Genomic DNA, 139,427 nt, shown 5'->3' with positions numbered 1-139,427 from the left:
AGTAAATATGAGTATTCATTTTGTTGATTAAGAAACAGTAGGATCCAATTTTGGAGTGATAGACGACGACTATATAAGGGAGAGGGACGAGTGAGATTGAGAAAGAAGAGGCGCGTCGATGAATTAGGGTTTTTCCATTTGCTTGTGAAAAATCTTTTTTGCCCTCCATTTCTTTTTAGATAAGTACACTTGTGTGCATCTTCGAAAAATATACACTCCCTCCTCCGATAATAGTCACATTTGGTATGGATAAAAAATAGTAGGTTTAAAAGTTAGTATATATTAATTTTATATTAATTTTATAATAAAATGTGAGTGAAGTGAGTTAGTGGAATGTGAGACATACTTACTATTTATGGTAAAAGTGAAATGTGACTCTTATTATGCGATACACTCAAATGGTAAAATGTGACTCTTATTGTGGTACGAAGGGAATATTCACTCACTTTATATGCCAATCAGGTCAAATGTCAATCAATTGTTAATCCTTGAGTATTATGTCATGTAGATTTCAGTTTTTTGAGTGCAGAAAAAATTACTCCCTTTGTCAACGATTACAAATCCACATTGGATATGACACGGTTTTAAGAAAAATACTCCCTCCGTCCCACTTTAAATGAACCATTTTTCTTTTTGGAATGTCTCACTCTAAATACTAACACATTTCTTAAAATAGAAACATCACTCTCTCTATATTTTTTCTCTTTCTTACTTTATTCTCTTCACTCAACTCACAAAACAACACTAATAAATGCTCCACTTAGAGCATTCACGGTGGTAAAAGCCCTCCCACATCCTTCCCACATTACTCCCGAAAATTCCCCATGTCACATCATTAAGCCCCAAAAACACATTTAGCCCTCCCACAGCCCTACATCATTCAGTCCTCCCAACAACCCTCATATTTTAATTCATTCTTCTATTTTAATTTGTTGATGTTTTCATAGAATAGAACAACAAAAGTAGAAGTTAATTGGAGGAAAGAAAATTATAGAAGTTCATTGAGTTGACATTGATTAAAGTTTTGGAATCTTTGTTGTATTACAATTTCGGAAAATAAATAGTACAACGATAAAGAGACTTCCACATTGTAGAGTACTCCCTCCGTCCCAAAGAAGTTAGCACACTTTCCTTTTTAGTTTGTCCCACAAAAGATGTCATATTTCCTTTTTTGGAAAAAATTCTCTCTCACATGAATATAAAAATTATATTTTCTCTCTCCATTTAACACACAAAACAAAACCTCCTAAAATCTCGTGCCATTTTCAAAATATGCCAATTTCTCTGGGACGGAGGGAGTATTTTATAAAAAAAATATATATAAAAAAATTGCAAAATCGTCCGCGCCGAGCTTGCGCCTTCCCACTGCCCTCCCACGCTCGGCGTCCGCCGTCACCTCAGCGCCCCTCCCTTCCCTTTCGACGGCTCGTCGTCTGCAATGGGTGTCGTGCGACAGAGGGAGTAGTAGAAAGTGTGTGGAAAAAAATTAGTGGGAGTTGAGTCCTGCTTTTATGTACTCCCACTGTCCCGCAATATGAATCATATTTAGTTATGACACAAGTTTTAAGAAATGTAAAGAAAAGTGGGTTAAATAAATTAGTGGAATATGAATCTCACTTATTAGGTCATATTCTAATGCTATAGCACCCTAATCCAAAATTATAACAAAATCTCCACCCTTAGATTTTAAAATGAGTGTATGAGATTAAATCTTACGAATCTCAATAAATAGTAGACAAAATATCAACAAAAGGGTAATATCGTCGTTATGTTATCATATGATAATTTTCGTGAATGTTTTTTTATATCAACATAGTGTATATTACAAATATCAACGATATGACATAAGAATATCAACACTAATACAAGAAAATATCAACACATATTTATTGAGATTTTTACATTGTTTTATTGAGATTTTTTGATGTATTTGTTGATAAAAATCTGGTTATCAACATTTACGAAAACTAAAATAAAAAATATCAAATTTCATCATCCGAACATCGTTGGAACATATGCAATTGAGATCGTTGGAATCCTTATAAAATTATCTTTAATTTGATATATTTTTTGCGAAAAAATAATTTAAATTGAGAAAGTTACGTAAATTTAAGTTTTAAGATAATTTTAATGAGAGAGAATTGACATTAATACCCTCTAATTTTATTTATTAATTTTCTTAATTAAAAATATAATCCATGTGGCATTATTTCAACCACTAGATCTTCTAATCTAATGGCTAAGATTTAGTCTTAGTTTGGGATTGCTAATTAGTTAGCAATTGATCACTTCCTCACTTATATATATTAATTTTATAATAAAATGTAAGTGTAATAAGTTGGTAGGATGTGGAGTATATTTACCATTTATGGTAAAAGTGAAATATAACTCTTATTAAGGGATGGACGAAAATGACAAAACATGACTCTTATTCAAGGACGAATGAAGTATATTACTTTTATAATAAAATGTGAGTGAAATAAAGTTAGTAAAATATGAGATTCAATGCTAAAAATAGTAAAAAGCAAATGGAACACTTATTGATGGACAGATAAAAATGGAAAAATTAGAATGATTTTTAATGGATGGAGGGAGTATGAAATATTGCAATGCTGAAACTCTTTGAATGCAGAACATAACATAATTGCAAATTAACCGTGCAATACAACTATTTACCAATAAAATTTGGGTTGAAATTTTGAAATTCAAATTTTAAAAATAGAACGGAAGTTCATAAGAATCCGTCTATAAATACTCCCTCTGTCCCAAAGACTCATCTCTGTAATATTTTCTCTCTTACATTACACTCTCTCCATTTTAACTATTTATTACTCATTTTTTAAAAACGGATTCGAAAACAATACTATCCCACTACCTTGGGACGGATGAAATATCAAATTCCAGAAATTAGCTTGTGTTGTAGGTGAACGATTTCTCTCTATTATCTAAAAATTTAGGTGAAGAAGAGCAGAAGATGGGAAGAAAAAGTTCGGCAAACATTATCAGCAATAAGATGAACTGGTCGACGATAACCGTATAGAGTTTGAGAATGAGAGGACGACTAACAGAGCATACGACTGGGAAAATGTACATATTTATTAGTACAATTTATTTATTGTATTGATATATTATATTCCGTCCATTCCATAATTGATGGCATACTTGAGAAATGGTACGAGATTTTAGGAGGTGTTGTTTTGTGGGTTATGTGAGAGAGTTTTTTTCCAAGAAAAGGAAATGTTACATTTTTTGTGGGACAAACTAAAAAGGAAACTGTGAATCTATTATGGGACGAAGGGAGTACGTTTCATAAGAACTAATTTTTGTCCGCAGGAGCAGAGAGCAATTGGTTCCGGAGGGACAGATTTGTATGATTGGCCACCCACTATTGTCGTATAGTTGCCACACTTCTCAGGCACAAGTGTGAGGTCTTGGAAGGTGGACTTCTGGCAGGCAGATGATTAGGCCTTCCCTCTTAGCGGATCACTGCATACCCTTATTTAACATTCCTTACAATACTGACGGACCGAGATGTACGTGGCCCTTAGGGATTTCAACCATTTTGCATGATAATTACTACCACTGTGACATTATTCACATACTCATTAAACTAATAATACAAGTATCTTACTAAATGCGTCATAAGAACTTTCCTAAATTTTAATACGTATGTATCATGAAATTAAAACTACCACAATTGACATTTTATATGCCTAATTATTGATCAACCAGCTCCAATTATTAATAATTAAATTGTAAATGTGTTGTCTGTCCATTAACTTTTCGACATGCGTCAAAGACAGAAAATTCATAATTCTCTCATAAATAAAATTCTATTATTGATATGGAGTACCTCACGATTGAATCCCTCCATTCAGTTTTTAATTTTGCAGCATTTTGACATAAAGTATATCAATACCATAGCTGCCACCCAATTTATGTTCCTTTCATCAAACACATTTAGTTCTTTCGCTTGATATCCAACCAAATTTTTAACTACATTGACCTCTTTCTCATTCAAATTTTTTAAATATAGACTCTCCCAAAAGTGATAATGAAAAAAAAGTGCAGAGGATAAAGTGTGCAAGTGAATTTCATGTTCGAAATCATTAGAATTTATCCCGCATTTTTGCTTACAATACCCACCTCTATTCTCTTATGGTGAGGACAATTACAGAGAATAAATCGAGTTTTCCAAATGTATTAAGATTTTCCTTTATCTTTTATCTACTCAACTCATAGAATAAATACACGTATATGACTCTTCAAAAACTAAAGATTCACTCACTATATATGCCATTCGGATCAATTCGCTCGGATTGTCTGATTATTAAGGTCACAAATTTTAACACTAATCCTAAATGTTTGAATTTCAAGCTAGTCTATCGAGTCAAGCTCGAAAAAAATATGTATTTTTAACTAATAATACTATGATTTATTTATATAATAAATGAATACACACAAATGAGTGGCATTTCAAGTCAAACTATATCTAACTCATAGAGGAATGAGATATACTCTCCCGTCCAACAAAATTGATACTCTTTCTATAGAATTGAGGGCTATTTGATTTTTTTCAGAATATAAATTAAAGTCTAGAGCCATAGACTTACCAACTACTTACACCAACTCGTGAGATTAAGGTTAAATTGACTTTAGAATAGACTTTTCAATGCATCATTCTTTCTATTACTTTACTTTCTTTCCGCTTTAACTATTTATTACTCCATTTATCCCACTATAAGAGTCTCTTTCTTTTTTGGGATGTTCCGGTTACTTTTATTTTAAGCAAAAAAGTCTTCTCTCTTAGTACTTTATTTTCCACCCACTTTGTTCTTTTCACTCTTCTATTTTTCCCTCTCTCATTACTTTCCTCTCTATTTTAATTCTTTAAATATCAATATCTTAAATTTTGTGCCAAAATAAGTGACTCATTTATGGCGGGATGGAGGAAACATCATTTTCACGAAATATGTGCAGAAAAAAAGTGTATCATCTTTAGCTGGGAATGGGATGGAGCCACAGATATAGTAAGTACCTCACATTTCAAAATTACCACGGAACATTGGTGCTGCTAACATTTAAACAAATTCCCAATAACTACTTTTGTTGAAATACTTCCCCCGTCCCAATAAATATGAAACATTTGGTTTCCGGCACGGGATTTTATGCATTGTTATTTTGTGAGTAAATGAAGAGAGAGTAAAGTAAGAGAGATAAAAAAGTAGAGAAAGTGATGCTTTTATTTAAGGAAACGTTTCATTTATAGTGGGACAATCTAAAAAGGAAAACGTTGCATTTTTAGTGGGATAGAGGGAGCACTTATGAGTGTAAACATACAATAAATCAGCACCGAGTTCACATACTTTTTGATCAGTCAGTCTAGATTTTGGCATCGAAAATGCAATCTATGTATGGCAGAATCTGCTACAAAAGACAAAAACAATTAACATAATAACAAGATTCAAACTTTGAAATTGAGTAGCAAACAAACATTCTGATATCATCTCAATCAGATGACACTATATATCATCACACGTGAACAGTGTGTATCAGAATTAGGGGTGAAAATAATCAGAATTGGGATTGAAAAATTAGAATACTGTGAGGAAAGTAATAAGAAAAAAGAGATTAAAAATAAACTAATTCTAAAAAATTCACCTCGATACCATATTCTAAAAAGACATCATATTTAATCACCAATTTCAAAAGCGAATTTAATTCATTTTTCTGAAATCTCTTCTTCATCATCTTTCACTGGTTTGAACCTCAACTTCTAAGCTTTTCCGCTTTACCGCCGGAGCCATGGCGATTGATACCGTGCCGCCGCTCATCTCCGCACAAATCAATTACCTCCTCAGTCACTGCCCTTTCTCCGTCAAGGTACGCACCTTGTTGTTCTGAAAAACATAAATTTAAACCACTTTTCTCCATGTGTAGCTTTACCGTTTTTATCAGACGAATTTGATCACATTTCAATAAGTAAAGTCTTAATTCAGCTAGAAGATGAAATGACGTTGCAGGTTGAGCAAATGTGGTCGGGATGCAAAAACCCTAACTTTCTTGATCGCTTCACTCTAGCTATCCCCTACTGCCTTGACCACATAAAATGTGAGTGAGACTTATATTCCTTTATATTCTGCGTTTTCTGTGGCCTAATTTTGTTCACATTTGGAATTCTGAAATTTGATTGTTGAAATCAGGGGATGTTACATTCAATGCTATGTATCCGTTGGCCGCACCTGATGTGATATTTGGTCCTGAAGATGAAGGTTTCCAGCCGTATGCCGGTGGCGCTAGAAAATCTAGTAAAAATAGTTTGGCCAATTGGAACAGTAGGGATCCATCTCAGCTGCATTCTCTTATTGTTGAGCTAAGGTGATTGTTTTTTTTTTTTTGTTTACATCTGACTGAAATTCAAGGAGGATGATTAATTTCTTGGGTTATACTTATGAGGTGTTCGTCTCCTTTCTTTCTGAATTAATGTTGCAGGGATGCATATATGGAATACCAAAGGAGACGGATTGGTGAAGTTGATGATGAGAGAGTGAAATTCGAAATCAGTACGATGCTTTCGAGAGAGGTTAGTGTTAGTATATTTCGTTTTAGAGAGAAACGAATTACCATATGCAAGATTGCTGTCTGTTGTTTTCATATTTGCAAGCAGTGTCTGGTCTTTCTGATCTTCTGGTGCATTTAGTTTCTCTTTGTCTTCTAATTATGTAGCTCAAAGTTGTGTTATATTCTTGTGTCCTTCGATTTTCAGTTAGGAATTTGCATTAGATGATTCTGTAGTTACAGTCCCAATATCTCAGGACACATGCAATCATATATCCTTGTTATTAAGGACTATAATGAATTAATGATGCTTTAATGTTTTTTCCATGAGTACACACATCATGTTGCTTCACTGTATGTATGTCTTAACCTAGGATAGAGTCTTAATCATGTCTGTATCCTCAGAGTTTAGGCTTTTCCAATGCCTTGTCAACTTTATTAAGCTGCAGCTTGTTGTTCTGTAAATGCTAGATGCACAGTTGCGTTACTAAATTTCTTATTTTAGATCAATAAAGTACCATTTTATAAATTTCTTGCACCTTTTTTGAGTTAGAACTCACACAACCCCACTCACGCACACTGGGTGACGCCAACCCTAGACCTACTGGTTGGACTTTGGAGGGGACACTTCTTATCAACTTTCTACACAACATTGTCTGCACAGAAATCTTGTGTTGCAATTACAACAAAGCATTTGGCTTTTTTTGATTCCGAAATGTGGTATAATGTCTCTAATTCTTTCTTCCCAAATGTGTACTTACTTTAAACTAGGGCTGGAACTTTGCTGTCGGAGGACATTAGGTATTTAGGTGTCAGATTGGAAGTTACTAATCATGTCAGGTGAACAATTTTGTGAATAACTAATTTAAACCAACATTGCATAATTTTCTTTTAAATTTTCTGTGAAATTTTGTGTCTATAAGGATTAGTTCTTATGGCTCATGTTATATTTCTATACATGTACTGAAATTTTCATTTGTGTGTATCGGATAATTAGGATCTTAAGGAGCTCTCCATGAGTTGCTGATCTTTGTCTTAGAAACTGCTTCCTAATTGGTTTTTCATTCGAACATATCTCTCTTTTTTGTTTCTTGCAGCAGTTTCATGTCTCAATAAGTTCTGATAATCTGCATTCTTTTACAGGGAATTGAGATGTTTATGAGTTTAGGGACCGACAAGGTAACTGAAGATGATAAGTGTGTTTGGGTCCTACCATAACCTTTTCCCTTTCTTGTATAATTTGAGAATCTTAATTGATATATATCCTCTAACTTGGCTGGTGGCATTTTTGCCATTTGATGTAGTGTAGCCAGAGGAGGTTAAGTTTGCAGTGCCTTTACTGGATATGGACTTAAATAGATTGGTTGCAGGATCCACCTGGAGACATCCACAGAAAGTATACTTACAGGTTGGTACTGCAAAGTTGGTTGTCCTTAAGCCTCTTCCAAGTAGACGAAATGATGTGGTGCTTTGTAGTAATATCAGTTTCTTAATAACCTAAATGACATTGACATGATTAAGAAAAAAACGGACGAGATCGATGTCAGCATCCTCATTTTTGTCTTACTTAACGATGTTAAAGAAATTGGGGCAGAAAGAAAGGAAAATCCAGATAAGCACTCCACTATTGTTGGTGGAAAGAGTAGGGTTGGTAATAGTTAAACATGGTTTGTCCCAAGGTACGCAGTGGCTATGAATCAGCAATCAATGAAACAGTTAGAGCCTTTGAGCTATACTTCTAACTGACCCAGACCCACCCGCTATATCTTCTTTAATTATTTGACTGCTTATTACAATGATCTTTACTAACATAGCTTCAGGATACACAGTAGACGATGCAATTTACAATATTCACTTCATTGTTTTCCTTATACCAACTATATTCAATCATCTTCCATTTATTGACCAAGATTTATTCTATATGTTAATAGGTTATATTTCCTGTCGGTAAAAAGTATTCTTCTGTACCATCACCTCCACGTCTAAAGTTGATTTCTTCTCCGGAATTGAAAGCCTTGTTTTCTACTGAAGATTTGAAACTTCCTACTTGGATGGACGGGATGTAAGTTTTTGTTTCATTTGAATATATGTTCTTTTTAGTTAGATTCTTAGATTGGGTTTTGTATAAATGTCGTGTATGAAACACCGACATTTCCTTATTATACGTATGTGACCTTTGGGTGTCCTTTTTATCTATATGATCTATGTATACCGTTTCAGGTGCACAGCTGAATATCTTCCAAATTTGGAACAAATGCTGAACTCACAGGTTTGCTACAACTTTTCTATTTCTAATGTTTGATAACATAATTTAGTGCAAGCTAATATTAATAAATACTTCCCTTCTCACACTGACAGATTAAAGATGCAGTCTCATCCATTGAAATAAGAAGGAAGTTTATCCAGTCATTGGCACCTCATCTTGGAAGGCCAATAGAAGCTGATCCGGTTTGATTCTTTTACCTTGACCAATTTAACTTATATTGTTGGATTTTGTTTATAAGCGACTGATTTATGTTAATATAAAACTGATCAGCTCTGCTTTCATAATTCATACCAGGTCTTTTGCAGGAAAGCAACGTTCTTATGTTCATCTGGAGTGTTCACATTTCAGGTAGGATATTCTAGCTGACTCTATACTTTCTGTGTTGTGTTGCTTCTTTGACAATCCTAGTCCAATTCTCTGAGACTATGTTTCTACTAGTAATTACTACCAATCAAATTCTTCCATGTGCATTTTCAGTTATTATTTATATGTACTGAAGTCACGGTTCACATTTCTTTGGGGTAAATTGAACATATTTGGAGGATTGTTGGCTTTTATATCCCCCTTGCCTGATCTTTCACCAAGATACATGGATTGAAAACTTCACATCCTCAAAGGAATACCAGGAAGTGACTAGTCCTGTTTGATCAAAGTTGATGCAAAAACAATGTGTCTTTCTTCTCTAAATGACTTTACTATCTACGGAATGTCAGATCAAGACTTCTCATTTTCCTCATATTTTCTGTGTGTGATTTTTTCTCCCATTTTATGAGCCTTTTATTCATGCAATTTTTTCCTAACTTTTATATGAATCTATCATGATGCTTGTACTGATACTAAATTAATTGACATGATGAGTCTAGAGGAACAGGGCAATAATTGCGACGATTTCTAGCTTCTGCGACTCTCATTACAATGTGGTCATTTTCTAACTGAATTTTTCTAAAGGTTTGTACATTTTTGTTACAACTTTTCCTGCTGTTCGGCTTCTCCACTCCACCCACGGTTCAAACCTAGTTAACTTCAATGAACATGAAAAGGATTGGTCTCACTGCACTGAACACTTTTGTACATTTAATATGATTGTGGATGTTATACCACTACTTATGTTGGTCTTGATAAGTGATAAACCATTATGATTTGCTTGTTTGCTTGAAAACAGCCACACTAATTTACTCTACAGTGATGGACTTTTAATTCTTTGAACCTTTTCTTGTCAGGTTCATTTCACTCTCTCTCTTCAGTTCCCGAAGCAGCAGCCAGCTTTAGTACTTCAGAGTTCCCAGGCAAGAATCTTTCCAAACACAGCAAATCCTATTTTAGAGTATTTCCTTAGTTTAGCCCGACTGATTCTCCCGAGTTATGAAATCGACCTTAACCTTCTATGCATTTGTCATTTGGTAAAATCCAGTATTTGCCTATGCCATATCTCGCCCGTACTATAAATTGATGAAGTTAGCTTATGCATCTGCAGCATTTCAATTCACACGGGGCACCTGTCAAGTCACCTACTCTATCAGAATATCCATGGAGTCCTAGATGGAATCCATCCGAAAAGGCTGATCGGATCTTGTAAGTAGTGTTTTTGAGGAGGCGAAGAAAAGAATAACTCGAGTGTTCTTGATAACATTCCTGTGTATTTATTGTGGCAGTGACTTTCTGGCGGATGAGGCCTTGAATTTCAAGAAGTATTGCAATCAGTTGAATCAACAGTGAGGGGTGATACTCCATTCGCCTCTAGTTTTGAGCCTGCCTACCCGTTGAGGAGCCTTTTGCCACACACGCTCTTCCCTCGTCTCTGTTGCTTCATCAGCTGGTGATCCGATTGTAATATTCGTAATTATGTATCCTTGCTATAAGTATGCTTCCTATGTGCTCAAGACAAACACGGCCGTTTTGAAAGAAAAAGAGAACTATTTATCCCTTAGTAAGCAGTTGTCTTGAAGCTTTTTGCGTTTTGAGAAATTGACTTAGCCATATTTGGTTTAAGTAAATCTATCAATATACTCCCTCCGTCCTACTTAAAATGAAACATTTTGAAATCGGCACGAGATTTTATGTAGTGTTGTTTTGTGAGTTAATGAAGAGAGAGGAAAGTAAGAGAAATGAAAAAATAGAGAGAAAGTTGTTTTTATTTTAGGAAACGTTTTATTTTTAATGAGACAGTTAAAAAAGGAAAACGTTTCATTTTAAATGGGATAGAGCGAGTATAAGAAGCTAGTTTGAGAAATCTAGGCAATTGCCATATTTAAAAAAAAAAACACAGCAAATTAAAATTACTGTGGCAGACTGGCAGCTACAAATCTGCTTCTTTTCAATATTTTTGGTGAATGAAACATTACATGACTTTACTGTCAACTAAAAAAGAATAACCCACGTCTAAATAAACAGTCATCAAAAGATATTTTTATAGAAACGTACTCCTTCCGTCTCCTATATTTTGTCACCATTTGACCCAGCACGAGTTTTAAGAAATGTAATAGAAAGTGGATTGAAAAAGTTGATGACATGTGGATCTATTTTTATATATTAGTTTTATAATAAAATGTGAGTGATAATGAGTTAGTGGATTACGAGGTCAACTACAAAAAATGATAAAAATGAAGTTATAAATTTTTAAGAACGGATGAAAAACGAAGGGAGTAGATGACAAATTTTGAGGGAGGAGAGTATCAACTATCACGTTTTCGCCACATTCTGTATAGATATTTTTTATAATTGTACGTAGAATAGTTATGGGCCCACAGAAAATTAGATAGAGAAATGGGTGTGTTTGATGATCCATCCATCCCCCAATTTGATGTGTGATGAGTATTTGTGGAGTGCATTGGGAGTTCATTGTACCCAAATCACACAATCCAAAATCACTTGGCCATGTTTCTCACGCATTTACATTTACCTCCCAATATCCCATTTCCAAGGATAATTTTGTTATCAGAGCTTCTGCTGCTTCAGCTCCCCCATTTGGTGGTGATTATTCAGGTAAAATACTTTCATATTCAGACCCTATTCTATGGAATTCATGTTCTATATTGTTGAATGGGAGTATGTGATTTGTATAAAAATGTTGACGACTGAATTCAAGGATGATGAGAAAGAAGAAACCTAGTGATTGTTGAGTTTTGGAGTCTTGCTTGGAATTAATTACATGGTCACAAACCCTAGGAATTCTTCTAACACCTCATTTTTCACAGAGAAACCAACACAAAAAGCAAGAAGAATTGCTGGAATTGATCAGGATGAGATAGAGGATCCAACTAGTTTGGCTGATTCCGATAGTTGTTTCTGCACATTTAATGGGGTGCAAATACACCACAAGATCTGTGATTCAGAAGATACTTTGCAGGAAGGATTGGCTCCACATTCCTCTAACTATACGAAAAGGCTTACTTATCCTATGATTTTGTTGCACGGCTTTGGGGCCTCCGTCTATTCCTGGAGCCAAGTCATGAAACCTTTGGCAAAGCTAACTGCTTCTAAAGTTCTTGCATTTGATAGACCGGCCTTTGGATTGACCTCAAGAGTGGCTCCCTCATCTGCACCCTTGAATCCATACTCAATCATGTTCTCTGTGTTAGCAACAAAGTACTTCATCGACTTCTTGGCTGCAGATAAGGCCATCCTCGTGGGGTAGGTTATGTTTTCCAGTGCTTTGGTGAATACATACAAATTCTAGACATATTATGTGAAGTTACTATACTGTTATGAAAGATTGCATATGAGTTTTCTTCTTGGTAAGAAATGTTTTTGAATATTATTGTTTACACCAACACTTGAAGATTGGCAGGCACTCTGCTGGTGCACTTGTAGCTCTAAACACTTATTTTGAGGCGCCCGAGCGTGTGGCTGCTCTAATCCTTGTCGCTCCAGCAATACTTGCACCTTTTGCTATGAAGAGTGCTGTCAAAGAAAATCAAAAGGGAACTGATGATCAGAATCAGGGAATAAGCTCAGAGTCGAATATGAAGCGCAATTTTCTTTTCAGGCTTGGCAGAGTGTTATCAGGGCTCACTAAGTATATAATAGAGGCAATAATGCATGTCATAAAAGGGATGGGAGGCATGATAAACTCTCTCTATCAGAAAGCTCTTTCGGCAATCTTGCGCTCTGCATTTGGTGTAACTTTGGTAACCAACTTTTTGACTATATATATAATATAATGTAGGAATTGTATAGTCATTTTTTGCCCAAAATAATGTTTCAGATTAGGATGATAATTGATAAATTTGGCACACAAGCTGTTCGCTCTGCGTGGTATGATTCAAAACAAGTGTCTGATGATGTCTTACAAGGCTATACAAAAGTGAGTAGTTACGTCGTGCTGATTATCAACGAGACAAATGATTCCTAGTTTATTTTCGTTGTTGATCAAAGCCTGTGTCTTCTCATATTGGCAGCCGTTAAGGGTGAAAGGCTGGGACAGGGCGCTTGTGGAATACACAGTGGCGATGCTGACAGATTCCATGTCCAACTCAAACAACAAGAGGCTCAGCGAAATCTCGTGCCCAGGTTAAGATATAAATATAATTACTCTACTCTCTAAGCCTTATGATCTGCATACTCTCTCAGAAAGAAAAGGGTAAGGTGAACTTACAGATATTGTATGAGATATAAATTTTTTTCACAACCTTGGATGGGAATTCTACTTTTGGGTTAAATTTGCATGTAAACTGATTGAGTATAATTCTTGTTTAATAACTCAGCAATCGGTTAATTGCATTCAGTTTTTATAAATAGTTGATGGTGACTTCATATAATTTTTAACAGTTTTGATTGTAACGGGCGATGAGGATAAGCTTGTCCCATCGTGGAACTCCGAAAGGCTCTCACGAGCTATACCAGGATCTACCTTCGAATTAATCAAGAACTGTGGCCACTTGCCCCAAGAAGAAAAGGCGGAAGAATTTCTGTCTATCGTAGATAAATTCGTGCAACGAGTCTTTGGCGAGGCTCGTCTGCAAGCAGCGACCTAGAGGTTGGAATTCATTCAACTATATATCTATGGTCTTTAATTATAGTAGGAGTGCTTGATTCTTACTTGTTACTGCTAGTATTGAATGAAGTTCATATAATCTTGTCATTGTCGATTTATTATAATAAATCTTTGATTATTTATTAAAACTCGAGTTTCATTCATTACATGGGAAGTAGGAGCATATCAGTAATAATGAACAGATTACACAGAGAGAAGAGATATGTAATGGAATTAAGTTGAGCGGAATTTGAGCATGCTCAAGCTTGATTAGATTCATTCACTAAGTTGATCCTTGACCTTCATTAACTCAAGCTTAATCGAGAAATTTCGGAATATGGGTCTCAATTCGCTGACTTTTCAGTATTTAGGATAAAATTCGCGAACCTTTCATAATATGAGATCGGGGTATGCGAATTATTGGGAATAGGGTCTGAACTCTCTTCTGTTTCTCTCAAACACATACTTGTAGGCATGTGATTGTGAAATAGTAGAGATTTGTGATTAAAAAATCAGTTGTAATATCAAATATTACGAATTTTTATGGGGCAGTGGTGTTTATTGAGGCAATTAAATCCTATAACATGAGTTGAAGCAGTGTGTGGAGCTACTAGTTGACATCGTTTAAGAATTTATAGCCGCCGTCAAATTATTTATCAGGTAGCAACTACTGCTACATTTTTATGTTGAAAGAAAAAGTGCAAATTTAGGTTTTCTAAATTTTAAATTCATTAGGTTTGCAAATATGAGTTTTTTTTTAATACATTCGAAAAGAACGATTGCAAAAAGAAATTTTATGTAGGTTAGTTTGTCCATTCATAAATTTTTGTGAGTGAATCAATAAAAGAAGAAGTTAAAAAAACTCTTGTTCTAAAAAATTCGCGTGCGTAGATCTCATATTCTGAAAGGTCAACGAATTTAATCTTAAATTTTGAAAGGTTTGAGAATTGAGACCCATATTCATCGAAACATTTTCAGAAAATATTTCGATTTTGAGATATAAAATTACTAAATATTTTCTTTTAAAAATGTATTATTTTATTTGTTATAAAATGATATGTGCATTTATGTCTTACAACAAATATTTAGTATACCCATTAAAAGAGCTTTGTTTAAATGTTAGTATAAAATTTTAGAGAAGTTTTTACTATAGCTGAGATTTCGATTAAATTTTTTTAATGGGTTGAATTTTGAAAGACTTTACAAAATGTTTTAACTATAAACACCAACAATAATAATGTCAAATTTGCAGTTATTTTTCTGCTTGTTTTTTCAAAATTATGCTAGGACAAGATTTCGAGACGATGGTGCACTTTATAAAAGACCGGAGAACGACTATTGCCAAAGTTTCCCTAAATCTTGTCCAATGCTCCACTAAAATTATTTAGTAATATGCCAAAATCTTTGTATTTACCTATCTGAAAAGGTTATCAATTGAACAATTTTATTATAAAATGATCGAAAATTAGCTACAAACTTGACATGGTTATTCTTCTTCTTGTTGAATTTACTTAACAATCTCTTTATTTTAGTTGTTATCAATTGAACAATTTTTTGTTGTCTCTTCTCACTGCTTATTGTCCTTTTTTGTCTTTATTGTTGTTTGTGGGGCTTTTTGGTTTTGTTTTGAATTTTTTGTTTTTTCGGTTGATTGGGCGGGTGTGTTGGTTTTATGGCCATTGTCATGTTTTGTTGGTGGTCTGTTGAGTAGCTCTTAGTGTTGTTGTTTGACGCTTCTTTTGTTTGTGAGTTTTGTATGCTGGGCATGCTTGCTCGCCATTTTTAGCTTGAGCCTTTTTGATATATATAAAAAAATTAATTAAATAATTTTATTATAAAATGATCGAAAATTAGCTACAAACTTGACATTGTTATTCTTTTTCTTGTTGAATTTACCTAGCAATCTCTCTAATTCAGGTAATAATGGAAACATTTTTCGAGATTTATGCTATATAGAAAATTAAATCAAAGTTCAAATTATAATTAAACTTGTTTTCAAAATTCTGACTATAAAATAAAGTAAACTAAATTGAGATTACAAATTGATTTTTTCTCGAAGTTCAATTTATGGATTATAATTAACCATTCCAAAATTATGCATGGGATTTAAAGAAGTACTAACATAAAATCGAAGTAGCAGCGATTAAAATTTCTATCTTTGAGGTATAGTTTTTGTCATTTATTGAAGGCTAAAATAGTATCCATGCTGCTAAAGATCCGTTGAATATTCATAAAATAAAAAATAGTCCTACTATTCATTATTTTTAGTTACTTTTGTGTACTAAATTTATTCTTGTTGAATAAATATATAATGTCATAATATTATTTCCACTCGATGTAATGTACGAATATGTACAACAAATAAAATATAGAATGCCGAGTCAACTTGCCAAGAATGCTGGGTTTCTGGACAATTGGACCAAACCAGTAAACTTAGTTATCCATTTCTTTTATTTTTTTATATGTCGACCGGGGCCACTAATTTATTATCTATCCCTCCGTCTCTCATTAACTAAGTCTAGAACCAATTAACTTTATCATACGTCCTTAACTAATTTACTTTTTCTTATTTTTTACTCCCTCTGTCTCCATAATTTGTTACCATTTGACCCGACACGGGTTTTAAGAAATATAATAAAAAGTGAATTAAAAAAAGTTAATGATGTGTGAGTCCTACTTTTATATATTAATTTTATAATAAAGTGTGAGTGGAAATGAGTTAGTGAAATATGAGGTCCACTATAAAAATGGAAAAAATGAAAGATGACAAATTTTTAGGGACATACGAAAATGGAAATAAGTGACAAATTTTCAGGGACGGGGGGAGTACTATTTTTTATAATGGACCTCACATTTTACTAATTCATTCAACTCATATTTTATTATAAAATTAATAATATATAAAAGAATGACTCATATTTCATTAATTTTTTTCACCCACTTTTCACTACAATTCTTAAAACCCATGCAAAGTCAAATTGTGCCAATTAGTGGGGACGCTCCCTCCGTCCCACATAACTTTATTCAGTATTCCATTTTGGGTCGTTCCACATAATTTTACCCATTTCACTTTTATCATTTTTGGTAGTGGATCTCATATTCAACTAATTCATTCATACTCACATTTTATTATAAAACTACATACTTTAAAAGTAGGACCCACATCCCACCAACTTTTTCAACTCACTTTCCATTAGATTTCTTAAAACTCGTGTCGGGTCAAAGTGTCCCAAATTATGTGGGACGGAGGGAGTATTCCGATCAAAGTTATAATCCAATTTTCAGTTGTCACATGAACAACTTTTTTCTTTTCCAAATATACTGATTCAAAGTTGAATACAACAATTTCATGTTAGTACACATCATGCTTTGATATATGTTGTTGTTGGATTATGTAATAAAATTTCACCTCTCAAAATCTGGATATAACATTTTTGATTTTGAAAAACTACGTATTAAACTAAATGTATGGACAATCAAAATTGGAATAATATGTTGAGATAACCGGACGAAATGCTGCTGCCGAACGTGACATTGTGAATGTAAGAAGTTATTTATTAAGCTCAAATTAATGGAACATTTAATTCTAGTATTTTAAGTCAATTTTTTATCTGGAAATTTTGGCAAGATAGTGAAAAAGGACTAGTAGTAGTGCAAATTATTTATATAGTGTATGTTACTATAAGAGAATCAAGAATTTATAATATGTTGATACCTTTCATCTACTTATTTTGTCTCATGTTATTTACATAGATGTTTCCAACAATTTTGTCTCTATTTGACCATATCCAACTCTTCTTATATGATCTTAATGAAGCTCATCCTCGTCACTTGTGTTTGTTTTTGTTTGTTGATAAGGATCTTCGTTGTTTAGGGTGTTGTTTACATATCTAATTTTGCTCCCTTGACTCCATCCATCAATGCAACCTTACTTGTTGATGTTCATGTTGTTTGTTGCAGTTTCAAGAATTTCAGGCATCATACTCATAACTAGCTTTGTTTTGTTTATCTCAAATACAATTCTCTCTCCCCTGAGGTTTCTCTTGTTGCAGATTGCTACGACCCTTTGGATCCGAATGGAAACATCACGGTCACCTTCGACATATTCAACTATACCCAAGACGGCTATGTGGTTAGTCTGAAACCCGAAAGTTTTAATCTTTATTGTTTATGAACTAAATGGAGGTGTTGTTTATTTTTTTTTTCTCTTTTTATGGATTTTTTTTCCTTTAAATTTGCATGTTTATTGTTTCCTTCTTGGTATAGATGCATAGATAAGTTTATAAGTGCATAATGTTGATCACAAAACTACATGTGAAGTTCAACATAATCATGACTCTGATTTTGATTCTGATTCTGTTGTTATTTGGTGGTGTTGAGGCAAGGGTGACCATCCAAAACTACTATCAGTATCGCCACGTGGAGAAACCGGGTTGGAAACTCGGGTGGGCGTGGGCGAAGGACGAGGTTATTTGGGCCATTTCCGGGGCCGTTGCCACCAAACAAGGAGCCTGCAAGCCTTCCACAGATGTGAAGCCACATTGCTGCTCTCCACATCCACTGATAGCAGCAACAACTACCGAGGGTGGTCTCCTAGCCGCGTGGGCCATCAACCCTCACACGTCTTACTCGGCCTTCGACATCACAGTAGGCAATTTAGACCAAAACAGGACAGCCTACCGCCCGCCCCTTAATTTAACCCTAACGGCCCCCACATGGGGATATACTTGTGGCACACTTCAAGATGCTCTCCCCTCAATCTCCTTCGTCGCTGGGGTATTGAGGGAAGAGCAGGTTTTCAGTTAAGTGGTCAGAACCGAAGTTAGTTTAAAATATCACGAATCTCGGTTTTTTTGCTAGATTTTTAACAACCACTAGTGGCCTTTTAGGAACATGGAGATCAGAATGCACCTACTCAAGCTACATATCTAGCAAGGTACCAATTTGCTGCGTGTCCCTCTCGACGTTCTACAACCCGGATATCACATCGTGCCCCTCGTGCAGCTGCGGGTGTCGGGTAGCTGACCGGTCTTCGTACTCATGCATTAGGTGAAGGAAGCAAAACACAATTTTTTTTTTTGTGATTTGTGTTTCCATTACCTGATAATTGAAAAAATGTGAATTTTTGTTGATGAAGTGAAGGTGCAATCTCCTCAAATGTACAAGATGCTGAAATAGTTAGATGCACAGATCACATGTGCCCTCTCAGAGTCCATTGGCACATCAAGACCAACTATGTCACACACTGGAGAGTGAAACTAACTGTCTCTAACTACCATTATGGGAGGAACTACTCCAATTGGAACGTCGTCGTTCAACACCCCGGCTTCCGGGCGCCTTTCACTGCCCTGGAGTTTAACAACACCATGCTTTCAACCGTCCCAGGTACTCCTTTATACTCCACTCTAAGTGGAATATTTCTTATTCGGCACAAGAATATATGTAGTGTTGTTTTGTGAGTTCAGTTGAGAGAATAAAGTAAGAGATATGAAAAAAGTAGACAGAGTGATATTTCTATTTTAAGAAATATGTCATTTAGAGTGGGATATACTAAAAAGGAAAATGTGTCACCTAGAGTGGGAGCATCACGATAATAGCTTAGTAATTTATAGATTGTTATCCCTTTATTTACAGAGGGAGCATCAGGATAATAGCTTAGTAATTTATAGATTGTTATCCCTTTATTTTATTTAATAAAAAGTGGGTGGTAACTTAGAGTGATAAAAATGATTTGAGTTTTGCAGAGGATGCAGCTCTGTTTTGGGGAAAGGTCTTGCACAACACAGAACTACTGCAAGGCAATGAGTATGAAGTGGGATCAGTGACTACAGACATACTCTTGCAGAAAAATGCAGATGCATTCACACTAAGGAATGGTTGGGGGTTTCCAAGAAGGATATATTTCAATGGGGAGAACTGTCGGATGCCGCTTCCCGACATGTTCCCAATGTTGCCCAATGGGGGCTCGGGTCATCGTCCCGGGGGGCTGTTTTTGCTCAAAACATTGCTGTACTTGTCTTGCACTTGCATCATGTGGTGCAGATATATTTTGGTTTAGTACTTCAGCATATGTTGATGAGTTGATCATGCCATTATTTTGAGTAGAGCTAACTATGTAGTAGTATTATTACATATAGACTCTGGTTTGTGTTAAAATGACAACACCTCTTAAAGTGACACTTTGACACCACGTATCCAACAATATTATAAACGCTACACAGCAATAGTATAAACTGTCTAGCGTATTGGATATTGCTGGCCGAGAAAAAATTATTGTATAGTGTATTGAATATTGCTGGCCGAGAAAATTTATCTTTGAGCATTTTTTATGATTGTCATATGGCAGCTGATTATTCGTCCACGTGTACAAATAATTGGCTATGAATGGTGGTATGATGTTACTTTAAGAGGTGTTGTCATTTTAACACACCCTTATAGGCTCTGGTTCAATGTCTTCGTAAAAGATATTGTAGATTTTTTTTTTCTTATCATCAGATATTTCTATTTGAAGGTTTACATGCTCGTTTTCCCGCTAATGTGTACTTTTGGCGTCGAATTTCACAATAAGAATATCAATAAAAAAAGCGATACTGGTCGAAAATATTACTAACTTTGGAAAAAATTTAGATTTTTTCGCAAATTTTAAAAGTGATCTGGAAAAACATGAACTTTATGTTTTATACGAATTTTCCACTACAAGTCTTTCCTGCCATGGCAAATCAATATACAATCAATCCCTCAAACTTCTTTTAGGTTTGAATGTACCATTTGAGAAGGTAAATTTACCTTCAATTTAAACAAGTACTCCGAATAATTAATTTTAAAAAAAGTTAAATGAAAAATATAGTACTCCCTCCGTTAAAAAAAAATAGAGCACATTTACTATTTTTGACCTTCCACAAAAAATAGAGCACAATCATTTATGGAAAGTTTTCAACAAATAATAACCTTACACATCATTCCACTAACACTACTTCTCACTTACTTTACCAATTCTACATTAACACCGGTGCCATTCACCAATTGCTCTATTTTTTTGGACGGAGGAAGTACTATTTTAATTTAACTTTTTCCTTAAATGCTCCATTGAATTCCTTAGTGTCCACTATAGGCCGCCGCATGGCGCGGTGGTTATAGAGAGGGGGGGGAGCCGCGGCGGTGGAGGAACAGCCGCATACGCGGCGGGGTCGCGGCGGAGCCACGGCGGCCTATTGCACACCGTGAGACCGCCGCGGCTCCAATTTTCGGGTTTTTCCTATTCCTCAGTTTTTACTTCACACATCCACGTCACAATTCCAAAACCATATTTTCATATCTCTAGATTTATTTCACAATGCAAAACCACGACAGTGATTCCCCCGGCATCGGAGAATCGCACTACCCATGCAGCAGGTATCACAGCAGTGCATGCAAAAGCCGGATATGGGAGTTATTGGTGTGGCTGTGATGACTAGGCGGACAAGTTTTTTTTTGGCTGTGGCGTGGCTGTTCCACCTATTGTGGATACTCTAAAATCCTGTGCTATTATCAAAGTATGCCATCTATTATGAGACGGAGGGAGTATATACTATCACCTCTGTCCCGGCTAAGATGATACATTTTTTGGGCAGTACGAGATTTTAGGATTCTCTTAAAAGTTGTTTGAAAACCCCAACTTCTGATAGAATAGTACCGGTTAAGGTGTTGCGAGATAGGTTGAGTGCAATGGCAATGGAGGAGTTGCGTGATGCTCAGCTCGCTTTACCTAGGGAGAAATCTCTTCAAGGTGAGGTACCTGACAGTCTGAGGGCTTTGCGCGGTTTAGAATATTTGGATCTTTCCCGGAATAACCTTTCGGGGATGATTCCAAGATTTCTTGTCGAGTTTCGCTTGTTGTATCTCAACATTTCTTTCAATGAGCTGCAAGGTGAAGTCCCAAGTCTTGGAGTTTTCCAAAATGAAAGTGCAATCTCACTTAAAGGAAACCAAGGCTTGTGTGGAGGTATTGCAGCCCTAAACCTTCCTTCTTGTCCATCATCACCAAAATCAAAGAAGAAAGGTTTAGGTAAAATCTTGATCCCAACTGTTGCTGGAGCCCTATGCCTAGCGCTTGCAGCGTGCATATGCGTGATCATGTACAACCGACGAACATTTCAAATTGCTGGAAGCCCCATATTCCAAGTGCCAGGCTTTTTGAGGCTATCTTACGCAGATCTCTTGAGTGCCACAGATGGATTCTCAGAGACAAACCTACTTGGTGCAGGGAGATTTGGATCAGTATATAAAGGAACTATCAATGATGATGATGAGTGGACGAATGTTGTAGCAGTGAAGGTTCTAAATCTTAACTTAAAAGGAGCTTCTAAGAGTTTGGCAACAGAATGCAATGCATTGAGAAACATTAGACACAAAAATGTGCTCAAGATTGTGAGTGTGTGACAGCACTGATTTTCTAGTGAATGACATCAAAGCGGTGGTGTAGGAATTTATGGCCAACGGAAGCCTCGACAATAGGCTGCATTGCGATCCCGAGAATGAATACCGAGCTCTCAGTGCCATTCAAAGACTGAATATTGCAATTGATACTGCATCTGCAGTTGAGTACTTGCATTTTGGTACTGACTCCATAGTTATTCATGGAGATTTGAAGCCGAGTAACATTCTCTTGGATAAAGACATGGTCGCCAAAGTTGGTGATTTTAGTTTAGCCAAAATTGTTTCACAGAGCTTGCCATTCACGGAAGGAAGCAGTTCATCAGCAATAAAGGGTACCATAGGCTACATTGCTCCAGGTTTATTTCAATGTTTTAAACCGTTTCAATTGACAAGTTTTTTAATATATGCATATATTTAAGTCTGTCGTTTATGTATGTATTCTGTTTAGAGTATGGCATGAGCTACGTTGCATCAACACATGGGGATGTATACAGTTACGGAGTTCTAGTGCTTGAGATGTTCACAAACAGAAGGCCAACAAGTGATGCATTCGAAGGGTGTCTAAATCTCCAAGACTTCGTTAGCACAGCCTTGACAGGCCGTGTAACAGAAGTAGTGGATCCATTTCTGCACCAAGAACTTAATGTGGATGAAACATATTGGGATTGTATTGTTTCAATTCTAAGGATTGGAGTGAGATGCTCGAAGCAGCTTCCAAGAGATCGCATGTCGATGGCAGAGGTTGTTAATAACTTGAAAAAGATTAAAAAAGTGTTTCCAGTTTATAGAAATGGCAGAAATGTTGCTTCTTACCAACGTTGAAATTGATGTTAGTTTATATCTATTGGCAATATTTTCAGTTGTGATTGATGAGCAGCTGCTCCTTGTTTGTTGTAAAGGCAGTTCTGTTAACTCTCAATTTTATTCTTATGCTATGTCTCTCTTTTTTTTCTTTTTTCTTTTTAATTGTGATGTTAGGTCTATTTCTATAATCTTTAATATTTGCTATATACCCTATAAAAATGAAATGTTTTTCAATTTTCTAATTTAAAATATTTCTTAAAATAAAAACAACATCATTTTTATTTTTGCTTTTTTCATTTAATTTAGAAAACAGTAGTAATATATAAAATCTCGTGCCAATATAATAATTAGAGGAGTATTAAATATAACACATGAGTGAAAATTACGGGTCTAACATAAACAACATAGATAAGCTTGAAATAAGAGAATTTAGAAAAATACCGTGTGAATGTATTCAATATAGATCTGAATAAAATTAAAGAAGGGAAATGGGAAAACATGACACCCAGTCCCTCAATTAGGTCTGCTTATTCGGCCGGTTCCGGTCTAACCGGACCGGTTGACCGGTTAACCGGTTTTAAATTTTCATAAATTCAAGAACCGAAACCGGCCGGTTAAGAACCGGTCGATTCCGGTTCCGAACCGGAACCGATGTGTAATTTTAATCTGAATTTATTTATAATTTTAAATAGTTCAATACTAAAAAAATAATAATCCAACATTTAGAATTATAACAAATAATACCTAAAAATTAAAATAAATACACAAAATACAAACCAACAATACAATAATATTCATATATGGATAAGAGTGATGCAAGTGTAGTAGGTCGGGTCGGACTAGTTTATGTTAGCAATTTTTTACTAATACAAAAGTAGGAGTTCTAAACTTTAGCATTTTTAAAAAAAAAAATGAGTTTTAAAATTGAATTTCATTTTCCCTTTTTTGGCTAAACATAGTATTCATTGGAATTTCCAATACTAATTGATATTGTTGTGACTATTTGGTTTATATCGGAACACTTAATAAATTATTCACAAATATGTTAAAATCGTATGTTAAATGAATTGTTACATAAATTTGTAATAAATATATCATATGAAATGATATTGTATTTGTATAAGTTCTTTTGAAAACTAAAAACAAACTTATGATGTTCTACTTATTGTAGTTAGTTCATAAAAAATGGATTAGGGAAATAATTGTAGATTTAAAGTATCACAGATTAAACATTTAAATCTAAAAAACACTCAATATTTCAAACTATTTTACTTTAATTCAAAATTAATTCAATAAATTAGATCTTTTAGTATATTAAATTATAAAAAAATAAAATTGAATTATAATCCGGTTCCCGGTTAGGAACCGGTCGGGTTCCAGTTCCGAACCGGAACCGGTGTTATTTAAAAAGTTGGAACCGGTACCGGAACCGGAACCGGATTTTCCGGTTCTGGTTCCTCAATTAACCGATCGGTTCCGATTCCGATTCCGATTAACCGAGAACCGGAGAACCGTTTAAGCACCCCTACCCACAATGATTGAACCTAGAGTAATTACAATCAAAATTTGGTTTTCGAACTTATGCTATATCTTGGAAGAAATTAGTAAGTATATATAGCACGCAAGCTTGTCTTTATAAAAGGCTTCTCCCATTTTCTATTGGCTAATATTCTCAAAAGAGGTCGATTAATTGACGTGTTACTTGTGGGATTGTTAATTCATTTATTAAAAATAAAAATATTCTCGTTATGTTGTGCACGGTCATATTATATGCTGTTGACGCCAAAATATTTTAAGGCGTCTTTGTGACCTTTACTTTACAAAGATGTCTACGAACAACAGACTATTGAGTACTCCATTAAGTATGACAGTATGTACTATATTCTCCTCGATCCCTTAAAAATAAATCAAATTTATCATGTAGGATAATATTTAAAAATAAATTAATTCTATTTAAAGAAATATTTTTCTCTTATTGTGCGCTCATTCTTCACTAATAATACTCTAATAACTTTTTTTTATGTGGTGTAAATAACTTTTTCTTTCTATTATTCTATTATTTTTAATTATGTATTAAAATTCATATTGTTTTAAATGTTATTTATTTTTGAGGATAGAAAGATATTAAGGTATTTTATTTTATTTAAAAGAGAACGATCTATCTTATGAATAAAATATGGTGCTATGTACAGATGTGAAGTTGAAATAGACCAACATAATAAGATGGATATGACCAAATCGAAAGTGAGACTAATCCAACAGCTACTATTTGATTGGTTAAGTAATAAAATTAGATCGATTCAAATTCGCGCTCTAAAACCATTCAATTGGTTGATTATTTATCATCGGAATATTTTTTTTTGGTGGATGTGATATATAGTTAAGTTGATAGGATAGAGTATGGTTGAAATTTTCAATTCTTTAGTTATATTTATCTTTGGATTACTGAATTTTTAATACAATAAACTTAAAGGATTATGACTAAAATACTAAAAAAAGAAAAACACTTTTTTTTATAATTATTATAAACACATAAAAATAATTAAGTATACACTGTACAACTTTGGGGTGATAATATATTCATTTAACTGAGAGACTAGGGAGGGGCCGATATCTCCATCATGTGTCAAACCATAATAACTAAACATGATTATATTTTTATTAGTCATGACTTATCAATTAACTCAAACACCTCCCTGTCGATTATTTAATCATCGTCTAATTTTTTCAGTTTTATCCGAGTTAGACCAAATCAAGATAATAGATTTCATAGTTAACACGATATTTTAGAAATTATTAATTTATATAATTAATTGGAGAGAGGAGTGAATGTAAATATTAAATAAAGAGAGAAATACAATTAAATATTTAATTGGAAAAAGAAAAAAATGATTGTTTATTAATTAGGGAGAATAAGTCACCAAAAATGAAAAAGTGTCATTTCATTGGAAAAAAAAAAGTGCTATCACCTTAGCAGGATAGAAGGAGTATATACTACTCCCTCCGTTCCATAGTAATGGAGACAAAAATTTTCGGCATGCAAATTAAGAAAAATTGTGTTAGATGAGTTAAGTAAAAAGAGAATAAAGTGGAAAATGAAAAAGATAGAGAAATGAAGATAGAAAAAAGTAAGAGAGAGTAAAGTAGGTGTGGAAAAATGTGTTGACTTTTACTAAAAAGGAAAATAACTCTATTACTATGGAACGGACGGAAATGAAAAAACGTCCCTATTACTGAGTACTTTTCTTAAAGCGACATTATTCTACTATTTGTAATACCAATATGCCAAAACCTTCCATCTGAAGTCCCTTCCTCATTCTATTTACAACTTGAAGAGTGATGGCAAAACCTATCTTCTGTACTCCATTCATAACTCTATTTGCCCTCTTCATTCTTTTGACCATCACTCCTTCACATTCCAACAACCATACCGATCTCGAAGCACTTCTAGCATTCAAGAAATTCATAAACAACGATCCACTCCTGGCTTTGAGCTCATGGAACGAAACAACACATTTCTGCAGGTGGAATGGCATCTCCTGCAGCAAAAGGCATCCAAACAGAGTCGTCTCTGTTTCGCTGCGGTCTCAAGGCCTCATGGGATGGCTCTCACCTCACGTAGGTAACCTTTCATTCCTCAAAACCATGGACTTGCAAAACAACAGCTTCCGCGGCACAATCCCTCAGGAGATCGGTCGCCTCAGAAGGCTTCGAGTGATCGAGTTTAGTAAAAATTCTTTCGTAGGTGGAATTCCAACAAACCTATCACAATGCATACATCTTTATCACCTGAATTTGATCGACAATAAGCTCAGTGGAGGCATAGTCCCCGAGATAGCTTCTCTTGTCAACCTCCAATCTTTAGGCTTGTCGGAGAACATGCTATCAGGGAATATCCCACCTGTCCTAGGAAACCTCACAAATCTATTACAACTTGGGTTGGGAAATTGCGGTTTGCTAGGAGAGATTCCGGAATCTCTAGTTAAACTTAGAAGATTGTGGAGGCTAAATATGTATGAGAATAATCTAACTGGTTCTGTTCCAATCGGTCTCTATAATATTTCGAGTTTGGCATTTGTGATGTTGAATAATAATCAACTCCATGGAAACATACCTTCCTTTACACTTCCCAATTTGAGGGCCCTTGGTCTTGCCTTCAACCGTTTCACTGGAGAGCTTCCGGCTTCAATGTCAAATTCTTCCATGCTTGAATTCATAAGTGTGTCATCAAACAATTTCACAGTAAATATACATGATTTTACTATGCTTCCAGCTCTCCAATATCTTTTGGCTTCATCTAGCAATTTGAAGGGAGATATTCATACTATTATATCATCCCTAACAAACTGCACTCACCTTAGAGTTTTGGAGTTGTCCTTAAACCATTTCACTGGTCCATTGCCAGAGTCCATTGGCAATCTTTCCAGCCAATTGTCTTTCCTAAATATTCGTCATAACCAGTTAAGTGGTAGAATTCCGTCTAGTATAGGAGATCTCGTCCGTCTAACTGTTTTTTCAGCTAGTTCCAATAGCCTCGAAGGTCCAATTCCTTGGTCGATCGGAAAACTTCACAGCTTGCAAGAAATCTACCTTGGACAAAACAGGCTGACAAATGAGATGCCGGTATCATTTGGCAACTTGACTTTGTTGAACTATCTCAACTTGCAGCTAAACAATCTTTCTGGGAGTATACCTCGAAGTCTTGGCAACTGTACCAACTTGTTATTCTTAGATCTCTCAGATAACAACCTCAGTGGTTCAATACCTTCTGAAATTATGAGTATTTCATCCCTTAACATCTCACTTAACCTATCTTACAACGCCTTGACGAGTACTATTCCATCAGAAGTTGGGTCTATGATCAATCTTGGGACATTGGACTTGTCCCACAATAGATTATCCGGAACCATTCCATCAGAAGTTGGGGCTATGTCCAATCTTTGGGCATTGGACTTGTCTCACAATAGATTATCCGGAACCATTCCATCAGAAGTTGGGACTATTTTCTATCTTGGGGTATTGGACTTGTCCTACAATAGATTATCCGGAACCATTCCATCTTCATTGGGTAGATGCTTCATCTTGAATCAGCTTCTCCTTGCGAGGAACTCTCTTCAGGGAAAGATACCTGACGGTATAAGGACTTTGAAAAGTTTACGATATCTGGATCTTTCGCAAAATAACTTTTCAGGGATGATCCCAAGATATCTGGCCGAGTTTCATACTATGCTATATCTCAACCTTTCTTTCAATATGTTGAAAGGTGAAGTCCCTATTTTGGGAGTTTTCCTAAATGAAAATGCAATCTCACTTCAAGGAAACAATGGCTTGTGTGGAGGTATTGCAACCCTAAATCTTCCTTCTTGTTCATCATCACAAAAAATTAACAAGAAAAGTTTAGGAAAGATCTTGATCCCAACTGTTGTTGGAGCCATATGCCTCGGCCTTGTAGCATGTTTCTGTGTGATCATTACATACAGGCGACATACATTGCAAAATGTTGGAACCTCCAATTTCCAAGTGCCAGACTTTTTGAGGCTATCTTATGCAGACCTACTGAGTGCCACAAGTGGGTTCTCAGAAGCTAATCTAATCGGTGCAGGGATATTTGGATCTGTATATAAAGGAACTATCAATGATGATGACGATGAGCAGACGGATGTAGCAGTAAAGGTTCTTAATCTTAACTTAAGAGGAGCTTCTAAGAGTTTTGCATCAGAATGCAATGCATTAAGAAACATAAGACACAAAAACCTGCTCAAGATTGTGAGTGTGTGTGACAGCACTGATTATCACGGGAATGATTTTAAGGCATTGGTGTATGAATTCGTGGCCAATGGAAGCCTCGAGAACTGGCTGCATTATGAGAATGAAGGCAGGGGAGCTCTAAGTGCTATTCAGAGACTCAATATTGCCATAGATATTGCATCGGCAGTTGAGTACATGCATTGTGGAACTGATTCCATAGTTATTCATGGAGATTTGAAGCCGAGTAACGTTCTCTTGGATAAAGACATGGTCGCCAAAGTTGGTGATTTTGGTTTAGCCAAAATTGTTTCACAAAGCTTGTCATCCACGGAAGGAAGCAGTTCATCTGCAATAAAGGGTACAATAGGCTACATTGCTCCAGGTTTTACTTCAAACTTTAAATTTTTTAATTGACATGTGTTTTTTATATGCATAAAGCTAAGTCCGTCGTCTATTTATGTATTTTTATTCAGAGTATGGCGTGAGCCTCGTTGCGACAACTGAAGGGGATGTATACAGTTACGGAGTTCTTGTGCTTGAGATGTTCACAAACAAAAGACCAACAAGTGATGCATTTGAAGGGTGCCTAAATCTCCAAGACTTCGTTAGCACAGCCTTAACCGACCATGTAACAGAAGTAGTGGATCCATTTTTGCACCAAGAACTTAATGTGGATGAAAAGTATTGGGATTGCGTTGTTTCAGTTCTGAGGATTGGAGTGAGATGCTCGAAGCAGCTTCCAAGAGATCGCATGTCGATGGCAGAGGTTGTTAATAACTTGAAAAAGATTAAAAAAGTGTTTCCAGCTTATAGAAATGGTTAAAATGTTGCTTCTTACCAACGTTGAAATTGATGTTATTTTAGATCTATTGGCAATATTTTCAGTTGTGAGTTGTGATTGATGAGCAGCTGCTCCTTGTTTATTTTAAAGGCAGTTCTGTTAACTCTCAATTTTATTCTTATGTTATGTCTCATTTATATATCCTTCAAGATTTGATTAGTATACAAGTGTGAATTCATTGAGGTAAATGAGATAAGTAGCACATTAAATACAGATCAAAAAAACAAAACGGAAATTCAACGTGGTATTCACTGTTATACAAATCATGAAAAATAACCAAATAACCAATTCAACAAAACTGAGGCAGGGAATTTCAAAGCAAAGAAAAAGAAGTTTCCAAAACAGATACCACCACAATCGGTGGCGCCGCCGCAGATCCACCGAGAGGCCGCACGGTTGTTGTTCGGTAGAAGAAGAATGCGTAAATCCACGCAGCAGAGAAGAAAATGAAACTCAATAGTGATGGTAACTTCAAACATATGCAACAAATATCCTTCAAATATAAAGTAGCAAACATTTTGGAAAAGGGGAAATTACGATTTGATTCCTTAACGTAATCTAATTTACAAGTAGGTCCAACAAAATTCTGAAAATGTAATTATGTTCCCAGGGTTTTTAAAGAATTTAGATTTGGCCCTGCACTATGTGAAAAACAATATAAGCCTTGGAAGATGTATTCTGAAACTTTGTAAGTCACAAACAACTCATGTTATTACTGCTAGGGGTGGGGATTCGGTCGAATAGGTTAGAACCAAACCGATGAGTCGGTTAACCGACTCCATTTTTTTTCCAAATTCAAGAACCGGAACCGAACCTTAAGTCGGTTCAGTTATTTGAGGAACCGATCAGTCTTGACCGACTGGTTATTAGGTTCCACCGAAGGAACCGAAATTCAATGACAGACAATAAAAAATTTTGTTTACATGCGCAGGGATTTGATCCATAATGTTCCATCTTCAAATTCAAGACTTCAAATTGTTAAACATTAAATACAAAATTCATAAATCATAATCATATATTCATATTGGTAGAATACTGATGGTTTTAATAATAGTTAAACCATAATATCATCACAAACATTCACTACAAAATTTAAATACTAAAATATTAATATTGACCAACGATTCTACTTCTATAGGTAGGATTTTTACCTTTTCATTTCTTTTTTAACTTTTCAAAAACTAAAATAACAAAACTAAAATCAATATATAAAAAATTGGAAATTAAATTTAAAAAAATATCGGTTATTCGGTTCTAACCTCTCGGTTCTCGGTTCTAACCGAGAACGAGATTAGCTTAAACCTACTAACCAAAAGCGAACCCTAACCGAGAACCGAGAACCGTTTTTCCAGGCCTAATTACTGCAAAAGGAGAGCTAGCTCCATCAAAGGAGGGATACTGTTGAAAATTACACGCTTTGAGAATCTATAATAGCTTTTATGTTCCATCAGTTGTCATATAAATTGAAGCCTATTAATCACTTGACAAAGGAGCTGAATTGACCTATATAAATTGATGCCTATTAATCACTTGACAAAGGAGCTCAATTGTACTATAATGATGCATCTGACTGAAAATGTTGCCAATAGATAGAAGGGAACATCTATTCGTACATCTGAAGCCGCCTGAAAGATAGTATAAATGAAAATGTTGCCATTAGATAGAAAGAAGCCGCTCGTTGCACGGACGATAACTTCAAGTAGTTAATGATTCATGCATATCTTTTGTACGTACTCTCTCCTCTTATAAATGATGCTCGTCTCACTTTCTCTTTTGGTTTGTCCCACTAAATATGTTACATTTTCATTTTTTGAAAAATTTATCTCTCATATTAATATAAAATTATATTTTTTTCCTCCATACAGGACCACCAAAAATCTTGTATCATCTCACAAATGTGACATCTTTTATGGGACAGAGAGATTGTTTTATTTCCATAAATCTTTGAACTTAACATGTGGATATCTTGCATTACACGCAAGATATCTCTTGGAGTCTTAGATTAGATTAGATTATTTTATTATTTTATCCTTGGATTTTCTTGTCCGTTCTTTTCGAGATGAACTATGAAGGTCGAACCGTCTAGAGTTGCGAATTCCATAAATGATAGAATTCTATAGACGAAAGTCATAGAGAAATATGACGAATAATCTTATCTCATTCATGTTCTGAAACCCTAGCACCTCAACTAGGGTTGATTACGATCAATTAATCTCTTCAATCACCGGTGCTCTGATTCGATAGATCAAAGGTTTATCAGTATGTATTTTTATAGTTCCAGTTATTTTTATCTACATTGTGATGGTCTGTTGGAGGAATAGATACCACGGGAAAACCTAATTTATGATATAATTGGTCCACTTGTCTATAACGTTTTGCACGTTCTCAGCCTTGTTGGAGTCTGGAGATGTGGTCGAAACGATAATGAAGAAGATAATAGAATGACTAATGGGGTGGAGTTGGAAGGTATTGTTTCTTACTAAAATAGGAAAATCCACTTTGTCCCTTAAAGTATTCATATTTGGAAGTACTATAGTGAAATTACACTAATTTTTACAAATCCAGTAAACTTTGGAGTTAGTGGTGGACATATATAGTGAAGATAATGGGATAGTGGCAGACTGGATATACTGTTAAAATTGGTATATTGAGTAGAACAACTATATTATACTCTATAGAGTCATAAAGTTGATAAAGTCAAGTAAATTAAATATTTGATCATATCACTCAAAAAATAAACATTTCCTTAAGTATAGTCTTATCATTATTATGTTGAAGAGACCAGAAAGAATAAATTAAAGATGAAATGAAGAAGTCCAAAGATCCAAAAATACTTGAAGAAAATTAAGCTAATTTCCATCAAGTTCCTTCAAGTATGAACACAACTTTTGGCTGTGGAAAATTGAGCAGATGATTATAATGGCGACGATAATGGGATAGTGGTAAACTGGTAGTACTGCTAAAATTGGTGTTATTAAGACTACAACAAGTATATTATACCCCTTTCGTCCTACTCAAAATGTCCACTTTTCCTTTTTAGTTTGTTTCACTCAAGATGTCCACTTTTTATATTTAGAAATAAATCTCTCTCACTCTATCATCTCTCCTCGTTAAAATATTCAATTACTTTTTTCTCTCTATTTACTCCACCTAACAACTCTTCCTAAAATCATGTGTCACTCAAGAATGTGAACATCTTAAGTGGGACGGAGGGAGTACTCTTCAATCATAAAGTGTATAAAGACAAGTACATTTATATATCGAGATCGGTTTGACCTACTAAAACTTTAAATGTGTTCCTTTTCTTAAATGTATGAGATCAATTTTAGACTTTAAAACACACTTGTTCAAATATAGACCAAAAGCCCAAAACAACGGTTTAGGACCAGAAGCTAACAAATATAATACTCTCTTCATCCATAAAAAAAGATAAAGTTGTAAATGACACATGTTTTAATATGCAATTGATAAAGTAAGAGAGAAGTAGAGAAAAAAAGTGGTGAAAGTTTATTAGTAGATTGTGGGGTCAACATTATTAATAGTATTAGTAGTTTTGAAAATTTCAATTTTTACAATTGGTTTAATTTTGGCTAACTTTCTAAAATGGCAAGACTAATCTATTTTTTTGTTAACGAGGAGGGAGTATGTAAAACCAAAAAGTTTTTTTTTGGACAAATGTGAATGATCCATTTTGAACTGTAATTTTATGTCTCAATTTTTGGTTTTAAAAATGCAGTAGATGTTCCTTATATTAAACCAAGCTAGCAACACTATTCTACCAATTGAAACACCAAGAAAAACATGGCAAAACCTTTCATCTCTACTCTCTTCCTTATTCTCTTCATCCTCTTGACCACCTTTCCTTCTTCACATTCAAACAACCATTCTGATCTCGAAGCTCTTCTGGCCTTCAAGAATTCCATACACGACGATCCATTGCATGCTCTGAGCTCGTGGAACGAAACAACGCATTTCTGCAGGTGGAATGGCGTCACATGTAGCAAAAGGCACCCCCACAGAGTTGTCTCGGTTATCATGTCGTCTCAAGGCCTTGTGGGATCGCTCTCGCCTCACATAGGTAACCTCTCTTTCCTCAGAACCGTCAACTTGAAAAACAACATCTTCAGTGGCCCAATCCCTGAGGAGATTGGCCGCCTCAGAAGGCTTGGCAAGATCGAGTTTAGTAATAATTCTTTTGGAGGTGTGATTCCAACAAACCTATCACAATGCACAAATCTTTATTACCTAAATTTGATTGGCAATCAGCTCACCGGAGTCATAGTCCCCGAGATTGCTTCTCTTGTCAACCTCCAAGCAGTAGGCTTGTCGAGGAACATGCTCTCGGGGACTATTCCGTCATTCCTAGGAAACCTAACGGATCTATTACAACTGGCATTACAAGATTGCCGGTTCCAAGGAGAGATTCCGAAGTCCCTCGCTCAGCTTAGAAGATTGCAATGGCTAAATTTGGGTGGCAACAATCTTACTGGTACTATACCATTAGGCCTTTATAATGTTTCAAGTATCGAATTTTTCGTATTTGATTACAATCGACTCCATGGAAACATACCTGTCGACATAGGCTCTACACTTCCTAAGTTGAGGTACCTTGATTTGTCCGTCAATCATTTCAGTGGAGCGCTTCCAGCTTCTCTATCGAACTGCAGCCTGATTAGAGTAATAGCAGTATGTGCAGCCAATTTCACTGGAAATATTATAGATTTAACGAGGCTTTCAGCTCTTGAATTTCTTAATGTTGGCAGTAACCGTTTCAATGGAGATATAGGTAGTATTTTATCATCCCTCACAAACTGCACCAACCTAAAGTTTTTGCGCTTTTTTGACAACCATTTCACTGGTTCATTGCCAGATTCCATTGGAAATCTTTCTAATCACTTGTGGTACCTGGTCATTAGTCAAAATCAGTTAAGTGGAAGCATTCCATCTAGTGTAGGAAACCTTGTTGGTCTCAATACTTTATATGCTGATACCAATAATCTAAAAGGTCCAATTCCCTCCTCCATTGGAAAACTTCATAAGTTGCAACTACTCAGTCTCTCTGGAAATGGACTGACAAATGAGATACCATCTTCATTTGGCAACTTGACTTTGTTGAACGATCTCTACTTGGGACATAACAATCTTTCTGGGAGTATACCTCAAAGTTTAGGCAATTGTACCAACTTGTTATTGTTATCTCTTTCAGATAACAATCTCGGTGGTTCAATACCTCCCGAAATTGTTAAGCTCTCATCCATTGCCATTGCACTTGACCTATCTCACAACGCATTGACCGACACTATTCCATCAGAAGTTGGGGCTTTGAGAAATCTTGGGAACATGGACTTGTCCCACAACAGATTATCCGGAGCCATCCCACCTTCTTTGGGGGGTTGCGTGATGCTCAGCTCGCTTTACCTAGGGGGAAATTCTCTTCTGGGTGAGATACCTGACAGTCTCACGGCTCTGAGAGGTTTGCAATATTTGGATATTTCGCAGAATAATCTCTCAGGGATGATTCCAAGATTTCTTGTCGAGTTCCGCTTGCTGTATCTCAACATATCTTACAATGAGTTGCAAGGTGAAGTCCCAACTCTCGGAGTTTTCCTAAATGAAAGTGCATTCTCACTTGAAGGAAACCAAGGCTTGTGTGGTGGAATTGCAAGCCTAAATCTTCCTTCTTGTCCACCATCACCAAAATCAAACAATAAAGGTTTAAGGATAATCTTGATCCCAACTATTGTTGGAGCCATATGCCTTGCACTTGCAGTGGGCTTATGTGTGATCATTATCTACAAACGGCGTGCATTGCAATATGTTGGAACCCCAATATTCCAACTACCAGAGTTTTTGAGGCTATCTTACGGAGATCTCTTGAATGCCACAAATGGATTCTCAGAGATGAATCTAGTTGGTGTCGGTAGATTTGGTTCTGTGTATAAAGGAACTATCAATGATGATGATGAGCAGACAAATGTGGCAGTGAAGGTTCTTAATCTCAATGTAAGAGGAGCTTGCAAGAGTTTGGCATCAGAATGCAATGCATTGAGAAGCATACGACACAGAAACTTGCTCAAGATTGTGAGTGTGTGTGACAGCAGTGATTTTCAAGGGAATGACTTTAAGGCATTGGTGTATGAGTTTATGGCCAACGGAAGCCTCGACAATTGGCTGCATCCTGAGAATGAAGAGTATAGAGCTCTAAGTGCTATTCAGAGACTGAATATTGCTATTGATGTTGCATCTGCGGTCGAGTACTTGCATTGTGGTACTGACTCCATAGTTATTCATGGTGATTTGAAGCCGAGCAACATTCTCTTGGACAAAGACATGGTCGCCAAAGTTGGTGATTTTGGATTAGCCAAAATTGTTTCATGCATTTCACAGAGCTTTCCATCCACAGAAGGAAGCAGTTCATCAGCAATCAAGGGCACCATAGGCTACATTGCTCCAGGTTTAGTTCAAACTTTAAACTTTAAATTGACAAGTTTTTTTATATGCATATAGCTAAGTCCGTTGGCTATGTATGTATTTTGTTCAGAGTATGGCATGAACCTTGTTGCATCAACTCAAGGGGATGTATACAGTTACGGAATTCTTGTCCTTGAGATGTTCACAAACAGAAGACCAACAAGTGACGCATTTGAAGGGTGTCTAAATCTCCAAGACTTCGTTAGCACAGCCTTAACCGACCGTGTAATAGAAGTAGTGGATCCATTTCTGCATCAAGAACTTAATGTGGATGAAACATATTGGGATTGTATTGTTTCAATTCTAAGGATTGGAGTGAGATGCTCGAAGCAGCTTCCAAGAGATCGCATGTCAATTGGAGAGGTTGTTAATGACTTGAAAAAGATTAGAAATGTGTTTCCTATACTTTGAAATGGCAGAAATGTTTCTCCATATCAACACTGAAAAAAAATGCTTGTTTCTGTTACGTATTGTTTTAAAATTTGTATCTCATCTGAAAATATTTCGGGGGTGTTCGGTTTGCAAGATTGTATCCCAAGATTTAATATATATGTAGTGTGTTTGGTTTATGAGATAACTCAATACTAGATGGATAATCATAGGATAATTAGTCATAACTAACCCCATATGACTAAAATAATCTCACAACTCATTCCTAAATTATATCTTGATATCTAGGAAACCGAACAACACCAACAATTTGTTTCAGATGTAGCAGTTGCTCCGTGTTTATTGCAAGCGAAGTATCTTTATGTTATTTCTCGTGTTTATTTTATACTCCATTCTTCAATGATTTGCAGTTTCTTTATGTTATGTCCCAAATCTATATTCTTCAAGATTTTGCATTTTCTTTTTGTTTGTTGTTACTCCCTCCGTCTCATAAAAAATATTTCACTTTCTTCTTTAGTTTGTCCCACTAAAAATGTTACATTTCTATATTTAGAAAAAGTTCATCCTCATAATAATATAAATATTATATTTTCTCTTTCCACCCAACACACAAAACAAAACCTCCCAAAATCCCGTACCATCCTAAAAGTGTGACTTCTTTTGTGGGACGAAGGGAGTATTATTTATATATTCTTCATGATTTGCTCCACAACAGTCCAGTGCTCATGTTTACGTACACAGCCATGTCCCGATATGATAATAGCTTACTAGTCAGGATAGTATAGGTCTCTCCTCATTTACACGTCTAGATTAAACTCAACCCAAAGTGTGGTAGCAAACCAACCCTTCCAGAATGTCGTCACAATCGTATTACACATACATCCATCTATGTGGGATTCGACCCTTTACATCACTATATTAGCCATTAAAAGTGGGTTGAGGTTTTGATAACTGGTTTTAGGTTTCGTGCCAACGGCACGACTAAATTAAGGTTTCATCAGACTAGTTGAACACACGAACCTACACAAACCTGCTCTTTCAGAACGACGGAGAAATTACACTACTTTCTAAAAGTATAGTCAACTTTGGAGTTATAATGGCTAAGATAATGGGATGGTGGTAGACTAGAAATACTGTTAATATTGGCTCTAGAGTCATAAAAAGTGGAAGAAGTCAAATAAATTATACATCCATCTTATCAATCAAAAAGTATAGATCTCCTTTGTAAGGTGCATATGAACCTAAACAGCCTTATCATTTATGTTGATGGGGCTAGAAAGAATAAACTAAAGATGGAATGACCAATTCCAAAAGACTATACTTGAAGAAAAATAAGCTAATTTCCATAAAGTTACTTATTTTTCTGTTGACCACCACTGTTAGAGTTTGTATACTAGAAATCTCGAAACAAGCTAATTTCCATCAAGTTCCTTATTTTTCTGTTAACCACCACCGTTAGAGTTTGTATACTAGAAATCACCTTTCGAGTGATTGAATACTGTTAAAACTCTTATTTTATTTTCCAATGGAATAAACAGATTATTTTTGTCATAATGTTGTTATGTTTTACATTTAATGGATGTTTATTACATGTTTAAATGTATAAGTAACTTAACAAAGTCTAAGTCTTTGTTTTAGTAGACCGGTTGTGGGCGTCGTTCACTTTAAGGTAACACGGTCAGTTCTAAACAAAGAAAAAGAAGAATTTCACAACCTAGTTAGGCTTAGACTACCTATTGTGAAAGGTTGCAATGTCAATCCGATTATTTCTAAGCCTTAGTGAAATAAAATGACGTTGGTGTGGTATAGCACTGGATGGATCTAACAGCGAGACAGTCTTTATGCTATCTACTGAAAGACGAGGTCTTGTAAATTATCATTTCTTAATCAATGTAAGTTAGCATTGAGCATACGGTATTGATTATGCACTACTTTGACTTACCAAATGGTACGGGTTTTTCGCAACCCAATTAGCCTGGTATATTGGGTAGTGGTGATTAATATCTAGCGGTGCTAGGATTGCTATTATGTTGAATCGTGCGCGAGGTGAGTCTCGTTTGATATCATCCTCAAGAGAAGCTTGAAATAAGGTTTTATTATTCGGAACCTAGCTAGATGGAGTTTAATTACTCTATGAATAATAAATAAGATTTTCTTGCTGAGTCCTCTCTTGGAATAAATAAGATATTAATTAATTAAGTCCATAGCAGACAATAATTAATTAATGGATGTTTCTATCTTAAGCGCGGGAAATAAATATCAAGTAATGGAAACCCGAAGTACTTATAATTTCCCCCGGGGAATCAAAGGGGTTTTTGGCCTCGATTTTTTGGATTTAAATTACGGAAATTCATGTATGCATGCTTTTTTTTTTTGAAGCATTTCTTGTTTTTAGTTTGTTATTTTATTATGCATGATGAATTTAAACAACTATCAAAACAAAGAACCCAATATTTAAACGCACGGGCGGGGGTCGCCGGCGCTTGAAACCCATCTTCGCTTTCATGGGTCCAATTGGGTTTTCCCCGGGGAGTGGGAAGGGGAAGGGGGTGATCGGCCCGGGGACACGCGGACGAGGTGCACTCGGGGCGCCCCTCGGGCCGTCGATCCCGAAAGCCTCGGAAATCGCCCCCAACGGGGGAGAATCGCGGCCCTCAAACCGGGGGACGGGGAAAAAAGAGCGGGGAAAGGGTCGTCCCGCCGCCCGGGGGCCCCGCCGCGGCGATCTCCCCCGGGCGGCGACCCGAAAAGACGGTGGAGATGATCGGAGTCCCACCCTCGTTTCCCAGAACAAACCCGGGGATTCCTTCAAGGGGAAACCCCAAACCTTTAACCAAAATCAACCCCTTTGGCCCACCCCGGCCCCGCCCCCCGGGCCGCACCCCGCGGATCGGCACGTTTCGCGAGGTCGAACGGGGGGAGGGGCACGCCGAGCGCGTGGCGCAGCTACGGGGGCCGGCGGCCGTGAGGATTGGCCGGCGTCTTCCCCGACGGGGAAAAGGAAAAAAAGGGAAACATCCGCCGAGCGTGCTTGGAGAAAAGGGGGGGGTTTAAACCGGGGGTTCCCGGAAATTTGGTGAATCCCGCTCGTTGATCGTACTAAACCCCAAACCCCGAGATAACAATGAAAGATTATTTTAATGATTATTTGATTCCTAAATTAAAAGATATCATTAAAATATTATTGACCATATCTATTTTACTCCTAGATGATATGGACAAGAATAATTTAATAGTTTCCTAATTATATTATATATATAGAATCCTAATAAGGATAGGCATGTAGGATTTTATTAAATTATAAAATATTATTCTCTTCCAATCTTAATAAGGAATTAATTTAAAGTTTATTGATTCACGTCAGTCAATGGTATAAATAATTAATTATTTTAGATAAATCTTATAGAAGACATGAATATGGATTAAACTTTAGTAATTAATATATTATCCTTTAAATAAAGTTTAAAAGATTAAAAAAGATTTAATTATACAATTAAAAAACCAATTTTAAAAACCTTTTCACAAGGCAAGGATAATTAATGAAAACCTAACAAATATCTGCGCAATTAAAACTTAGTTTGTATAGGTTCCCTGAGGTCCAATTAGGGCCCTTTTTAATCTTTCCCACCCTTGGTGGGGAAATAATCCAAGAAATAAAAAATTAAATATGGGACTTTCATGAAAATGAGGGACAAAAAGTGTTTCCAAATTATCCCCCCCACCGTGAAATAACCCTAAGAAATTCAAGTTTAAGTTCAAACAATTCGAGATAGGGTCTTTTATAAAATGACATTGTTGGGGGAGGTGTTGTAAAAAAAATTCTATAATGCTAAATCAGGTGTGTTTGGGAAATTTGGGGCCCTGCCGTTGGGTCCGGAATATTCGTCGGTGTTGTGACCAAAAAATGTTAAAATTTTTTAAAGCATATTGACCTCCCCGAGGGTAAAATATTTTAATTTTTGGTTTGAAATTAGAAAAGTTTTTTTGGTTAATTCCCCCAATTTCATCACTAAGTTTATGACAAAATAAAAATTTTTTTTGCCAAACTAAAACCAAATGTCACTCAATCCCTTTTTGCAATTTTTAAAAAAAACAAACCGGGCCAAAAAATTTCATGAATGGAAAAAAAATTTGGGCATCGTTCTCACGGTAATAGTCTTTTTTTTACCTTTTCCACCCCCGGCGGGCTGGCCAGCGTCGAATTTTAGACGGGGGATAAGGTGAATGAGATGGTAAGGGTTTTATGTTGGCCTATGTCAACGGGGACATCGCATGCCCCCATGGGGGACGCCAAGAAGATCCGTGGTTTTGTACTAAAGATCTTTACGTGGAGAAGGCGCTAGCTATCTTCGATTCTTTGGAGAATCATCAAGGTATAATGGCTAAACCGTAGAAAAACACGTTTTAGGTTTCAATTGATTTAAAGCATGTTTTATTTGAGTTATGAGCATGATACATGTGATAATTACGCGAATAGAATTTGTCTAAATAATCTGCTAAATAGATCAGAATTATTATATAATTGATTTATATGAGCACTTCCGCTACCAGTCCCTTCACACTACTTCTTCACATCCAACACCTATACAAAATAGACTCTACTTGACGAAAATAAAATAATTTTCATCAAATTCCTTATTTTTCTCTTAACCACCACTTCTTCACGTTCCAACACCAATACTAAATAGACTATACTTGAAGAAAATAAGCTAATTTCCATCAAGTTCCTTATTTTTCTCTTGACCACCACTTCTTCACATTCCAACACCTATACTAATCTTGAAGCTCTTCTAGCATTCAAGAAATCCATACACCGAGATTGGTTAGACCTACCTAGACTTTCAAATGTGTATGACAAAATAGACTTTTTGTGTAAATGTCCGAAAATAATTTTGGACTTTAAAACGTTAATTTTTTACGAAACAATTAAATATGGACCAAAACAAATTTTTAGACCATCTCCAATAGTACTGCAAAAACTAAAATATACTCCCTCATGACTCACTTTCCTTTTTGGTTTAACCCAACCAAGATGACCCATTACTAAAAATGGAAATCCATTTCTCTCTACTTTATTCTCTCTCTTACTTTACTCTCTCCATTTGACACAAAATAAAATTGCATAAATTTTCGTGCCGTCCAAGGAAGGGGTCATCTTCCTTGGGACGGATGGAGTAGTAGAATAGTGCCTCCAACAGTACCATTATAGGTTTTTGAAGAGAAAATACATATCTTTATGTTTGTACTATACTAAAAACACGAGTTTGAGTTATTGTATTCAAGTCCAAATCAATTCATATTTAGCATAATAGAAGAAGGGAAGGAAGAGAAATTAATATAATAGAGATAGAAAAACTTACGGGATGAAGGCAGCGGCGAGGAGAAGAAGATGTGAAATAATAACTTAGTTTAGTTCCCTTAATATTTGATCAGTTATTAAATAATGGGATGACCCATATTAATATAAGTTAAGGGGCACACTATGGTGCCACCACATATAATAACACCATACCGCCAATATCAACCCTAGGATCTGAAAATCCAACGTTCAATATTTAATTTCACAAACAGAACTAATATTGATATCTAATGTATTAGGAATTATTGTCAGGGGCATTATAGTCATTTCATAAATTTAAAAATCGAATCTGATTGGGGATATCCCACAAAATCCCGCGACGCGACTCTCTACCTTTTCTATTTGCTTCCCTCTTTCTCCAGGCTGCCAATAGTATACTTCAACCCTCAACCAAACCTTCAAACTATCTATAGAAACGAAAAATTCAGAAAATCTCGCACAAAATCTCACCGCCTCTGCCTCTACTTCCAGCCACCTCTACTTCGAAAATCGGCGATTTCAAGCCACCACTACTTCGAGAATCGGCGATTTCCACCACCACTACTTCGAGAATTGGCTAATTTCAGGAATTCCGAATGCCTGTACACCGCTGATGCACTATTTTTTAGCACTAAATAAACCTGCAAGTCTAAAGAGTATATATAGTATAGCTAAAGGTCAATACCGGGATATCGAACACGGGGAAGGCAAACACAAAGTGTCTATCCTCTACTAGAACTCAATTACTATCTGAAATATCAAGAGATTTTGAAAACTTTTGGAAACAGAAAATATTTTGAAAACAATTAACAACTAAATGCAAACAAAACACAGAGACAATCGAAAGAGATAAGGGAATCCCAGGGATATGCGTTCACAGTTATGGTTATACAAATTCCAAACTACAATACCCTACCACAGTTATTACTTTGATAGAACGAGTCGCCTAGCTTATGCTCATGTGATGCAAACGTTGATTACAAGATTAGGGTTGCCAATCCTAACACGTAACTCCAAATAGCTCCTAAGACCCTTGAAAAGTCCTCACTCTCAATTAACAGTGTCGTTTTAAGGGAAGCTAACTATAGCGTCTACTAAGTGGATCTAACTCGCTAGAACTCTCTCACAGTTATGAAGCAAGTTATATTAAATCATACACGATTGTGTCACTCAATCATGCAGCATCAGAATTACTTAGGGAAGAATCAAAGTAAAAACAAAACGGATATTAAATAGAAAAAGGAATTGTATAACCAAAGTAGTTACTAACACATCCCTAGAATCCTATGAGTTTAGTTACACATAATGAAATAAGCTAAAACATAGATTGAAGGGAAGACAATTGGAACATAAAACTAAAGCAAATAAAACCCGTAGGTTGAATCCTTGTCGTTCTTGATGTTCTTGAAATCCTTCTCCAACTCCTTGCACAAGTGAAGTACTCTAGCTTTTGATCTCTATGAATTATTTTGCAAGTAGAAGCTCTCTCTTTTTGATGAAGCTTGGGGTCTTATTTATAGGGGAAAGTCATTTCTTGTTGTAGAAGGAAAAGATCTTCAAAATATGGTAGTCTTGGAGCAAATCTAGAGCATCTCGGATTCGCCGCCTTTCTCCGGCGGGCCGCCGCACCTTGGCCGGCGGTCGCCGCGTTGGAGTCCAGAGAGTCTGTTTCTCCGGCGGCGGACCGCCGCATGACTTCCGGCGGTCGCCGGGCGAGACTTCTCTTCCAAGCGTATTTTTCCGAGGCGGACCGCTGCACTGTACTGCCCGCAGGGCGCCGTATAACTCCGCGGCGGTCGCCGGTCGCCGTCTGACTCCAGATTTTCGGTGAATAATGGACGTGTAGAGTGATTTTGACATAAAAAAAATGGACCAAATAATGGCCTTAAAATAGTGCAAAATCAGACCGTATCAATCGCTCAGCCAGTAATCGGTGAAATTAATCCACAACTACAAGGATTTAGGTTTTTCCATCGACAAGGTATGATCGGAATACGTTTCCGAGAATATTGTTGGGTGGGTTTGTTTATGTAGATTAATGCATGTGTTTATCGATTTTTGTTCATGTTTGCTTGATGTTGCTGCGAGATTTAAGTAATATTCCTACAATATATGCTTTGTTTAATGTTGATTTGTGTTTTTTTGAGAGATTTACTATTTGGATCTGAGGTTTTTTTTACATTTTAGTTGAAGTTGTGGAAAACCTAGATGAAGCTCAGTTAGGAAACCCTAGATCAGTGAGCTACTGTAACCATGAGATCGTTTTTTGGTTGATTTGGAGGATTTGTGGATGATTTGGTTGATTTGTGGATGATTTGGTTGTCCACTAGTTGTATCGTTTCCGCTGTATTTTTTTGTATGTTGCTTGTTTGGTGGACAATATTTAATTCATATTCTTGGTTTAATCCTATGTAAGTCAAATTAAAATGGCACGAAAAAGAACAAGATCACAGACTAAAGAAGAAGAGTTTGAACAAAACTCTAGAAGGCAAACACAAGAAGAAGAAGCTAGAACCATAGTCATCGAAATATGAATGAGGAGGAAGCTGAAACAAGTATTAGAATAAACATTGATGAAGAAAGAATGAGAACACAGTAGGAGAAAGAGAGGACCGGGAGGTTGGTATTGTGATACATTTTGCAGTTTTGCATGTTATATATTGTAGTATTAATTGTTATAAATTGCAGTGCATAATTTAAATATTGCAGCATTGTTTTATAATAAGATGTTGCAGTGCATCATGTAGAATATTGCAGCGCATCATTTATAATATTACAGTATGTTTTATAACATGTTGCAGTGCATCATTTAGAATATTGCAGTGCATTATTTGGAAATAGCAGCTTTTTGGTCATCGTGATTGAAATAATCTTTTTTTTTTGTAGATCATGTAAAAGTAAACAAGGGTGTGAATGCCTTGCTGTTCAGATTAAAGCCGGAACTATTTGCAAATGTTATGGAGTATTTAAATGTGAAGCAGAAGCAGGATATAATAGAATTGGGCTTCGGGGCACTTCTGAATTTACAAGTTAAATTACATACCTCCAAAATTGGGGTTCTGGCTTGCAACGTACTTCATTCCCATTGCTTGTGGCCTATCTATAGGAGGGCCTGGGACAGATTGCAAGCACATCGACAAAGTTGATGTGCATCTAACACTTGGTCTTCCTAAAGGCAGACTCCCTATTGGACGGAAACCCAAGCAGCATGATGTATCCTAGATGGAAGCCATTGCCAAATCACTTAACAAACGACGAAAACATATGACATTGCCATTCTTATGTTGGAAGAGGTAGATGGTGGTGACCAGTTCAAGAGATTGTTCTTGGTGTTGATGGAGTACTGCTTTATAGAGACCCTAGAGACAGATGTGTCATGCCAGAGATCCTGCATTTCTTGGATGATTTGTCAATCATCCATGACTACAATTGGTATGGATACGTCATTAATGTTATATTAGACGTGCACAACAGATGGCTAGGGTCTACATTGGTCCAATCATTTTCCTTGTGGTAAGTGTAATTGTCTTACAATTTATTTTTTAAAAAATGCATATACTAGCAAATGTCAGGGATTATGTGGACAGAATGATCGTGGGAAGAGGAACAATTGAACAACGTTTTCCAACAATTCGGATGTGGGAGTTGGAGTCTTTAAAAATTAGAGAAGAACAAGAAGTTAGGGCTAGTGGATTTGGGCTAGGTTACTACGATGACCGTATGCCACAACAAGATGTTGATAATGACAAATTGTTGATCAAAGAGCAAGAGAAACAGATCATGGATGAGTTTAATGAGTTTAACAAGAAGCAAAGAAAGCTACTGATGAGGTCTATGATGCTGTAGTTTTATTGGCCAAAGCAATATTCAATTTTTCTGAAAAGTTGAACGCACCACCAAAGCACATACTTGAATTAAATTGCTTTAAGGTAGCATCTTCAGTGGGATTAATAATGCTCAATCAGGGCCGCCAGGAAGGGAATAGTCAGTTTCAAACAAAAGAGCAGATTGAATCACTTGCACAAAATTTAAGTGATGAGGATTGCAGAATCCTAAGTGATGAGAAGTTAAAGGCCAGTATCACTACAATGGATTCTGAATCAATCAAAAAGAATGAGGAAATTGTCAAACTTATGAAAGAAATCGAAGCCTTAAATTCCAGATCAAGGTCAGCTTCAATGTTACTGCATCCCTGTAAGGGTGATGCTGCATCATCCTCCAGGCGAGGCAAGAAAAGTAGCATCACTCGTGGAAGCACTGGAAAAAGGAAGAATGAATCAGATTCTTCACAAATCACTAAGAAGGTGTTAAGGATGAAGTTCCTTAACTCAGATAATGATACATGAAAAGCTTGAAGAATAAACGCACGAGGTGAAAAGTAAATAAACGTGTGCTTGGATGCATGCCACGTTTGTTAGTCACATTTTCTTAGCTATATAAGCTGCTTTCCTTGATTGTAATTTCCCATTATTGAGAATTAATGCAATTAGCATCTTCTTCGACTCTCTCCTCCCCCACTGGTAACTCTCTGTGTATTGGTAGAATCACGGTCACCGTTCCTACTCCCGGAGGCCCCGACTCCGTACCAACTGGCATCAGCCCTTCCGATCTGGTGCCTGTGATGGTGGACACTCGCTCCGGCGACATGCGCCGATTGGAGGAGATGTTCACTGCCGCCATGGCAAGTTCTCTGCAAAAGCCGTTGAAGCTGATCGGCGACGTGAAGAACTCGATAAGTTGCGTGAGCAATCTGATAGTACGCGTGATCTGACCATGAAGGAACTTCGCGAGAAACTTCTCGCTCTACAGCTGCAACAGAACGAGATCATGTCTTGTTTTGCCCCAAATCCAGCTGCTGCGGCGGCACCGGTGGCCGGAGGTGCTGCGCCTCGCCATCAATACTTTGCCACATTCCAATCGAAGGTCGGATTTCCTATCTTCACTGGCGACGACCTAGCTGGATGGATACTATGTTATGATCACTTCTTCGCGGTGGATCTGACACCAAAGGATTCAAAAGTGCGATTGGCTGTGATTAACTTTGAAGGCCGTGCTCTCCAATGGTTCCAAAATTGGGCTAAGTATCAGGAAAGAGCGATGGCAACTCCTTGGCCATTTTTTCTACAGGCGTTGGAAGGTCATTTTGGAGATCGGCCGCTTGGAGATCCGATGACCGAGCTCCTTGCTTTGAAGCAAACAGGTTCGTTTGATGATTACCATGATCGCTTTGAACTTTTGCTTGGCCGTGTGTCTCTATCTGAATCATATGCTATCAGTCACTTCATTAATGGCTGGAAACCTTTCGTTCAAAAAGCTGTGAGAATGTTTATGCCTCAAACATTGGCAAATGCGTATGCACTAGCTAGGCTGCAGGAGTTCTCTAATCCAGCGAGGGAGGGGTTCTCTCAGGGATCTAGACGATTTAATACTTCTGAATCTAAGGCTCCTAACAACACCACACCACTATTACCTACTCCTACTGTACCTAATTTCAAAAATAGGAGACTCTTAACAGAGGAGGAGATGGCTGATAAAAGAGATAGGGGGTTGTGTTATAGCTGTGATGAGAAGTATGAGAGGGGACATCGTTGTGCTAGGAAGCAATTATATCTGCTCGAAATTGATGAGGGAGTGAGGGAACTTGGAGTATGTTGATGAATCGAGGGATGATGAACTTAATGAGGATGAAAATCCTCTAATATCTATCCATGCCATTAATGGATCTTCTTCAAGAGGATTTAGAACAATGAGGGTGACTGGCCGAGTGGGGAAAAAGGCAGTGCACATACTCATTGATTCGGGAAGCACTCATAACTTCCTAGATCTACACTTGGCTAAGAGATTGGGCCTTCACCTCACTCAAGTCAATCCGGTGATGGTAGATGTAGCTGATGGCAACGGATTGGAATGTAATTCCATGTGTAAGGGACTGAAGTGGATTTTACGGGGCACAACCTTTATTACCGATGTACTTCTTCTACCTTTGGTAACTATGATATGGTTTTAGGGGTCCAATGGTTGGAAACACTGGGAACAATTCAATGGGATTTCAAAAACCTGACAATGGACTTCCATTTGAATGACAGAAGGCATGTGTTGAGGGGAGGTCAAAATGAGCAGAGAGTTCATACTGTGTCAGAGAAGGAAATGACTAAGCTTCTTCATTATTGTGAGGGTGTTCAACTGTGTTGCATCAAGGTGAATGATGAGGGTAACTCTGAGTTGCTTGCTGTGGAGGGAGATAATGAGATGGCCACATAAACTCCTCAAGCAATTCAACAACTCTTAGCAGATCAGAGAGAGGTTTTTACTGAACCTACTACCTTACCTCCTATGATATCACACAACCACAAAATAGCTTTGATTCCTGGCACTACACCAGTGAACTCTAGGCCTTATAGACACTCAGCTATGTAGAAAAATATTATTGAAAAACAAGTTGCTGACCTACTGCAGCAGGGGTTCATCAGACCAAGCTCAAGTGCATTCTCTTCCCCTGTGGTATTGGTGAAGAAAAAAGATGGCACATGAAGAATGTGTGTGGATTATAGAAGGCTGAATAAAGCAACTATTAAGGAAAAGTATCCTATTCCCTTGATTGAAGAGTTACTGGAGGAATTAAGGGGGGCCTCTGTTTTCTCTAAGACTGATTTAAGGGCAGGCTACCATCAGATTAGAATGGAAGAAGATGACATCTCTAAGACTGCCTTTAGAACTCATGACGGCCACTATGAGTTTGTAGTGATGCCCCTTGGGCTCACCAATGCACCTGCAACTTTTCAAGGATTAATGAATGATGTGTTCAGGCCTTTTTTGCGGAAATTTATATTGGTTTTCTTTGATGATATCCTAGTCTACAGTGAGGATATGGATGCTCATCGAGCTCATCTGCAGCTAGTTTTTGAGAGGTTGAAAGAGCATTCTCTCTTTGCGAAGGAGAGCAAGTGTGAATTTGCTAAGAATAAGCTGGAGTACTTAGGCCATATTATTTCTGAGAAGGGAGTTTCCACTGATCCTAAGAAACTACAAGCAATGCAGGACTGGCCAACTCCTACCGATGTAACCAAACTTAGAGGATTCTTAGGCCTTACTGGCTATTACAAGAAATTTATAAGGAATTATGGGATTATATGCAAACCCCTTACCGATTTGTTGAGAAAAGATGCTTTTAAGTGGGATGCAGAAGCTGATCAAGCATTTCTGGACCTTAAACAAGCTATGATGTCTCCACCGGTATTAGCTCTACCAGATTTTGCTCTGCCTTTTATCAGTAAGTCTCTGTCCCCAAAACATAGAGGCCTTTCTGTTTATGATAAAGAATTGCTTGACATTGTTTTTGTTGTTACTTATTGGTGGCATTACTTGAGTATTAAACCATTTGAAGTCGGGACTGATCATAAGACGTTGAGCCACTTAATGAAACAGAAGCTGACTACTCCTGGGCAACTCAATTGGCTATCAAAACTAATGGCCTTTGATTTTGAGATTACCTACAAGAAGGGTGTGAAAAATGTAGTGGCTGATCCACTATCTCGGGTGCACTCTTCAGAGGTGTTTTGTATGGCAATTACTTCAGTATCAAATGATCTCTATCCCCTGATCAAGGATACATGGACTTCTGATTCTTTTTTAAAGTCCATAATTGAGGAGTTGGTGCAGAATCCTCATTCAAAATCTAAATTTTCTTGGACTGGAGACCAACTGAGGAGGAAAGGTAGATTGGTGGTAAGAGAGGATCAGGCTTTGAGGCTCCGTATCATCCAGCTCTTCCATGATTCCAGTGCAGGGGGTCACTCTGGCGTACATGCTACTCCCTCCGTCCCAGATAATTCGTCTCAGTTTTCCATTTCGGTCCGTCCCACATAATTTATCTCACTTCACTTTTACCATTTTTCGTAGTGGACCCCATATTCCACTAACTCATTTCTACTCACATTTTATTATAAAACTAATATATAAAGGTAGGACCCACATTCCACTAACTTTTTCAACCCACTTTCCATTACAATTCTTAAAACCCATGCCCGGTCAAAGTGACCCGAATTATCCGGGATGGAGGGAGTACATATAAACGGCTTTCTTCACTTTTCTACTGGCCCAACATGCAGAAGCAGATCATAAACTATATTAGAGAGTGTGATGTGTGCTAGCGGTATAAGTATGACCATAGTGCCTATCCTGGGCTCTTGCAGCCTCTACCCATACCTGATGAAGCTTGGACACAGGTTAGCTTGGATTTTATTGAAGGCCTTCCCTTATCAAATGGGAAATCAACTATTTTGGTTGTGGTGGATCGTCTTACTAAGTATGCCCATTTCATGAGTCTAGCCCATCCTTATACGGCTTTAACAGTTGCTCAAGCCTTCTTGGATCACGTTTTTAAGCTTCATGGTTTACCTACTATACTTATCAGTGACAGAGATAAGGTATTCCTCGATGCTTTCTGGTCAGATTTCTTCAAACTTCAAGGAGTTGAGCTTCACATGTCTACGGCTTACCATCCTCAGTCGGATGGCCAAACTGAGGTGGTTAATCGTTGCTTGCAGACCTACTTACGATGTATGTGTGGGGATCAACCAACCAATTGGAGTAAATGGTTAAGCCTAGCCGAGTTCTGGTACAATACTTCTTTTCACTCAGCTATTGAAACCACCCCCTTCGAGGCTTTATATGGTTATCCGGCTCCACTTCATATCCCTTACTTCAAGGGTGATTCGGCTGTCCATGATGTCAATGAGAGTTTGATGGCACGAGATGCTATGATGGAGGTCCTCAAACACCATCTGGGGAGGGCTCAGCATCGCATGAAACAGCAGCACGACAAACACAGATCAGAGAGGAAGTTTAGTGTGGGTGATTGGGTATATTTGAAGCTCCAGCCATACCGCCAGAATACCCTTCGTGACCGCCAGTTTCAGAAACTCAGCCCTTGTTACTTTGGTCTGTTTAAGGTCACTGATAAGTTCGGAGAAGTCGCGTATAAACTGCTGCTACCGGCTGATTGTAAGATTCATCCCGTCTTCCATGTGTCCCAGTTAAAGAAGAAAATGGGCCCTTTATCACAGCTGCATGGGACCTTGCCTACAGTTGGCAATTCCACCTTCCTTGAGCCAGTCCAAATCCTTGATCGTTGTTTGGTCAAGCGAGGCAATAGGCCGGCTACTCAGGTTCTTATCCATTGGGCAAACTCTTTCCCGGAGGATAATATTGGGTCTCAGTGGCCTAATGTTGCTGCTATGTGCTCTTATTTTGGTTGTTGTGATCCTAATTATGACTGAGGAATGAATCTTTGCTTGTGGATTTGGTGGACAAGTGCATAACTTTCAAGCGCAGTAGGTTCTGCGTAATAAATACGAATGGTTTGATCTGCTGTCATGAAAAAAGGAACATTCTTTTCAAAATTTATCTCTGTTTTTGTTTGATTCCGAAATTTCGTTACTAATCATCATGAGCTAGTTTGGCGCGATTAGGCACATATGTTCCTGTTTTTCTAGCATTTCCTTAATTGTTGTCAATGTTCGTTTTCGTTGATCAATCGTTTATTCCGCTTTATCTTCGTGTTTTATTAGCATTTCCTTTATAATCGATTGTTTATGTTAACTAGAACTTTCAAAATGTAGGGTTTGATTGGTCCATTGTTTCGTTGATTTGGTAAATTCTTTTTAGTTTCCATTTGTTTTGTTGTTTTATCTCTAAAATTAATCTCTACTGGTTTCTGTTTGAATCATGGAGCTGCTTCTTACTTTTTCTTAAATGTTCGTTTTCGTTTATCGATCGTCGATTCAACTTCAGTTTGTGTTTTTCTAGCATTTACTTACGATCGATTTTATTCTAGAATTTTCGCAATTTTGGGCTTGATTGGTTGAATTTTTTCGTTGTTATGGTATTTTCTTTATATTTTGCTCTTGTTTTGCTGTTTTATTTAGGTTTTCTGAATTAAACTCTATCAAGTTTCTGTTTGAATCATAGTGTTGTTAACTAGTTTTTACTCGTTTTTGTTATCGATCTGTTATTGAATGTTCCTATTTTACTAGCATCTTGGTTGATCGATTGTTTTCTATCAGGGTTTGATTTGTTCATTGCTTCATACTTGTGGTACTTTCTATTTAATTAATCTGTATTGGTTGTTTTATTCCTGTATTTTTGTGTATTTTTCCTAGTTGTTTCTTACTTTTTATTCTTGGTTTTGTGCTTTATTCCGAAATTGCTGCTAGTTTTGTTTATTTCATTATTATTTTGTTCTTAATATTGTTGCTGCTAGATTGTTTGCTTAGAGCGCACAAAAGCACCATAAGAAAAGAAGCCAGAAGAAAAAACGTCGTGTAGGATTGTTCAAATGCAACCAGACATCGTGTTCACCGGCTTTTCCATCCCATCCAGGTCTGATCTGAAAGATCATTGGATCAAAGCTCACAACTACGGGGCAGTCTCTTTTGCCATGCGTGTGGTAATTGTACCGCGTATTCACTCAAGTGCCGCACTTTTGAAAAATGTCCTAGGTTGAGCAACGAGTGTTCTACTAAACAGCTTGATGTTAAGGAAACCGATGATTATCTTGAGCGTTAGAAGATGAAATACAAATGGAAAGGGAATGATGATGGGTGAAGATTAAATTAATGCAGAATTCTCTAGATATTAGTAGGTATTAAAATATCTAGATATTTTTGGAGAAATATAAAGTAAGAAAGATAATAACATAGAAGAAGACAGTCGTATCTACATTATTCTCTTACTTACTTTACTTTCTCTCCACTTTAATTATTTATTATCATTTTCTCCTAATACGTGCCGAAAAACAGCTAATCACTTGAGATGAGACAGAGGGACAGAGGGACTGTTGGAGGAATAATTTAGTTTGGTGGAAATATTTGAGAGGAGAATGGGTGGAATATATGAAAAATAGGACTCTCAACTTATACAAAATGGTACATCTCTCCCATATTTATAGACATCCACTTACTATTTTAAAATTCTCTACTTAATTCTTTTATATTCTAAATATCTAAGTTTTTCTCAATAAAAATCTATATATTTTTTCAAATATATGATTCAATCAAAAACCCAAAACAAGGGCAAATATAAAGAAAATACCAGATAAAAAAATAAAAAAAAAAACAATCAGGGCCAAAATTGCGAAAATTCTAGTATACAATCGATGAATAAGTAAATGCTAGAAAAACACATTTATTTTTGTATAATTAATTTTATTCTAGTCTAATTAAAATATATCAACAATTAAAGAATGTGAGGCGTACTGATTGCGGCGTGGCTGGATAAGTTTTATGTGGTTGAGGCGTGATTATTCTACTGTTGTGGACACCCTTATAGTAGTAGTAATTTCCTGAATTGCTTAATGTTCTATCAACTGATATTTAGTAATTCCTTGAATTGCTCAATGTTTGTATTAGCACTTATATTTTGTCTGAATTTGATTGCCACTTATTTCTTGAATTGCTCAGTGTTGATATTTGTAGTAGTATTTTGTTTGGTTAGTAGTTAGTAATTCCTCCGTCCCACAAAATATGTCATACTTGTGGGACGGCACAGGATTTTAGGAGGTTTTATTTTGTTGTTTAAATAGAGAAAGAAAATATTATTTTTATACTTATGTGAGAGATAGTTTTTTCCAAAAATAAAAATGTGACATCTTTTATTAGACAAACTAAAAAAGAAAGTGTGACATCTTTTATGGGAGGAGGGAGCAGTTACCATTACTTTTATATATGAGGTTTGGGACTATTTGACCGTTACCTATTGAAGCATTATAAAATAACTTTCCATTGGATCATGTTGGAAAACGTTCAATAACTTTACTTTTTTAGTTCTAGACAAAAATTGTTTTGTCCTTTTACGCTTACTGTTTAGCCTGCTTATTCGGTTGGTTTCGATTCTAATTGGACCGGTTAACGTTTCACTTTATTTTAAATCCTAGAGCTGGGAACGGAACCGGCCGGTTCTGGTTTAGAACCGAAACCGATGTATAATTTTAATCCGAATTTATTTATAATTTTAAATAATTCAATACTAATAAAATAATAATTCAATATCTGAAAATATAACAAATAATACCTAAAAAATTAAAATAAAATACAAACCAGCAATACAATAATATTCATATATAGTTAAGAGTGATGCCAAGTGTAGTAAGTTGGACTAGATTATGTTGGCAATTCTTTTATAAAAAAAAAGGAGTTCTAAAATTTAGCATTCTTTTAAAAGGAGTTTTAAAATTGAATCACATTTTCCTTTTTTTTACTAAATAAATATTCAATGGAATTTTCAATTCTAATTGATCTTGTTGTAACTTTTGGGTTTAATACGGAACAGTTAATAAATCATTCACAAATAGGTTAAAATCACTTTTTAAACGAATTGTTACATAAATTTGTTATAAAGTTAAATTTATATTATATGAAATGATATTGTATTTGTATAGTTCTTTTGGAAATTAAAAACAAACTTATGATGTTCAACTCATAGTAGTTGTTCATAAAAAATGAATTGGGAAAATAATTGTAGAATCAAAGCATCACAGTTTAAACATTTTATATACTACAGAAAACAGAGCTCATAAATTTAACACTGTTTAAATCTTAAAATCACTCAATGTTTGAAATTATTTATTTCAATTCGATTAAGTTAGTTATTAGTATATTAAACTAAAACCTAAATAAAATTGAATTGTAATCCGGTTCCCGATTCTAACTAGAAACGGTTTTATATAAAAAGTTGAAACTGGTACCGAAACCGGTTTTCTGTTTCCCGATTTCATAATTAACCAGTCGGTTTCGATTCCGGTAAACCAAAAATCAGGGAACTTTTTAATCACCCTACTTAGCGTTGTTTTTTTTATTTCTATCGACTCTCAAGGGGCATGAGAGATACAATAATTCGCTAAAATAGAATTTTCTACTACAAAGATCATTGTTATTTCGAATTAGTCGGTTTATTTGATGCTATTCTATTTTAGTTACGTTTCGACATCTAGATTAGTAGCGGTCTAAGACGTAGAGAAAAGATGTGCTGCATAACCAAGTTAAGCGCCTGTGAGCGCCTCCTGCCCACGTAAGCCATATTCCTTATTTTTAAGGATATCTTTTTTCAACCAGATCAGCACATATTTATTCTTCTTCTTTCTTTTCTGTTTATTATTTTCCTTAAATACATATAATCTTTTATTCAATTCTCCCTAGGTTTTACAAAATTTTGTGCCGCTCTGTACCTCTCTTTTTCACGATTCGTTATCTGCATATTGCTTTGTTGAAATTTGCATCCCTAATAGCCAGGTCTACCTCCGTCCCCCAAAAATTTGCTACACTCTGATCCGACACGGGTTTTAAGAAATATAATGGAAAGTGAGTTGAAAAAGTTGGTGGGATGTGGGTCCTACTTTTAAAGTATTAGTTTTATAATAAAATGTGAGTAGGAATGAGTTAGTGAAATGAGTTAGTGGAATATGGGGTCCACTACAAAAAATGGTAAAAGTGAAGTGTATAAAATTTTCAGGGACGGACCGAAATGGTAATATGTATCAAATTTTCAGGGACAGAGGTAGTAATATCTTTATTCCTCTATTCCCATAATGTCATTGCTAACTGTTTATGTGATACTATGACTTTTTATGCAATGGTTCTATTACATATTTTAATTTAAAACAATTGGCATGCTCCCTATATCTTGTTGAGGAATTTAGATGATAGATGTTGCATTATTATATATTTGAGTATTAATTTTTTCTAATCACTATTTTTAGATGTTGTAGTAGTAGATGGAATAATATAATTGCAAACCGTTCAGTTAGTTCATGGTCTTAATAATAGTATTGGCTAATTATTTCTATCGTTTTATTTACACACATTATTTGTTTGCTTTATTTTCTTGGTTTAATGGGTGAAAATATGAACGATCAACTATATATTCCTCATCGAAAGCCAGAGATTGGAATGAAATTTATGTCAATAGATGATGCGTTTGAATTCTACAATCAATATGCACGTGAAGCTGGATTTAGTGCAAGAATAAGCAATAGCAAAAGGAATAAGATAACAAAAGAAGTTGTTTAGAAACAATTTGTTTGTTTTAAGGCTGGCCAAACTGATGAAGCCCGTACAAAAAACCGACCAAAGTGGTTGTCCTACTACGATAAGAGCTCGTGGTGAAGTTAGAACTGATTGTAAGACAAAGATTTCAATTGTTAGGCAACAAAATGGACCTCGTTGGTGTGTTAGTGTCTTCATTGAGGGTCATAATCATGGACTTTCTACTCCTTCAAAGGTGCATTTACTCCGATCACATCGTAGTGTTTCTGCCGCGAAGAAAGTGTTGACTCAACAACTTTCAGAAGCTAACATACCAACTTGTCAGCAAATGCAACTATTGGAAATAGAGAGCGGTGGGCAATCTCCAGCAACGCATCAACAAAATCTCTATCACATTCACCGCCGCCTCTCGCCCTTCTAGCTAAGTGATCATCGATCACAAACCCGAAAAACCAATCTGATTTCTTGGAGTGACCATGGGCCCCTAGCTCCAACGTGGCTAAGTGATCTCACAACACCCCATTATGTCCGGACCGATGAAGTACTTTGTTACAGATATAAATGTATATGCTTAATATACTTGTGATTCAAAATGCTTGAGTGACCATGGGCCCCTAGCTCCAACGTGGATTCGCCAAAGGTTAGCTATATATATTAATAGTATCTATATATAAGTAGATATGGCCTAACTCTATAATCAACCAATTATGCAAATAAAAATGCTAGTATTTGGAGCTGTGGGCCAGATTACATGGGCGTGGGCGTAGGATGATGAGCAGCAGCCCTAATCCATGGCTCATACTGCTGCCACACACATTCGACAGAAGGCGTGGTGGCATGGTGTGCAACTTCTACAGCCCCACAGAGCAGGAGGTTGTGCTGATCAACAAGTATGGCCCCGGACCGGACCCTCCCGAGTTCCCGGACAACAACACAAAGGTTTTTGCTAGCTCTAGACATTGCTATACTTGACTTGCACTTGCATCATGTGGTGCACATATATTTTGTTTTAGCACCTCTACATATGTTGATCATGCCATTATTTTGAGTAGACCTAACTATGTAGTAGTAGTAGTATGATTACTCATAGACTCTTGTTCAATGTCTTTGTAAAAAATATTGTAGTTTTTTCTTATCATCGGACACTAGTATTTGAAGATTTACCTGCTCGTTTTCCCGCTAATGCATACTTTTGGTGTCGAATTTCACAATAAGAATATCAATAAATACGGGATATTGGTCGAAAATATCACCAACTTTAAGCGAAATCTAGTTTTTCTCGCAAACTTTAAAAGTCATCTGGAAAATCATGAACTTTATGTTTCATATGAATTTTCCAAGCAAAACACATTTTTAAGTCTTTGTACTTTGATTGTTTATTTCAATAGGTCCTTATGCAATTTTTTCGCTTTAGTAAGTCCTTGTACTTTTATACTCCCTCTGTCCCGCTTTAGGAGTCCCGATTGAGTCGGGCACATGTTTTAAGAAAAAAGTGTTTGAATGTATAATAAATAAATGTTGTAGTGGATGTTGGGATCCACTTTTAATTGAGTGTCCAATAAATAAATGTTGTAGTGGATGTTGGGACCCACTTTTAACACTTTTTTATTAGTTGTAGTGAATGTTGGGACCCACTTTTAACACTTTGTAGATATTTTTTATTAATTTATCTCAACCGGGACTTCTAAAGCGGGACGCCCAAAATTGATCAATCGGGACTCCTAAAGCGGGACGGAGGGAGTATTCGATATATTTCAATCCTTATTTGATGAAACCATTAACTTTTCTGTTATAAAATAACACATCATATATTAATTATTTGAATATATTCCATCTATATCCTAGTTGGAAAATATTAGCATAATATAAATATAAAAAAAAAGATAAAAACAAAAAAAAAACACTAAAGAATTCCAAATCGTTAAAAGAAATTTGTTGTTTGATTATTTTGGACTTCAAATAATCAAACAACAAATTTCTTTTAACGATTTGGAATTTTTTAGTTTTATTTTTGTCTTTTTTTATATTTATGTTATGTTCATTTTTCAACTAGGATATTAGGTGGAATATATTTAAATAATTCACATATGATGTATTATTTTATAATGTAAAAATTAACGGTTCCGTCACATAAGGATTGGAATATATCGAATATAAAAGTACAAGGACTTACTAAAATGAAAAAATTGTATAAGGACCTATTGAAATAAATAATTAAAATATAAAGACTTAAGGATGTATTTTGCCAATTTTCCGGTATAAGTCTTTTCTGGCATGCCAAATAAATATATAATCAATCCATCATGGAGTGCTTCATTTTTAAAAAAGTTGAATAAAATAATTTCTTAATTTAACTTTTGACTTCCTTACATTCAGTCTACTATACTACGCGCCGGTTTCCTCTCTTTTACAACTCCCTCTCTCTCTCCCTCCCTTCTGCCTCACTTACTTGTTCACCAATTGTAAGAATCTCTCTCTCTATATATCTGAGATTGTATGTGTTGGAGAAACGTTCCTGCTTTTGTGCGACGCATTGGTTTCCATGTTAAGAGAGATTTCAAATCATTATATAATTGCTTCCAAAATTCGGAGCTTAGGTTTGAATAATTGAATTAACCGGTTGCAAATAAGTTGCGACTTGATTTTAGGTTTGCTTCTTCTTAGTATCGGCGGTATTGTTCTTCTTTTCGATGATTGGGTCAATGATACTTCATTTTCAGATTGAATGAGTTTGAGGTGTGGAGACTGGAGAGTTCTGTTTTTTTTTTGTCAATCCAATTCACAGCATAAGTAATTGCATGCTAATAAACACTAGTATGCTAAACGAAAGTAGATTCTTGATGTGGTCTCAATTCGTTTACTGAATAACTGAAAGCGACAATTACGGTTGAAAGTCATGTGTACTCATTAATAGACAAAAGTATACTGAGGAACTGAGTTGGTTAATCAAGTACTCCTATTTCTTTGTACTTGCCACTGTGGTGATTTTGGGGAAGGTGGCTTATTCTATCTAATATTCCCCTTTACACATGATCCCTAAGTAGAATGTTGTAACTTCCCTTATGTAATTGAATTCTCTGCTTATATGATGTTATCAAGGGCAAGAAAACTTTTTTCGCTGCTTCCTTTGATTGATATACATTCTTGTGGGGTCGTGTACTGATTTCTTATATATTCTAATAAAACTAGACAGGTATTCTTAGAACTTCAGAAAGGATATTCTTCAGAGCCAAATCATCATCATTGACTAGTATGGAAAATGTAAGTTCATATTACTATCTTGTTACAGAAGCTTCAATAATAGGTAAGGAAACACATGTTGATTTCTGTACATCCAAAGACCATTTATCTACATGTAAGCTCTAGTTAAATAGGCTACCAATTTGGATTGCAATTTGTTAATTCTTGTTTCATGTATCACTAACAGGATCGAGGGATTGCTGGTAGTCCTAAGCAACAACTAGCAAAATTATTTGAAGTATCTTTGAGAGTAACAGCTCCGGAGGAGTTGGATATTGACCCTGCTATTGCTCCTTGTCAAAATCCCAAATTTGGTGACTACCAATGGTATTACCTTATCCTTTTTGGTGTTGTAAATTTGTTTCACATATTTTTAATAGGATGCTCTTAAAATTTTGGAGTATTAATATTGGAATGCATTATATTGCTATTGGTAATATGTAATCATTCTGAATTATTGCCCCATCTTTTATTAAAAATGTTAAATTCTTCTTTTGTACAGCAATAATGCAATGGGTTTGTGGTCAAAAGTTAAAGGAAAGAGTACCCAGTTTAAAAATCCCCAACAAATTGGACAGGTTTGATAAATATGTATGCTTATTAACGCATACCTTCATATTGTAGGTTTAATATGCTAAAACTATGATGACATAATTACTCTTTCATGCTGTATAAATTACATCATTAGTTCGTACTACTTTATTATATGAGAGTCATTTATTTGTTCTAGGCCATTAAAGCAAATCTCCCTGCATCAGAAATGATAGATGGAAGCTCAATTGCTGGACCTGGCTTTGTAAATGTTAAATTGTCTGATAAATGGATTGCCAAGGTAATTTCAGTGATCCTTTAATTTAAATATCATTTATGTTACATTGATAAGCATTAAAGATCTTACCATAATTGTTGCAGTGCATCCAAAATATGCTAATGGATGGTATTGAAACGTGGGCTCCTAAGCTCTCGGTTAAAAGAGCTGTGGTGGACTTCTCATCACCTAACATAGCAAAAGAAATGCATGTTGGTCACTTAAGGTCAACTATCATTGGAGACACCCTGGCATGTATGCTGGAGTTCTCAAATGTGGAGGTTCTTCGGAGAAACCATGTTGGAGACTGGGGGACTCAGGTGTGTATATATCTTTGTTACCAATGATAAGAAGTACTTTGATGTAATAATGTTGTTGATTAATTACAGTTTCAAAAATTGCATGTATCGAACTTGTTCAAGTAAAATCAAACTTTTGAATTTCTGACCTTAATTGGTTAAATATATTTCCCTTTGTGGAGAGACTGTGGATTCTATTTTGTGTTAGCATTCTTCCAGAAATCAAGGCTTGTGTTCCAGCATTTTGATTTTTGAGGCTTCCATTTTCTGTTTATTTTATGGAGTTAGCCCAATATTTTCAGAGGTTGTATTATTGCAATTTTTTTGAAGTTGTCTGCAATTTTTCATTTGGTCGAATATGATATTCCTCCTTGTGCGGCTCACATGTTGATCTTAATCGTTCTTTTAATACGACGTAGTTAATTCTCAGTAGCTGTGACTGTGCTTTGTAAATTGTTTACATGCTAATTTTGTTTGGTTGTCTTATAGTTTGGTATGTTAATAGAATTCCTATTCGAAAAGTTTCCGAGCCTGGAAGTTGTCAATGATCAAGCCATTGGAGATTTGGAGGTGAGATACAAATTTGAATGTCCTGTGGTCTTTCAGATAATGTTTGGTTATATTATCCACCGTTGACCATCAACAAACACAATGCAATATACGATTACTTTCTTATAATAAGATTACACATTTACTATGACTAAACTCATGCCTCCACCTTATGCATCAGGCATGAGTAAGATACACCTAGTTGGTCTTTTGCGGGATGGTCATCTGGCATAAGTGCTTGTTTTATTAAAATGATTATGACTTGTGCTCGGGGTTTGAACTATTTTTCAATTGCTGGTGTTCAGGCATTCTATAAGGCATCAAAGGTAAGATTTGACAGCGACCCTGCTTTCAAGGAAAGGGCCCAGAGGGCGGTTGTCAGCCTGCAGGTAGACTACATAATAGTTTATCTTGCCTGAATGATCTCGAAAAGTCTTTAACTATAAATGAAATAAAAGCGTCTGTTTATATTATCTTTGAGTGATGCTGTATATACTTATATATCCATATTACAGGCTGGGGAGGAGAAGTACCTGAAGGCATGGGCTGAAATTTGTAAAATCAGTAGAAGTGGATATGAGAAGGTGTATGAGCATCTTGGAGTTCAGTTGGAGGAAAAGGTATGATGGCTTCTGTGTTTTAAGTTGCTCAGTCTGGTTTATTTGGAGCTTTTAGTGAGTATCCATCTCGGTCGTCCTGATATCTGGAGTTATGTCCTTTCCTAGATAATCTATGGTGACTAGTGTTTCGTGCTTTTTTGTTATTTTTCCCAAGTGACGCCTGTTATTATGCAATTTCTCTTTTTCACTGGAAGAGAACCGTGTCAAGAATTAGTATTCACCTTAACATGGACATAATTATCAAATTAGTACTTAGCAGCTCCTTCGACGTGTTTAAAAATTTAATTTATGCTAACGAGTTTTTGGGGTTTTATGTGCCTTGCATTTCATTCATATCTTTTCTTTTTCCCAGGGCGAGAGCTTTTACAATCCTTACATTCCCAATGCTCTAGAATTACTGAATAAAGAGGGATTAATTGAAGAAAGCGAAGGAGCTCGTGTCATCTTCGTTGAAGGAAAAAAGATACCCCTTATTGTTGTAAAAAGGGATGGTGGGTACAATTATGCATCGACAGATTTTGCTGCTCTATGGTGAGTTGCAACACTTAGCAAATGTTCTTTCTGATCTTTATCCTTATCGTAGTACCACTTGCTTGGACTAGTATACTGTATACCCCTGGTTTAGAATGGGGTCAGATAGAGGCTGTAGACTTGTTTAGTTAACCTTGTTGTATTATCTACAATGTGGTGCCTTTTTAATTTAATTGCTAATATTTCTATACAAAGTGTCGATATGCTAATTGACTTATAAAAAACTTGGCCATGCATTCTGCCATATAAGATGTGGTAAGTGTTCTTGTTGTAGGGCTTACATGTATAATTTGTAGGTATCGACTGAATGAGGAAAAGGCTGAATGGATTATATATCTTACTGATGTTGGCCAAAGGGAGCACTTTGAAATGCTTTTTGCTGTAAGTTTGAATCTCCTCCACATCCTGTCCTTACATTAGCTCCTTTGCATACCCTGAGAGTTTAGGGATGCACTTTCAGGCAGCCAAACGAGCTGGTTGGCTTCCAGCTGGTGATAGTAAGTATCCTAAAACTAGCCATGTAGGTTTTGGGCTAGTTCTTGGAGAAGATGGAAAAAGATTTCGAACTCGCAGTACTGAAACTGTAAAACTGGTTGATTTACTAACTGAAGCCAAAAGTAGATGCAAAGCTGCTTTAATTGAAAGAGGTTAGTTGCTGTATTCTTTGTCAGCTCTATTACCTGAGTTGATTCATATTGCTCTACTTATGATCTGAAATGAAAAAAACTGTGCCTAACAAGTACTGTAAATGCATCCCAGGCAAGGATAAAGCATGGACTGAAGAGGAACTCGATAAAACTGCTGAAGCAGTTGGATATGGGGCTGTTAAGTGAGTATCCTGTTTTTTGAACTGCTTTTCTTTGACGACTATTTCTTCTAGTGTTACAATCTATACTTACTTTTATGCTTACATTAGAATATGCATGCGCTGGTATACTATAATGTTTTGGCTTGAGAGAGGTTACAAATCTTTCACTAGCTGTTGCTAACTAGATATCTAAAGTTTTTTTGTCTATAAAACAGATACGCTGATCTGAAGAATAACCGAACAACCAACTACACATTTAGTTTTGACCAGATGCTCAATGACAAGGTGCGCTACAGCTATGATTCTTAGACAAAGAATTAGTTAAAAACATTAGGTGACAAGTTATTAATATCATAAAACAAATGTTTTGCTGCACCCAATTATTTCAACAGAAACAAAAGCCGACCACTGAGAGAACAGCTCTCATAAAGCCGATCATCATCATCATCAATTTATGAGAGCTGTTCCCTCAGTGGTCGGCTTTTGTTTCTGTTGAAATCTATTTGCATTCTCAATGTTTTGTCCTTAAGCGTGCACTTCTACTATCATGTGCAGGGCAATACTGCCATGTACTTGTTATATGCACATGCTCGGATATGCTCAATTATCAGAAAATCAGGGAAAGATATTGAAGAGTTAAAAATGGTATGGCTGCTCCCTTCTAAGCTATACAAACTACATTTGCTTGCTGCAGTACTTTCTTATGATGTAGTACAATATATAGTTTAAGCTCTCCCTACTTCTACGTGCTCATCTCTGGTCTTATGTTCGTACTTAAGGACTTGAATGCATTCCATTACTGCATTAAAAACTTCAAAACTTTAGGATCATATGCTGTGGGTAACTTCAAGAGTGTATCGTTATTCACATCTTATTATCTTCACTGAATTTGAAACAGACTGGGAAGGTAGACTTGGCTCATCCCAGTGAACGTGTTCTAGGACTTCATTTGCTCCAGTTTGCTGAGGTAATTATTTTATTTATAAACCTGTTTTGTATGGTCACACTCCTGAAAGGTAGTAGTTCTATGATTGGATCTCACCATTTTCTGCTTTTTTATCAGGTTGTTGAAGAGTCAATCACAAATCTGTTGCCAAATGGTTTGTGTGAATATTTATACAATTTATCAGAATACTTCACTGGATTTTATACCAACTGCCAGGTATGAAACTTTTAATCTCTCGATACTCAACACATTATTATCGATGTTACCTTCTGTAACTTGTCTAATCCGAGAAAGTTGTAGGTTGTGGGATCTGCAGAGGAGACTAGTCGACTGCTGTTGTGCGAGGCCACAGCAGTTGTTATGAGAAAATGTTTCCATTTGCTGGGAATCACCCCTGTTTACAAAATTTAACCCATACCCTGATCATTTGCTAGGAATTTGATGGGTTTGTTTATTGGGGGAGTTGTATATATGCTCGCAATTGGAAGAGTTTTAGCTGTGTTTGGAAACTCAAGATCTCTGTTCAAGAGTGTGTTAAAAACAATTGGATTGTTGATTTGCATGTAATCAAAGAGAGTAAATAAAGTGTGCAGTGTCTCGTTTGTTCCATATGTAATTCTAGAGAGTGAGAAAAATGATTGATAAAACAATTGGGTTGATCTGCCGGTAATTAAAATGAGTAAAATTTACGTATAAAGTGTCTCCGTTGATCAATACTACAAACTTACAAACAAATGTGGTCTTCATTTCTAGATTTTTAATAATTTTTTATACATAATTCAAAGAAGTATATAAAAGTTAGTAGTATAATTTAAAAATAATATCATTTAGAAGGAGATAAATAAAATCATTCGATAACTAGCTATTGACATCGAAAAGAAGTCAGAAAACATTGTTTGAGGAGATACTAATATTTTCGAAGGTAAAAGGGAGAGAATATTGTTTGATGAGAAATGATATTACGATTATCTTATTTCTTAAGTTACGAATGAATAAATCTAATTTAATGCAAACAGGAGGCCAAAAAATCATACCTTTCCATTTTACATGATGAGGCTTAGGTGGAATAGGCTGCCTTTGTTGAGAGATTTTCTCATCTGAATCGCCCATGCTGTTTTTCTTTCGGTCGCTTTGTTCTCTTTGGTATTTATATTATTGGTTTAGTTGTTTGATTTGTTGTTAGAAATATAATCTACTAGTTTATTAGAGATATGCTTTAACTAGTATTTAAATATAGTTCAATTCGAGTCCTATTTGATGGAGTACCAAATACATGTTTATTCTAATTAAATTCAATCGTGACAAAAAAAAAGAGGATTTAGTAACATTCTAACAAGTAATTAACCTTGTAAGAAAAGAAAAATATTAAAATTAAATAAAAATAATACTAATATGATTATTTTCCTATTTACATGTACTCCTTTAGACGTACATGTTTCTTGATCCCTTGTAATACGCATAAAAATAATATTAATATACACGATTAATTATCTTCAACATAAAATTAGTATATACTTAGTAGTATAATTTTAAAAATCCAAGCATATCAATTGCTAATCCTTTCGGACTTCGAATTCGATAGTAGTATAATTTTAAAAATCCAAGCATATCAATTGCTAATCCTTTCGGACTTCGAATTCGATAAGCCTCTTATAAATATTGGTGATTGTCTTTTTCTTGTCATAACTTGGAATTCGATAAGCCTCTTAGATACATTAGTGTTTGTCTTTTTTCTTATGATAATCCACTTTAGGTTTTCGTCGATGGCGTTTAAAGTTGTATTCAGTGTTTTGGTAGTTTTATGTTTGTTTTTTTCTGCTGGTGCTTATCGTAACGTTTTGGGATATTGTCACTTCAACGAAATTTATCAATTTGGAGACTCAATGAGCGATGTCGGAAATTTGATCAGAGAGTACCCTGTCGGGGCCTCCACAAATTTCGCAAAACTGCCGTACGGCCAAACGTTCTTTGAGGAAGCTACAGGGCGTTGCTCCAATGGCCTTTTAATGATTGACTATTGGTAAAATTAATATTAATTTGTTTTGGTTAATTCATTTGTTTTGGTTAATTATTATAGTTGCTTTTAATATAATTACAATCATAATTGTTAATATATGATGAACAGCAATGGCGGTTGGGCTTCCTTTGCTTCCACCGTACAAACACATGGGGACTTGGTTCGGGAAAGGAGTCAACTTTGCCGTGGCTGGTTCGACCGCATTGTCGTCTGAGGCGTTGGCTGCTCATAACGTAACGAATCCAGTGACAAATAGTTCACTTGGCGTTCAATTGGATTGGATGGAATCCTACTTCAATTCCACCAGCCTTGATGAGATAGGTAAACAATATATATCCTTTGTTTTACTATCTACTCTCTATATATGTACTAGAATAATTAATATGGAGTATTTGGTTTGGAGAGTATATATAGATCGTTTCAAGAAACTCCGAAGTGCTCTGTTCATGGTGGGAGAAACCGGTGGGAATGATTACAACTACGCAATCTTTCAAAGGAAACAAATGGAGGAATTGAAAAGCATGGTTCCTCTAGTGGTTGAAGCTGTGATTAATGGAACTAAGGTGAGTTGACATATTGATATTGCTATGCATCATGTAGAGAAACTTGTCCTTTTCCTAATATATCACTTTTCTACCTTTACAATTCTGAATTAATTCGTATCCAAAATTTTGCATTCTTCTACATTATGCTTCTAAGTTTGCTAGATGATTCATTGAAGATATATTGATAAAACGAACAAAAAAATACTAACAATTTTAATCAAAATTTTAATCAATTGCAAATGGTAGAAAAGTTATGATTTAATTTGCTATTTAATTAGTTATGTGACTGAAAGTTATGATTATGAATACTTTTGCAGAGAGCCATAGAGATGGGGGCAGTAAGATTGGTTGTTCCCGGAAACTTTCCGATCGGTTGCCTTCCGATATACAAAACAACATTCCAAGGCGCACCCCTTAACGAACAAAATTGTGTGACGGAGCTGAATGAATTTGCAGAGTACCACAACAAGCTTCTGCAAGAAGCCATCCTCAAACTCAAACAAGAGAATCCCAATATTGTCATAGTCTACGGCGACTATTACAATGCTTACCAAGATCTCCTCCGAAAGGGAAAAGAGAGAGGTTATGAGGTCAAGAAGGCTTGCTGCGGAATAGGAGGGAAATACAATTTTGATTTGGGAAGAATGTGTGGAGGAGCTAATGTCAGCGTGTGTGAAGATGTTGATCGACATCTGAGTTGGGACGGCATCCACATGACTCAGCAAAGCTACAAACACATGGCCGCATGGTTGATACCACGCTTCTTTGCTCAACTCGCCTGCTTTTGATCATTTATCACTTTCTTTTCAATTTCTTGCTTTTTTATCATTCAATTTATTTTTCGATTCCAAATTTTTGTGCTACTTAGTTAAATTTATTACAGTTTATTTTTGGATATTTTTTGTGCATTGATGAACCCACTTGCCATACATAAATTGGCACGAGTGGGCTTTCGCTTTTCATAACTTGCTTGTAAGCAATAGCTTGTATGCTATAAATATTTTTTTATATAAAAAATAGTTATATTTTATATTGGTTTATCTATAAAAATCAACTCTATATATTTATGGTAAGATTTTTTCTCCTGTGGGATATGTCTTATTTTCATTAACAATAATTCAACACTTTTTAAACATGCATTTCTATTATTTGACCAATTTTTATATTAAAATATATATCATACGTTATTAATATTTCCTTTGTCTCATTAGTGTTGAGACATTTTTTAGAGTGTGAAGATTAAAGAATAAATATTTAGTGAATTATGTGAAGTGAAAATAAAGTGTGAGAGAAAATCAAATTAAAGACAAATAAGAGAATAAAGTAGAATAAATAATAAATGTTTGATTTTGTTAAAAGGAAAATGACTAAATTATAATGTGGCGACCTAAAAAAAATACAACGTAACACTAATGGAATTGAAAGCGTACTATTTTAATTGGATGGAAAGAATTAAATCATCATTTTAGTGGCTAATAGTATATCCTATTTTAATTGTCTACTAAATTATTATTTTAGCTGCTAATAATCCTATTTTAACTGTCTACGCTACCCTATTTTGATTGTCTACTAAATCATTATTTTAGCTGCTAATAATCCTATTTTAACTGTCTACGCTACGGAAATATGTACTAAAATTCATAATTTTAGTAATATACATGATTTTTTTTAATACTACTAGCATGTTGGCGAACAATGAAGAGGTAATTGAAATGTTTAAAAGCATCGATACTTGTGGACAATTGCTTTTTCGGTGATGTGTGTATGATAATTGAGGAGCACTGCAATAGCAAAGCAAGGACATGGATGGCCGAACTCACACAACACAAACTTTCGGAGCCCATGGACAGGCATAGCTCTCACTTCTATACAAACTTACTCCAGTTCCGGAGTACTTCACAATTAATCCAACCAGTTAAACACTACTGCCACTTGATTCCATCTTCTGTTGTACGTCACTTTACAAATAAATTGTTTTTTTAAGAAATATTATTCTAATATTAAAATTTCATCATCCTCAGGTTATGATGGACCATCTAAGGAAATAAAAATTACAATAATTTAGAAAATCTTCCGATTAAAGTCTTCTTGGCCCTTCAGCCAAAAAATCTGGCTCCGTCAACCATAATATATACTCCCTCCGTCCCACAAAAGATGTCACACTTGTGGGACGACACGAGATTTTAGGAGGTTTTGTTTTGTGTGTTAGGTGAAAAGAGAAAATAGTAATATTTATATTAATGTGAGAGAGAACTTTTTCCAAAAAATGAAATGTGACATTTTTTGTGAAACAAACTAAAAAAGAAAGTATGACTATCTTTTTTGTGGGACGGGGGAGTAGTATATACAGTCGTTTCACTAGGCAAATTGATCGATTATTTAAATAGTTTGACACACTATTACGTATTGACAAATGGGTCAGGGTAGATGGGACTAAATCGAGGAAAATAAAACAGAATATTTGGAAATCTCAACTATCCTTGAACAATTCATGAAGAGAGTTAGCATGGTGGAAATATTTAGGAAGATTAATTACTCCCTCCATCCACTAATATAAGGCCATGTTAACTGGATATGGATTTTAAAAAATATGTAGTACAAAGTGAACAAATAGAGATAGTGGAACGTGAATCATACTTTTATATTGATTTTAAAGTAAAGGCCAAATGTGGTCCTTAACATATGGTCGTTTTATCAATTTGGTCCTCAATATTATCTTTTTGATTATTTGGTCCCTCACAAATGAATTTCGATCCGAATCGATCCTAAATTGACGGAACCGTCTAAAACTAACGTCAATGGCATCTAATCAGGTTTTGACCAAAATTAACTATTTTAATTAATGTTTTTAATTATTAATCGGTTCTTTCCTCTTTCCTTTCTTTAGGGGATCATATATTGGACTAGGCATGTGAATATTTGGCCATGGAGTTCATCCTAGTGTCTTACCGTCCCTTATCATTAAACATATGAATGCAAGCACGCATCTCAGTAAAGCAAATCAATCCAAGATAATTTCCGTGCGACCCTCTTAATGCATGTCGCATTTCTCATAAGAATTCTTCGATTCTTATTAAGAGGGTCGCACGTAATTATTATTGTTAATAATTTCATTATTTTAATATATTTTCAATTTCCCGCCATGTTGTTTACTATAAATACAGTGAGTGAGCATAATGTGGAGTTTTTGATGAGCTTGTTTTCATCATTCCTGCTGTAGAAAAAAGGTATATTCCTTTCAAAATTCATCCCTGCTTTGGTTAAATTCCGAAATTCCGCTATTCTTTTATTGATCTTGATCGCTTGTTTTTTCGCGATTAGGTACATGCATTCCTGTTTTGCTAGCATTTCCTTATTGTTCTGAATGTTAGTTTTCATTGATCAATCGTTTATTCCGCTCTATCTTCGTCTGTTACTAGCATTTCCTTCATATTCGATTGTTTACTAGAATCTTCAAAATCTATGGTTTGGTTGGTCCATTTAGTTGTTTTGGTATTTTCTTTTGCCTTTTGTTTTGCTGTTTTATCTCTAGCTGTTACTTATTTCTCCTCGTTTTTGTTGATTGATCTGTCATTCAATGTTCCTGTTTTACTAGCATCCTGGTTGATCGATTTGACTTGTTGATAGCCTCATCCTTTTGGTATTTTTTATGTAATTGCTCTGTAGTTGCTGCTTTATTCCTTTATTTTTGAGTATTGTTGTTGTTTCTTACTTTTTGATCATGGTTTTCTGTTTTTTTCCTTTATTTTTGTGTATCGTTGTTATGTTCTTTTCCTATAGATTTGGTTACTATTTCAGCTAGCTTTTCTAGACTGTTTGCTAAGAGCATGCAAAATGCCTTGTAGGTTCTTCAAAGGTAACCAGACATCGTGTTCCGAGGCTTTTTCATCCAGGTCTGAACTTAAAAACATTGGATCAATGACCATCAGTAAGGGGCAGTCTCTTTTGCCACCTGTGTGGTAATTCTACCGCATATCCACTCAAGTGCCGCACTTTTGAAAAATGTCCAAAGCTGAAGAACGAATGTTCTCCTAAGCAGCTAGATGCCAAGGAAACTGAGGATTATCATGAACGTAAGCGGATGAAATACAAGTGGAAAGGGAATGATGATTCTGCTGGTTCTGATTGAGTCTGGAGGTGTGCCTTCTGCTGATTGTGCCAGTGATTCTGCTGGAGATGGTGTATGAGAAGCTAGCTTGAGGACTAACACGGTGTATCAAGACTTACTTTTGTATCAACACAGTAATTCAATATCTTCAGTTTTGTAGTTCTACACAAAAATTGTTCTCTCTTTTTAGGCTTGGCATTGTGTTTTTTATTTCTAGTGACTGTCAAGGGGCATGAGAGATACAATAATTCGCTATAAGTCTTTTCTACTGCAAATATCATTGTTATTTCGAATTACTCGGTTTATTAGATGCTATTCTATTTTAGTAATGTTTCGACATCTAGATTTGTAGCTGACTAAGATGTTAGTATATGATTGATGGATCGTTATCTGTATAACATGTTAAACATATAACTTCTTAGGGTGAAGGTCTTTGATTTTGTGATAATTGAAGTCTTTAAACAACTAGTAGAAAAAATTTCTCCCAACGTCCAGGAAAAAAATGTTTCATTTTGCTACTTTTGGAGTGTCTAGAATCTAGAATTCCATTTGCTTTTTCTAGGTAGGTGGATCTCACTCCTCGACTAAATTACTGCACTTACACTTTATTTATAAAACAATAGTATTATATATAAGTGCATTCCACGTTCCACTAAATTGTTTTTCTATTTTTCTTCATAAAATTAAACAAGTTTTTAAAACTCGTGTCAAATTTAAATAAGATTATAAATAGCGGACGGATGGAGTATTATATAAAATCCTGTGGCATATCGATAGTCTTTAATTGGACAGAGAGAATAATAACCATTCACATTCAATTATTTATTACTCCCTCCGTCCACGAAAATTTGTCCCAGTTTTCCATTTCCGTCCGTCCCCCAAAATTTGTCCCATTTCACTTTTACCATTTTTGGTAGTGGGCCCCATATTCCACTAACTCATTTCTACTCACATTTTATTATAAAACTAATATATAAAAGTAGGACCCACAATCCACTAACTTTTTCAACTCACTTTTCATTACATTTCTTAAAACTCGTGCCCGGTCAAACCGGGACGAATTTTCGTGGACGGAGGGAGTATTAAATTATCACTACAATTTTAAGGTATATAAACAACTACATGTATATACTTAATTTTCTAATACGCACATTCAATGAATTAATAATCAAATTCTTTTTTAGTCTTTATGATATTATTTATAGAGGAATGATATGCTATATACCTTATGTGAGCTCCTTATATGAGCATCACTCTTAATTAATGCACGTTTAGTGCTGTTCGTTTCGATTTATATATTTTGTTTGATTCTAATACATTATAAAATGTTATTGGAATTTTTAATTTCACAAAATTCATAAAAATCATTGCTACTATCCCTTCATTTGGTTTACTCCAGCACTTGCTTGATTCTAGTACTTTTTTTTTTACTCTCGACCATAATGTTTTTTTATCCCTATTTTTTTTTATTATACTTAATTTTCGGTGTGCATGATAATCCTTTTAATAGGTAATGTGTTTAAGATGCAATATACACAGTTCAGTTAAGAATGAAATTAAAATTTATTAACGAAAGACGTTAAAAAGATGAAAAATCTAGACCAAAAAAAAACTCATTAGCTATTGAATTATTTTGCTGTAGAAAGAGAGAAGTTTTTAAAAAATTTAGGGGGCGTTTAATTGCTCTGATAGGCCTAGATAAGGCCTAGATACATCTCTTATCTAGTTTTTGTTTGCCCTGATATGGATATCCACAAACCCGGTATACAATGAGCAACCCGCTTGCAATCAAGATACATCTCCAATAATTCTGTATATCCCTACCCAGGCTGAAGCCACTGATATACCTTATGTGAGAGATCCAGATTGTTGATACACACGCCATTCTCTAAAACACCCCTCTTCCTTGTCGTTTATTTGAGCAAGCACAATATTTGGCGGAATTAGCCGGCCGTTGGGGGTCGCCAAATCTTCCATCCGTTGCTAAGATTTCTCCGAGAACCCACCACTGCCAATATATGTTTGTCAGTTTTGTTTTAATTTTCAACATATTAAGATCGCGATTTTTGCCGGTAGATTGATTCAATTTCTTTAATTTAGTAGCATCGGCAATCTGGGCTGCTCCAATCGCCTCTGTGAATTCCAATTTTCAATCGGTTCCTCATAAATGGCTAACCAGGAGGATGGTCGTAACTCGTAAGGTATGCAAACTGAACTCTATTTCATACAAAAAAAATCTAGTTTAAATTCGGTTGATTTGGAAAAAATTTCAGATGTTGTTCTGTTTCTTTGGATAACTGCAATTATTTACGATGTGGTTGGGTAGATCAATTTGTGTGTTTTTGGGATTACATAGTCTACCTCTGTTGTCTGCTGTATATGCGAAATTGTGCTGAATTTCTAATGGGTTCAATATGACGAACACTTTGGCCTTACTCTTTGTGTTTCAGTTCAGTGAATTCAGAAATTGGGTTTGACTGCTTTTATATTTATTTGCTTAATTAATTACCGTTTTGTATACACAATTGAAGTACACAGCTGTAATTTGCTTGAGTTCCATGATTTGGAACTCATGCGGATATGCTTGTCTGTGTTTATTTGTGGTTTCTGATCAATTTCTTACAGAATTCTCTATGAATTTGTGTTCCTTGTATTTAAATGTATTTTTTAATTATACTTCCAGACATGTTGAGTAGAGACTTTGTAAACCAATTTTTGGTAATTATTACTTGAGGATTGTGCCTGCTACTGGACTCCTCGATGCCAATTTCCATGTCCCCATAGTGGGTATAACATATCCAGGAGGAGCATATCTAAATTACTCTTGATTTGGTTTTCTTGAAAGGTTTGTTTGCTTCATTAATATTGATGTTAAATTGTTTTTCTGAGTTGCATATATGTGGCTGGATTCATCAGGGTGATGGTATGCCAAATGACTTGACAACCGTTCTGATTTTGTTAGAGGAAGTTATACAGAACTATCAAATAAACATGTTGCTTATCTCGTTTATGATCACATTGATTTGCCCACAAACACGCAAACGTAAACGGTGAGAGCGCTTATTTTCAAGGTGTGTACATTTCCATTGTCCTATATTATGTTCTATATTACGAGTCACCGACTGACTCTGATGAAGTTACGTCTCCAATGCCCGGCCCATCAACTCGAGTTAGTCGGAAGCTATTTGATGGCGACATTGCATGCTTTCTCGACCTATCCACCCGGAAGTCTGCCTCCCGGGCTAACGTTGGGGGTACGGTGATTTTATCGTCGCTTAAAGGCTCCTCTTGTGCTTCATGGAGTCCGGTTCCAACGCTCATAAAACAGCCCCGTAGAGTGGACCTTTATTGGCACATCTAGAGACTTTGTATGTTCTGTTCCCTAAACGTCATCCTCACTGTGAAGCTGATGGTGTAGCTTTATGTTTTGTTATTAGGATGGTTGTATTTTGGTACTGTGGTATGTGGTTGCGGCAAACCTTTTTTTTTATTTGTTATTGCGCCATTTTGCATTTTCACCCAAAAATAAGTTGGGGTTTTCGAGGATAAAATTGCCATTACCAAATAAGGACGAGGACAAAATTGACATTCCGCGTTGCTATCAGTAGTTTGTGTGAGGCCAAACAAAAAACGTATAACTCATTAAGAAACCTTATCAGGGCAGCCAAAGCTCAATGTGAGATATGTCTATATCCACAATATCAAGGAAAGTCATATACAACAACCCTATCACACAAAGCCCTATCAGGGCAATCAAACGGACCCTTAGTGTTTTAAGGTACTGCCAAAAGCAATACGGATATTTCATAGAATAAAACAGATTTAGTTTTGAATTATTAGATTCAGATTTAGATCATCCAATGAGAATAATTGATACACCGGTGAAGAAACATAAAAAATTCACAATCTGCATCTCAAACAAAAAACAATGAATTTGGATACCAAACAAATGCACATAACGTTTTAATACCAACAAACAAAAGCCAGTAGTAAAAGATAGGTGTAAGTTGAAAGCATAGAACAAATGAAATAGGATGTGAAGATAATACGCCATCTGATCAACACACACAAAAGCAGAAAAATAGGAGTAACATTCTTCTTCATAACCTGTTTCTTTTAGCCCTCATAGTCTTCTTCAGCACCCTCTTCTTCATAGTCTTCTTCTTCATCCGCGGTCGCATCCTGATATTGCTGGTACTCTGCCACCAGATCGTTCATGTTACTCTCTGCTTCAGTAAACTCCATCTCGTCCATTCCTTCCCCGGTGTACCAATGCAAGAAAGCCTTGCGCCTAAACATGGCTGTGAACTGCTCGCTCACCCTGCGGAACATCTCCTGGATTGATGTTGAGTTCCCAACAAATGTCGACGACATCTTCAGTCCTGTGGGTGGAATATCACATACGCTGGACTTGACATTGTTTGGGATCCACTCAACAAAGTATGATGAGTTCTTGTTCTGCACATTAAGCATCTGTTCGTCCACCTCCTTGGTGCTCATTTTACCCCGGAACATGGCAGAGGCTGTCAAGTAGCGCCCGTGGCGAGGATCAGCAGCACACATCATATTCTTTGAGTCCCACATTTGTTGCGTTAGCTCAGGGACAGTTAGAGATATGTAATGCTGTGATCCACGGGAGGTGAGTGGAGCAAACCCCACCATGAAGAAGTGGAGACGTGGGAATGGAATCAAATTCACTGCCAGTTTTCTGAGATCGGAGTTCAGCTGACCAGGGAATCTCAAACAACATGTAACACCACTCATAGTTGCAGAGATCAAATGGTTCAAATCACCAACTGCAAAAATAAGACAAAAGAAAGATCATTCATCAGCTTTTACTCTGATATGTTCAATGCCTTACAATGTGTCACAATACTCACAACTTGGTGTACTGAGCTTCAAAGTCCTGAAACAGATATCATAGAGAGCCTCATTATCAAGGACCATGCATTCATCTGCATTCTCCACCAACTGGTGCACTGAGAGAGTAGCATTATATGGTTCAACAACAGTGTCTGAGACCTTTGGTGAAGGGAAAACAGAGAAAGTAAGCATCATTCTGTCTGGATACTCTTCTCTGATCTTTGAAATCAAGAGAGTTCCCATGCCAGAACCTGTGCCTCCTCCAAGTGAGTGACAAACCTGAAATCCTGGCAATAACAAAACCACCAAAGGTTTAGTCATAAGTTTTTGTAAAACAGAAATAAGGTAGTAAAAGTAAATTCACCTCAGTTTCAGGTAACATGAAAAACTATATACATCATCATTATGTTCACTTTACTTAAAGAATTATTGCATTAATTAATTGATACGAGTTTCTGAGTGCTACATGTAATCATTAAAATGATGAAGATGAAATGAAGCTCAAAAGTTTTGATGTTTTGCAAAAGTAGGAACCAAATAAAGTCCATACATATCTTCAATGAATGTTAACAATAATCATCAAGCATAGAAAGAATTTCTCATGAACAGTGACTGCTTTATTTAAAAAAGCAGTGACAGATTATATCTTTAATGTGTGCTGATTGACCTAAAATCCCAAAATATCAGTTTAATAAACCAAGTTAAAAAGACAAAAGGAGTTGAGACAAGAAAAAGGCAAGGACTCCACCAAGTTGGTGCAGCAGTTACACCACAATTAAGATAAGGGACCTACCAATTCCTCAAATTCATGGTTATCATATCATCATGTCACCGTACATAGATCTCACTGCCTTGGTACATTATACTCTATTTACATTACCATATCGAGCAACGCACAATGTGAATGAATCCAGGCATGTTCATTCAAAATGTACACAAAGCAGAAGTCACATTGACAGATCAACTATTTCCTGCCACATTACATTGCTAAATCAAGCCACATCGAATTGAATTCCAAGTAACAAACGCCTGATTTAAATCAACCGAAATAAGCATCTGAACTATGCTATAGAAAAATTGCATTCTCGAACTCACTAAACAAAACCTAATAATATTTGCTTATAAAACCGCAAAGACCACATCAAATAGATTAACCACGGAATCTACTTCCAAATAGCACAGAGTCAACACATTCACTACGAACACTGAGACACAACTAGACATACTAGGGCTAGAAGTCAACAAAATAGCAAAAAAAATACTTGAAAGCAATTTCAACAGATCAAGCAAAGCAGAGGACATAGCTAATCAACAGTCAATAGCCGAGAATTTGAAATGCATAAGTATGAAAGTGAAAGCAAAATCGAAACAACCTTGCAAGCAGTCGCAGTTCTCAGCTTCCTTCCTGACAACATCGAGGACGGAATCAATGAGCTCGGCGCCCTCAGTGTAATGCCCCTTAGCCCAATTGTTACCGGCGCCGGACTGGCCGAAGACAAAATTGTCGGGGCGGAAGATCTGGCCGTAGGGACCGGATCTGATGGAATCCATGGTGCCAGGCTCCAGATCCATGAGGACGGCGCGTGGAACGTACCTGCCGCCGGAAGCCTCATTGAAGTAGACATTGATCCGCTCCAACTGAGTATCGGACTCGGAGCCGTCGCCCTTGTACCTGCCGGTAGGATCGACGCCGTGCTCGTCGCAGATGACCTCCCAGAATTTGGAGCCGATCTGGTTGCCGCATTGGCCGCCCTGGATGTGCAGGATTTCTCTCATAGTGTGTGTGAGTTTACTGTGTCTGCGTGAAAGTGAGGGCAGTTGGTGATGGGATGGGGAAGTAGTGAAATGGGAGGGAGATATTTGAAGCAAGAGAGAGAGTGCCGATATTTTCTCTGCAGTGACTCAAATACGTGGTGCGAGCAGTTATGTGGGGAAGGCGTGATATTTAGAAGATGGGAACCGGAGGGGTGGGATGAATGCGGACAATCAAACCGCTGGCTGTGGGGCCCACGGCGGGGGAGATGGGATACTCTGTGTCTCGGCTGTACATTTGCGCCTGCTGACGGTGGGCTAGGGCATTCCATTTGACTTCTTTCTATTTGATGGGCCTCCCTCTACAATACAGAGGAATTTGTATCATTTCAAATCCCTATTCTTATCGAAGAGGAAGGAACGAGAAAAACCGAAGTATTCATATTCCTACTCAAATAAGAAATTCGCAGCGGTAGGTTTTTCGTTCTCCGTCCATTCGTACCAGCGGCAAAGACGAGCTCGTCCGCCGCTGCGAGCTGTCCGTCCGTGTCAGTGGCACGGCGGTGCTCTTAGCTAAGAGCACGTCCGTGCCGCTGAGCAGCCTTACGTGCCGTGTTCTGATTGGCCAACGGCTATGCCGTTGGCATATTCAATTTTTTTTTTAAATTCAAAATTTGTTTACAAAAATGTTTTTAAATAAAAAAAAATATTTTCCCAATTCCCAAAAAATTATATCCGTTTTGTACTCACTTTTAATTTATTTTTCAATTTTTTTTCCCAAAATTCACATTTTCATCTATAAATACCTCCATTTCAACACAAAAAAAATCACATTTCATCTATTCTATCATCTACATTCTCTCATCTTTTTTCTCATATTCTCTCATCTAAATTCCCACCACACTACACAATGTCCGGCTCCGGCGATCACCCCTCTGGCAATCGCGGTTGGAACCACAATTGGTTCGACTCCGATGCCCTAGTCCGGAAGCGCAATTTACAGCCCCTCCTCAAACCCAAGGTTCGCAATTTTCGGGTGGCTACCGTCCTTACCCGGTGGACGAGCAAAACCCGAATCGGGAGGGAACAACAGCTCTACTCCTACTCCTACATCTATTCCTAATCCTACTCGTGGCACCCGCACCCCGTACACTCCGGGTGAGATGATGGCGATGTTCAAAGCATACTTGGCAGTCCCCGAAGATCCGGACGTTGGCACGAACCAAACCGGGGATACGTATTGGTGGCGCATCACTCGTCTTTACAATGAAACCCGGCCGGGGGGAACCATCTATCGCAATGATAGTATGGTTCGCAATTACAGATGCAACGAGGCAATCGGTAAGTTCCAGGGGTACTTCCAACAGGAAGAGCGGGCGGCGGGGAGCGGCAAGAGCGAGCTCGACATCATCAGTGCCGCCTTGGCACGACCTACCAAAGCTTGGAGTTCAAAGCGTTCAAGTACCTCGCTTGTTGGCAGGATGGGAGCCTACATCCGAAGTATAGGGGCGGCGTAGTAGCATCCTCCTCCAGCTCCTATAACTTAAGCCCGGTCGAGGCCGGTAGCCCTATCCGATTGCGCCTCCGATGATGTGGCTGCCCAGCTTGCCGGAACTAACTTAGGTAGCCCCGATGTTGGCTCCCGAGCAGTTCCCGTCGGACCGCAAGGAAAGAAGAAGGCGACGACCACCCGCCGTCGCGCCCACGACTCCATCCGCCCCCGCTCCCGCTCCCTTTGTGTCTCCTCCAGCCCCCAAACAACTCGTTGTGGACCCTCTTGGGTCAACTCTATATGAACGATTTGTCTAAGATGACTCCGGAGCAACTTGCAACACATGAGGGAATGATCTGGGGTCTCAAGAGGCAATTGGGGATAGAGGACTAGTCTTCCATGTGTGTAATTTTTAATTTGTAGGATTTTAATTATGTACTCCCTCCGCCCCAGAGAAGTTGACACACTTTCCTTTTTAGTTTGTCCCACAAAAGATGTCACATTTCCCTTTTTGGAAAAAGTTCTCTCTCATATAAATATAAAAATTATATTTTCTCTCTCCATTTAACACACAAAACAAAACCTCCTAAAATCCCGTGCCATTTTTAAAGTGTGTCAACTTCTCTGGGACGGAGGGAGTATTTGTTTATTTTCTAGGATTTTAATTATGTATTTTTATTTTTTAAGATTTTAATTATGTAATTTTTATTTTTTAGGATTTTATTTATGTAATTTTTATTTTTTAATGTATTTTTATAATGTAGAAATATTTTTAGTCATTGAAGTATTTAAATTGAATAATAGAATGGTGGGACCCTTGAGCTTGTCCTTAGCTAAGAGCACGGATGTGGGTGTTGTGCTCTTAGCTAAGGACAAGAAGTAAAAGTGGGTCCGGGCTCTTAGCTAAGAGCACGGATATGGATGCTCTTATTTTCATTTTAAAATCAGTGAATATAAAATTAGTGGACTATAAAATTAAAATTCAAAAATTATGCTCTTTTATTTCTATGAAAAGTATGAACTCTTTCCTTTGAAAATCTATTTCTGAAAAATATGAACTTTTTAGTTTTAGAAACGCATTTCTCTCTAATGAGATTGGGCTCATTTTCCAATAAGAATACTCTACCAATTATGCATTAAAACTCGTACTAACAAAATATTCACACTTTTCAAGAAAGGAAATACGTATTACGATAAATACAAAATTCAAACCTTAAAATCATATTCATGAAAATAAAACAAAATTTTAATCATGCAAGGAACTAAAGCGCGTATGAATTAAAAAATCCCACTACTCGTGGCCGAATTTCGCCCAAATGAATGAGAGATAATTTGATATAAAGAATGATGGTGAATGAATGTGGGTATTTATAGATGATTTTTGGATAAAAATTAAAATAGATTAAAAAAATGAAAAAAAGGTAAAAAAAAATGGCTATATTTTTTGGAATCCGAATTTTTTTAATTTCTATCAGATTATTTTCGGTTTTTTATGAATTTAAAAAAAAAAAAAATTAATAGAATAAAAACGAGTTCAGTCGCGCATTGGGTGATTGGGCATCACCGCCCAATCAGGAGGCGCCGCATCAGCCTGCTATTCGGCACGGCGGTGCTATTCGGCAAGAGCACGTCCGTGCCATCGGCAAGAGCACAGCGGGTGCTCTTCCACAAGAGCACCGCTGCGGATGCTCTTAAACACTATGAACACTTGATAATTGCAAACTGTGCATGTAGAATGCCAAATGCTCATTCCATGTGTTTATGTGTCAAATACTACTTCTACGCAAAATTAACTTTTCTAGGTTAGTTACACGCAGATCCAGGTTTCTTCAAAGCTTCAAAATCTAACCAATCATTTTTATTTTAATAAATTTTTTTTCTCGCTCAAAATCTATGATTTTAATTTTATTATAAAAACACTAAATAAATGTGCATTAGAAGAAAATCGGAAAGATAAAAGCTAATTATTGTATATATTATGACAAAACAACATGCATTTGAAGAGAATTGAAATCTATTAAAATATCAAAAAACAAAAATAATAAAGATAAAAAAAGCGTCCAATTTTTCGATAAATAAACAGAAAAAATGACGTGTGTGAATTGTGTTGGTTTTATATCCAATAGAAAATTTTTCAAAAATAAAAATAAAAAGATAAAAAAATATAAAATACATTTGATTGAAAAACAGAAATATAAATATATAAGTATCATATTAAAAATATTCCTCCGTCCTCTTCTACATTATTCTCCTTTTACTTTATTATTTCTCTACTCTAACTTTTTATTATCATTTTTAAAAAAACAAGTGTAGAAAAGTCAAAGTGACTTCTAATGTGGGACGGAGGGAATACAAGATTTAAGAATATAGTACAATATAAAATATGTTCGAAAGGCGCTGGGTGAAGAGAATCGAACCCAGGTTTCCACTGTGAGAGGTCGAGATATATACCACTGAACCAACGATCACAAGTTGATTTGTTGATTTGGGGGTAAAGTTGATGGGGACGGAGGGAGTATTTTTTATACTAAAGTCAATGACTTTTGGAGTGACATACAAATTTGCAAAAGATTATGAACTTTCAACTTACAAATCATACATAATTTATAAATCAACAGGACAATCGAGAAAAATATCAAAATTATGTTATACTACTAACTATTGATGTTTAGGCCAAAGGACGTATGTGTTACTTGTATTTAGTGTAGTATCTAGAATAAAAAGAGAGTGAATTCAACATGAAGGAAGAGATAGAATTGAACCTAGTAGCATAAGATACTATGCTCTTCCTTTCTTTGGCCTTTTAGTACTAACAAAATCATCATCCGAGTCTTCATCAGAGTCGTTGCTCTTTCCTTTCCTCGACTGCTTCTTCGGATTCGTACCCGGTGTCTTCTTCTGAGCCGAAACAGCGATGCTTGATGATTTCTTGGTAACAGTAACACCTTCAGCTTTCTTCTTGACAGTGACAACGGTTTTCATTGGTGAACTGAGCTTCTGCTGTTGTGCCTTCTTCTGTTTTCTGTCAAAGACCTTTTTTGCTTTCTCCTTTGGAAGCAAACCACACTCCATCATCCTACACCAACATAAATTAAATGTAACTACATGATTGTTCTAATTGGGATTTGGGAAACAGATTCAAGAACAGGAACACAACTAACTGCAATAACTTTTCCAACCCCGAATGAAGGTCAGTCCACTTTGGAATTGATGCAGTATAAAGGCAAGCACCAACATTAGACCACCGGATCAAGCAATGGAGTTTATTATTCTACTGATTCCACGTGAAACAGTAAGCAGTAAGACACCTAGAATTAAGTTAACAAAAGATACACTATTCGAGTGGAGTTGGACCATAAGTAGCAGAAGAGTGATTTGGAAGCTCTAATGATATGGATCATCTAGCAAATCAAAATTGCTGGAGGTATGCAAAAATCTCAGTGAAAGACATTTCTACTTATCATCAAGCAGTAATATTTGATGTAGTTTGACAAACAGTTAAGCGATAGAAAGCTAAATGGACTAACATACAAAAACACATCATTAATCGTCTATCAAAAAGTAAATCCCCTGTTAACACTTTCTTCATATGCAATACATTCGTAAATCATAAAAAAATATGGTTCACCATAGGCATCTGAACTGAAGAAAAAAGATACTCATGCACTAGAATCTCAGACATAGAAATTGTCGTGCAGAGCATTTAAAAGACGGTTAATATTGAGACGCGTGATATATTGATAGTTTAGATTAACTAAATAGCCAAGCTCAATGTTGAAGCAAAGTAATTTCGGAGGTCAATATTTTGTTGAAATATCAGCACACGTCTCTTCCAGTCTAGGATAGCGCAATTGGCATAACACAGGCTGCAGCTCTAACCAAATTCAATCGCGCAATCGCCTCTGCTTCTTCCAATCTTACTATATGGGATTGGAAGAACCAGTTCAAACACAATGAGCAGTGTATAAAATATCTTAAGACATCCCTTTCTAGCAACAATAAGGGTAAACTAGCTTAGCATCAAAGTCCAATTCCACCCAAAGGCAATTTATCTGTTCCTCCTCGTTGCCGAGAAAGTCAAATAAGCGGTGACTACTGACTAGTACTATAAATGATCCACAATGGTGCGGTGCTGGTTCATTAGAGGTGTAGAGAATCTATTTCTACAAAGCTAAATAAGAAGAGCATAATTTGTATGTATTGCATTAATTCACATAAAATTTGGGGAAAGAGAAGGCATACCATATTGCAGCCATCTCACTAGCTGGCACCTGATTGTACAGAGTCTCATAGAAAATTCTCAATGGCTCTCTCTGAATCCAAAATTCACAACAAATTCATCAATTTTAGAGACACAATAACAGAATCAAGCATTATATATAAATTACAAAACTCACTTCCTCAGGAGGATCCCTCTTTTGACCAGGCAAATCGAATACTTTCTTCTCCCTCTTCTTACTCTCACCGCCTTTGGATCCCTTCTTCGCCACTTCCTCTTCCTTCTTCCTCTTCTTCTGCCCCTACACACAAAAATCACAGCAACTACATTAAACCATAGCGCAATTATAGATTACGAGGAATTGAACCGAAGCCGCGAAAATTAACCTTAGGGGGAGGTTTGTTTATAGCGGGCTCTTTGAAATCTTCATCAACCTCCTCTTTTTTCAGTTTGCTTTGCTGCTCTTTCCTGGCATTGGTGGTGCTGAGCGATTTTTTCCTGCGATTAGCGAATGCGGAGGCTAAGCTCTCGTCGTCATCGTCGTCTTCTTCGACTTGTTCTTTCTTCACCCTTTTCGAATCTTCTTCAGGCATTTTCGCCAGCTTTCCAAGTAATTTGAAATGAAAATTGGATACTTTTGGTGGAATTGTTTTTGATGAATACTTTCTGGGTAAATTAAAGTAGGGTGTGAGGATGAAATGGGATGGTTATCAGTATTCTTATATATGTTCTATAAAAACTAGAGAGATTTCGCACTCAATTCGCATGCCCTTTCAAAGTTTGGGATTGAATTTGCTACCTTTCGAAACATGAGTTCTTTCAGAATAACATGAGATCTTTCAGAATAAGGGATTTTAAAACTTTTATCTATTTTTCCATTTTTTTTTTTTATTATTTCTTAAACAATATTTACCAAATGACAGAAGAACACCACAATTTGATATTTTTCACCACAGTACACCAGAAATTTCAAAAAAAATGATTAATTTCGCTGATCTTTCAAAATTTGACATTAAATGAACTGACCTTTCATTTATGACATCGAAGATGCGAAATTTTCAAAATAAGAGATTTTTTAACTTTTACACTTTTTTCTATGATTATTTTCCTCACAGACTCTATGCAATGACCAAACTACCCAAATAACATTTTAACACCCAATTCTGAAATTGTAATAGAGAGGTTTTTGATGTAGCACGCATCTAGGCCTGCCTATTCGGCCGGTTCCGGTTCTAAACCGGATCGATTGATGGATTTCAATTTTTCATAAATCCAAGAATCGGAACCGAGACCGGAACCAGGAACGATGTATAATTTTAATCCAAATTTGTTTTATAATTTTAAATAATTCAATACTAATAAAGTAATAATCAATCATTTAAAAAATAACAAATAATACCTGAAATTCAAATAAATACATGAAAAAATGTATGCCAACAATACAATAATATTCATAAATAGGTAAGAGGATGCTAAGTGTAGTAGGGTGGACTAGTTTGTGTTGACAATTCTTTTATAAAATAAGGAGTTCTAAAATTTAGCATTTTTTTTAAAGGAATTTTAAAATTGAATTCTATTTCCTCTTTTTTTTGCTAAATAAATATTCGATAGAATTTGTGTTAGGTTTGGTATACTGAAAAGCATGTTTCGAGCAAGTTTCGCTCGAATAGAATCTTGCTTGTATACGTAAAACTCTATAATCTATTTTTAACCCGATTCAGTATTATTCGAGCAGTTTTGCATGAATAGAATCAGTATATTATTACATTGTGTTTGCTTGTGCATTTATAAGATGTTTTATAAACATTTAAATGTATAAGAAGCAAACAAAGTCTAAGTCTTTTGCTTAGTAGACCGGTTGTGGGCGGCGTCCACTTTAAGGTAACACGGTCAGATCTATGCAATGCTTTGCAAAAGAAAAAGAAGAATTTCACAACCTAGATAGGCTTAGACTACCTATCGTGAAAGGTTGCAATGTCAGTCCGCATATTTCTAAGCCTTACTGAAATAAGATGACATTAGTGTGGTATAGAACTGAACGGATCTAACAACAAGACATGTCTTTATGCTATCTACTGAAGGACTAGGTCTTGATAAAATACTATTTCTTAATCTACATATGTTAGCATTGAGCATACGGTATTGATTATGCACTACTTTGACTTATCAAATGGTGCGGGTTTTTCGCAACCCAATAATCCCGATATATTGGGTAGTGGTGATTAATATCTAGCGGTGCTAGGATTGCTATTATGTTGAAACGTGCGCGATGTGAGTCTCGTTTGATAATGTCCTCAAGAGGAGCTCGAACAAGGTTTTATTATTCGGAAAACTGGTCAGTTGAAGTTTTATCGCTCTATGAATAATAAATAAATATTGCTTGCTAAGTCCACTCTGGAATTAATAAGATGTTAATTAATTAAGTCCATAGCAGACATTAATTAATTAATGGACATTTATATCTTAAGCATGGGAAATAAATAATAAACAAAGTGGAAACCCGGATTACTTGTAATTTCGGATTTGGATGGGGAGAGTTCAATATTACTTCTGTAGTGGCTGCTCGTAATATTCCAATATAAGCTTGTATTAAATTGTGGGTTCAATTTAATTAGTAAAAAGCTAATTGGGGGAGCCCATATCCAAAACCTTCCATAGATCCATGTCTGGGCCCGAAAAGGAACTTAATATAAATAGGAGAATAAAGGAGACAGAAATCATTCATTATTATTACTCATATTTTTCGTCTCCCTCTACTTAGAGGAGTTCGAATTTCTCTCCTACTTGGAGAAAGATTTCTTCTGTCTTTTTTATTCGAGTCCTAGTATTTTGATAAGATCAGCCCACCCTGATATCGAGATACAGTTCGGGAACCAGAGAGAAGATCCGTGGTCTAGTATTGAAGATCATCGTGGAGAAGGCGCGAGCATTCGACGATTCTTTGGAGAATCAATTCGGTAACTCTAAACCGTAGGATTCATGTTTTAGGATTTACTTTTTTTGAGTATGAATTATTTGCGTTCTAGCATGCAATTATCTGTTTAACATGTGAATTGATTAATCGCATAATCGGTCAAATAGATCCTTGTCCGATTTATTTGTTTTGTACAAGTCTTCCGCTGTGCAAGGGGCACCAAACCCCATCAATTTGCAATACTAATTGATCTTGTTGTGACTTTTAGGTTTAATACGGAATAGTTAATAAATCATTCACAAACAAGTTAAAATCGTATAATACATAAATTTGTTATAAAGTTAAATTTCTATCATATGGAATGATATTGTATTTATATACTCCCCCCGTCTCATTAAATATGCAACATTTACTTTTCGGCACATGATTTTATGTAGTGTTGTTTTATGAGTTAATTAATAAATAAAGAGAGAGTAAAGTAAGAGAGTAAAGTAAGATAAAAGAAAAGGTAGAGAGAGTATTGTTTCCATTTTTAGAAACGTTTCATTTTAATGTGACAAACCAAAAAGAAAAACGTTTCATTTCTAATGGGACAGAGGGAGTAGTTCTTTTGGAAATTATAAACAAACTTATGATGTTCTACTCATAGTAGTTAGTTCAAAAAAAATGAATTGGAAAATAATTATAAATTCAAAACATCACAGTTAAAATATTTTAAATGATTTAGAAAACAGAGCTTGCAAATTTAACTTTGTTTAAATCTTAAAATCACTCAATGTTTTAATTTATTTTATTTCAATTCAATTACGTTAGATTTATTAGTATATTAAATTATATAAAAATATAAAATTGAATTGTAATCTAATTCTCCGTTAGGAACCGGAACCGCTTTTATATAAAATAAAAAGTTGGAACCGATACTGGAACTGAAACCGGTTTTCCGGTTCCCAGTTCCCGATTCCTCAATTAATCGGCCGATTTCGGTTAACCGAGAACCATTTAAGCACCCCTGCACGCATTAGATATCTACTTATGTAAATATGTTGGTAGAAATTCTGAATAATTTTGTTTTAGTATATGAATACTCTACTGGGCTTTCTAAGCTCTTCTCCCTCCCTACAGTTAAGCTATAGATTTTGACATTAGAGAAGCGCAGCAGCTGCATCTTCAGCGAGGCATTAGTGGTTTGAGAAAGTTTAGAAAGTGTATCTGGTATGAAGCTTTGGATAGTCCATTTCCACTACAATGTTCTAATTTGATAAATTTTTCGTAATGTGTTTTTGTTTGAGTTTCCGCAATTCCAATTGATGATGTCATTATGCGGTGGACTTTTACCTATCGAGTAAAGGGTTTTACAACGCGCGCTTAAGTAGAAATGGATGGAAAATGTAAGAAAAAGGAAAGAGTTTCATGTCATTTCTATTTGTTTGGTAGTATGATTTATTATTAACTCAACGCTTCTGCAGCTTATCATAATGAGTATATTATGTGTATCGCAATAACGTGAAAGTGGAGAATAAAGCATTTCACATTATTGTATCAATATTTTATTGATCTCACTAATGGTGGCATTAGTTGTTCATATTTGAAGTTTGGAATTCTCAATTGATTGTCTTGTTTCAACACTGAATACCAAATAATTTGGTTGTCTTCTTTCCTTCAAGACTTAATCATGGCAGCTTATGGAGCTCTGGTTTCTCTTATGCATATTATAGACACCCTTGAGAAACATCCTCACCCTCCCATTTCTATCCACAAAACACAACTTCAATCCCTCACTCAAAACATCACCTTCTTCCAAAATTTTCTTGATGGTCATATTTCCCATGTTGGCGATTACCATGACGAAGCTGATCCGTTGGAGCGTCGCATTGCTGATGCAGTTTATGCAGCTGAGGATGTTATTGAATCCCAAATCGTGCTTAAAATTGGCCCACGATCGAACAAAGTCAGACGATTCAAACTACACGGACGACCCACAAATAAAGAGGAATTCTATCACAAGTTAGAAATGAATCTGATCAAGAATGAAGTCACGGAGACTACTGCAACTGTTGCTCAGCTGCAACAAGCCATGGAGACTTTAGCTGTTGCTCCACTGCAGCAAACCTCAACGTCATCTTCCACTGTGAAGGACGTGGACACTATGTGGTGGGCTTCGACCAAGTGTTCGATGAAGTCCTGGATAAGCTGGCTGGATATCAAAGCAAACGCGAAATCATCCCCATCGTGGGTATGGGAGGGATTGGTAAGACCACTCTTACCAAAAAACTATTTGTCAATGCACTTGTTAAGGAGGATTTTCATATTCGTGCTTGGACTACAATTTCTCAAACCTATAACGTTAGAGAAATACTCAGAGAAGTTCTTTTGCAAGCAAGTGGAGAGTCGAGTGATTTGAGTGAGAACGATTTGGGAAATAAGTTGTACAAGTATTTATCAGGCAGGAGGTATCTCGTTATAATGGATGATGATATGTGGAGCATAGAGGTGTGGGACAGAATCAAATTTTTCTTTCCCGATTACCAAAATAGGAGTCGAATTATTGTAACAACTAGGTTATCAAACTTGGGTTCTCAGTTGAATGAGTCTTACACAGTTGATATGCAATTTCTAGATGAGGTTAATAGTTGGGGATTGTTCTGTAAGATTGTGTTTGGGAAAGAAAGATGCCCTCTTGATTTGGAGGATATTGGAAGGAATATTGTAGCAAATTGTAAAGGGCTTCCTTTAACAATTGCTACAATAGGTGGTCTTTTGTCAAAATTTAAGTGCACTAGAGAATTTTGGAAGTGCATAGGGAAAAATTTAAAGTCAATTGTTACTAACAGTTCTGATGGATTTTGCTTGAAGATATTGAGGATGAGCTATATCTGTCTGCCAAACTATTTGAAGCCATGTTTTTCGTATATGGGTATCTTTGAGGAAGATCATAATATACGTGTGTCAATGCTTGAGAAGCTATGGGTTTCAGAAGGATTTTTGAAACCGAGGAGTGGGAAATGTTTGGAAACCATTGCGAAAGAGTGCTTTAATGAGTTGGTTGATAGAAATCTCGTTTTAGTTGATGAGTTGGGACTCAGTGGAAATGTGAAGTATTGTAAAATTCATGATTTGTTGAGAGATTTGTGTTTAAAAGAAGTTGAAAGGGAAAGGTTTCATCATGTCATAAGAGATTCTCCTCTCACCATAAATACCGAACGTCGGGTTGTTTTTTCTGTCAAATCTGAAAGGTTGTTAACAACGGAAGTCTTGGGATCTTTGTCACATGCTCGTTCCATATTACTGTTTGTCCATTGCCTCTATCAAATCCCTCCAGAAGTCCGACTGCCTCACAATCTTAGATTGTTAAGGACATTCAAAGTTTATGATGAAGTTACTAGTAGTGGTTCTTATATCCTAGACAATGTGTTTGAATTGGTGAACTCACGGTATCTTGCTGTTAGAGTTCATGACAAGTCCAAATTTCCATCTTCGATTGATAAGCTTTGGAATCTGCACACGTTGATTATTCATTCGCGGGAGCATCTTGATGCACCGAGTGAAATTTGGAAATTGCATCAACTTCGGTATCTTGAGAGTCATCAATTGATTCTCCCAAATCCTCCTAGTAGCAACAGTGGCATTGTCATCAAAGGAGTGTTGAATTTGTTTTTAAATGAGGAGGTTGTTAAAAGAATTCCCAATGTGACGAAATTGCATCTAGAGTACGACGTCGAAGAAAGGAAGAAAGAAAATAGTCTTAGCCATCTTGAGTGTTTGAGTAAATTGGAAAACTTCCACTGCTCCACTAGCTACGGATGTGATTTCTATTTGCAGAGGATTAGTTTCCCACACTCCCTCAAGAAGTTGTATGTTAGTGGCTCTATTGGTCTGGAGTTGGAAGGCCTAATGCCAAACATTGGTTCATTGCCCCTTCTTGAGAAGCTTGTATTAAAAGCTGGTAGCTTCTGTTCAGGTAAGTGGGAAACGACTGAAGGTCAGTTCCCAAACCTCAAGTTTCTTAAACTGGATTGTACAATTAATCTTGAAGATTGGATTGTGTCAGACAACTCCCATTTTCCACTTCTGCAGAAGCTTCATCTATGCCATTTAAGCCGACTTAAGGAGATCCCATTAGAAATCGGAGAAATAGCAACACTGAGATCAATTTCTTTGGTACATTGCAGTGGATCAGCGGTGGTGTCAGCTAAAAGGATAGTAGATGAACAAGAGGATTTACACGAGACCAACTCGACCTTCATGTTCGAGTTGAAATTTTCAGTACTCAAGAAGAACTGAAGAGATTGGCAAGTGCCAACTTTGAAGTTTGTTATACACCCCCCGTCTCATAGTAGATGTCACACTTGGAAGATGACACATGATTTTAGGAGATGTTATTTTGTGTGTTAAGTGATGAGAGAAAATATAATTTTATAATTGATGTGAGAGGGAACTTTTTCTAAAAGAGGAAATGTGACATCTTTTGTGGGACAAACTAAAAAGGAAAGTATGACATCTACTATGGACGGAGCTTGTGAAGTACTCCGTCCGCCTCCATGTCCATTATTGCTATAAATGGAATAGAGGCCCCACATTCGACTAACTCATTCCACTCACATATCAGTTCCTTGTATTGTTAGTTGTTACATATGTTCTATTGTAAGATTAAGCACCAGTATTTCAGTATTTGCGTTTCTATATACTCACTCCCTCTGTATGCAATTCAATGTTATTTGGATTTTCAGCTTGATCATTTACGTCGAACTAATCATCTTCACACTCTTGATTATTTATTAAAAATAATATTACTAAATATACACATCGAGCACACATATATTTCAATATCATGGGTTGTTGAATGTTTTAAACATAAGAATATGATATGATGCATCTCTAGGTTAAAAGTACAATTTTAAATTTAAAAAACTAAAATGAAATATAAATATCTTGATCAATTTTAAAGAAGTGATATATTTCTATACCTTGATAGAAATAATAGCACAAGCAACAAGTGGAAGACACTATTGTAGTATGAAAATTTAAGTAATTACACAGTAAAAATATATATACAGACAGCTGCTAGATACAAGTACTTTGGAGAAGATTAATTCTTCAATTTGGGAATTAACAACAACTACCTCCCTGCAAACCACTTCCCTTCAAGTGAGACATGAGAAAAGAAAGGAGGCTTTGGATTCGAACATCATTTTCTGTAAGAGAATCGCACAGCCTGAATGTGGCGAGACCATAGGCCGTACGGGCATTCAAGACACGCCAAAATGTACCTCAGGCGAAACTCCCACTCACTTCGACATTCAAGTTTCAGTCCTTCATAAGTTGTTCAGTTTATGTTAGAGATTTAACCATCAGTTCTCCAGGAGGTTTGCTAGACTTCACTATGGTAGAATATTCTGGTCATGTTGAAACGGATTACGTGACAGAGAAACACACATACTTGCTAAATGTCAGGTGTTTGCTAAGCCGATCTTTAAGTGGAAAAGATAGGCGTATCAAACATCAACCGCTTCCTAGGTGCCTTTCCTCCAGTTGACTTATGAGCACCTGGCTTTGTACGAGTCGTCTGCAATAAAATGTGACACGTTATTGCATTGAAAACCATCACTATTAGATGCGGTAAGAAACCTCGGTACTTAACTGAGATATACTTCAAAGTCAAAAGAGATTTCATACAATCCTTGCAGAAAGTTAAGCAAATCTGGGAAACGAATATATGAAAAGAAAAGGATTCAAACAAGGGACACCACATATCACAAAGGAATGGTTACAGGTTTCAGAAGATGTTACTAGTCTACTAATTCAAATGGTTTATATCGATGAAAGTAAGACTCCACAGAGAGTAGGAGTTTCTCATGACAACCATTCGTATTTATCACGCAGAACCTACTGCGCTTGAAAGTTATGCACTTGTCCACCAAAACCAAAAGGAAAGAATCATTCTTCAGTAATAATTAGGTTCTCCGCAACCAAAATAAGAGCGCATAGCAGCAACATTAGGTAACTGGGACCCAATATCATACTCAGAAAAAAACGCTTTAAGATTTTGAAACATTTAGTCATTTCCAGGCATTTGATTAGTTTCAAAAAATAGAAGCACAAAAAACTTATCCATGTTGTGATGCTCAGCCAAAGGAACCAGCATTCATCATTATATCATGGCATTATAGAGTGAACTGTCAGATCTCACTCATGATACTAAAGAACGACATGCTTGCAATCTCTTTGATCAAGTTTCTAATACATTTGCATTTAGTTATATGCTATGCAAGACACATAGTAATATGTTTGCAGCAAAAAGGGTTTGATCCTTTGTATACCTTCTTAGTGGTTTGTGAAGAATCTGATTCATTCCTCCCTTTTCCAGTGCTTCCACGAGTGATGCTACTTTTCTTGCCTCGCATGGAAGATGGTACAGCATCACCCTTAGAGGGACGCAGTAACGTTGAAGCTGACCTTGATCTGGAATTTAAGGCTTCGATTTCTTTCCTAAGTTTGACAATTTCCTCATTCTTTTTAATTGATTCAGATTCCATCGTAGTGATACTGGCCTTTAACTTCTCATTTGATATTTGTAACTCATCGGCCTTGCTTACAAGAATCTGAGCCTTTTCATTTGCTTTCTTAGCTTCATCACGCTCCTTTCTCAATTTTTCAGTGAGGCTGGTCTCCATTTGCTCATACTGATTCCACAATACCTCCTTCTCTGCCAAGAGAGCTGAAATCTCAGAGTTCTTCGCCACTTTAGATTTTTCAAGTTCTTTTTTCAGCATCCTCACCTCATCTTGAAGTGCCACCTTGTTTAGCGAGTTTCCACCTTTATTGCTAATATCGCTCGATACACCCTGCACATTGCAAGAAAATATTGAACAAAAAGAACATATGCATTCATTTATATAACGGGAAAACCATCAAGCGTGCAAAGTGTATAGAACATACACTAGGCCCTGAACACTTGTGCACAAGATAGTCACACCATTCTCTGAAGTCAGCTGCCTCATTCTCAGCATTCTCTGCATTCCACAGAGAAGCAATGCTTACATAAGATAAAAATGCATTGCAACTTGCAATAAGAAGTGAAAATTGGAAAGTGAAAGAAAAGAAATCAAATTTGAAGCATGATAGATAACATGATCCTTGATCATATGTGTAACAATTATTCCATGTTTTTTCAATAAACAAAATCTATAAGTCTATGCAATTTATAGTATAAATCAATATAATCATCAAAAGTGTAACATCCCTGGATAAATTCCCAAAACACAAACATATCAAATTAAAAATAAATCAAAAAGGTAAATCCTCGTGGAACCAGAAAAACTGACCATATCTATGCTTAAAAATGATGGATTCCCTTTCCTTGAAACCGAGATTTAATTCTGCTTTGAAAGAATTAACTTTCTGCTCCATTTTCATCTACATTAATTGTAATCCCCAATTACTGGCAGTTGACGCAAAAACCCTATTGCTACGACAGTATACATGGATTTAATTGGAGATAGTTTTACCTTATAAATGAATTCGTGCAAGTATTTAATTCGTTCTTCAAGAATCAGCCTCTCGTTCTGCAGATTCTGGGAGAGTTTAACCAAGGCGTTGAAAATTTTATCCCATTTTTGTTCGCGATTGGAAGCTTTTTGGAGGGGAATGCGTTTCCCCATCTAAGTGAGTGGAATCGTAAGAATGCAAGCCGTTGAGTTGGTGAAAAATATAGCAGGAAGTTTGGTTTCATAGCATTATGATTTATGAGAATGGGAAGAAGTGTGGAGTAGTGGAGAAACAGAGGCCAACGGTCCAAATTTAAATTGAAACACAAAAACAAACATTAATAATAATTTCAAAAGGTGGAATTTATTCACATCATACTAGCTAATTAATGAGACATTAACTTTTTTTAATGAAATAAATGAATAATTTCAAAATATGATATGCTAATTGATTTAGACTTCCCATAGTAGCCATACATACACTTATTCCCTCGTCCCGCATTAACAGTCCCATTAACTTTTCTATCATCTTTTTGTAAAAATGATAAAAAATAATTAAAAAAGAGAAATGGTAAATTAAAAGAAAGAATAATATAGAGAATAGTGTTATCTATATTATTATCTCTCTTATTTTACCATTTCTCCACTTTAATTATTTTTTATTATTTTTATATAAAGAGGATAGAAAATTCAATAGAACTGCTAAAGCGGAACGGAGGGAGTACTTTTTATAAGTATACATACTTTATGTTTCAATATAACATAGTAGGAGTAATAATTAATGATATGCAGGTAAAACAAGAACTAAACTATATAATTATTCAATAACTAATGTGCGACGAACAAATTTAAGCTATGGATGCTTGGGTATTTTATATATAAAAAAAATAAAAGTAACAAATTTAAGTCATGATCATATTTATTTAAGAGTAAAGGCCAAAATTAATCATGGGCATATGATCATTTTACGTTTTTGGTCCTAAACATTATCTTTTGGATTTTTTGATCCTGAACATATGAAAATTTAATCATTTTGGTCCTCCGTCAACATTTCCGTTAAAAATTAACGGTCAATGGCTTTAATCCCGATTTTAACTAAATTAAGCTTTTAATTCTGATTTTTTACTCCCTAATTAATTCCTTAATTATTTTAATAAATAATATGAAAAAATAAAAAGAAAATAGTTGACCTGCGCCCTCTCCCTCCTCCACTCCCCCGCCGACCTGACCTCCGCCGCCCTCTCCACCACCGCATTCCTCATCGACGCCGACTCTGGCGACCGCCTCATCACCGCATTGAACGACATTACCGCCAGCATCAGGCAGTACCCGATCGCCGAATTGACTCCGAAGAGAACCGCTCCGGCGATCTGGTAGGGCCCCCAGCGGCGGCAGCCGAGCTTGTTGAGGAGAGGAGCCTCGGCGGCGGAGGAAGGAGGGGGTTTGGCGACAGAGAGGAGCTTTAATCGGAGGCGGCGCTCCTCCATGTACTGGTAGAAGGTGCCGAAGAGGAAGAGGGCGAAGAGAGAGAGGAAGTAGCCCGGCTAGGAATTGGTCTGCCATGAATCGAAGGGGATGGTGACGCTTCTGCCCCAGTAGAAGGTCATGTGCATCATCGTTGCAGATGGAGGAGGAATTTGGGGGTTTTTTTTTGTTGTTTTTTGGGGGGTTTTTTTTGTTGTTTATTGGGGAATTTGCAGCGTTTGAAGGTGAGATTGATTTCGTGTAGTTGGTAAGGCGATCGAGGGTTAGCTGAGCTGGATTTGCTGCGCGAGCTCGTGCGTGGAGGCGAGCGGGTTGGAAGGAGAGATTGCGACGCCGAGGGAGAGGAGGGAGAAGTAGAGGACGGGGAGAGGACGAAAGCGACGTCGTTTTTGGAGATGAGTGAAGTGAGGGGAGGAGGAGAGGGAGGTGGCGTGCTGGAGGAAGATGGAGTAGGTGAGGCGGTCGCCGGAGTCTGCGTCGATGAGGAATACGGTGGTGGAGAGGGCGGCGGAGGTCAGGTTGGCGGGGGTGTGGAGGATGGAGAGGGCGCAGGTCAACTAGTTTCTTTTTATTTTTTCATATTATTTATTAAAATAATTAGGGAATTAATTAGGGTCATAGGGGTGGGAATACGGGTATCCGTGGATACCCGACCTGAAAAAACCGGGTACCCAAACCCAAAAATCATTGAGATGTCTATCCAAAGCCCCGATATATTTTCGGGTACTCCAATACCCGCTCCGGGTATAGTATCGGGTACCCAAATACCCGACTCTTTACAGTTGTTAATAACTAATAAAAAAATTCAAATTTTATATATTAAAATAAATATAGAAATATTTAAATTGACTAATACCTTTAATGTTTCATTTATTTTAAAGTATACAATTATATTTTTTGGGGATTGATTATGCAATATTTAAGTAAAATAATAAAAGTTACGCATTTAATATAACTGTAGAAGCAACCAATAATATAATTCAAAAGTCAAAATAATTAAATAAAATATAAAAACCATATAAGTTGGTTGTGCAACACGTAAAAGTCATTAAACAACTAAGCAAAACATAGAAGCATTCATTGCTAAACGCTTAAACCTAATTTAAAAAATGCATTTAAATAATATATTGGATATTCGGGTAATACCCGATACCCATTCGGGTTATCCAATACCCGATTTATCTCAAATTTCAATATCCAATCTCATACCCAATCCCATAAAATTGGATATTGGGTATCCAAAACCCTGTAGGTATCGGGTCCGGTATGGGTAAATCCAATACCCAATATCCGTATTCCCACCCCTAATTAGGGAGTAAAAAATTAGAATTAAAAGTTTAATTTGGTCAAAATCGGGATTAAAGTCGTTGACCGTTAGTTTTTAACGGAAATATTGACGGAGGACCAAAATGATCAAATTTCCATATGTTCAGGACCAAAAAATCTAAAAAATCATGTTTAGGACAAAAAACGTAAAATGATCATATGTTCAGGACCAATTTTGGCCTTTACTCTTTATTTAATGTCTCATATTTAGCATTTTTTTATAATAAGATTTGGTATGTTTGGTTATTTTTTTATAAAAAAAAATAAAACTAACAAATTTAAGTTATGATCATATTTATTATGTCTCTTTTTAGCATTTTCTATAATAAGAATGGTATGTTTGGGTACTTTTCATAAGCATAAAAAATACTAATAAAAAACTAAATTATATAATAATAAGAAGAAGAAGAAGAAAAAGAACACAGTGCCACTTAGGGGTGTCGAAACGGGTAGCGGGTATTGGGTACCCACACACCCGACCCGATACCCGTCGGGTGTCGGATACCCGCTACCCGACGGAAACGGGTAACGGGTCGGGATCGGGTAGTCATATTTTTGGTTTTGCGGGTATCGGGTATACCCGATGCCCGCTCGGGATACCCGACAATCCCGAAAATTATCTGATTATAATTTAATATTTTTCAATTTTTAATATTAATATAAATTTTAATTTATCCCAGCGAATGACTTTGATTTAAACCTATGTTTTTTTTTTCAATTTTCCTCTATTATGAGTAAAGCCTGTTTTTCCGCCTATAAAGACCAATATTATATATTCAATAACATATGTATTTTATTAATATATACTACAAGCTACACACATGTGCATTATACATACAGTATCATATATATACACATACTTACTAAATTGTGGAAGATAATGCAAATAATAATAATAATAAAATAGATTTTCAAAACAAAAAAATTCGGGTCGGGTCGGGTACCCGCCGTGTCGGGTGCGGGATACCCGACTCGGGTATCGGATAATACCCGACAAAGTGCGAGTCGGATATCAGGACAACAATTTCGGCCGAAATCGGGATCGGGTACCCGACTCGTCAGGTGCAGATATCCGTGAGTATCCGTTTTGACACCCCTAGTGCCACTGTCATAATTCTCAAACTAGTGGCACAGTGCGTGAAAACTGAAAAGATTATTTCAAACATATAATATATGTTTCTATTTAGTGATGTGTGTAGTTAATATTTATATAGAGGATAAGGAGATCCAAATTTTTGGATAATAACCAGTTAATAACGGTCATTTGTGTCATGTTAGCATCGTAATTTCCGTTCAATTATGTTAGTACAGGACAAAATTTCTTGTTTACACACAATTCTAATTAATTTTCGTTAATTTTTGTTTACACACAAAAATTCATTGAATTTTCGTTAATTTTTATTGTATGTTAATCTACACATCATAAACACTCAGAAATACACACTCAAACGATAATACATATTTCCAAAATTATTAAATTGAGTAAATTTTTTTCTTCATTTCCACTAACATACAAATGCACGTAAAGTATAATTTCACTTCAATTTTAACAAATAAAAAGTCGATTCATTTAAATGGAAATTCAAGACACTCCACGCAATGCAATTCTCACTGAAAATAATATTACATCTCAAATATATGACCTCAAATATATTTTATTTAATTATAGAAGTTTATTTATTTATTTTATTAATTATACTGTGTATGAAGAATAGTTTGTCTGAAGGAAGTGAGTGTTAGTTACTTAGCTCTGTGTTGATCACGCCATTAATCTAGCTAGTTGGTTGCTTACTTTTTCTCTTTCTTCTTCCCCACACATTTCGTGATCGCAACCGCAAATGTCGGTAATCTCCGCCACTTCCGCCGCCCCACCCCTCCATTTACCGCGATCGCCCCCACGCCCGAGACTCGCGATGATGGTGCGATCATCCAACGCAGTCTCGCCCGCTTCGATCCTCACCAAGCTGCGCAATGACTGCGCCACTCCCTTGCCTCTCCTGCGCCAAGTCTCCGCCGCCATGGCCGCCGACATGCGCGCCGGCCTGGCCGCCGACGGCGCCTCCGATCTCAAAATGATCCTCAGCTTCGTCGATTCCCTCCCCACCGGGTATGAATTTCATTTCCTATTACCTTGATTGAAGCCACATTCGATTCAATACGACTGCAATTATGCTGTAATTGTTGAAAATGCACATGTCTAGTGTGATCCTTAATTGATTTGGAATGGTAAATTGATGTGATTAAGGGATGAGAATGGATTATACTATGCTTTGGATCTCGGCGGTACCAATTTCCGAGTGATGAGAGTGCAATTGGGAGGGAACCAAGGTAGAGTGGTGGCCACTGAATTCGATCAAGTCACCATCCCTAAGGAGTTGTTGTTTGCTACTTCCGAGGTCGCTTCGTTGTTTTATTTATAGAGTAAAGGTCAATTTTGGTTTATCAAAATACAAATTTGGTCTAAAATATTCACTTTTTGAAAAATCGGTCCATAACAAATAAAATCCTTGTTATTGGAGTGGTCCTTTTTTGACGGAAATGTGCAATTAGCCTTGACCATTAGTTTTTTTATGGAACCGTAAAAAAAGGACCACTTCGTTGACATTTTCATTTGTTATGGACCAGTTTTTCAAAAAGTGAATGTTTTGGACCAAATTCGTATTTTGGTCATATGTTTAGTACCAAAATACTCTTAATTATATAATTATCTATGATCATGTTCTTTAGGAGCTTTTCGATTTCATAGCATCTAAGCTGGCGAAATTCGTTGAGAAGGAAGGCGGGAAGTTTGAGTTGTCCCAAGGAAGAACGAGGGAAGTGGGGTTTACTTTCTCTTTTGCAGTGAAACAGACGTCGATTAACTCTGGCGTTCTCATCAAGTGGACGAAAGGCTTTGCAGTCTCCGGAACTGTGAGTATTCATTTCTCTATTGGTCTAAATGAAGAAAGGTCGGTCTCACCTTGTTTTTACTGCTTTTCAGGAAGGGAGAGACGTAGTCGCCTGCTTGAATGAGGCTATGAGAAGGCAGGGCTTGAATATGAGAGTTTCTGCCTTGGTACATTGTCATTCGTGCTGTGACCTCGTTCGCAAACACTTGTGGCTTCTTGCTCATTGTTGGTGCGTTTTTTTGTATGGTGTTAAGTTAGGTCAATGATACTGTGGGAGCGTTAGCCGGAGCTAGATACTGGGACGACGATGTTATGGTCGCGGTCATTCTAGGAACGGGGACCAACGCCTCCTATGTGGAGTGCGTAGACAACATTCCCAAGCTGCGTGCCCCAAAATCAGCAGGTGGAACTACGGTATGTGGCTATATGTGCGTCTGTTGGTAATTCGTGATATCATTATGAATATGTGTTGTTGTTTAACCACTAGATTATAAACACTGAATGGGGGGCATTCTCGAGGGGTCTTCCCTTGACCGAGTTTGACAGAGAAATGGATGCTGCCAGCATCAATCCCGGGAAACAGGTAGCCAGCCAGCCCTGTTCACCTCCATATTTTATTTTTTTATTCTTTCGTAGTGTTACTGCTATGTGCATTTCCTGATTGATTATACAACGAAATTGGAAACAGATATTTGAGAAAACAATTTCTGGGATGTATCTTGGTGAGATTGTTAGACGAGTGTTGCACAGAATGGCCGAAGATGCTACATTATTCGGTGACTCCATACCAGAAAAGCTACAGATCCCATTTTCTCTCAGGTATACTAAAAAGGAATAAGAAAAGGTTACATTGTTCTATTGTTATCATGAATATTTTCAAATTAATTTTCCAGTAAGCAATAGTAATTTGCATTACTATAGCTTTATTCTCCGAATTTTCTTTATTTAGTTTGAGAAACCTGATTTAGAATTGTAACCTTAACTATACCTTGTAGGACACCAGACGTATGCACCATGCAACAGGACTCGTCTAAAGATCTTGAAGTCGTTGGATCAATCCTCTACGACGTGGCTGGGGTAGAACTCCATTTATGGCTCTACAATCAAAATTTTGATCATATATCATAGTTTGATCAATAATGAACCTATAACGAAAAACATCGAATTATGAAAAGCTATTATTAGTGATTGGTGCCACACTACTAATTTCCCAGCTGATATGTGCATATCCGTCAGGTGAATTCCAACTTGGAGTCGAGGAAGATAGTAGTAGACATATGTGAGACCATTACAAAACGTGGGGGGCGGTTGGCCGGGGCAGGAATCGTAGGGATTCTCCAGAAGATGGAGGGAGATTCAAAAGGTGCGGTGTTTGGTAAGAGAACGGTGGTGGCGATGGATGGAGGGTTATACGAGCATAATCCCGAGTACAGAGGGTACCTTCAAGATGCAGTGACAGAGATTTTAGGGCCGGAGGTATCGAAGAACATAATTGTACAACACTCTAAGGATGGATCTGGTATTGGAGCTGCTCTTTTGGCTGCTACTAATTCCATCTATCAGCATTGATTTTTGCAGCTCTATGGGCCCTTTGTTTTGTTAGCCACAATGATCAAGTGGTTGACAAAGACGTCCAACCTTCAAAATTTCTTATCTATTGAAATACTGCATTTTTATTGGCCTCTCTTTGCTGGTCTGGTACCAAATCATTTATATATGATGGGCAATAATATTGAGGAACATCAATAACTTTATGAGAAATATGACAAATAGGATTAAAATACAGTCTTTCATAGTTGAGTACTTTTGATAAATTCACTATTACATGAACTTGGTGTTATGAGAGAGGTAGCATTCAAATTTTGGTTTGTTTGGTTTTTTATGTTGAAAATAAATAAAATCGAGTTCGAGTTTTACAAAAATGAACCAAATCGAATTATCCTAATTTAGAATCAAAATTAAACCGAAAAAAAAAAACTGAGAATGTCTGCAAAAATGAAATGAATTATTTTGAGTGTTACTACAAATTGTCATTTTTATCTTCAATTTTACTTGCAAATAAATAAGGAAAATTTGTCATTTAAATCATAACTTTTGGTTGACTTCTAGTCAATCCCATAACTTATAAAAGTAACTAATTAAATCGCAACTTTTGTTCATTTGTGAATTGCCCATGCAATTATAATTTTGTATTTGCAAGTAAAATTGAACAATCCGAATTTCATGTGATTGGTTCGGGACGTTGATGTCATAGTTCAACTCGGTCATGCCTAAGAATACATGTACGATCCGTAAATGTTAGCCAGTGACTACTTAGAGGATGATTGTTGGATGTGTGCCTTTGTATCCACTGGTGAAGGCACTTCTCCATTCTAGAAAAATCGTGGCACTGCTCGTGCATGTTCAACAATCCTTGGGCAATATGCACACCCGGTCTTCTCAAATATGTATTGCAGAAGGCTTCGATGAGCCCACTACAAAAGGTTTTGAGGCACTCCTGCCTCATTTCTGTCGCGACGTGCATGCACTCATCGAATATGTTACCTCCTCCGTACACGAGGCCTTGAGTCCACGAGAGCGCTACATCAGTCCTTTCTACTATGACATTGCCTCTGACTTTTTGAGAGTTAACGAAGAAGAATAAATGAATTGGGATGAAGCTAGATATGCAAAATGATGTAAATATTTATGGAGAGAATTAATTTTTTTAAAGGTAAAAAAAAACCGAAATTGCTCTTGGAAATATATAAAATAAAAATATAGTAAGAACAAAATTCAACCAATAATGTAAAGGCAATTTAGTGCCATTGCTAAGTCATGTCATGTTATTACAAGATACAATCAGTTCAAAAAATATCAGAGCTGTTTGGTAACTCTTGTTTCAGTGTTCTGTCACTTAAAAGTAAATCTCCAGAAAATTTACAAGCCATGACAAGGAAATTTGCTGCAGATTTATCCAAGACTCAAGTTTCATATAATCTGAGGGGTCACAAGTCGTCAAGGTAAACAGAAAACGAACCGAAATGTGAAGAAATAATGAACAAATGATGATATATTTAGTAAGCATGTTGATAGTAACTTATCCATGTCAAAGGTGCATGTTTTCAGGTTGGAATACGGCTCCATTTCTCTCGAATCCCAAAGGAAGGTTGTGATGCCTTTTCAGAGGCAACGACGCGTTGATAGCTATTACCTGCTGTTGTGAAGGTGAGAGTTGTTGAAACTTGGAGCCCAGAGCAGCATGCAGATGTGGGAACAGAGAGTTCAGCACAGCTCCGTTTCTCCAGTCTGGAAGGCGAAGCTCACCACCTCCTCCCGTGTTATAATACTGTCCTGTTCTGTCTGTGAAACTGCTGCTATGATACTGAGAGAGCTGCAGCATCGATCAAGCATGAATTCTCTTGTCATTACTATCATCAATGGAACGATCCATAACCGAATTAAAATGACAATCAAGTTTGGAAATCGCAGCAAGTTACCTGTTGTGCTTGCGAGGAGGCTGACTTATAGTATGAAGATGAAGAATAACCATTCCGGGGGGGCAGTGAACAAAGTATCGGGGACTGGTTTCGTGACTGCATGTATGGCATATAGTACTGTTTAGGAGGATCGAGAAAACATCCTGCTCCGTTTGCACTCTCACTGGTGTCCAAACCACGAATCCCCATTCCCAAAGATAAAAAGTCATATCCCTTCAAAATTATAGCATTCAGATAAGAACCGGATTCTCATACAGATGGTATCAGCAAGGAACTCACCTGCTTTGCAGAGGTTTCAGAAGCCATCTGCTCATCTTGAATTGGCCTCTTATGCAGAAGGAAACCATTTTGGTCTTCAGATGAACCTTTTTCAGCAGCATCTATGTCTATGGCACTAAAATATGTGTCACCGTTTCTACCATTTATTCTCAGCATTTGGTTGTCTGAACCTCGACAAGTTGTTGGTTGAGTAGACTTCACTGGCAATCCTTCTTTTCTGTCTGATATTTGCAAGACTTTGATGAGACGACTTATGTAAACGTGTGCTGAACATCTCTTCCATGAGTTGTTCGATTCAGTAGCAACTCTAGTATGCTGAACCATTAAAAGGTGCTAATTAGCTTGTTGGGTTCAAACAAACCATTTCCAAATACTATCTTTAAGCATTGTACCTTTTCACTACTAATTTTGTGCTCAACGACATGAGGCTGAGAGGAAAAAATTGTGCCCTCAAACAAGCGGCGCGTCTCAGAACTTGCGGCTTGCATTGCAGACAAGTTGGGTGATGGAAACAAATCTGTATTTAGAAAGCATACATACCCCATAAATATACAAACAAGTACTACACAATACTACATGCACCTAAAACTAATGAGAAAGTTCGTTACCATTATATTTGTTTTTGCCATACTGCAATCCAGAAGCTGTGACCTGAAAGGTTCGAGAACATCGTTTTAGAAACACATATTTAGATGTAAGATACTACCGTAAATTAAATATTGAGCATGCCTGATCAAAGTGAATTTTGTCTTCATGACTTTGAATGGTGCCATGTATGGATACTAGTGGTCTGCAAGATAAATAACTTTGTAAGAATAAAATAGCTAAACTAATAATGGCGTGAAGAAATATTTTACTTCACCTTAAAGTGGATCTCGGACATGAATCTGATTTGCATCCATAAGCATCGGGGGTCGCTGCCTGCTTGCAAGAAAAAAAAGGCACAGGTTGTCGAGCTTCTAATGTTTGGGATATGACTTCTTCTGTTGAATTGACCACATCCGTAATTGAAGGACAAACAGCTCCGAGAGTTACTTCTGAGCTAATTTTTCTAGTCTCGACTTGTAGTGTCCGACAGGTATCTGCTCAAAGAGGCATTTAGAATGATTAAGCATTTGACAAGAGTATAAACCACCAAAAAAGAAAGTAATGCTCTAACTATTGATGGAGATACCTTCTTCTAGTGTAGCTGAAGATTGTATTTCGGGCTTTTCATCGTGATCAGCCTTGTTTGCATTAGTGAACATACCAGCCAAAGCATACAAGGTTTCAGCCACTTCTTCCTCATCCTTGGTGATGTGTCTCTTCTTCTGAAAATGCAGTTCCACAGAGAATGTGAACTGCCTCATTCATATACTTGTCTTTTTGTATTTTTGTTTTTTCTATTATGTAAACGAGATAATACAGCTTAATGTTTAAGAACTGCAGTGTCCAACCTTTTTCAATTTGGATTTCTTTGCACCATCTTTTCTATAAACTGTGGTTGACAACGCATCATGCTGCTTCCCAGAAGTTAGCCATGGTGAAGTAACGGACTCACGGCTCCGCTTTTTGATGGCTACAGAATTGAAAACAAGAGATTCATACAAAACTCAAAGCAAAACTATATACTCCTCAAAAGCCAATTTTATAAAGTGCTTAAAAATTGCAGCAACTCTGTCTAAACAAATAATTACTGTAACTGTTGGACAGAAAAGGAGAAGTGAAACATCAAAAAAAAGATACTCTAAACCAAATGAAGAAGTCAGTGAGTCAAAGTTACACCACAGCTAAAAGAGTTAGTAAAAAAATTCACATCATTTCCATTTTCCAAAGTACATTCCTCACTAGTTCAGATAAAGCAACATAGAGAATCTTCCACTGCCAACACCAGCAAGAAAAGCCAGTAAAGAAACAAAAAGGTAAGAAAGAACACAGAAAAGCAACAAAAAGATGAGTAGGAAACTCCACTTTTGCAAAAAATGATTAAACCAAAAACTCCAATTAACCAAAGTAAATCCAATTAACACTATGATAAACTTGAAACATCCATAACTACGCACCGGACCGTAGCTTCCTCGGAATCGAGGCATGATTAACAGCACCACATCCATCAAGAATCTGCAGAAATGGAAACTAATTAGCAATTTAGCATCATAACTTGCAAATTGCAATCATAATGGAAAATTGTTTTACCATTGTTGATAACTTGCAATTACTAGTAGAAGGCAGAGACTCATCATCACCAGCAAATGCAACAGAGCCCATTTCACATCCAAAAAGTTAAACCTCAACCTCAACTGCAGCTCCAAATATCCCTCTCTTGAAACACAAACTTCCAAAGCTACGAACAAAGACGAGATAAGTTCAACCGCAAAAAGATAACACGATAGAAAAAGAAGAATATAAGGCGACACGTAGCTCAAGAAGCGTAACAACAAAAAGCATATCACCGTAGCCCAGATGAAGACAACGCCCTTTTGTTGGTTAGTACCTCAAAATTCAATTCGCAAGTTGAGGATGTTTCGGTAATTTCACACCAGATGCAGAGAGGGATTCGGTGATCGAAGCGAGAATTGAAAACGATGCACGATAATTAAATCAATCCCACATTTGTCCTTATCTACTGAGAAAGAGTGAGAGATGGGAAATTCGGCTGAGAGAGGGAGGAAACAATGGAGTTGGGGAGATGGATAAAGTGCATTTCTTTGTTCAATTTTTGTGTGAGTTAAAGGAAATGAGAGGGGGAGGAAAGTGATTGTTGCTGTCCTTTTTTACTTGGGGATGTTGAGGGAATCGGGTTCTTCTGCTTCACGCATTAAAAAGGACTGATTTTTACTCTCTCTCTCACATACACACACAAACACACGCCTGCACACTCTGAGCTTTCTCTCTCACTGTCTAAAAAAAGAGAAACGGAGAAGAAAAGGAAATACAGAGAATAAAACACACCACGAGAGTGGGAGAGAAAAGGGAAGAAAAGAAAAATTTTGCGACTTTTTGGATTGCCTTATACTAGCATTAATTAGCTTGATTCAGAATGGCATTAATGCGAATCGGGAAGAAATTGGTATCTGGGCTTAAAGCAGAGAGAGAAATCTTCAAAATGAGGGATGTTCGATTTTTATGAAACTCGGACGAAGAATTTGAATCGAGACGGGGCGATGAAAGAGAGGAGTGCTGTCTGTGTTTGTCAATAATTTTGCAGAGAAGAGCACGGCACAGAAAAACAGCAGTCACGCTGAGTGTGTGGAAGAATTAAACGAGAGTGACGTCATTAACAGATCGGACGGCTGCGATCAACTGGATCCTTTGACCGGTTAGATGCATGTACAACACTGCGTCCGACGTGTCTGTCTACAATGTTGACAAGTTGACCTCACTCAAATCCATGAAATACTCCATCCTATGCTAGTCCCTCCGTCACTAAGAAGATGACTCTTCCTTCTTCGAGTGACACAGAGTTTTTATAATTTTATTTTGTGTTAAATAGAGTAGTAAATTAAGAAACTGAGACTAAAATAGAGATAAAGATATTTTTATTTTTAGTAATGAGTTATTTTGATTGAGACAAACCTATAAGAAAAGTGAATCATTTTCAGTGGGATGGAAGGAGTACATTTCTTTTCAGTATGAGATTTAAAAAATTATTTTAAAAGTGAGTTAAATGAAGAAAGTATAAAGTTAGATAGAAGAAAAGATAGAAAGATAAAAAGAGAATAAAGTAAGAGGTAAGAAAGAAAAAAATTAGAGTGACATGAATCCTAATTTTATATACCACTACTAAATTTATAAGTAAAAGAATGTAAAGTAAAAGAAATAGTTAGAATGTGAGATCCATTATCAAATAATACTTCATCTATCCCACAAGAATATGCATTCTTTCCCATTAAATATTGCAGTGTTATCACGACAATTTTGCAGTTTATATATTACTTTTATTTTTTTTGGCTAGATGTAGTTTGATGAAACAATACCAGATTGCAGTGCTATACAGTGAATATTGCAGTGATATCACGACAATTTTCCAGTTTACATATTACTTTATTTTTTTGGGGATAGAGCGCCATGCTAAATTTGGGAGATATTCCAAATTTGATTCAATTTCGAATAAGGTAAACTGCAATTTGCACTCTATTAACGCAATTTAATCATAGAAGTCCATATAATATAAGAGAACTAGCAGCCTATTAATATTATTTTAATTATACAAATCTATAATTACCTTTTAACATGTCAGCCTATTAATATTATTTTAATTATACAAATCTATAATTACCTTTTAACATGTCTTAATTCATCATAACATATTCTTATGTTAAATCATTTAACCACCTTAATTCACTCAATTTATCCATTTAGTAAACCAATCATACTGTACATTACCATCTCACTCTATAAAACAAGTAAATGGTAATCTGCATAGTAATCCTAACGTATGTTGGGTTTTCTAGATAGCATAGCACAAGATAGTGATATATACCTGGAAATTACTTCCTCCGTCCGTGAAATATTGTCCAATTTTGCCGTTTTGGTCCGTCCATAAAATTACTTTGCTATTTTTCTTTTTTTGGTAAATAAACCCCACTTTCCACTAACTTATTACACTCACATTCTATTATAAAACTAACACATAAATGTGAAGCCTACGTTCCACTAACTTTTCTTCAAATTTCTAAAAATCCGTGCTGAGTCAAACATGGACATTATTTTGCGGACAGAGGGAGTACTACGTTTGGTTTGCCATTAACCTTTTCACACTGGCCCTTGAAATGGGCTAAAGCCCGAGCATCTAACACGATTATTCACAATTTGTAAATCGCACAAAATTCATCCGATACATTTCATGGTAACCCTAAAAAGAGATGAAGTTACATATAAACCCCTCAGTGTACCGGTCACAATAGTCAGCCATTTCCTAAATTTTCTAATAACTGACAATGAAGTTGCTATGAAGATACTCCCATTTTCTAATGCAATTTCCTGAAAGGATTTCTGTATGCATTGATTTCTCTTTTTCCAATCTTCTGAATTGAATTAGGTTAACTGCCTAAGCATAAGCACCAGAGAAAACATATACTCCCTTTGTCTGCGAATAGGAGTCCCGTTTTTTCATTTTGGTCTGTCCGCAAATAGGAGTCTCGGTTCATAATTATCATAAATGGTAAAGAGACCCCACATTCCACTAACTCCTTCCCCTCACATATCATTTAAAATTAATATATATAAATGAGACCCCTATTCCACTAATTTTCTTCTACCAACTTTTCTTAACATTTTTTCTTAAAACTCGTGCCGGAAACAAATAGGACTCCTATTCGCGGACGGAGGGAGTACTACTAGTAATCAACACCTACAGTACTGATAGACAATCTAGCTTAGCTTAGCTTAGCTCCCTACATCTTGAATGCCATACTAATTGTCATCCAGTTGAATATGTCTAATTTACAATAAAATCAAAATGTTGAAATTTAATTAAACAATTAGTACTAGTAGTATATCTCATAAAAATTTATGCATAAGTCAATATAGCGATTTTATTATTTTAATACTATCGTGTAGTTTTGTTTAAGATAACAAGTTAAAATTAGGGCTTCAAACATTTGTGGGATTTGTTTTTCTGATTGAATGTTGCTGTTTAAGTTGGGTTCCTAAAACGATGCAGAAAGTGACTAATGTAATCCATCTTATTTGTGCAACCATTGTTATCTAAAAGGCGTTAATTTGTTTTGAGATCATTTGATGTTTTTTATATGTCCGTACAGTTTCTTTGTGTTGGATAACCTGTTATACTTTTTGATCACCATGGCCTAAGTAATTATGTCGTTTTTAAGAGGAAGATTAAAATTTTCAGCTTACTGTTGATGGCAATGCTGGAGCATGAAATTGAAACTAGTTTTGAGTTTCATTTTCTCTCTAATTCCACCACGCGTATTTGAGTGCCGTTTTACTGGTCTGTGGTGTTAAATTCGTCGAATAGCAGTTCTGTGAGTAACCAATCTGTTGAACTAGAGTTGTGGTATATTAAAAGATAAACAAGCTCAATAGAGTAGCATCAAAATGTATCACCTGTGGTATACCATGTAATATGTGTGTCCGTTTGCTAGGGTAGATAACTCTATCTCGGAGTTATCTAACCTAAAATGTGTGTTCTTATTTATTATGGTTTGCTTTATCTATAATTATTCGTGCTCTGTTTTGCAGTCGCATTTGTGTCATAGGGAGACAGTGATGCAGAAAAGCTTTCACTAATTCAAAATTTTTATTTTTATTCTCAGCCTCTGGCGTAGTTGGACGAGTCAACTGGTGATATGGAAAGAAATTTAGTCCAACTATTGGTTGCAGCAGTTCTTTCAGCTGCAATTTCAATCAGGTCATATAGAAAGAAGTCCCTTGACCTTTCTGGAGCGCTTTCTGGTTTTGCTGTTATGACAATTCATTTTGCCATCAATTACAGGTATCCGCATTTCTTCTCCTATATTTGGGAACATCTTTAACATGCCTGTGCTTGCCTATAATATTTTATCTCTCTCTGTTTTTTGTAATGGTATTTGCATTATTGTAGGTTTGGTGCTCTGTTACTTGCCTTCTTTGTTTCTTCTTCATTGTTAACGAAAGTTGGAGAGGACAAAAAGAAGAAAGTTGATGCAGATTTTAAGGAGGGTGGTCAACGCAATTGGTATCTTTCCTTGCTCTCGCAAAAATAAAATGTTATGTGCGTATAAATTGCTTGATGACTTACAAAATACACTTTCCTCATCAATGGCATCGCTGTGGCCTTATAATAATATGGTGCAGTAAGAGTTTTCTCTGGCTTCAAATACAAGAACTTCAATTGATTTACCAAGTCTCAGGCTCTGGCTAATTTCATTGAAGATTGTTTTTTAAAAATTACGTTTCGCCATCCAAATATATTTTTTTCATAGACCTAGTTAATGTGATTCAAGTTGTTTCTCTCTTCTTTTTAAATTAGTGTTCAGTAAAGTTCGACAAGTGCCTCTATAAGGCCTTCTAGATGATTTCATTGGGACTAATAACTTTAATTTGTCTTCACTTTACAGGATACAAGTTTTCTCTAATAGTGGTATCGCGACAATTTTAGTCCTGATTGCTTGGACACAAGTGGGCATGCAGGACTTTTGTCTAAATTCAGAAGAATCACGTGTCATGACGTATCTAGCTGGTGGCATTCTTGGTCATTACTGTTGCTCAAATGGAGACACATGGTCATCTGAGCTCGGGGTTCTCAGTGATGATCAACCGCGGCTTATTACAAACTTCAAGGTGGACAAGCACTGCTATGATCATTTTCTTACTTGTGTTTACTGTTAGAAATTCTTATGTTTTATTGAATTTGCAAGTTCAGCGCGTCCTTAAGGTTCATTTCATAGTGTCTTACCCTTTCTTTTGTTTATACAGCCAGTTCAGAAGGGTACCAATGGCGGTGTGACAAAGGCAGGATTTCTTGCTGCTGCTGCTGCGGGCTCTGTGCTTGGACTTACATTTGTTATCTTGGGATTTCTGACTACCAACTGCACTTTCAATGTAGCTATGAAGCAGCTATTGTTGATACCAGTGTCAGCTCTTTCGGGATTGTGTGGAAGTGTTATCGATTCTTTATTGGGAGCAACGCTCCAATACAGTGGTTTCTGCAGTGTCCGAAAGAAGGTGATATTTCAGATCTTGATTTGTTCTACTTCAGTGAATCTATGTGCTCGTCCACAAATTTATACCTGAGAACTGATAATATTTTACGGTTTTTATTTGGACTGAATTGATTCAAATCTATCAATGAATATTGACTAAAATTAAATTTAAGTTGTTAGAGACTGTTACGTCTATGAATATGTTTTAGTTGGAAGTATGCTTCCGAAACATCAGGTGCTCTCGTTTCTTCACTTAGGTGGCACGATGCCAGTCTTCCATTAGTGCGATGAGGAAATATCTAGTGAGACCCCATTGTGGAATGTCATTGAAGGCTTTGATATGAAAATTTCTATCTTGACGAGTTTCTACAATGAATCATTTTCTGGACGTAGCTTGCAATTATTGTAATGTCATTGATTCAAAGTATAAGTGAAATTTGTGTAAACTATAAGTTATTTGATCCTGGCATTGCAGGTTGTGAGTAAAGCTGGACCGACGGTGAAGAGGATATCGGGTCTTAGCATACTTGACAACAATGCAGTGAATTTTGTGTCGATTCTGTTAACGAGTGCGCTGACTTCCATAGCTTGTTCATGCATATTCTGAGGTTTGCACTCACAGTTACTATATGGTAAAGATCTTGAATTCCATATTCTGAGGTTTGCACTCACAATTACTATAATGTTGGAGCATGATTTCTATCAATAAAATGTTTTTGCAATCCACATATGCGAATGCAGATTGTCTCCCTTTACATATACTGATCGCCTACGCATACTCTATATATAATTTGTCCACCCCCCCGTTGCCCAGTGCACCCTATTCGCAGCAATTGCGGCCAACGAGTGCCAACTTGCGTGCACCCAAGGTGGCTTTGCGCGGGGCTCCCTTACTCTTCGTGTTGTGGCCCGGAGGCAACTTCTGTTTTTCGTTCTGGATTGTTTTTTTTTTTTTTTCATTCCAACATTACAAGAATTTACAAGAGAAATCAAATCCCAGTTTACATTGTGGGTTTATATCAATGCCATAAACCAGACAATCCAACAGAAAAATGGATCATACATTCGACCATCTCATTTAAATCTGATGTTTGTAGAAACTACAAACCTATATCAAATTAAATAAGAAAGCTTGCGATTAAACATAAGACAAATAATAAATTTAAATATAATACTTCCTCCGTCCACGAAAAATAGGGCACATTTGCCATTTTTGGTTGTCCACGAAAAATAGTGCACATTCAAAAAAAGAAAATTTTCAACAACTTTTTTCTTACTTTTTCCCCTTCTCTCATACTAATAGTATGGACCTCACGTTCTACTAACACTACTTATTTTTTACTTTTTTACTCTTCTCTCTTACTTTACCAATTCTATATTAAAACACGTGCTATTCATAAAGTGTCCTATTTTTCGTGGACGGGGGGAGTATAATTATGTGAAACTTGTGACAAAAAATACTTTCATTCTCAATAGAATAACTCTATTCGGTATCACGGGATTGGACATGCGGAATAGGAATTTGAATTGGACATACGGAATAGGAATTGGAGCCTTCAATTCCAAATCCAATACTATTTGGTACCACCAAAAATATGGATTTGGAATTGAATTACAATTTCAATTCCTCACAATTCCACGGTTGAATTTCATATCAAAAGTAGATAACTAAAATTCCAAATAGTTATAAAATTGGGTACCACACTACACTCATTGCACATGCACACACTACACACAAACAACACACACACACTACACATGCACACAATGTATAATTTCTTCAAATTCAATTTCATAGCAATTACATCATTTTTATCGAACAAATAATTTGGAATTGAATTTCAATTTCAATTCTGTGTAACGGACTTAAAGAAAAATATGCTTCTACAACAATATCATGCCATGGTCGTCACTATCATTCCTGATGACATCATCGCCACTACCGAAATTGAATGCGGCCTTTTGACCCTCTGGTTGTTTGTCATTCCTGAAATAGTCGAGATTTTCCACTATTGGACGACGACTGACCAAATTGTTGATGAGTGTTGTTGGTTTTTGTTGGTGGCAGCTAACTTTGCATCATCCATCCTCCCTTGACCTTGACTTCGCCACCCACTAACTTTAAAGTGGTCTAAAATATCACAAATTTTACATTTTGTATTATTATTTCTCACAACGAATCAGTCGCTACAGCAAACTGATGTACGTAGTTTCTTTTATCCTATTTGGCACAACTAAGACAATTGTTACTTTCTATGTGGTTTTTTATCTTGCTTAATTACCACAAACTTTGATTCGAAATAGCATAAGCGTTTTACGGTTACACACGCAGAATAAGTTCTCCCCTAAAATATCTTATTCGGATTGCAGATTGAAAATAACGCATGAAAAAAAATAAAGTTTATGATATTTTAGGAACCAATATCCTTAAAATCAATGCTAAAATTATATATATTTTTTATGATATTCTTCTCAACAATATTATACTCCTACTACTTATTAAAATTATCTTAGCAATATGATCCAACGAAAATCAAGAAATCAGATCAAGAAATAGATTTAGAGAAGGGGCAGGTTTTGGCTGCTAGTATAGGAATAATAAATAAAATGATTGAGAGGGTTGGTGCAGTCTTTCACATGGGTCATGGCCAGATGTTTATGATTTAATAATCTTTATATACATTTGAAAGAGTAGCTAAATACATTTGAAGCTTCTTTATCTTATCTGTGGCAGTTGAATAAAATAGAGAATGAAATAAAAAAAGCATTTATTCTTTAATTTGTGGAATAGGGCCAAGGCCTATAATTCGTGTGCAAAAAGAAGAATTAAACAGCACACGGATAGCACTACGACTGCTTCGCTGCACTCTTTCCCTAATATTCTATATATACGGCCAGTATTAAATACTCCCTCCGTTCCTTCGTAGTTGAATCATTTTTCCATTTCAAGAAGTTCCTTCATAGTTGAGTCATTTCCATATATAGTAACTTTTTCCTCTCTCTTACTTTACTTTCTCTTACTTTATTCTCTCTACTTTATTCATTTTTTACTTTATTCTCTCTACCTTTTTTTTTCTTACTTTTTTATCTATTTATTTAATACACTCAACATTCGTTTCTTAAACTCCGTGCCGAAAAGTTCCGCCTCAACTATAAGGGAACGAAGGGAGTACTATACTACGATTAAATATAGTTTTTATTTTCGAGAGAATCCACAACTACTATGTTTACATACCAAATAAATTAACTTTTTCTACTGAGTTACACAGAGCGCCAATGCTCTTATGTTCCATCCTTTTCTAAAGCAAGAAAATTTGTCAATAGTTGGTGTGAAAAGTAAAAAATACTTCTATCCTTTCTCATGTTATTTGAGGCGTTATTCTCAATATGAAATTTAATAAGTTGTCTTAAGTAAGTTAACTTGAGAGAAAATAAAATAAATTAAAGAATAAAGTAGATTAAAGGATACAATAGAAGATACAAATTATAGATGTTTATTTTTTTGAATAAAAATGACTATAGCAATTTTGGATAACCAGAAATGATGAAATATGACTAAAAAACACGAGATAATATGAAACAAAATATGATTCAAATAATAAGTAGTGATGAAGAATTAAAATTGGATTGGCTTCTTAGTTTCTTTAACTCCTAGTAAAATCAAAAACAAAAACAAAACACTAGCTATATATATATATATTTTTTTAATACCCTATTAAAAAATCAACATTAGTAAAGTATGAGAAATTAAATACTACTATGTTGTTTTATCTCACCTAAAAATTCTCTTTGTCTCTTAAAAATAGAAATTCTTTCCTTTTTAGTCCGTCCTCTAAAAATAGAATTTTCTGTTATAGGAAATAGAACTCTCTACTGAGGTTGACCAATTTTCTACTAACTTTTTTTCTATCTCTCTCTTTACCAATTTTGCAATTAAACTCATATCTTTCAAAAATTTCTAGTTTTTGGGAGCGGAGATATATTCAAATAATGTGTACTAATTCGAAATGTAACATGACTCATGTAACATAGGTGGAGAGAGTGATAAACTGATGATTAAGTCCTAATCTAATTAATGACATGTGATCATACTGGTACATATACATGTAAGCTTCATACCGTTTGCTATTATGCTTGTTTTATTTGTATAATTACTAATTAGTAGATATTCAATGAACTCGACTAATAATTCAGGTCTCATATACAAAGTACTGATCAGAATTAATTCACAGACGTATAATGAAATATAGTCAATCATGATAATCCACGTGACAATCTATTTATTTGCATAACTCCAAATTAAGGTAGAAAGATTTTGGGACGTCACGTTCATATTGTGCATGCCCGTATAATTCATGTCCTAGTTTTATTTAACCATAAAATTATTAAATATGGATAATTGTATGTGGAAAAAATAAATAAATCGAATAACGTGGCAGCCTCTTAAACCCCCTTTGCGTAGTGCCAAACAGCGCTAATCATATGGATTATTAATTGCAAATTACAACTCATAGAATAATTAGCCTTTCGATTTATTTGTTTGCTAATTATCTACCTGTGCAGCCTGGCACCCAAAAGAAAAAAGTATAAATACAATGGAATTAAAACTTAAACTAAGAAATGGATATTACTTTAAAACAAAACCAATATAATTAATAAAGTGATTAGCAATCATAGTTAGCCAAAATTGTCGGTTTCATTAGAGAAAAGCCAAAATAAAGGGTCGGAGCTACCAAATTAATATTGTTGGAAAATGTAATTTAGGCGAGTAGTTTTGTCCCATTAAAAATGAAACGTTTTTTAAAATGGAAATACCTCTATCTCTATTTTTTCATCTCTCTTATTTTACTCTCTCTTCATTAACTCACAAAACAACACTATATACAAACTCGTACTGATTTCCAAATGTTACATATTTAATGGGACGGAGGGAGTATTATCCTATTGGTTTATGAAACTAAATTAGTAAATTAGAGATACAAACGCAGTTTTGGTTAGAACTAATTCAGATTTTTGACAGGGTATGCAAACAATGGTAGTGAACCGTACTGAGTGTGGTACAAAAAATACAAAATCTTGTGTCAATTTTACAAATCTATATGATGAAAATTTATTTAACAATAATCTATGGAATGGGCTGTATCAGTGGACCAGTAGACTTGGAACCTGGACATTTATTTTCGCATCTCCCAATGTTCCCAATATATTATTGTATTATATTTGGTCAATTTTTCTAGTTGGAACTACACGAATACACGATATGAGCAGTAAGTGTTGTGTTATACTCCTGTATTATCACCTGTATTATGGATGAATAAATAATTTTCACATTCCAGTTATACATTTTCGATAAATCAATATATATGAAAAATAATGAAAATAATATTATCTTGTAGATTTTAAATACAAAAAAAGTAAAAAAAAGTGCATATAATACTACTGTATTAGACCATTACACATGTAAAATTAAATAAGTTCGAGAATTAAAGCAGCATAGACACATATGTTTATTAGAATAGTTTTGTTAAGAGTATATATATTTGGACTATATCAATATAGATGAGTGATTTATATTTATGATAAATGTTAATATATTTTATTTTATTCTGTGTATTTAATTCATTGCATTTTCAGTCTTTGTATTAGAATGAGACACTTTATCTACTCGTACACACACGCTTCAACTTTAACTATGAGACAGAGTTGGGTACACTGCACCTTTACTAAGCCAACTCGCTCTCTTATATCGACACTAAAAAACTTGTTACGTATTTTAGAGTATAAAATATCTACATATTGAAATCTAACCAAATTGTATGCAATTAAGGATCGTGTTTATTGTACGATCCATCTCGATCCATGAACAATTTAAGGAATTATACAACTAAGATAACATGAACATGCCTCTTTTCTTTTTATTTGACTATCACTCTTTCCTTTTTAAAATGTATCCAACAATGTGCCCTACTACGTAAACTGTGTTCTAAACATTTCTCTCGTGTATATCATAAAATTAATTGTGATAAATGTAAGTATAGTACTATAATAAGATCACCTGTGCCATTAAGAACATCTACCGTGTTCAACTAATATCATTAAGGACTTGCGTTAAATTTATAAAACTCGTGTAGTTGTAACGTTCATTCTTCACGATTAAAAATTGTTGATGTGTTTTTGTTTAGCTTCTTCAACTGTGTCTAGCGGCAGAAATTCAAACTTTGATGTTGTTCTTCAATCGGATGGTTGTAATTTGGTTTTGAAGATGATATGATTGTACTTGAAAACTGAGGTAATATTCCAGCTAAAAAGAAAAGAAAAAGAAAAATAATATTTAAAATAACGGTTAGTTTGGGGGTGGCAAATCGTTTGCGGTTGGGTCGTTATCGAATCAACATGTTATCGACCCAACTTAATAACACCTAATCCGAACCTGACCTGTTAAGGAAACTATTAGTCCGAACACAAACCCGACATGCTGCCTTTAACCCCGAACACAACACGCACCCGACACGAACTCTTAATAACGCGATATAATATGGGTTGACACGACACGATAACAACACAATAATGACTCGAACCCAATATTACCCGAATAAACCTGATTTAAACGATAAAAAAATTATTTTACACGATTTAAACTTGATTTACAATAAATGTAAAAATTAAAATAAAGCATGGAGTATTTTTTTAAAAAATAAAATAATAATATTATTTTTTAATGGGTTATCCACATCCAACCCAAAATTATCGTGTTCTTAATGGACCAACTCGATACAAAACCCAATAAAACTTAATCCAAACCCATTAATTTCGTGAAGATTCGTATCGAATTATCGTGTCATATCAAAAATTGTTAGCTATGTCATACGAACAGATTTATTGTTCTTTCCTTGATAATGGCTAGAAAATATCATTTTATGAATGTGGATAAACAAAACATCCACTTTATACTTTCGGTTATAATTTCATATAATTACTACATAAAATACACTGTTTACATGAACATGATATAAAGTATCAACATTTAATTTGACATCCAATTCTCTGCATGTTAACTCTATCTAGGTTGCTTGCTTTACAAACTCTAGTTTAAATATAAAGAAATGCAGCTGTCATATAAATTATAATTATATCACATTCTACTATATAACTCAAAGTTAAGTCCAACCCATCCCGCACATAATAATAAACAGGACGACCCTTTCTATCTTTTAATTTTTAAATTCCTTTCTAGAAAAAGTAGAATAACCATTATTGCGTCGTTAAGACAGAACGAAAGTTTGAACTGAAAGCCAAATACCTGTTTCCTCTCTAAATCAAAGACCATAACATCAATATTTTACTAATTCATTCTGACTAAAATAATTAAATGTTCGTTAATAGATTATTAAAGGACTAATACTTTAAGAGAATTGACCCCCAAAATACAACTGCTAAATTATAAATAAATGTACATTTATTTAATTATTGTGTGACACAGAGATTATTTTGATCGTGCTTGTGTCCTGATTATTGGCATTATGAAGTATTGAAGTACGTCATGCTTCTAGTCTAAGCAATGTAGTAACTGTTACTTGTGTGCAAAAACTGTAAAACAAATTTACTATAGTGTAGTACTATTATTTTACAACTGCATTAAATCCTTATTTTTTACTGTGTCATAAATTAAAATGATACTTTTATTCCCTATAACAATTAGAGAGAATTGTTAACGTTCAAATTCAGCAAAGGTTTGTTCATAGTTTTCTCCTCTCAATTTAGGAGATTGGAAATTGGGACACTTTGGATTTCAACATTACTAGTACTAAAGTACTTTTACACAAAAGTGATTCCTATACAATAGATGTTTCGTGACGAGATTGTAGATCCTATAGGACGGAGAGCATCGGTCGTGCGTCATCGATAGGTGTCAAATAGCGGTAATCTTTGCACGAGCAATAGGGGAAGGCGACTCCATTCCATTTTAGGAGTCCCAATTGATCATTTCTGGGTGTCCCACTTTATGAGTCCCGACTAAAATATTCCATAAATGGTATTAGGCCCCACATTCCACTAATATTTTTTCACTCACATTTTATTACTCTTTCCGTCCCACAAAAGATGTCACACTTTCCTTTTTAGTTTGTCTCACAAAAGATGTCACATTTTCCTTTTTGAAAAATGTTCTCTCTCACATAAATGTAAAAATTATATTTTCTCTCTCCATGTAACACAAAAAAACAAAACCTCCTAAAATCTTGTGCCGTCCCAAATGTGACATCTTTTGTGGGACGGATGGAGTATAAAACTAATATAAAAAGTAGGATTCACATTCTACTATCTTTTTGCACCAACTTTCCTTTACATTTCTTAAAACTCGTACCGAACTCAACCGGGACTTCTAAAGTGGGACGGATGGAGTATTTCATAAGTTCCGATGAATACAATATAGCCGGATTTATAATGACTAACCCTCTACAGTTCAATTGTATTTTACATTTTGGAACGAACAAAGCTTATAACACTACTCGATTCTCTGAATACAAATTACAAAATAAATATTACTAATAAAAAGAATATTCCTATTCTAGAGTCGGGTGTTTCCTTGGCTCTAGGGGGACGATGACTTGGGTTAGGGCTGCACTTCTTCTATTTCTTCATAGAGTGTTATGAGATCCCTGCATCCCGTTGTGCTTAACTTTGTCTTTATAATAGTAAAAGTAATAAGCGATGCAATTTAAACAGTTTTAACTTGTCTTAATGAATAAAAGATACTCAGCTACTTCAGAATTTAAAATTCATTTTGTGAATTTAGACCTATATTCAGTTGGCTATATTTACACCTGTAAAATATTCAGTTAGCTATATTTACACCGGTAAGTTTGAATCTCGTAATTATATCGCATAAAGTAGTAGTAGTATTTCATATTCCAACGCCTGATTTTACCCTTAAACCATTTCCCAAAGTCAAATTATAGTACAGATTCTCAATCAAATGAGGTGTCCAATTAGAAAAAAATGTTAAAGCAGCGCCAACTGTCATCCCACTATAGAAATCAAAATTAGAATTAAAATTACACCAAGCTCACTACTATATAATCCCACATTATCCCATCATTCAATCCTCCCTCCCACACTCTCTTCACAATTAGTACATCTCTACTAAAAATAAAAAATGTCAGCCTGCAGCAAGATCCGCCACATTGTCCGGATCCGGCAGATGCTGCGGCGGTGGCGCAAGAAGGCCGCGATGGCGGGCCGGCGCCCTCCCTGCGACGTGCCAGCAGGGCACGTCGCAGTGAGCGTTGGGCCGACCTGCAAGCGGTTCGTGATCCGGGCCACGCACTTGAACCATCCCATACTCAGGAAGCTGTTGGCCCGGGCAGAGGAAGAGTTCGGCTTCTCCAACACGGGCCCCTTGGCGATCCCGTGCGACGAGTCCCATTTCGAGGAGATCCTTTGTTACCTGGCCCGGCACGACCCCGGCGCTAAAAGCCCGGCCCGGTTCACGACCTCGGAGGAATACTGCCGCGTGAGGTGTCGAAGCAACCTCGATATCACTCGGCCGCTCTTGCACGGGTAAATTGATCGTCTGAGTTTGATGAGTTCGAGACACTCTCTTTCTCTTTCAACTCCGAATTTTTGTGAGTGGCGAATGTGTATGAATTGATGGAGATGGCATGAAGGTGGGGTGGCTGAGTCACCACTGAGTCACCACCGAGTCGTCCCGAGTCATTTCCAACTACAACATATTGCGCCGGAAGACCAACTTGTAGATGAAATTAACCATTTTTATGGATTCATTTGTAAACGAACAATGTGTTCAATTATCTTGAATCAATCGTAATTCATTTGTCACAACTATTTGAATTCTAACTTTAGTATGAAAGTAATACTACTGATTAAACTATACGGAGTAATTCATTAACTTTTCCATTGCTTTCCTTTATACTCCCCATCAAGAGTCTCGATTGCACTCGTTTTATAAAAATGATAGTAATAAATAATTAAAATAAAAAAATAGTAAAATAAGAGAGAATAATATTTAAAAGAGTCTTGTCAATATTATTCTCTCTCTTACTTCTATTTATGCACAATACACAAAAATGACCGGGACTACAAATGGCAGACGGAGAGAGTATTTCTTAAATCTCGCACGGAGTAAAAGTAAGACAGCAAATTACGGATAGAATGAGTACACATTTATCAAAACTAATTCAAACATAAAATACTCCTTATGGGTCAAACAAGGCACGAGTACCCAACCAAGTAAAAATCGCTTCCTAACCTCCACTGGGGTCCCGAGAGGCAAACTCCAAAGAAGTCTATCCTACCGGGTAGAGTTTAAACCCGAAACTTAAAATAACTTAATAGTCAAACAATACTAACGAATTAAGACTTATGTCCTATTGAAATTCATAATGTATTAATGTGGTTTCTCAGTTATCATCAGCGCTTTCATTGTTTACAAATCTAGACACCCTTGAAACTAAAGTACTGTAGTACTATGACCTGTCATCCACAAAATACAAACACATATGAAGACAATGTGCGATCAGTGTTATATTTATGCTTTAGTGGCTTTGCAACTATGTGATCGAACAATACTAACGAATTAAGATTGATGTCCTATTGAAATTCGTATCTCTAATTGAATTAGAAATCATAATTAATAATAATCAGAAATGTAACTAATAGTAATATTTAAAAAAATACTCTCTCCGTCCTATAAAAATATGTGCACTTTTCCATTTTTTTAGTTCAATAAAAATATGACAATTTCATTTAGGGAAAGTTATTAATTACGTATATATCAAGTTAACTTATATAACCATCAAAATACTAATAATAAGCCATATTTTTATAGGATCGAGAGAGTAATATTTAATGACTTGTGGGCGTACTATCGCCTAATAACTGGCGTTTAAGTTTCATGTTCCACTCCCACTATTTGGAGTAAATTACAGAAAGAAAATGATACCCCCTCCGTCCCACTTTAGAGTCTCGATTTACTATTTTTGGGTATTCCACTTTAAAAGTCACGGTTAGAATATTTCATAATTGGTAATAGGCCTCACATTCCACTCACATTGTATTATAAAACTAATATATAAAAGTAGGATCAACATTCCACTATTTTTTTTCACCAATTTTCCTATATACTTCCTCCGTCCTGCTTTAGCAATCCAATTGACTTTTCTGTCCTCTTTTTGTAAAAATGATAAAAAATAGTTAAAGTGGAGAAATGGTAAATTAAGAGAGACAACAATGTAGATAAGAATCTTCTCTATATTATTCTCTCTTTTAATTTACCATTTCTCATCTTTAACTATTTTTTATCATTTTTACAAAAAGAGGACAGAAAAGTAAATGATCACTGCTAAAGCAGGACGGAAGGAGTATTTTTTAAAATCCATGCCGAATTAAACGGAACTCTTAAAGTGTGACGGAGGGAGTACATGCTACTAGCACAGTACACTAGGATGAATGGACAATAATGAAGGTAGAGTAGACAATGGCCTGTCACATAAATTACAGCTTATAATAACCGTAATCAGATTTTATTGGAGAAACATGGGAAGCTGAATTTAAATTTCCACAGTTTTGTAACTATCATCAAATTTAAATAAGGGTGATGTTTTGGAGCTTTCCGAAGCCATCTTGCATTTGAAGTGACACCTCCGCACCGCCACCGCTCGCTTTCCCTCTCTACATACCAACTGCATTCCATTTACCAGATCTCCATTGCTCATATTCACCGCATTGATTGCTGCTGGTGAGTGCGTGATGATGATGCTTTCCATTTTCTTCTTTCGGAATGATTCGCGTCACTCACCAACTAATTCAACACTTTTTTTTTCAAAATTTTCCAATTCCATTTTTGTTGCTTTCTTATCTTACTTCATTGTTCCAATTCTCTTGCTCATTTTGCTTCTGCGTCTTCGTATGCCTACAATTCCGCCCCCTTTTACTTCACTTCTGTAAGCATTGCACACTGTCGGTAATTTGGTGTGCGTTGCAGTTTTCGTGCTCGATTTCTACGTTTTTCTGCATTGCCTTTCTAATTTTGAAATGTGCATCTCAAATTTTGAAAGCTACTCAACTGTATCAATTGTAAATACAGCTAATTTCCATCTATGTTCCTGCTGCTAGTTCAGTATTGTGTTTATTCTGTTTCTATATCTGTATATGCTTTCGGTGTTGAAATTCGAGAAATTGTGCTTTAACTTTTAGATACAACCAAGGTTCAATGCTGCAGATTACTTCTCATCAGTTATTTGCATTGTGATCAACCGAGTTGTGGGTAATACACTTCGGTTTTGTATTAATTTAGTAAAATGCTTTTAATATTTATGATAATGTTTCACTTCTAAAGAAATTTTCTGCAATAGAATTTGTATACGTTTTGGGAATGTGGTGTATTTGGTTGCCCTATCTTTTTTTCAAAAAATCATTATTGACTATGTCTGTAGTTGTTGTATGCTTTTAAAAAAAATTCAGCTGCTAATGCATAATCTGTGTTGAGAATATGACTGTAGAGAACTCATGTTGACCCTTCCATCATGCTCTTGATACTGATCTTCTGGTCTATAACGATCTTGCTATTCGGATATAAACTTTATTGATTAGTTGTTTGAAAATTAAAGAGAAACAGAGAAATGAGAATTTTCTTATTATGTGTTTCCCGTCTAGCTCATAAAGATTTAAAGAGATACTACAGTTTTGATGATCATGTTTGGGGCTTAAAGAAATTTAAACTTTCAACCAACCTTTTTCAAGATTGCATTTACTAGAGTAGTCGGTTGATTTGGTCATATGCTGGTTTTTTATCTAAATTCTTTTTTCATGAAGCATTTTGTGCATTAGCTTGCATATATCCCACCTTGCTTATAGGTTCTAATCAATAGGGAGTCTTGGGCAGGTCATTCGATTTGACAATAGTAGTAGTATGTCTCTATATTATGTAGTGGATAGATGATTGGAAATTTAGGTATCACTTGAATTCGTGATGATATTTATTGTACAAATACATTTTTATGTGTATGTATGTTCTGGAGTCACTTATTGTGCATTCATAGTTGCATTTATGCAATGTTATAATTGTATAACAATTGCATAGCGTTGTTTTTTTACCCAAAAGGTTAACATTGTAATGCAATGTGTTACTATTACCAGAAAAAAATACACATAGGTTTCTTGTCTGTCTCATACTTCTAGAGGATCAATCAAAACTAGTGTGAGACATCTACATCGGCATCGACACCGAAAGCTTATGTAAATATAGAAACAGAATAAACACAATATTGAACAATCTGCAGGACCATAGATGGCATTTAGTTGTATTTACAACTAATACAGCTAAGAAGCTTTCAAAATTTTAGATGCAAGAGGATCAAAATCTTCAATGGATGGTTTCTTTTGAAGTTATGTGTCTGCCACTTAGTCCACTTCTAGCCTCATTTTCATAACTTTTCTCTGTGTTAACAGCTAAGGATGGATAAAAAGAGTTGGCCTTGGAAGAAAAAATCATCTGATAAGCAGACTGCTGAGAAAACTGCTGCCACTGCATCAGAGTCTTCTACAGCTGCTTCAGATGTAAATGCAACTCAATTCGACAAGGTTATTTCACACTAAGATGATCTATTCTCATATTTGATCATATGCTACATGCACCTTTTGTTATTATTCAGTTACATGATTTACTTGATGCATTCTGGTTCCCATGTACAAGCAGTTATGGTTTCTGTCTATTTAGTTTCAACTACTTTTCTAAGCTTTGTATTTTTTATTGATTTTGGATACTCAAAATGCGAACAACTTCATTGAATTAAGCCTTCAGCATCTTAACAGTTCTAGTTTCAATGATTTCCAAATATTTTCCTTTGCATCTTTCTTGTTTTTCTTGTGTACATTAGGAAGCTTATATTCCTACTTATTTTAAGACCATCCTGATTAGGACTTTCTACTATGCAGTTGCCTCAATGTTTTTCTCTTAGCAATTGTCTTACTCATGTATACTCAGCAGCTGACAGTCTTGCTTTCTTGTTATTTCCATTTTCTTGAACTTTGTACCTTATGACTTCTATGATTCTATCTTTAGCTTAATTTATTGATCTATTTCTCTGCAGGCAAAGCAAGACAATAATAAAAAGCCAAAGTATGTTCAAATTTCTTTAGAATCATATACACATCTAACTGGATTGGAAGATGAAGTGAAGTCCTATGAAGAAAAGGTGTTGACCTTTGAGGAGGAAGTGAAAGAACTCAATGAAAAGTTATCTGAAGCGGATACTGAAATGACTAGTAAGGAAAATTTGGTAAAGCAACATGCCAAAGTTGCTGAAGAAGCTGTTTCAGGTTTGTGGATACTATTATAAAATATTTCTTTCTGAATAAAAGTTTTAAGATTGTAGAGCTTTATGGCCACCATTTCACTTGGACAGGTTGGGAGAAGGCTGAGGCTGAAGCTGCAGCACTGAAAAATCATCTGGAATCAGTCACGCTGCTAAAGCTTACTGCTGAAGATCGGGCAGCACACTTGGATGATGCTCTCAAAGAATGCATGAGGCAGATACGGAATTTGAAGGAAGACCATGAAGAAAAGTTGTGGGAACTTGCTCTTAACAAAACAAAGTTGTTTGACAATATGAAGTCGGAGCTTGAAGCTAAAATAGGTAATCTGGACCAAGAGTTAATGAAGTCTGCAGCTGAAAATGCTGCGTTGTCTAGATCCTTGCAAGAGCGTTTTAACATGCTGATCCAGCTCAATGATGAGAAATCACAGGCTAATGCCGAGATAGAACTTTTGAAGAGCGAAATTGAGTCTTGTGAAAGAGAAGTAAACACACTCAAATATGAACTCCATATTGCTAGGAAAGAGGTGGAAATTCGCAATGAAGAGAAAAACATGAGTGTGCGGTCCGCTGAGGCAGCAACCAAGCATCACCTAGAAGGAGTTAAGAAAATTGCTAAGCTTGAGGCCGAGTGTCAAAGATTACGAGGCCTTGTTCGGAAGAAGCTTCCTGGTCCAGCTGCACTAGCCCAAATGAAACTTGAAGTTGAGAACTTTGGCCGAGACTCTGGAGAGTCTCGTTTAAGGAGATCTCCTGGGAAGCCTTCTACTCCACAGTTGTCTCAGATGCCGGACTTTTCGCTTGATCACTCCCAGAAATACCTCCAAGCAAACGAGTTACTCACAGAACGGCTACTTGCTATGGAGGAAGAAACAAAGATGCTTAAGGAGGCATTGGCAAAACGTAACAGTGAATTGCAAGCTTCTAGGAGTATCTGTGCTCAAACGGCTAGCAAGCTTCAAACTATGGAAGCACAACTACAAGCTCATGTTGAACAGAAAAATCATCTCAGTTCTAATCCTCAGGTTTCAATTGAAAGTTTCAATAGTCGGAAAGCTAGTATTCCATCAGGTGTGACCACTATGTCGGAAGATGGAAATGATGATAATATTAGCTGTTCTGGTTCATGGACTTCTGGAATGATGTCTGCAGAAATCTGAAAGTGTAAGTCATGCAGACCTTATGGATGACTTCTTAGAGATGGAGAAGCTGGCATACCAATCGAATGGAATAGTCTCAGGTGGAGACTGTTCAGGCAATACTGTCAATGAAGGATCTGAACTTGTAAAGTGTGAAGTTTCAGTTGAAGTCTCTACCAGTGAAGACACTCAATTAGGAGAGCAGCATGGTTTGGAACCTCAAGCGGGTCCTAAAGAAGATCCAAATGTAGTAAATCTTCAAATGCATGCAGATCCACTGGTCTTTGTGAAACTCCAGTCAAAAATATCTGGGGTTCTTGAATTAGTTTCTAATGAAAGGGACATGGAAAAAGTAATAGAGGAAGTTAGACAAGCTATGCTGGACATCCATGAAACTTTACATGACCATTCGGTGAATAGTTTTACCGAGGCAAATTGTCCTATTGGAACAAGAACTGATCAAATCACCGAGGATGCCAAACTGACAGACACAACAAAGGAGACATCAGTGCCTCAAGATGCTAGTTCATCTATCAACACTTATGAACCCATCAATGAAAAAGTACAAGTTGCTATTATGCATATTTATGATTTTATCACTAGCCTTGGCAAAGAAGTGAAGACCGTCACCGAAGCAAGTCCTGATGGAGATGGGTTGAATAAAATATTTGATATATTTTCTGCCAAATATGGTGAAGCAATGACGGCTTATATCAACCTGAATGATTTTATTCTTGACATTTCTGAGGTATTGAACAATTCAAGCGAACTGCATATCAATGTTCTTGGATATAAAAGTTCTGAAGTTGACACTGGTAGTACTGACTGTATAGACAAGATTGCCCTACCAGAAAACAAGGTCGTTGTGGAATCATTACAGGAGAGTTATCCAGATGGGTGTGCACACTTTTCGGATTCTGCATCCGATCCCGATGTTCCGAATGATGGGAATCTTGTTCCAATCTCTGAATCAACAGTCACTTCTTGGAAATGTTCACTGGAGGAGTTTGAACAATTGAAAATGGACAAGGATAATCTAGCAGTCAATCTTGCTAGATCTTTGGAAAATTTAGAAACTACCAAGTCTCAGTTGCAGGAAACAGAACACCTTCTGGCTGAGGTTAAATCCCAATTAATGACAGCTCAGAAGTCAAACAGCCTGGCTGAGACACAGCTCAAATGCATGGCAGAATCATACAATTCACTTGAAACGCGTTCGGAAGATTTAAAGACTGAGGTAAATCTCCTCCAAGGGAAAATACAGAATTTGGAGAAAGAACTGCTAGATGAGAAAAGAAGCCATGAAGAGGCACTTAACAAATGCAAAGATCTTCAAGACCAGCTTGAGAGGTACTAACTGAGACAAAATTTTCAAATTCCTCCCAAATGAGTTAGGCTGGCCTGTTACTAAGTGTGGTTTTAAAATTGGTTCTGGTTGGTTGATTTCGAACTGTTTTCATTCAACTGTGAGCTAAACAATGAACCAAAATTAGTCCTAATTTTTCTGATCATATGGTCAAATTCAAATTAGTCACCTATTGTTTCTTTTCTTTTCTTTTCTCCAAGTCTTATTTCATTTGTGTTCTTAGTTTTTCTTGCATAAAAAGTTCCATTTTCATATCTAATATGATTATGCGGTTTTATGATATTTGCAAATTCAGGATTGATAATTGTGCAGCAGCTGAAACTGTTGAGAGGTCTGATCAGGTGAGGCTCATAATGATATACCACTTTGCTTAATAAGTAATGTCATTCAGGACTTGTTAGCCTGTAATACTAAGCTCATCTATATAAAGTGTATTGCTTTGATAATTAAAGGCTGCAACTTAGTGGCACATCCATATTAAAATTCTTAAAGATAACAGTGCAACTAGGAAAAACAGAAATGGGATGTTAGCCTAGCTATGTAGTTTAAATTGAATAGATAACATTCTGAGACATTTGTAATTGGTTATTTCATGAAAAATCATTAGAGCATTTTGTATAGTTTCTGGAAACTCAAACTACATATAATCTATTTTAGGAGAAGGAGTTGGCAGCTGCAGCAGAAAAGTTAGCAGAGTGTCAAGAAACCATATTTCTTCTAGGCAAGCAAATGAAAGCTCTACATCCACAAACAGAAATGCATTCCCCGAATAACTCGAGGAGTCAAAAAGCCGAAGACTCTGTTGAGGAAGAACCAACTATAAGTGGAATGAATTTACAAGATCTTGATCCACCTGAAATAGACACTGCTGCTTCTTTCCATTTGCACAGAGCTGGCTCAGAATCTCCTATGGATCTGTTTAATGCTTCTTTCAGTCCATCTGATTTTGAAGCTAACGACTTATTGAGATCTCCGGTCGGCTCAAAACAACCAAGCCACCGCCCTACAAAGTCAGGCTCTTCTTCTGCTTCGAATACTCCAACACCGGAGAAACATGCTCGTGGATTTAGCAGGTTCTTTTCCTCTAAAGCGAAGAATGTCTATTAGTGGTTTCAGCATGCTATATATATACACATATTATGTGTATATAGGTTAGTGATAAAATGCAAACTACATATTTCCTACAAACTCCAAACTATGATCTAAATATTTAGATTTCAAGACTTGATGTCAACAGATTTGATGTTAATAGATGATAAGGTTAAGTAACGTCAACAGAAAATGTCAATACAACGTCAATAGATTGACAATATTGACATTGTGTTGACATTGAAAATGTCAACACAATGTCAACTGAAAAGGTCAACACAACGTCATTAGGTTGACAGTGTTGACATTGAGTTGACATTTTCTGTTGATGTTTGTCATCTTTGTCATCTGTTGACATCTAATCTTGAAATCTAACGACCTAGCTCATAGTTTGGAGTTTGTACAATATATAGAGATGTAAGCATTTGTGTACATGATGGTAAAATCTATTCTACTTCTTATACTTGTAATTTAGTGTAAGATTTGATGGGCACATTTGGAGATGGTAGAATCTTGCTTTTGTTTGAAAAGTGATTTTTGTTTTAGATTTAATGGATGAACATTTGTGTATACAATCAGACATGACTCTCTACTTAATTAATTGATTCATTTTTGTTTCCTTCCAAGTTGCTTTGTGGATTATCAAGTTACTAAGCATAATAAAATAATACTAAACCACTAGCTATGGTCCCCAGTATGTTCATAGACAGATGTGTTAGTTTGTTTGGCTGCAACTTATTTTGATCTTGAAAATATAAAATTGTAACGATGGAGTAAAGTAGCAATAGTCTGAGCATAGGTTGGAGTGACAATATTTTCGTGACTCAAGATTCAATGGACAAGTGACGTGTCCTTGTATACAAAAATTTAAAATATATTTCATGATCTTAGTATTTAGTTGAAATTGTTAGAAAGTATGTGATAAAATTCTCAAGCATTGTACAAACGATACTCTAACTATTACATTCGAAGAAAAAGAATGAAAATGGAAATTTTAATGAAAACAGTGAAACAAAATAACAATAAGTCAGAGTTGAGAAACACTATCTTTCCACAAGACAAATTATGCACTGGCTAGTGCTCTCGGATATGTCTTCAAAAATAAAACGACTTCCTCCTAGCATGTACAAGCACCTCAAAGTACCGACAAATTTAACGAAGTTACAAGAATTGAGCAAACAAACTTCTATGCAAGAAAAGGGTATATGCAATATGACAAGGAACACGTCAGATAAAATATGTTGTGTGTATTCCTCTTGCCAAAAGCCTTGTCTTTACTCCCCCACACATTTAAAAGAATTCCTCATATTAGTTAGAGAGCACCAATTATGGTTGAGATAACTAAAAAAAACAACAATTTTACTGACGAATTTTTTTGTCGATAATTCCTATCATACGTCGGTAATTTTTTTTAGTTGTAGACTACGTGGCTGTTCGGTTCATGAAACAAAATTGTCTTGAGATGTAGTGTAAAATACACTAAAATAGACCTTGGCTAGGATTAAATTAGTCTTATGTATGATTGTAGAGTAGGGTGGAGAGGAGAATAATGAGTAGAGGGAGATGGACTAATTAGTAGGAGGGGGTGAGGTGAGATGGATAGTCATGAGATTAGGGGAGAAGGAGTCCATTCAAATGGGCCAAAACAGACCTAAATCTACAATTGTTAGCTAAAATTTTGTTAAAAATGTGAATGGAGAAGATAAAAGTTATCTTGGGAACCGAACGGGCACTATATGTATTTCATCGACAATCCGTCGGTAGTTACAAGGGTTTTTTTGTAGTGAATATTGCTTTGAATAGTGTATTAAAAATATGGGGTGTTACACTATAAATTTAACGACGAACAATGAAAATAGAAGAAGTTTGATGTGAAAATTGAAGAAGGGTTTTACTATTCGATGTCTGAAAATCGAAGAAGGGTTTAACTATTCGATGTCTGAAGGTGAAAACTCGTATATTAAATCTGAGACCAAGAAACGACTTCACATGACCTTCTTTTAAACAACATCGTTTTAAGATGGCTCACTAATCTCACACCACATGAGCACCACTAGCTCATTTTAAACACATCAGTGCCATATCACTAAGATTACTCCACCCATTTCAACGGCCAGGTGATGGATGAGATAGTTACGAAAATTGCTAACTTTGTATCCCCTTTGTTCCATTAAATATGAAATATTTGCTTTTTCACTTTATACTATATAAATAACTAACGTGGGAAAAAAAAAGTAAGAAAGAAAATAATGTAGAGGAGAGTCTCATTTACATTTTTCTCTTTTTTACTTTATTTTTTCTTCAATTTAACTATTTATTAGTATCATTTTTCCAAAACACGTATGAAAAAGCAAACGTTTCATATTTAATGGACAAATTTATATTTCAGTTTTTAAAAATTGTGAGTTGGAACAAAATATGATGATATTTCGTGATTTATTTGAAGATTTGAAATAATAATAATAATAATGAGAAATAAATAGAAAAGCTTGATAGCTGAATATAATTATATCACACAATTAACACATACTCCCTCCGTCCCCCAAAGTTTGTCTTAATTTGATCTGGCGTTGACTTTGTATTAATTGAAGGTGTGTAGTGGAATATATAAGGGTCCCACATTGAGGAGATTGAGTGTCTATTTGATGTCTAGGTAAATTCCAAGTGAGACAAACTTTGTGGAACAGACGAAAATGGTAAAATGGGACAAACTTTGGAAGACGAAGGGAGTGCCATACTATTGTAGAAACCTCAGGTTATGTTTTATTTAAATTGTCTATCGGTATTAATGTAAAATCAAATATATATCACTTATTGTGATATTTGATAACAATGTAATATACATTTTGAAATTAAGCAATTGAGGAAATAAACTTTATTAGCGTAGGGAAGCAGTTTTATGATGATAGTGAAATATGGACCAAAAATGTGTTCTACGGATATAGTACTTAATATTCTAGAAATAATATAGTCCAAAGTTTACGTTATTTAAAGCTGGATGAGCAAATGCAAATAAGGTCGCTTTCGCGTAAACATCTGCTAATGTTCATATATGCATGGGTAGTTACATGAATTCAAAGGAGAGTTTGGTAACTAAGATAAATGAACAAATAAAATTAAAGAGGTAAATAATTTAGATCAACCATATGTCTAGCAAATTTTTTTATTCAAGTTAATTATATTTGTTTGGGGCTCAACATTTTTTGGCTTTGACCTCAAACATTCGATTTTTGGGATAACCGACCCATTCCGATGGAAAGTATGCGGAAAAAATATCAACGAAAAATTGATGTGTCTCTTGGATACGAACAAAAACTGTCAAGTTTGCTCCTAGACAAGAGCCTAAAGTGTTAAAAGAAAATTTGAAATTGGCTCCTAGACATGAGCAAAAACTGTCAAGAACGTATGAATGGCTCGTGAGACGAGTCAAAAGTGTCAACAGAAAAACTAAAATAGTTGCTTGATTGAGTCTAAGTGTTGGAATGAAGAAATTGAAGATTTGCAAGTTAAGTATCAAATAATCTTAACACTCAATTTGAAGGAGAGTGATGGAAATAAGCTAATATTAGGGGATTTCTACCTAATTAGAGTGAGTCGAAATCAATTAAATATAGATCAAGGTTTTTTTTGAACATAGAAAATAAAATTTTCCAATATAGTCTATTTTATCTTTTACGTGCTGCATTTTAATTTTGTTATATTTGAGAAAACAGTGTAGTAGTATTAAAACTTGAAAATTATGTAAGAGGAAATTTCGACTAATCTTGTCAACCTATCAATTTCTGAGCCAGCACTATGGAATTCAAATATTTACACTTTGGGCAATCGTGTTGCATTTTGCGATCAAGAAAATTTTTATCCAACTCATTTTACCTATAATTTTTCAACAAAATATAATATTTTCACGAAGAACTAAAAATCATTGCAGGATTAGACCATTTCTGAGTATTTGTAAATCGTGATTCATAAATCAACTATGCGAAGATGATATATTAATTGTGAATGTGACTTTTTTTTAAATCTTAAACTATACCCACATTTATCTCAAAGACCCAAACTATACTATTTAATTAAGTTTCAAAATTATCGACATTGTATTAAAAATATCATGCATCCATTTTTCAGCCCCCGAAATTTTGATGTAACTTGCCGATGTGTAATTCTTAATTCCAATTTTTTTTAGTGAAACAACACAAAAACGATTATTCCAACTTGAATATTTTCTTAGGGCAAAAAATTGAGTGTCATTTCATATAAAACAATATACTATATATATAAGAAAATAAAAACTACACAATGGTACCAACGACGTCAAAATTTCAAGGCTCCAAAATAGACGCATGATATTTTTAAGAAATAATATTAATATATGATTTAAAATTATATTTACCCTAGAAAAATTGGAAAATCACTCAGCATGATATAAATTTTACATCAGATGCAGTGGTATGGCACATGGGAAATATATGCCAAAAAAATAGACAACACAATCTATCATTATCAGATTCCATATTTACTTATATTGTCATTGGTTTCTTTTTTCTCCTGACTTGTTTCTCTCTAATTAAAATTAGGTGTTAAGTGGTCCAATTATTAATCTATTTCATAATTTCATTCGTCATCTATTAATTACTCATCCTCTTCGAAATGGATGTACGTATATAGAATAATTATTGCATGTAAAAGAGAAAAAAAATTGAATGTAAAAGAAATCAAGAAATGGAATAATGTTACTCATCTTCATTTAAGTTGATATATATTACTACTAATTACTAGTACTCCAACATGGTACAATTAATGACGCCTGTAATCAAAACTAATTACAGCCAAACAACCACTGCTAGAGCAAAAATTGACCAAATATTTTCCAGATTCCTATATATCCTAATCCATTTTCAAGTCTAATAGTAATAAATAATTGAAGCACAAAATTTATTTTCTATCTAAGGAATGACTGGAATACTTGTTCATCACAAGGAATTGTGATCCCCATGTCGTGATCGAATCCGAATTCTTCCTCAGCTCGTTGAAGCAGGCTCACGAATTCCGGCCTGTTCAAAATCGAGATAGGAACGATGTATCGGCTCCTGTTCACGCCCACGTACACCACGAAGTGCCCCTTTGGCACGTCCAGTGGCAGCCCCTCGTCGTTTTCGTACCCGTGCCTTTTCCCTAAGCTCGAGCACCGCTTCATGATCTGCTTGATCATTGCTTTTTGTGTGAGTTTGTTAGATTTTCTGATGGCCATTGCAAGTAACAAAGTGATCAACTTAAAGAGAGAGAGAAGTTGGAAAGAAGGGTGTGGCGAGAAAGAAATGAGGGTGAGTGAGTTATATATATAGTAGTAGTACTATATATTTAAAGTAGGGAGTTAATTAATTTGAGTTGAAAATTTAAATGGGCTGATATAATTATTAATTTTGTTTTTTGGTAGTATAAAATTGGAAAAACAAGGGCATGTGGGGGCAAAAGATGAGACCATGGGTGTTTTTAGGTTGTGTGTATAAACATGATGCCATTGGGTTTACTACTTCTTGTTGCCTTTCACCAAGACAATAGGGACCCTCATTTCTTGAGTTTAATTTTAACCCTCTATTCAATAATACTATTAGTACTATTTTCTACCTTCTCTTTTTTCCCATTTTTCATTTACCTTGGATGCATCATATCTTCCATCAGAGGAAACTTCCTCGAAATTTAGTTATATTTTAAAGCTCTTTTTTTTCTTCGACATAATTGGTTTGTTAAGCAAGGCTACGATCTAATCTATCTCACATTTTAAAAGAGGATATTTTAAGTGTATGCTGACACAAGCGAAATGCAACGGCTTTGGTGATTCAAACAACGATTCACGAGGCGAACAGAGGCGTGATGTATAATTTTAGGATATTTAATTATGTACTTTTAGTTTTTTAATTATGTTAGCTTTTATAGTTTTAGGATTTTAGTTAATTTTAATTTAATTAATAATAAAAAATATACTACTATAATAGATGAGACACCTAAAAAATGGAAAGAAATAGATGAATTATGAATACGTGGATACGATTGTAATGCTAAGTGATAAATAAAAATTAAATTAAAAGAGAGTAAGACCAATCTAAAAATGGTTAAAAGAGTAATAGTTACGTGTACCCAAAAATTAAATTACTCTAAAATTGTCCATGTACAAAAAACAAGTGTGCCTAGTAGTCTAATTTCTATTTAATTGTTTCCATATACTTGGATGAGCAGTTAATTTTCAATCTCATCTCGCAAAATCTATCCCAACCATTTTCGTCAAAAATTATTTTTCGTTTTTGAAAGAGTTAAATTTTAAAATTGATATAAAAAGAATGAAAATGCAAAAGGGAAGTGATAATTGCTAACTAATTAGTAATCATTAAATCTTAGCCATTAGATTAGAAGATCTAGTAGTTAAAAATGCCATGGATTATATTTTTAATTAAAAAAATTAATAAATAAAATTAGAGGGTATTAATGTCAATTCCCTCTAATTTAATCATCTTAAAACTTTAAATTTACGCAACTCCCTCGATTTAAATTATTTTTTTGCAAAAAATATAACAAATTAAAGATAATTTTATAAGGATTCCAACGAGATCTCAATTGCATATGTTCCGACGACGTTCGGATGATGAAATTTGATATTTTTTATTTTAGTTTTAAGTAAATGTTGATAACCAGATTTTTATCAACAAATACATAAAAAATCTCAATATAAAGCATATAAAATCTCAATAAATATGTGTTGATATTTTCTTGTACTAGTGTTGATATTCTTATGTCATCTTGTTGATATTTGTAATACACTATGTTGATATAAAAAAACATTCACGAAAATTATCATATGATAACATAATGACGATATTATTTTTGTTGATATTTTGTCCACTATTTATTGAGATTCGTAAGATTTAGTCTCACTCACTCATTTTAAAATCTAAGAGTGGAGATTTGATCTTAATTTTGGATTTGTGTGCTATAAGCATTAGAATATGACCCAAAGGCCAAATATAAAAGATATTAAATTCTTGAAAGATTCGATTGGATGATTCTATACTACTATTACAATTATTGGTATCGAATTGATCTTCATTGACTCTAATATTATCGAAATCCCCCAATTTATGCGTCTTTTCACAAAAATAGCAATTTATATCGTGTAAAGGTACACATAGACATAGGCATACAAATTGTAAAAAAGCTAAGAAAATTAGCCATTTTTTTGCCTGAGATATTATCTTTCCTTATCTAGCGACTTCAATATTGAGTTTATGACCAAACTTATTTGGGAGTGAATTACCTCATAAATACAAGAATTCACAGCTAAGAACATGTTTGGCTCTGAGCTTTCCTTTAAATAATAAAAATTCAATTCTTAATGGGTAAATAGTAAGACCTCGCTTTATTATGTTTTTTACATTAGTGGCTATTTAATATCTTTATTATCGTGAAATTGCAACTTAATTAGCCACTACTTTTATATTCACTCACCCAAAATATCATCTTCAAGTTGACTAGGCAACCATTGCTAATGCAAAACAAAAGTTTTTACTATTTCTTTTTTTGGTTAGACTATTCCTAATTCCTTTTGGTAACAGAGGATGAGCATTTCCTTGAATTCGATCAGTTTTAATTTTTATTGAATTCGGTCTGTTTATGTACACATACAAATAAAGCAAATTATTAAAAGTGATTCTTTTCCTTAAGAGTCGATAACACACTTTCTTTCAAATTCGTAGTTAATTTGGAAGCAATTCAATTTGAGACCGACAGGCAAGGGAGAGTGATGAGATAAGGAGAGGTATATCAATTGAGTGATTAAATCATTTTTCATCTTTGTAATTTTCAGCGGTATATATTGGTTCACTTTTCAAATGCTTACCTTCTCATGTATATGTTGGAAACCACCCAAGATTGGAAAGCATCACATGGAGTATGATTCATTTTATGGTCAAAATATATTACGATTCACGTCAGTGTGCCACCTCATACATGATCGGCAACCGACTGATCGAATAGGCCTAGGTGCCATAATTCCGATACCACCAAATATAGTAAAATTTAATATCAAAATTACTATCACTAACCAATAACAACGTTTATAAAGTATATAGATATTACTTACATCGCACCAAAAGTCAACTAAACTTAACATGCAATAACTACTGCAACTAAAGATATACATATGCCCAAAGACCGCATCAGTGACCCAACAAGGATGCAGCTCGATGAAAAAGCGAATGAAGAACCCACATAAATCCTTTATCAGCTACTCTTTAGCACACGAAACACTTTAGCTATAATTCTTTAACAAATGATAAACACATTAATTTAAAATTCATTTCATCTTCCATTATGCATTTATTTTATTCACCAATAGTCTATGTAATTATTATATACTGTATCAGTTTTCATTAATTCCTAAAAACAAACAAAAACTTTTTCCTTATGTACAGCACATGACCAAAAACCAACAACACATTCATAATGACATTCAAAAAGTCCCAACAAAGCTCAATTGTACTATTTATATTCACATCTCTAAAAAATTTCATAATGAATAATACTAACATATATGTAGTGATAAAAACACCCCAATTCACCAATTCACATTAGCATCAATCAATTGCACATAATCAAGTCTAACATCAACCAATACATGCATGTCGCATCAATAGTCCACATCCATGTATGCTTCGAGAGTCTTCCTAGCACACTCGCCTTTATTGGACTGACCCATCTTTGAACTCGCAGGAGTGTACGGCTTGTTACGAGATTATTTATGACTGTGCATGGTTTGATATTTTAAATTCATATAGAGAGAAAAAAAGAAAAGAAATAATCAATTAAGGACATGGAATTTTCCATGGTCTTGAACTAAGAAAGCAACGAATGCATTGGGGCCAAGAAAAGAAGGGCGTTTTGAATGCCATCCCATGTTCTGTGAATGAAATTTGTTGCTGGTTTTGACATTTAAACACTTAGAAAATACATACTATAATACTAAGGCCCTACAATTTGTCCATTTCCTCACTGATTAATGCCAATCGTTAGTATGATCTAATATAAACCCACATCCAAATTTAAGGGTTGGATCTTCACCTCCAAACTATATACTATAATCATTCTTTTTGTCCTATTTTATGGTACAATTTATTAGTCCTTTATGGATCCCTATACTTTCGGAAAAGATTAATTCAACAATCAAAATCATCAATTTTACGAGCCATATTATGACATTGACATCAAATTATATATCTCTTTGTAACAATATTTAATGTTATTTGCGGATAAACATTGTAAATGAACCGACATGAATAATTCGCCAAATCAAATGTGAAACAAGGGAATTTTTTTTTTATTTTTTTAAAATGTTTGTATGAGAAATAATGTTATTGGCTTGTCAACATGATGACCATGTTACCTTTGCCTCCCTTTACTATTGTGAAGACAACAATCAAATGTACGAGTTCTGTCAGCCAAACCCCATGCCTGCCTTATTCAATCCAAGAAATTTTTCCAAACTCAACCACCTCCCAAATTGTAGAGGTGAATGAAGCTTTCTTGGTTTGGTGAATAGGGTAGTACGCAATGTCCCTCTATACCTTACGACAATAATACCCTAACAAGTTGTCAATCCTTCTGTTCGCGTCGACATAGTGGTAAAGTGGTTGATGCATGGGGCCAAAAGTTTCGAGTCTGAGTCCACCATGACACAACAATTAAAATTTTATTCATTTTTCAATAACATAACTTTGGCGCTTTTGACGAAACTCTTGTTTTGCATGTAAACTTAAAATTCATTCGACATTATTGAACTTAACATGGTCACTGAAAATTTGAGGTCGCCAAATCGATCGACCTAACTTACCATAACGTCTCCGACTTCAAACATGACTTAATTAATTGCCGGACATTTTATAATGTGCGCAGAATCAGAATTTGACCTAAGTTCAATAACTTACTAACTATTATCCTATTTTTTGATATAAAGAAAATGAGGGATATATGAATCGATGATTTGGTAGCAAGAACACACAAAAGGTAAATGAAAATGGCTAATCCCCAACTAATATAACATTTAAGGAAACAAATAAATGAGAATTCAAATATGAAGCATAGAGTGATTAGGATTGGTATGAAGATTGAAAAAACATAATGAGAAGGTTGAGAGATGGCCCATTTACAGCTAAGATGTGGGAAGAGGAGAAACAAAGGACTTACGGATGTACCTCAGCCATTGATATCTCATCACATGTAACGATTACTACTTGCATTATCACGTCTAATTGACTAGTGATGTCGTATCATTAGATGTCGAATTAGTGACGTAGTATCATTAGATGTTGACATGAATTCCTAACGGCGTTATCAAGACTAATTGACTAATGATGTAGTATCATTTGTTAATCAAATCTCGTATTTAATGGTAAAGATTAGATGTTAATTAGGATTATGATGGATTTGCACATATGTACACGAGTGTGAATGCAATGGTGGATGTGTAATTAGTTAAGTGTACGCAAGTCAAGAAGTTAGCGGCAGCGGCCGGCCATATGTTTGGAGAAACCATTTTCCAGCTGGGTCAAACAACATTTATTTCTATGACAAATGTGTACATATATAATTAAAGAGAATTGAATATGTATTGCTGGTTTTGAATGTATTAATTATCTACTATTATCAATTTATCATCGAAAGTATTGTTGTTGTAGTACATGATGGGGTTATTCGGTTTGCAATATTGTATCCGTTATTAAATTTGTAGTGTGTTTGGTTCATGAGATTCAACCGCACAATTCAATCATAGATGAATAATAATGGGATAATTAATCATAGCTAACCCCCTATGATTAAAATAATCTCACAGCTCAATCCTAGATTGTATCTTGGTATTATTTTATTTTGGAAACCGAAAACCACCGATAAGTATTATACTACGATGAAAGATGAAATTTTATGTATACATCGATACATTATTTAGACTCCATTATTATTTTCATATCGACACAATAAATATGAAAGTTTATAGACTAAATAGACTTTCTATCTAATATTACTATTTTATTTGAGACTCCATTATTATTTTCATATCGACACAATAAATATGAAAGTTTATAGACTAAATAGACTTTCTATCTAATATTACTATTTTATTTGAGAGACTCAATGACTTGAAATAGTGACTCATATAATGGTTTCCTAGGAAATGAGCCAATCGTGATCAACGCAGTCATTACCAACAAAGTCATTAGCCTTTAAGGAGTATTATTCTATGTCGATTAATGTATAAAAGAACAAAAACAAATGTGTAGTTCATAAGACAAAAGAACTAGTATCTTTATCATGTTTAGCCCTTTCTCACTCTCATGACT

The 139,427-nt window shown here is 35.7% G+C and overlaps 19 protein-coding genes and 1 long non-coding RNA gene across 34 annotated transcripts; 15 read left to right on the top strand and 5 right to left on the bottom strand.

Annotated features, from left to right (window-relative positions):
• Window positions 1–5,696: 5,696 nt before the first annotated feature.
• LOC125205777 (BRISC and BRCA1-A complex member 2-like) lies at window positions 5,697–10,755 on the top strand. 5 transcript variants are annotated; one of them, XM_048104890.1, is made up of 13 exons: window positions 5,710–5,883; window positions 6,000–6,111; window positions 6,204–6,378; window positions 6,493–6,583; window positions 7,702–7,764; window positions 7,868–7,966; window positions 8,490–8,620; window positions 8,779–8,827; window positions 8,917–9,006; window positions 9,119–9,172; window positions 10,045–10,110; window positions 10,299–10,396; window positions 10,477–10,755. In XM_048104890.1, the coding sequence occupies exons 1-13, from the start codon at window positions 5,806–5,808 to the stop codon at window positions 10,538–10,540; spliced, it is 1,170 nt and encodes a 389-aa protein (XP_047960847.1). In that variant the 5' UTR covers window positions 5,710–5,805; the 3' UTR covers window positions 10,541–10,755. The 5 variants fall into 5 exon arrangements, with proteins under 5 accessions (XP_047960851.1, XP_047960847.1, XP_047960848.1 ...); XM_048104891.1 differs by having other exon boundaries at window positions 5,712–5,883; window positions 6,024–6,111; XM_048104892.1 differs by having other exon boundaries at window positions 5,712–5,883; window positions 7,702–7,737.
• An 848-nt stretch (window positions 10,756–11,603) lies between these two features.
• LOC125205776 lies at window positions 11,604–13,904 on the top strand. Its single transcript, XM_048104889.1, has 6 exons — window positions 11,604–11,806; window positions 12,019–12,454; window positions 12,612–12,951; window positions 13,029–13,127; window positions 13,222–13,333; window positions 13,592–13,904. The coding sequence occupies exons 1-6, from the start codon at window positions 11,632–11,634 to the stop codon at window positions 13,795–13,797; spliced, it is 1,368 nt and encodes a 455-aa protein (XP_047960846.1). The 5' UTR covers window positions 11,604–11,631; the 3' UTR covers window positions 13,798–13,904.
• A 3,812-nt stretch (window positions 13,905–17,716) lies between these two features.
• LOC125206104 (COBRA-like protein 1) lies at window positions 17,717–19,990 on the top strand. The gene is made up of 6 exons (XM_048105407.1): window positions 17,717–17,771; window positions 17,849–17,928; window positions 18,177–18,597; window positions 18,686–18,845; window positions 18,934–19,181; window positions 19,541–19,990. Exons 1-6 carry the CDS (start codon window positions 17,717–17,719, stop codon window positions 19,852–19,854), a joined length of 1,278 nt encoding a protein of 425 aa, XP_047961364.1. The 3' UTR covers window positions 19,855–19,990.
• A 1,510-nt stretch (window positions 19,991–21,500) lies between these two features.
• On the top strand, window positions 21,501–23,033 carry LOC125206103 (receptor kinase-like protein Xa21). The gene is made up of 3 exons (XM_048105406.1): window positions 21,501–22,202; window positions 22,258–22,567; window positions 22,660–23,033. Exons 1-3 carry the CDS (start codon window positions 21,501–21,503, stop codon window positions 23,031–23,033), a joined length of 1,386 nt encoding a protein of 461 aa, XP_047961363.1.
• Window positions 23,034–26,354: 3,321 nt separating this feature from the next.
• On the top strand, window positions 26,355–29,589 carry LOC125206102 (putative receptor-like protein kinase At3g47110). The gene is made up of 2 exons (XM_048105405.1): window positions 26,355–29,145; window positions 29,237–29,589. The coding sequence occupies exons 1-2, from the start codon at window positions 26,355–26,357 to the stop codon at window positions 29,584–29,586; spliced, it is 3,141 nt and encodes a 1,046-aa protein (XP_047961362.1). The 3' UTR covers window positions 29,587–29,589.
• A 3,816-nt stretch (window positions 29,590–33,405) lies between these two features.
• On the top strand, window positions 33,406–36,486 carry LOC125206101 (receptor kinase-like protein Xa21). Its single transcript, XM_048105404.1, has 2 exons — window positions 33,406–35,983; window positions 36,140–36,486. Exons 1-2 carry the CDS (start codon window positions 33,406–33,408, stop codon window positions 36,484–36,486), a joined length of 2,925 nt encoding a protein of 974 aa, XP_047961361.1.
• A 2,483-nt stretch (window positions 36,487–38,969) lies between these two features.
• Window positions 38,970–39,545, top strand: LOC125206100 (translation initiation factor IF-2-like). The gene has a single exon (XM_048105403.1). It carries the CDS (start codon window positions 38,970–38,972, stop codon window positions 39,543–39,545), a length of 576 nt encoding a protein of 191 aa, XP_047961360.1.
• Window positions 39,546–58,205: 18,660 nt separating this feature from the next.
• On the top strand, window positions 58,206–64,259 carry LOC125203802 (arginine--tRNA ligase, chloroplastic/mitochondrial-like). Of its 3 annotated transcripts, none has more exons than XM_048102254.1 (18): window positions 58,206–58,304; window positions 59,032–59,103; window positions 59,270–59,409; window positions 59,585–59,660; window positions 59,813–59,914; window positions 59,995–60,210; window positions 60,679–60,759; window positions 61,044–61,127; window positions 61,254–61,358; window positions 61,711–61,889; window positions 62,186–62,270; window positions 62,350–62,536; window positions 62,649–62,718; window positions 62,913–62,982; window positions 63,253–63,342; window positions 63,596–63,664; window positions 63,761–63,859; window positions 63,944–64,259. In XM_048102254.1, the coding sequence occupies exons 2-18, from the start codon at window positions 59,095–59,097 to the stop codon at window positions 64,052–64,054; spliced, it is 1,773 nt and encodes a 590-aa protein (XP_047958211.1). In that variant the 5' UTR covers window positions 58,206–58,304; window positions 59,032–59,094; the 3' UTR covers window positions 64,055–64,259. The 3 variants fall into 3 exon arrangements, with proteins under 3 accessions (XP_047958211.1, XP_047958213.1, XP_047958214.1); XM_048102256.1 differs by lacking the exon at window positions 58,206–58,304 and adding an exon at window positions 58,361–58,490; XM_048102257.1 differs by lacking the exons at window positions 58,206–58,304; window positions 59,032–59,103 and having other exon boundaries at window positions 59,375–59,409; window positions 59,841–59,914.
• A 1,147-nt stretch (window positions 64,260–65,406) lies between these two features.
• On the top strand, window positions 65,407–66,993 carry LOC125206099 (acetylajmalan esterase-like). Its single transcript, XM_048105402.1, has 4 exons — window positions 65,407–65,661; window positions 65,765–65,981; window positions 66,075–66,223; window positions 66,523–66,993. The coding sequence occupies exons 1-4, from the start codon at window positions 65,407–65,409 to the stop codon at window positions 66,991–66,993; spliced, it is 1,092 nt and encodes a 363-aa protein (XP_047961359.1).
• A 5,092-nt stretch (window positions 66,994–72,085) lies between these two features.
• Window positions 72,086–73,802, top strand: LOC125208628. 4 transcript variants are annotated; one of them, XR_007174150.1, is made up of 4 exons: window positions 72,086–72,333; window positions 72,417–72,514; window positions 73,230–73,384; window positions 73,488–73,802. It is a non-coding gene; the product is annotated as an uncharacterized LOC125208628 (long non-coding RNA). The 4 variants fall into 4 exon arrangements; XR_007174149.1 differs by having other exon boundaries at window positions 72,414–72,514; XR_007174147.1 differs by having other exon boundaries at window positions 72,086–72,337.
• Window positions 73,803–74,227: 425 nt separating this feature from the next.
• LOC125205855 (tubulin beta-3 chain-like) lies at window positions 74,228–77,045 on the bottom strand. The gene is made up of 3 exons (XM_048105015.1): window positions 76,550–77,045; window positions 75,194–75,463; window positions 74,228–75,109 (listed from the first exon to the last, which is right to left on the bottom strand). Exons 1-3 carry the CDS (start codon window positions 76,950–76,952, stop codon window positions 74,430–74,432), a joined length of 1,353 nt encoding a protein of 450 aa, XP_047960972.1. The 5' UTR covers window positions 76,953–77,045; the 3' UTR covers window positions 74,228–74,429.
• A 4,141-nt stretch (window positions 77,046–81,186) lies between these two features.
• LOC125204812 (vicilin-like seed storage protein At2g18540) lies at window positions 81,187–83,472 on the bottom strand. The gene is made up of 4 exons (XM_048103548.1): window positions 83,026–83,472; window positions 82,818–82,940; window positions 82,663–82,733; window positions 81,187–81,496 (listed from the first exon to the last, which is right to left on the bottom strand). The coding sequence occupies exons 1-4, from the start codon at window positions 83,230–83,232 to the stop codon at window positions 81,199–81,201; spliced, it is 699 nt and encodes a 232-aa protein (XP_047959505.1). The 5' UTR covers window positions 83,233–83,472; the 3' UTR covers window positions 81,187–81,198.
• A 3,756-nt stretch (window positions 83,473–87,228) lies between these two features.
• Window positions 87,229–89,748, top strand: LOC125208320 (putative late blight resistance protein homolog R1A-10). The gene is made up of 2 exons (XM_048107902.1): window positions 87,229–89,532; window positions 89,628–89,748. The coding sequence occupies exons 1-2, from the start codon at window positions 87,789–87,791 to the stop codon at window positions 89,657–89,659; spliced, it is 1,776 nt and encodes a 591-aa protein (XP_047963859.1). The 5' UTR covers window positions 87,229–87,788; the 3' UTR covers window positions 89,660–89,748.
• Window positions 89,749–90,547: 799 nt separating this feature from the next.
• On the bottom strand, window positions 90,548–93,294 carry LOC125207960. 2 transcript variants are annotated; one of them, XM_048107483.1, is made up of 6 exons: window positions 93,059–93,294; window positions 92,876–92,966; window positions 92,490–92,563; window positions 91,871–92,395; window positions 90,991–91,116; window positions 90,548–90,863 (listed from the first exon to the last, which is right to left on the bottom strand). In XM_048107483.1, exons 1-5 carry the CDS (start codon window positions 93,209–93,211, stop codon window positions 91,024–91,026), a joined length of 936 nt encoding a protein of 311 aa, XP_047963440.1. In that variant the 5' UTR covers window positions 93,212–93,294; the 3' UTR covers window positions 90,548–90,863; window positions 90,991–91,023. The 2 variants fall into 2 exon arrangements, with proteins under 2 accessions (XP_047963440.1, XP_047963439.1); XM_048107482.1 differs by having other exon boundaries at window positions 90,548–91,116.
• Window positions 93,295–97,617: 4,323 nt separating this feature from the next.
• On the top strand, window positions 97,618–100,418 carry LOC125204422 (hexokinase-2, chloroplastic). The gene is made up of 9 exons (XM_048103085.1): window positions 97,618–97,955; window positions 98,094–98,244; window positions 98,576–98,758; window positions 98,829–98,903; window positions 98,995–99,150; window positions 99,224–99,319; window positions 99,425–99,555; window positions 99,732–99,813; window positions 99,973–100,418. The coding sequence occupies exons 1-9, from the start codon at window positions 97,687–97,689 to the stop codon at window positions 100,303–100,305; spliced, it is 1,476 nt and encodes a 491-aa protein (XP_047959042.1). The 5' UTR covers window positions 97,618–97,686; the 3' UTR covers window positions 100,306–100,418.
• Window positions 100,419–101,479: 1,061 nt separating this feature from the next.
• On the bottom strand, window positions 101,480–105,669 carry LOC125205901. 3 transcript variants are annotated; one of them, XM_048105091.1, is made up of 12 exons: window positions 104,927–105,669; window positions 104,670–104,817; window positions 104,537–104,594; window positions 103,931–104,052; window positions 103,669–103,804; window positions 103,357–103,576; window positions 103,224–103,284; window positions 103,103–103,145; window positions 102,887–103,011; window positions 102,495–102,809; window positions 102,216–102,428; window positions 101,480–102,109 (listed from the first exon to the last, which is right to left on the bottom strand). In XM_048105091.1, the coding sequence occupies exons 2-12, from the start codon at window positions 104,739–104,741 to the stop codon at window positions 101,825–101,827; spliced, it is 1,650 nt and encodes a 549-aa protein (XP_047961048.1). In that variant the 5' UTR covers window positions 104,742–104,817; window positions 104,927–105,669; the 3' UTR covers window positions 101,480–101,824. The 3 variants fall into 3 exon arrangements, with proteins under 3 accessions (XP_047961048.1, XP_047961046.1, XP_047961049.1); XM_048105089.1 differs by having other exon boundaries at window positions 104,968–105,669; XM_048105092.1 differs by lacking the exon at window positions 104,927–105,669 and having other exon boundaries at window positions 104,670–104,895.
• Window positions 105,670–108,724: 3,055 nt separating this feature from the next.
• LOC125205902 (protein PGR-like) lies at window positions 108,725–111,142 on the top strand. Of its 3 annotated transcripts, none has more exons than XM_048105095.1 (6): window positions 108,725–108,930; window positions 109,039–109,152; window positions 109,535–109,757; window positions 109,893–110,141; window positions 110,595–110,751; window positions 110,934–111,142. In XM_048105095.1, the coding sequence occupies exons 1-5, from the start codon at window positions 108,785–108,787 to the stop codon at window positions 110,724–110,726; spliced, it is 864 nt and encodes a 287-aa protein (XP_047961052.1). In that variant the 5' UTR covers window positions 108,725–108,784; the 3' UTR covers window positions 110,727–110,751; window positions 110,934–111,142. The 3 variants fall into 3 exon arrangements, with proteins under 3 accessions (XP_047961052.1, XP_047961051.1, XP_047961050.1); XM_048105094.1 differs by having other exon boundaries at window positions 110,861–111,142; XM_048105093.1 differs by lacking the exon at window positions 110,934–111,142 and having other exon boundaries at window positions 110,595–110,847.
• An 8,098-nt stretch (window positions 111,143–119,240) lies between these two features.
• On the top strand, window positions 119,241–119,959 carry LOC125208357 (auxin-responsive protein SAUR50-like). The gene has a single exon (XM_048107951.1). The coding sequence runs from the start codon at window positions 119,274–119,276 to the stop codon at window positions 119,679–119,681; it is 408 nt and encodes a 135-aa protein (XP_047963908.1). The 5' UTR covers window positions 119,241–119,273; the 3' UTR covers window positions 119,682–119,959.
• Window positions 119,960–122,004: 2,045 nt separating this feature from the next.
• On the top strand, window positions 122,005–128,672 carry LOC125203448 (filament-like plant protein 4). Its single transcript, XM_048101791.1, is given in 7 exon segments — window positions 122,005–122,079; window positions 123,587–123,718; window positions 124,228–124,456; window positions 124,543–125,596; window positions 125,598–126,941; window positions 127,253–127,298; window positions 127,615–128,672. Coding segments are annotated over 6 exon segments (3,249 nt in total). The 5' UTR covers window positions 122,005–122,079; window positions 123,587–123,592; the 3' UTR covers window positions 128,065–128,672.
• A 4,109-nt stretch (window positions 128,673–132,781) lies between these two features.
• Window positions 132,782–133,360, bottom strand: LOC125203109 (auxin-responsive protein SAUR50-like). Its single transcript, XM_048101397.1, has one exon. It carries the CDS (start codon window positions 133,292–133,294, stop codon window positions 132,986–132,988), a length of 309 nt encoding a protein of 102 aa, XP_047957354.1. The 5' UTR covers window positions 133,295–133,360; the 3' UTR covers window positions 132,782–132,985.
• Between the last annotated feature and the right edge of the window lie 6,067 nt (window positions 133,361–139,427).

This window comes from Salvia hispanica, chromosome 2 (assembly GCF_023119035.1).
Source record: "Salvia hispanica cultivar TCC Black 2014 chromosome 2, UniMelb_Shisp_WGS_1.0, whole genome shotgun sequence".
NCBI lineage: Eukaryota > Viridiplantae > Streptophyta > Magnoliopsida > Lamiales > Lamiaceae > Salvia > Salvia hispanica.
The sequence above is the reverse complement of the archived record's forward strand: the minus strand, read 5'-3'. Positions and strand labels throughout refer to the sequence as shown.

Excerpts from the sequence above, each read along its gene's own strand:
- LOC125203802 (XM_048102254.1), top strand. Across the intron at positions 60,211-60,678 it reads TTGGAGACTGGGGGACTCAG|TTTGGTATGTTAATAGAATT; the intron begins GTGTGTATATAT and ends GTTGTCTTATAG. Across the intron at positions 62,719-62,912 it reads GTTGGATATGGGGCTGTTAA|ATACGCTGATCTGAAGAATA; the intron begins GTGAGTATCCTG and ends TCTATAAAACAG.
- LOC125205855 (XM_048105015.1), bottom strand. The coding sequence starts at position 76,952 with ATGAGAGAAATCCTGCACATCCAGGGCGGCCAATGCGGCAACCAGATC. Across the intron at positions 75,464-76,549 it reads GAACTGCGACTGCTTGCAAG|GATTTCAGGTTTGTCACTCA; the intron begins GTTGTTTCGATT and ends TGTTATTGCCAG. Across the intron at positions 75,110-75,193 it reads GAAGCTCAGTACACCAAGTT|TTGGTGATTTGAACCATTTG; the intron begins GTGAGTATTGTG and ends TTATTTTTGCAG.
- LOC125208357 (XM_048107951.1), top strand. The coding sequence starts at position 119,274 with ATGTCAGCCTGCAGCAAGATCCGCCACATTGTCCGGATCCGGCAGATG.
- LOC125206104 (XM_048105407.1), top strand. The coding sequence starts at position 17,717 with ATGCAACCTTACTTGTTGATGTTCATGTTGTTTGTTGCAGTTTCAAGA. Across the intron at positions 17,772-17,848 it reads TGCAGTTTCAAGAATTTCAG|ATTGCTACGACCCTTTGGAT; the intron begins GCATCATACTCA and ends CTCTTGTTGCAG. Across the intron at positions 19,182-19,540 it reads CATGCTTTCAACCGTCCCAG|AGGATGCAGCTCTGTTTTGG; the intron begins GTACTCCTTTAT and ends TGAGTTTTGCAG.
- LOC125205776 (XM_048104889.1), top strand. The coding sequence starts at position 11,632 with ATGAGTATTTGTGGAGTGCATTGGGAGTTCATTGTACCCAAATCACAC. Across the intron at positions 11,807-12,018 it reads ATTTGGTGGTGATTATTCAG|AGAAACCAACACAAAAAGCA; the intron begins GTAAAATACTTT and ends CATTTTTCACAG. Across the intron at positions 12,952-13,028 it reads CTGCATTTGGTGTAACTTTG|ATTAGGATGATAATTGATAA; the intron begins GTAACCAACTTT and ends ATAATGTTTCAG.
- LOC125205902 (XM_048105095.1), top strand. The coding sequence starts at position 108,785 with ATGGAAAGAAATTTAGTCCAACTATTGGTTGCAGCAGTTCTTTCAGCT. Across the intron at positions 109,153-109,534 it reads GAGGGTGGTCAACGCAATTG|GATACAAGTTTTCTCTAATA; the intron begins GTATCTTTCCTT and ends TTCACTTTACAG. Across the intron at positions 110,142-110,594 it reads TCTGCAGTGTCCGAAAGAAG|GTTGTGAGTAAAGCTGGACC; the intron begins GTGATATTTCAG and ends CTGGCATTGCAG.
- LOC125204422 (XM_048103085.1), top strand. The coding sequence starts at position 97,687 with ATGTCGGTAATCTCCGCCACTTCCGCCGCCCCACCCCTCCATTTACCG. Across the intron at positions 99,151-99,223 it reads AATCAGCAGGTGGAACTACG|ATTATAAACACTGAATGGGG; the intron begins GTATGTGGCTAT and ends TTTAACCACTAG. Across the intron at positions 99,814-99,972 it reads TCCTCTACGACGTGGCTGGG|GTGAATTCCAACTTGGAGTC; the intron begins GTAGAACTCCAT and ends CATATCCGTCAG.
- LOC125206100 (XM_048105403.1), top strand. The coding sequence starts at position 38,970 with ATGGGTCCAATTGGGTTTTCCCCGGGGAGTGGGAAGGGGAAGGGGGTG.
- LOC125205777 (XM_048104890.1), top strand. The coding sequence starts at position 5,806 with ATGGCGATTGATACCGTGCCGCCGCTCATCTCCGCACAAATCAATTAC. Across the intron at positions 6,112-6,203 it reads CTGCCTTGACCACATAAAAT|GGGATGTTACATTCAATGCT; the intron begins GTGAGTGAGACT and ends TGTTGAAATCAG. Across the intron at positions 7,967-8,489 it reads CACAGAAAGTATACTTACAG|GTTATATTTCCTGTCGGTAA; the intron begins GTTGGTACTGCA and ends ATATGTTAATAG.
- LOC125206103 (XM_048105406.1), top strand. The coding sequence starts at position 21,501 with ATGGCAATGGAGGAGTTGCGTGATGCTCAGCTCGCTTTACCTAGGGAG. Across the intron at positions 22,203-22,257 it reads ACAAAAATGTGCTCAAGATT|GAATTTATGGCCAACGGAAG; the intron begins GTGAGTGTGTGA and ends GCGGTGGTGTAG. Across the intron at positions 22,568-22,659 it reads CATAGGCTACATTGCTCCAG|AGTATGGCATGAGCTACGTT; the intron begins GTTTATTTCAAT and ends TATTCTGTTTAG.
- LOC125207960 (XM_048107482.1), bottom strand. The coding sequence starts at position 93,211 with ATGGGGAAACGCATTCCCCTCCAAAAAGCTTCCAATCGCGAACAAAAA. Across the intron at positions 92,967-93,058 it reads TGCACGAATTCATTTATAAG|ATGAAAATGGAGCAGAAAGT; the intron begins GTAAAACTATCT and ends CAATTAATGTAG. Across the intron at positions 92,564-92,875 it reads CATTTTTAAGCATAGATATG|AGAATGCTGAGAATGAGGCA; the intron begins GTCAGTTTTTCT and ends TGTGGAATGCAG.
- LOC125203109 (XM_048101397.1), bottom strand. The coding sequence starts at position 133,294 with ATGGCCATCAGAAAATCTAACAAACTCACACAAAAAGCAATGATCAAG.
- LOC125208320 (XM_048107902.1), top strand. The coding sequence starts at position 87,789 with ATGGGAGGGATTGGTAAGACCACTCTTACCAAAAAACTATTTGTCAAT. Across the intron at positions 89,533-89,627 it reads TAAGTGGGAAACGACTGAAG|AAGCTTCATCTATGCCATTT; the intron begins GTCAGTTCCCAA and ends CCACTTCTGCAG.
- LOC125205901 (XM_048105091.1), bottom strand. The coding sequence starts at position 104,741 with ATGGGCTCTGTTGCATTTGCTGGTGATGATGAGTCTCTGCCTTCTACT. Across the intron at positions 102,810-102,886 it reads ACAAAATTAGTAGTGAAAAG|CATACTAGAGTTGCTACTGA; the intron begins GTACAATGCTTA and ends TTAATGGTTCAG. Across the intron at positions 102,110-102,215 it reads CCTCCTCGCAAGCACAACAG|CTCTCTCAGTATCATAGCAG; the intron begins GTAACTTGCTGC and ends TCGATGCTGCAG.
- LOC125206101 (XM_048105404.1), top strand. The coding sequence starts at position 33,406 with ATGGCAAAACCTTTCATCTCTACTCTCTTCCTTATTCTCTTCATCCTC. Across the intron at positions 35,984-36,139 it reads AGCCAAAATTGTTTCATGCA|GTTCAGAGTATGGCATGAAC; the intron begins TTTCACAGAGCT and ends TGTATGTATTTT.
- LOC125204812 (XM_048103548.1), bottom strand. The coding sequence starts at position 83,232 with ATGCCTGAAGAAGATTCGAAAAGGGTGAAGAAAGAACAAGTCGAAGAA. Across the intron at positions 82,734-82,817 it reads AGAGGGATCCTCCTGAGGAA|AGAGAGCCATTGAGAATTTT; the intron begins GTGAGTTTTGTA and ends TTTTGGATTCAG. Across the intron at positions 81,497-82,662 it reads AGTGAGATGGCTGCAATATG|GATGATGGAGTGTGGTTTGC; the intron begins GTATGCCTTCTC and ends ATGTTGGTGTAG.
- LOC125206102 (XM_048105405.1), top strand. The coding sequence starts at position 26,355 with ATGGCAAAACCTATCTTCTGTACTCCATTCATAACTCTATTTGCCCTC. Across the intron at positions 29,146-29,236 it reads AATAGGCTACATTGCTCCAG|AGTATGGCGTGAGCCTCGTT; the intron begins GTTTTACTTCAA and ends ATTTTTATTCAG.
- LOC125206099 (XM_048105402.1), top strand. The coding sequence starts at position 65,407 with ATGGCGTTTAAAGTTGTATTCAGTGTTTTGGTAGTTTTATGTTTGTTT. Across the intron at positions 65,982-66,074 it reads CACCAGCCTTGATGAGATAG|ATCGTTTCAAGAAACTCCGA; the intron begins GTAAACAATATA and ends GAGTATATATAG. Across the intron at positions 66,224-66,522 it reads CTGTGATTAATGGAACTAAG|AGAGCCATAGAGATGGGGGC; the intron begins GTGAGTTGACAT and ends ATACTTTTGCAG.